At 46.4% G+C, this 144179-nt stretch overlaps 1 protein-coding gene, 1 long non-coding RNA gene, 5 other non-coding genes and 1 pseudogene across 7 annotated transcripts; 2 read left to right on the plus strand and 6 right to left on the minus strand.

The window, feature by feature from the left end:
• The first annotated feature begins 4812 nt into the window (after positions 1-4812).
• Positions 4813-33892, plus strand: LOC148143975 (uncharacterized). The gene is made up of 3 exons (XR_015751367.1): positions 4813-5082; positions 12776-12880; positions 32200-33892. It is a non-coding gene; the product is annotated as an uncharacterized LOC148143975 (long non-coding RNA).
• Positions 33893-35927: 2035 nt separating this feature from the next.
• On the minus strand, positions 35928-97871 carry LOC148143976 (uncharacterized). Its single transcript, XM_087975289.1, has 4 exons — positions 97848-97871; positions 94544-95235; positions 38002-39381; positions 35928-35940 (listed from the first exon to the last, which is right to left on the minus strand). Exons 1-4 carry the CDS (start codon positions 97869-97871, stop codon positions 35928-35930), a joined length of 2109 nt encoding a protein of 702 aa, XP_087831415.1.
• trnae-uuc (transfer RNA glutamic acid (anticodon UUC)) lies at positions 56072-56143 on the minus strand. Its single transcript has one exon. It is a non-coding gene; the product is annotated as a tRNA-Glu (tRNA).
• Positions 74129-74200, minus strand: trnae-cuc (transfer RNA glutamic acid (anticodon CUC)). Its single transcript has one exon. It is a non-coding gene; the product is annotated as a tRNA-Glu (tRNA).
• trnan-guu (transfer RNA asparagine (anticodon GUU)) lies at positions 77418-77491 on the minus strand. The gene has a single exon. It is a non-coding gene; the product is annotated as a tRNA-Asn (tRNA).
• Positions 97872-98146: 275 nt separating the features above from the next.
• LOC148143980 (uncharacterized) lies at positions 98147-110130 on the minus strand (annotated as a pseudogene).
• Positions 110131-119651: 9521 nt separating this feature from the next.
• trnap-cgg (transfer RNA proline (anticodon CGG)) lies at positions 119652-119741 on the minus strand. The gene is given in 2 exon segments: positions 119652-119687; positions 119706-119741. It is a non-coding gene; the product is annotated as a tRNA-Pro (tRNA).
• Positions 119742-123697: 3956 nt separating this feature from the next.
• Positions 123698-123769, plus strand: trnaw-cca (transfer RNA tryptophan (anticodon CCA)). The gene has a single exon. It is a non-coding gene; the product is annotated as a tRNA-Trp (tRNA).
• Positions 123770-144179: the final 20410 nt, after the last annotated feature.

The raw sequence follows: 144179 nt of genomic DNA on the forward strand, positions 1-144179 counted from the left end.
TTGACTCTCCTGCTCCCCAGATGCTGCCTGACCTGCTGTGCTTTTCGACTGACTCTCCAGTGTCTGCAGTCCTTACTTTGATGTCAATCTCTGACAGTCATTCAATCCATCGGAACAGCAACTATTTTTGACTGTGATTTCTGTGAGAGGGATCAACGCTTTTTGATTCCTGTTTGAGGACGTTTTCAGCATCAGTGGGACTGGACGAGAGACCCCACTGTTGCAGCGCACTGTTTGTGGAGCCTGAAAGGGGATTTCACGGCAGGGAGGAGTTCTACACGTGTTTGTGTGCAGCTGAAGCTGTGGCCATGGAGAAACCTGAGGAATCCCATCCCGTGGAGAAACCGTGGAAGTGTGGCCACTGTGGGAAAGGCTTCCGTGTCCCATCTGCCCTGGAGACTCATCGGCGCAGTCACACCGGGGAGAGGCCATTCCCTTGCACCGACTGCGGGAAGGCCTTCAGACATTCCTCTCACCTGCTGGCCCACCAGCGGGACCATACGGGGGCGAGGCCCTTCAGCTGCCCAGAGTGCGGGAAGGCCTTCAGCACATCCTCCCACCAGCGGGTCCACACGGGGGAGAGGCCCTTCAGCTGCCCCGAGTGCGGGAAGGCCTTTAGCGATTCCTCCACCCTGCTGACCCACCAGCGGATCCATACAGGAGAGAGGCCGTTCATCTGCTCTCAGTGCGGCAAGGGCTTCACCCACTCCTCCCACCTGCGGAGCCACCAGCGAGTTCACGTGCCATCGCAGGGGGATTGAAGGAGTGACAGCTGAGTGCCATTATCGATTGGACCATCAACCCAGTTCCGGGGACTCCCGGGTTCGAATCCCCCCATGACAGATGGCAGAATTGGTATTCGGTCAGAAATGTGGAGTTGGGAATCTAACGATGAGAGTGTTTCAGGGAGGGGGTGGTGCGGGGGAGAAAGCCCCCATCTGATTCACTCTCTCCCTTGTTAGGGAAGGGAACCGCCATTGTGGGAAAGGATTCACTCAGTCGTTCCAGCTGCATCCTTTACCCGGTCTGCCCTACACGTGACTCCAGACCCACAGCAGTCTGGTTGACTCTACACTGCCCCTTCCTGGCAAAGGAGCGGGGAGAAACTTACTTGGAGACAGGGTATGGGTTGAAATTGCTGAGTGAGGCAATACTTACGGCTGTACCAAGGATCCAATTACAAAGGGCCAACTTGCTGCTGGCCAATAGTAAAGACAGTGAGGGGGGGTGGGACAAGGGGAGGTGTGGTGTGTGCACTTTGACCTTGAGCTGTTCAAAAAGCAACTACTTTTTTCTGTCTTTTTGCTGGGGGGATCTGAAGCTGTAACAAAGTTGGGTTGCAATAAAGGTTACCTGAACTTACCACCGGGCTCAGACTCTCATTGAAAGCTTTGAGCTCCAAGAAGTTTTTGTTTTAAAGCTGCTCATTTCTTTCAGCCTCCTGCACTAAGTTTAGAACAAAGAACATAGAACAATCCAGCGCAGAACAGGCCCTTCAGCCCTCGATGTTTCGTCGACCTGTGAACTATTCTCGTCCCCCTGTACTATCCCAAAATCATCCATGCACTTATGTAAGGATTGTTTAAATCTCCCTAATGTGGCTGAGTTGACTACCTTAGCAGGTAGGGCATTCCGCTCCCTTACCACTCTGTGTAAAGAACTTGTCTCTGACATCTGTCTTAAAGCTATCCCCCCTCAATTTGTAGTTATGCCCCCTCGTACACGCTGACGTGATCATCCTAAGAAAACGTCTTTCTCTGTCTACCCTATCTAATCCTCTGATCATCTTGTATGTCTCTATCAAATCCCCCCTTAGCCGCCGTCTTTCCAATGAGAAAAGGCCCAAGTCTCTCAGCCTTTCCTCATAAGACCTTCCCTCCAGACCAGGCAACATCCTGGTAAATCTCCTCTGCTTTTCCAATGCTTCCACATCCTTTCTGTAATTGGGTGACCAGAACTGTACACAATATTCCAAGTGTGGCTGCACCAGTGTTTTGTATTGTTGCAGCATGATATTGCGGTTCCGGAACTCGATCCCTCTACCAATGAAACCTAACACACCGTATGCCTTCTTCACAGCACTATCCACCTGGGTGGCAACTTTCAGGGATCTACGCACATGGACTCCAAGATCCCTCTGCACATCCACACTACCAAGAATCTTTACATTGACCAAGTACTCTGCCATCCTGTTATTCTTCCCAAAGTGCATCACCTCGCATTTAGCTGCATTGAACTCCATTTGCCACCTCTCGGCCCAATTCTGCAGTTTATCCAAATTTCCCCCTGCAACCTGTAACATTCTTCCAAACTGTCCAGTACTCCACCGACTTTAGTGTCGTCTGCAAATTTACTAATCCATCCACCTATGCCTGTGTCTAAGTCAGTTATAAAAATGACAAACAGCAGTGGTCCCGAAACTAGTAATTGGATTCCAGACTTAATATTTTCCATCAACCACCACTCGCTGCCTTCTTCCAGTTTCTAATCCAAACTGCTAAATCACGCTCAATTCAATGCCTCTGCATTTTCTCCATCAGCCTACCATGTGGAACCTTATCAAAGGCTTTACTGAAGTCCAAGTATACCATATCAACTGTCCTACCCTCATCTACATGCTTGGTCACCTCCTCAAAGAACTCAATCAGATTTGTGAGACGCGACCTGCCCTCCACGAAACCATGTTGACTATCTGAAATCAAATTGTTGCTTACTAGATGATTTTAAATCTTCTCTTATAATCCTTTCCAAAATCTTTTCTACAATAGATGTAAGGCTCACTGGTCTATAATTACCTGGGTCATCTCTGCTGCCCTACTTGAACAAGGGCACAATATTTGCAATCCTCCAGTCCTCGGGTACTAAACCCGTAGACAATAACGACCCAAATATCAAAGCCAAAGGCTCTGCTATCTCCTCCCTAGCTTCCCAGAGAATCCTCGGATAAATCCCATCCAGCCCAGGGGACTTGTCTACTTTCACTCCTTCTCAAATTGATAACACCTGTGTGTAACTAACCTCGATCCTTTCGAGTCTAATATCTCGTACCTCATTCTTTTCCTGAGTGAACACCGATACAGGGTCCATGCTCAACTTCTCACTTCTGTCTTTGACTGGCCCTATTCCTACCCTAATCATCCTATTATTCCTCACATATCTATAGAAAGCTTGAGCGATTTCCTGTATTCTATTTGCTTAAGGCTGCTCCTGTCCTCTCTTTGCTCTTCTTAACTCTCTCTTTAAATCCTTCCTACGTGATTTGTAATTCTCCATCGCCTCATCTGTTCCATCTTGCTTCATCAACACATAAGCCTCATGGAACAGCATCATAAGACACAGAACTTATATCAAAACATCAGTGTCATGCAACTGATAGAATATATTGAACAAACTTAGATAGTCTTCATCTCTTAGAATGGGTGTGGGCTTTGGTTCATTAATATGTAACACTTTTAGAGTACTCAGTACAGTTCTGTTGGCCCTGTAATAGGAAGAATACTATTAGAGAGAGTTTAATAAAGATTTACCAGGATGTTGTAAGGACTGGAGGGTTTGAGGTTATAAGGAGAGGCTGGGACTTTATTCACTGGAGCACAGGAAGTTGGGGGGGGGGGCGGTGACCTCATTGAGATTGATAAAATCATGAGGATTGGAGGTAAGGTGAATAACAAAGGGCTCTTGCTTAGCGTCGGCGAGCTCAAAACTAGGGGGCATTTTTTTTAATGTGAGGAGAGAGATTTAAAAGGAACCGGAGGGGCAACATTTTGAAAGAGGGTGATTTCCACATGGAATTAACTTGCTGAGGATGTGGTAGATGCAGGTACAGTGACAACATTGAAACAGCATTTGGATGGGTACGTGAATGGAAAGGTTAGAGGGATATGGGCCAAATGCAGGCAAGTGGGACTGGTTTAGTTTGGAATCCTGGTCGGCATGGACGAATTGGACCGAAGTGTCTGTTTCTGTGCTGTATACCTTTATTGAAACCGGTAGAATTCTGAAAGGGGCTTGACACAATAGATGCAGATAAAATGCTCCTTTGGTGGGGAGGGTCATCGAATTCCGACAATGTGGAAGCGGGCCATTCAGCCCATCGATTCCGCTCTGAACAGTATCCCACCCATACCCAACCCCTTACTGTGTATTTCCCATGGCCAAGCCACCCTAACCTGTACATCCCTGGTCACTATGGGTAACTTAGCACGGCCAATCCTCCCTAACCTACCACCCGAATCTATAACTTACCTTCTCAAGAATGTAATTTAAATGCAGAGCTTTTCTAAGAAAAATGTCAGTCTGACTCAACATTGGGACACAGACAGAATTCACACCTATTGTCTCTACTTATAAATAGGGCAACGTCTCTTCGAAATGTAGATTCATTTAGATATAACTGCGTCACTTTACATATGAAGATATCCCTTTGAACGTGCCCACATCCCTTTGAAATGTAATCTCGTCCATTTAAACCTCTTTATTTGCAGAAATACCCGTTAAAATGTCCGTGTCCCTTTAAAATGCAGATTGCCCCCTTTGGATATGACGCCGTTCCGTTAGATGTCGGAATATCTGTTTAAATTGAGCCGTGAGCTTTCCCAATGTAGACAGGGCTCCTGGAAACGTGGCAGTGTCCCCCCTGCAGCTGCAGAGCGAGACAGGAGAGTTTGTTTTTGTGAATGAGCAGTTGTAGCGCGAGGTGGCTGTTGCTTGGTGACGGTGAGGCTCCCCCGGCCCCGCCCATCCCCCGTGCAGACGTCACGCGGGGGCGAAGGCGGTTGGGAGGAGAAGTCGCTCGAGCGGGGAAGCGGCGGGAGGGCGGCCGTTAGGAAAATGGCGCCGTGCGGCCCGGGGCAGACACCCGTCACTGGGCACCGCCGCCTTCCTGGCGCAGCTGCTGTGTCACGGCCACACCGGCCGGCTGTACAGCAGGCAGGAGCCGGTGAGCATTCTGGAGGCGGATGGGGTTAAGGGCCTGCTTGGGAACTCGTCGGCCACCTGGGTGGTGGAGTTCTACTGGTCGTGGGGCGGCCCCTGTGTCAACTATGGGGCCACCTGGAAGGTACTGGGCCCGGGAGGTGAAAGGTGAGGCAGGTTGTGGGGGGACGGAGGGGAAGGAATGTGGGGCCTGTGCTGTCATAGTGACATTTTACACTCACTTTCCATCTGCTTTTACTGGCGCTTGTGCTGTTTACCCCTCACTGTTTGTTTAATCCTTGTGCTGTTTGCCCCTCACTGTTTGTTTAATCCTTGTGCTGTTTGCCCCTCACTGTGTGTTTAATCCTTGTGCTGTTTACCCTTTGCTGTTACTTGTGCAATTGCTGAGGGTAGTGTGTAAATACTAGTGAAGGAGATTATGCACCAGCATGTATATGTTCCTCAGGCATTGAAGGGGCAGGATCTGTTGAGAATGGTTGGTCAAGTGTGTGGTGTACTAAACCTTGTTAATATGGGTATAGTTATGATTTGGAGATGCCAGTGTTGGACAGGGATGTACAAAGTTAAAAATCACACAACACCAGGTTATAGTCCAACAGGTTTAATCAGCTGATGAAGTAGCATCGCTCCGAAAGCTAGTGTGCTTCCAATTAAACCTGTTGGACTATAACCTGGTGTTGTGATTTTTAACTGGGTATAGTTTGTTACTTGGAAAATATACTTTTTATTATTTAAAGTCATAGAGATGTACAGCACGGAAACAGAGCCATTTGGTCCAACCTGTCCATGCCAGCCAAATATCCTAAATTAATCTAGTCACATTTGTCAGCACTTGGCTCATATCCCTCTAAACCCTTCCTATTCATAGACCCATCCAGATGCCTTTTAAATGCTGTAATTATACCGGCTTCCACTACTTCCTCTGGCAGTTCATTCCATACAAGCACCACCCTCTGCATGGAAACGTTGCCCCTTAGGTACCTTTTATATCTTTCTGCTCTCGCCCTAAACCTGTGCCCTCTAGTTGTTAACTTCAACCCAACACTGAGGAAAAGACATAAAAACATTGAGCAGCCAGACAAATGCAAAAGCAATAAAATATCGAGACACATAGTGTAAAACAAATTATGGCTCTAATCCTTTTTGTTCTGAGGCATATGGACACTTAATCTGTCAATAACATCAGCATTGCTACAGAGCATATTGTGTACACTCCTCAGTGTCAATAAGCAGGGCACATGTTTGCCGGTGTCACCAAAACATTGGGCATGTTCCTCGCTGTTGGCAGAAAAGGGGCGAGACCTACTTTTGATGGACAAATAAGGAGCACTGGAGGACCAGAAGGAGAGTTGTCCTCATGCCAATTGGAGCTCCCCTATTGTCTGAATGCGGAAGGAGGACCATGAGCTTCTTAAGGTCCTGCTCCTCCTCTCACACTGAATGAAGATTGAGCTTCACCTCAGACTGCAACTTCCTTCCTCTGTCCAACATCTGTGAGTACAGCACTCTCTCTTCTCACCCCCTTTTCCATTTACGTTTCATTCTGGGGTTCAATTGTTGACTTGGAGCAACTGAAAGGAATGGGAATGAATCCACCGAGGGGATAGACTCTGGAAAAGTTAGTCCATGCCTGTGTCTCAATTGGCAATACAGACAGGCAGGAGTCTGTAAGAATGCAGCAAGCCAGGCAGTATCAGGAGGTGGAGAAGTCGACATTTCGGGTGTAACCCTTGTTCAGGACTGAGGGTGAGTATAGGGAGAGCTGCAGAACAAGGGTATGCTGAGGGCAGGGTGATGAACTGGGGATAGGTGTAAATAGGTAGAGGGTACGACCTGGTTGGTGAATGTGAGGAAGGAACCTAGTTGGTGGCAGGGAGGTTGAGGGGCAGGGGCTCGGAAGGGAGGTTATTTGAAATTGGAGAACTCACTGTTGAGTCCTTCGGGCTGTGGACTGCTCAGGTGGAAGATGAGATGTTGTTCCTCCAATTTGCACTGTGGTTTGTTGTGGCAATGGATGGGGCCAAAAATGGTCATGTCAGAAAGGGAGTGGGAAGGGGAATGAAAATGGGTGGTGACTGGGAGGTCCGGTCGGCCTCTGCAGACCTTGCTGCGATGCTCGGCGAACCGTTCCCCAAGTTTATGCTCGTGCTCCCCGACGTAGAGAAGGCCACAGTTGGCAAATACAGTAACCCAACATAAAGTTACAGCTTTTGCTGTGAAAAAAAGTAGAAAGGTATATTGTTTAAATGGTGATATATTGGGATGTGGAGAAAGTGAGGACTGGAAATGCTGGAGATTAGAGTCAAAAAGTGTGGTGCTGGAAAAGCACAATAGGTCAAGCAGCATCCGAGCAGTAGGACAGTCAAGGTTTTGGGCGCAAGCCCTTCATCAAGAATGATGCGTGGATGTTCAGAGGGGCATCAGTGTCCTTCTGTGCCAGTTGTCAGACAGGTGCAGCAGGCAATGAGCAAGGCAAGTGGTGTATTAGCAAGAGGAATTAAGTTCAGAAGCGGGGATGTCTTCCTGCAGTTGGGGGGTCATTGAATATTCGAGGAGAAAGTGAGGTCTGCCGATGCTGGAGATCAGAGCTGAAAATGTGTTGCTGGAAAAGCGCAGCAGGTCAGGCAGCATCCAGGGAACAGGAGAATTGACGTTTGATTCCTAAAGAAGGGCTTATGCCCGAAACGTCGATTCTCCTGTTCCCAGGATGCTGCCTGACCTGCTGCGCTGTTCCAGCAACACATTTTCAGGTCATTGAATATATTCAAGGTTGAGTTCATCTGATTTTTATGTGGATGTTTATGGGGAAGGCAAGAAAATGATCTTGAGACAAGTACAGAACCGAGTTACAGAACCATACAGCACAGAAACAGACCCTTCAGTCCAACTAGTCCATGCTGACTATGTTCACCAGCTAAACCAGTCCCACCTGCCAGTTTTTTGGCCCATACCCTTCTGAACATTTCCTAATCATGTAATTATCCAAATGTCTTTTAAACCTTGTAACTGTACCTGCACCCACCACTTCCTCTGGACATTCAGTCCACACGTGAACCACACTCTGTATAGAAAAAATATTGTGCCCTTCAAGTCTTTTTAAAATCTCTTTCTCCTCTCACATTCAAAATTTGCTCCCTCATCTTGAAACCCCCAGCCTAGGGGAAGGATACCTGTCATTCACCTCATCTCTCCCCTCATGATTTTATAAACCTTGATAAGGTCACATCTCCACCTCCTATGCTCCAGTGAAAAAGTCCCAGCCCATCCACCTAGATGCAGGTAGATCCATATCCAGTCATGATCGGTTCAATGCTGGTCCCAATTCTCTCTCACGGTGTCCAGGACAGCAAGAGACCACAAGACATAGGAGCAGAAATTAGACCACCAGGTCTGCTCATTCCATTCAATCATCGCTGATCAGTTTCTCAATCCCATTCTTCCACTTTCAACAAAGTGAAAACAGACGGAGAGAGTGTGGGATGGAGATTTTCCGCTTCTAGGGAATAATAGAGGAAAGAGAGTTCACTATAAATTAGAATTTTTGGGATCGGCTGATGAGCCGAGGAGTGTCAGTTGGAGTTTAATTTAGAGAAGTCTGAGGTTTGCATTTTGGTCAAGCAATCCAGGCAGGACTGATGCAGTTAGGGGAATGTTGCAAAATAAAGAGACCTTGAAGTGCAGGTTCATAGTTCCTTGAAAGTGGAGTCTCAGGTGAATAGAATAGTGAAGAAGGCATTTGGTTTGCTTTCCTTCATTGCTCAGAGCATTCAGTATAGGAGTTGGGAGGTCATGTAATACACCCTTCCCCCTCAAAGGTGTGGTATCTAACTGCTTCATTGTTTCTAGTGAATACAGCCCACACCTCCCGCTACTGCCATAACATGAAAGCACTAGCTTTTGGAGTTCTGCTCTTTTATCAGGTGGTTGTGGAGAATAAGATCATGATCACAGAATTTATAGCCAAAGGAGTCCAGTGTCATGGAGATGTGATACATTAAACAATTTAGATTAAATCTTCCATCTTTTAGAATGGGGTTCTGTTCTTTGGTATGTTAATCCCAGAACCTGTTTTCAGTAACTTTCTCAAGAACGTAATTTAAATGCAGAGCTTTTCTATCCAAAATGTCAGGCTGACTCGACATTGGGACCCAGACAGAATTCACATCGATTGAAGGGTAGGCTGGGACTTTTTTCATTGGAGCACAGGAGGTTGAAAGGTGAAGGTGTCGGGTGCCTCGTTAGCAAGTTTGCAGATGACGCTCAGATTGATGGAATATCAGATAGTGAAGGGGACTGTCAGATGATACTGCAGAATATAGATTGGAGAGTTGGGAAGAGAAATGGAGTTTAATCCAGACAAATGCGAGGTGATGCATTTTGGAAGGTGCAATTCGAGAGCAAGCTATACATTAAATGGGAAGGTCCTGGGGGGAAATTGATGTACAGAGAGATCTGGGTGTTCAGATCTATTGCCATCTTCAGAGAACAATGTCTGTCAGTAGAGTGGTTAAGGCAGCATACAACATGCTTTCCATCATCGGACGGAGTATTGAGTACAAGAGTTGGCAGGCCATGTTGAAGTTATATAAGATTTTGGTTCGGCCACATTTGGAATACTGCTGTACAATTCCGGTCGCCAGATTTCCCAAAGGATGTGGATGCTTTGGAGAGGGTGCAGAGGAGGTTCACCAGGATGTTGCCTGTTATGGAGAGCGCTAACTATGAGGAGAGGTTGAGTAGATTAGGAGTATTTTCATTGGAAATAAGGAGGTTGAGGAGGGGTCTTGATTGAGGCCTATAAAACCATGAGGCATGTAGACAGGGGTGGATAGGAAGAATTTTTTTTTTCCCCCATAGGGGAAGACTTTATTACTCGGAGTCACGAGTTCAAAGTGAGAGGGGAAAGGTTTGAGGGAGATCTACATGGAAAGTTCTTTACGCAGAGGGTGGTGGGTGCCTCATGCAGTGGAGGCAGTAGGGCTGGGATCGATAGCGTCATTTAAGATGTATCTAGACAGATACATGAATCGGCAGGGAGCAAAGGGATACAGATCCTTAGAAAATAGGCGGCAGGTTTAGATAGAGAATCTCGATCAGCATAGCCTTGGAGGGCTGAAGGGCCTGTTCCTGTGCTGTAAGGTTCTTTGTTCTCTTTATAGAGGTTTCCAAAACCATGAGGGGCATAGATAAGGTGAACGGCATGTGTCATTTCAAGATTAGGCTGCAAATTAAGGTGAGAGGAGAAAGATTTTAATAAGAGATGAGGAGCACCTTTTTTGTAAACAGAGTGGTTTGTGTGTGGAATAAATGTCCAGAGGAAATAGTGGATGCTGGTTGTGTAACAATGTTTAAAAGACATTTGGATAAGTACATGAATAGGAAAGGTTCAGGGGGATATGGGCCAAATACAGGTAGGTGGGACTAGTTTAGTTTGTGAATATAATCAGCATGGACTAGTTGGGCTGAAGGGTCTGTTTCTGTGCTGTATGACCCTTTAACTGTTCTGTACTGGTCTTAAAATCATTTTACTTGCCTTCCCCCAGAAACATCCACTTCTTTCTTGTTCTAAAATCAGACGAACTCAGCCTTGAATATATTCAATGACCCCCTAACTGCAGAGACTTCTGAACTCATTTCCTCTTGCTAATATACCACTTGCCTTGCTGATTGCTTGCTGCACCTGTCTGACAACTGGCAGTGACTGGTGTGGAAGGATGCTGAGGCCACTTTTTACATCCACACATCATTCCTGAGGAAGGGCTCATGCCTGAAACGTTGATTCTCCTGCTTCTCGGATGCTGTCTGATCTGCTGTGCTTTTCCAGTGCCACACTTTTCAACTGTCATCTCCAGCATCTGCAGTCCTCACTTTCTCCGCATCCCAATATGTCACCATTTAAACAACGCACCTCCTTTCAGCAGTTATTTGTTCGTAACTGAGGCTATAATTTCACGCTGTGGGACTGCATTTGCCATGTGTTTGCCAATTGAGATACAGACCTGGACCAACGTTTCCCGACTCTGTCCCCTCCCTGGATTCACTCACTTTCTTCAGTTGCTGCAAGTCAACAATTGGCCTCTCATTGGTTCATTTGAAGAAGGATTTGCGCCATTTTTGCAGACAGCAAAGAGCGTGAATGGCTTTTGCTGAACCAGCATGGAAACAGACCCTTCGGTCCAACCCGTCCATGCCGACCAGATATCCCATCCCAATCTAGTCCCACCTGCCAGCATTTGGCCCATATCCCTCCAAACCCTTCCTATTCATGTACCCATCCAAATGCCTCTTAAATGTTACAATTGTACCAGCCTCCACCACTTCCTCTGGCAGCTCATTCCATACACGTACCACTTTCTGTGTGGAAAAGTTTCCCAGTAGGTCTCTTTTATATCTTTCCCCTCTCACCCTAAACCTATACCCTTGACTTCTGGACTCCCCCACCCCAGGGAAAAGACTTTGTCTATCTATCCTATCCATGCCCCTTTTGTAAACCTCAGCTTCCGACGCTCCAGGGAAAATAGCCCCAACCTGTTTAGCCTCTCCCTATACCTCAAATCCTCCAATCCTGGCAACATCCTTGTGAATCTTTTCTGAACTCTTTCAAGTTTCACAAAATCTTTCCAATAGGAAGGAGACCAGAATTGCACACAATATTGCAACAGTGGCCTAACCAATGTCCTGTACAACAGCCACATGACCTCCCAACTTCTGTACTCAATCCTCTGACCAATAAAGGAAAGCATACCAAACACCACCTTTACAGTTCTATCTATCTGCGACGCCAGTTTCAAGGAGATATGAACCTGCACTCTGAGGTGTCTTCGTTCAGCAACACTCCCTAGGACCTTACCATTAAGTGTATAAGTCCTGCTAAGATTTGCTTTCCCAAAATGCAGCACCTCACATTTATCTGAATTAAACTCCATCTGCCACTTCTCAGCCCACTGGCCAATCTGGTCAAGATCCTGTTGTAATCTGAGGTAACCCTCTTCACTGTCCACTGCACCTCCAATTTTGGTATCATCTGCAAACTTACTAACTGTACCTCTTATGCTCACATCCAAATCATTAATGTAAATGACAAAATGTAGAGGGCCCAGCACCGATCCTTCTGGCACTCCACTGGTCACAGGCCTCCAGTCTGAAAAACAACCCTCCATCACCACCCTCTGTCTTCTACCTTTCAGCCTGTTCTGTATCTAAATGGCTAGTTCTCCCTGTATTCCATGAGATCTAATCTTGCTAATCAGTCTCCCATGGGGAACCTTGTCGAACGCCTTACTGAAGTCTATATGGATCACGTCTACCGCTCTGCCCTCCTCAATCCTCTTCACTTCCTCAAAAACTCAAAATTTGAGATATGATTTCCCACACAAAAAGCCATGTTGACTATCCCTAATCAGTCCTTGCCTTTCCAAACACATGTACATCCTGTCCCTCAGGACTCCCTCCAACAACGTGCCCGCCACCGATGTCAGGCTCACTGGTCTCTCGTTCCCTGGCTTGTCCTTACCACCCTTCTTAAACAGTGGCACCACATTAGCCAACCTCCAGTCTTCCGGCATGCGCAGTGTTCTCTCCTAGCAGATTTAAAGTGTCCAAATGCCACAATTTCTTCCCCCGTCACTCGACATAACCGCGCATGCTCCTTTCTGTGTTTGATGTTCATCTTCCCTTTCACCCTCATGATTTTATAAATCTCAAATGAGGTCACCCCTCAACCTCCTGTGCTCCAGTGAAGAGTGTCTCAGCCTCTCCTTACAACTCAAACCCTCCAGTCCTGGCAACATCCTGGTAAATCTTTACTGAACCCTTTCTAATAGAATTCTTCCTATTACAGGGCCACCAGAAGCGTTCTCAGTACTCTACAAGTGGCTTCACCAACATCCTGTACAACTTCAACATTATGTCCCAGCTCCTTTATTCAATGGTGTGAACAATTAAGGTAAGTGTGTTGAATGCCTTCTGAAGCTTCCTTCCAACCAGTGATGCAACTTTCAAAGAAGTATATATCTGAACCCCCCCCCCCCCCCCGCCCCCCCCCCCCCCCCCCCCCCCCCCCCGCCCCCCACCATATCCCTCTGTACAAGCCCGGCCCTTCCTTATTTTGGCAAAATGCAACCCCTCACCTTTTATCTATACACATGTTCTCTCTCAGACATACACACATACACGCCCCCCCAACACACACACCCTTTCACAGGCTTCTCCTCCATCACACTCACTTTACCAAGCATGTGCACACATACTCTCTTACACGCGCACTCATGCTGCACACATACATATAACAATGTGGTGCATTTGCAAAATTATATTTGCAGATATATTCAATTTTGCACAAAACGCACAATATGCAGGTAGTCAATCCATGTAATATTTTATAAATTCCTAGTTTGGAAATAGAACCAGTCCGATTTAAGATTGGGATACTCTAACACCTTTCATGCATTGTCTGGACTGAGATGTCACCTGTTTTTTAAAAAGACCTTAAGTGATCTTGAGAATATGATTTAATAGTAGTACTGCGATGTACACATTAATGAACTAAAACCTGCAACCCATTCTAAAAGATGAAAGATTTAACAACAATCTACGTTTGTCAATATATCATCAGTTGCATGACATTGATCTTTTGCTCTTAACTCTGTGTCTTATGATCCTGCTCCACAGTTACCCGATGAAGGAGCAGCACTCCGGAAACTGGTGCTTTCAAATAAACCTGTTGGACTATAACCTGGTGTTGTGATTTTTAAACCGTGTCCAACCTAGTCCAACAGCAGCACCTCCACCTCTTTTCTAGTGAACACAGCCCATACTTCCCAGTGCTGCCAGTAAACTGCCGATGAAACGATGCACTCCTGAAAAATTTATAGTATCTAACGAAACCAGCTACTCATTCACTGCTCCATCTAATAGACAACATTGGAAACTTAGTGCAGAAGGCTGCAAGAAATGAGCAGCTTTAAAACAAAAACCGCTTGGAGCTTTCGATGAGAGCCTGAGCCCAGCAGTACGTTCTGGTTACCTTTTATTTTGTGTCCCAACATGGTTACAGCTTCAGATCCCCCACCCCTCCCCCAGCAAAAAGGGCAGAGAAAGAGTAGCTGTTTTTTAGACAACTCCACAACAGGGGAGAGGAGCAAAGGGCGGGGCAAGGCCAACAGCAGGCCCCCACACTACGCCTGCATTGCCTTGCACAGTTTACAAAAATCCCTTCCCCTTCAGAGACTCCCCACAGTGTGGGAGCAGGCCAACTGGCCCAAAGACTACACACCGATCCTCCGAAAGGTAACCCACCCACACAATTCCCCTATTGCTCAACATTTACCCCTGACTAATGCACCTAACCTGCACATCCCTGGGCACTATCTGAACTTAGACAAAGTTAAAAATCTCACAACACCAGGCTAAGTCCGACAGTTTATTTGGAAACACGAGCTTCGGAGCACTGCTTCTTCATCAGGTGATTGTGGACAATAAGATCATATGGCACAGAATTTATAGGAAAACATTACAGTGCCCTGCCACTGAACTGATATATTGAACAAACCTGGATTGTTAAGTCTTTCATATTTTAGAATAGGTTGCAGCCATCATTAATTAGATTACTTACAGTGTGGAAACAGGCCCTTCGGTCCAACAAGTCCACACCGCCCCGCTGAAGCGCAACCCACCCATACCCCCTACATTTACCCTTACCTAACACTACGGGCAATTTAGCATGGCCAATTCACCTGACCTGCACATCTTTGGACTGTGGGGGGAAACCAGAGCACCCGGAGGAAACCCACACAGTCAGTCGCCTGAGGCGGGAATTGAACCCAGGTCTCTGGAGCTGTGAGGCAGCAGTGCTAGCCACGGTGCCGCCCACTAAACAAAAACAAACATTGCATAGGGCTTTCTGATAGGAAGGAAACCAGAATTGCATGCAATATTCCAACTGTACAGCTGTAACATGACCTCCCAACTCCTGTACTCAATACTCTGACCAATAAAGGAAAGCATACCAAATGCCATCTGCACTATCGTATTGACCTGCGACTCCACTTTCATAGAGCTGTGAACCTGCACTCCAAGGTCTTTTTGTTCAGCAACACTCCCTCGGACCTTACCATTAAGTGTACAAGTCCTTCTAAGATTTGCTTTCCCAAAATGCAGCACCTCACATTTACCTAAATTAGATTCCACTTGCCACTTCTCAGCCCATTGGCCCATCTGATGAAGATCCCATTGTAATCTGAGGTAACCTCCTTCGTTGTCCACTACACCTCCAATTTTGGTGTCATCAGCAAACTTACTTACTATACCACTTATGCTCACATCCAAAAGGTAGTGGGCCCATTATCTATTTTCAAAGTGGAATTTACAATATATTACATGTATTGACTGCCTGCAGATTGTGCAGTCTTTGAGCAAAGTAGAATGTATTTGCAAACATCATGCTACAAAGACAAACTCCCCCCATGGATGATCTATCATGTGTGCATGAGATAGAGAAAAAGTCCATGTCTGTGCTGTATATCTCTGTCTATTTGATAACAGATGCTTTATTCCTGTTGGTGTAAATGTTGTTGTAATTCATAGCTGGGTACTAATAGATGTAAGGGTGACAGAATTCCTCAAGTATGATTCCCTGCTATGACTGCACCTTGTATCAGGATGGTTGGCAGGCTGGGAGATTGTGGGTTGGGTCTTGATTGAATATTTTATCGTTCCAGAAGTTATAAAAGGCGGGGTCAAAGCTTTAACAGAAATCCAGCAGAGCTGAGAACAGACCGACATCTTAGTCTGTGGGAACAGGAGGATCAACACGGGACAGAGAAATCAGGGCCTGAAATCTGAGCTGACACCAGACCACCGTGTGATCAGTGCTTTGATTTGCAGCATCCTTCTACATCAGTCAATGCCAGTTGTCAGACAGGTGCAGCAAGGCAAGTGGTATATTGGCAAGCTGAACTGAGATTAGAAATGGGGATGTCTTCCTGCAGTTAGGGGGTCATTGAATATATTCAAGGCTGAGTTCATCTGATTTTTGAACAATAAAGTGTGGATTTCTTTGTGCGCAGGAGGTGTTTTTTTTTATTTTGAATGGTTTATGTGTTGGATGCAGGTACAGTATCCACGTTGAAGGTAGAAGGCAAGAAAATGGTTTTAAGACCATGACAGAACAGTTACGTTAGACAGCACAGAAACGGACCCTTCAGTCCAACTATTCCATGCTGCCTACGTTCTCAAACTAAACTGGTGCCACTTGCCAGTGTTTGGCCCATATCCCTCCGCACCGTGCCTCTTCATATACTTATCCAAATGTCTTTTAAACGTTGCATCTGAATGTGCATCCACCACTTCCTCTTTACATTCACTCCACACGTGAACCACTCTGTTTATAAACAAACTTTTCCTGATTCTGTCCACTCCGTGAGTTCATTCCCTTTCCTTTCGGTTGCTGCAAGTCGTAAATTGAAGCCCAGAATGAAAAACATGGAAAAGGAGTTGTGAAGAGAGTACCATACACTCAGATGGTTGACAGAATAAGGAGATTACAGTCTGGAGCAAACTCAATCTTCATTCGGAAAGAGCAGCAGCAGCTTCCGAAGTTCATGTTCCAACGTCTGCATTCAGACAATAGGAAGGCTCTGATTGACAGAAGGACCAGTCACCTTCCGGTCCTCCAGGGCTCCTGACTGGCCTCTTTCACTACCCTGTCTCCCAATGATGCAACTTTCAAAGAACTATGTACCTGATTTGGAGATGCCGGTGTTGGACTGGGGTGTGCGAAGTTAAATTTCACAATACCAGGTGATACTCTAACAGGCTCATTTGTAAGCACTAGCATTTGGAGCACTGCTCTTTCATCAGGTGGTTGTGTCTTATGATCCTGTTCCACAAACACCCAATGAAGAAGCTCGTGCTTCCAAATAAGCCAGTTGGACGATAACCTGGTGTTGAGTTTTAACTTTATCCACCCCAGTCCAACACCGGCACCTCCACATCATGTCTAGTGAACCAAGCACACACTTCTCAGTGCTGCCAGGAAACTACAATGCTGATGACATTGCACCCCTGAAAATTTTACAATTTCTAACAATGCTGGCTACTCCTTCACTGCTGCAACCAATACACAACATTGGAAACATAGAACACGAGACTGTCAGAAATGAGCACAGCAGGTCAGGCAGCATCTGAGGAGCAGGAACATCAACGTTTCTGGCAAAAACCTGAGGAAGGGCTTTTGCCCGAAATGTCAATTTCCCTGCTCCTCGCACGCTGCCTGACCTGCAGTGCTTTGCCAGCACCACTCTAATCTTGACTCTGATCTCCAGCATCAGCAGTTCTCACTTTCACATGTAAAATGAGCAGTTTTAAAACAAAAACCTGTTACAGTTTAAAGCTCTCAGTGAGAGTCTGAGCTCAGTGTGAAGTTCAGGTAATCTTTATTGTGACCCAACTTTGTTACAGCTTCAGAATCTCCCAGCAGAAAGGCGTAGAAAAAGTAGCAATTTTTAAAAAATAGCTCAAGGTCAAAGTGCAACCCCTCACGTTCTTCATTATTGGTCACCACTGAGTCGTCCCTTTGTAACTGCATCCTTGGTACAGCCTTAACCTGGAGGAAGTATTGCCTCACTCAGCAATTTCAACCTGTATTCCAATCAAGTTGGATGAGCAGCGTAGAGTCCACCAGACTGTTGTGGGGCTGGAGTCACGTGTAGGCCAGACCTGGTAAAGGATGCAGCTGGGACGACTGCCCTAATAACTGCTCAAGTCTTCCCTAAAAAAGAACTGAGTGAATCAGATGGGGGTTTTCTTCCACCCCCACCCCACCGACAATGGTTTCACCGTTAGATTCTGAACTCTAGATTTCTGACCAAATTCGAATTCCACCATCTGTGTGGACCCGTTGGTTCCTCAACAGGTTGGAGGATTCACGGAATGTCCTTCTGCATTCGGGGCAGCTGAAGGGTCTCTCCCCCGTGTGGACCCACCGGTGCCTCAGCAGGGCAGAGGCCTGGATAAAGTCCTTCCCGCACTCAGGGCAGCTGATTCCCTGCTGTGACTACACTGTGCCTGGATTGTTGACTGGCTGGGAGATTGTGGATTGAGGCTTAATTGACTAAATGTTTGTTTGTCCCAGAAGGTGTAGAAGGGGGGGTTCAGAGCTTCAACAGACATCCAGCAGAGCTGAGAACAGACAGACATCCACGTGCCTTTTAAATGTTGTAATTGTGCCAGCCTCCACCACTTCCTCTGGCAGTTTGTTCCATACATGCACCACCATCTGAAGTGGTTGCCCCTTCAATCTCTTAAATCATTCCACTCTCACCTCAAACATATGCCTTCTAGTTTTGGACTGCCATACCCTGGGGAAAAGACCTTAGGGTTTCCCCTCTATCCATGGCCCTTACAAAGGTCTATAAGTTTACCCCTCAGCCTCTGATGCTCCATGGAAAATGCCCCTGGCCTATTCTTTTCTGACCCCTTTCAAAGTTTCATAACATCTTTCCTACAGCAGGGAGACCAGAGCTAACTGCAGTATTCCAAAAGTGGCTTAACCAACATCCTGGACAGCCAACTCATCTACTCAATGCTCTGACCAACAAAGGCTATCCTGTCTACCTGAGAACTATGGAACCTGCACTCCAAGGACTCTTTGTTCTGCAACACTCCTCTTAACTGTGTCAGTCCTGCCTGGATTGCTTGACCAAAATGCAACAACTCACATTTCTCCAAATTAAATTCCATCTACCACTCTTTGGCTCATCCGATCAATTCTAATTTATAGCGAACTCACTTTTCTCTCTCATTCCCTAGAAGCTGAAAATCTCCATCCCACACACACACTCCCTTCATTCTCACTTTGCTGACCCTAATCCCTGCTGTACCTCATCCTGAAGGGTCTGGTTCATGCTGATTAACAGGCGCACACTCGGGGGGAGGAGGAGGGGGGGAGGGGGGGGGAGGAGGGGGGGAGGGGGGGGGGGAGGAGGGGGGGAGGGGGGGGGGAGGAGGGGTGGGGGGGAGGGGGAGGAGGGGGGGGGGAGGAGGAGGAGGGGGGGGGAGGAGGAGGAGGAGGGGGGGGGAGGAGGAGGAGGAGGAGTGGGGGGGGTTCTAATTGAAACATACATAATCTTCAAAGCCCGGACAGAGTGGACATTGCAAAGAAGTTTCCATTGGTAGGACAGACTCGGGCCAGAGGGCACAGCCTTATAGTAAAGGGAAGACCTTTTAGAACAGAGAAACTTCTTCAGCCAGAGAGCGGTGAATCTGTGGAATCTATTTCCACAGAAGGCTGTGTAGGCCAGGTCACTGAGGATATTTAAAACTGAGACAGATAGGTTCTTGAGTATCAAGGGGATCAAAGGTTACGGGGAGAATGGGGCAGGTGGGACTAGTTTAGTTTGTGAACACAGTCAGCATGGTCTAGTTGGATTGAAGGGTCTGTTTGTGCTCTCTGGCTCTGTAACTGTTCTAAACTGGTCTTGAAACCATTTTCATGCCTTCCTCTTGTTCAAAAATCCAATTAAGATCATGGCTAATCTATTCACCATCTGAGATCCTCCTCCCTGCATTGTCCCAACTACCCTTAATTCCCCTACCATTGCAAAAACCCATCCAATTGTGTCTTGAATATACTTAATGAAGCTGCCTCTACTGCTTCCTGGGGCAGAGAATTCCATAGATACACTACACTCCATGAAAAGCAGTTCCTCCTCATCTCTGTCCTAAATTTACTCCTCCTAATCTTGAGCCTGGTTTCATTCACCAGCAGAAATGACTCAATAAGTAGAGTTTCATCCTCACAGTGCAATGAATTCCCACTTTGCACCAAAACCTCGGATTTACTCACTCACTCAGTTGCTGTCTCACAAATGCAAGATTTCATTGTACCTTCTACTCCCATTAAGGGCAAAACATCTTTGAAAAGTCCTCAGAAACACTTCTGCTCTCACCGAAGATGATTAGAGTCATACAGCACAGAAACAGACCCTTTGTCCATCCACATTAAGGGCAAAGCATCTTTGAAAGCTGCTCTGAAACTCCAGCCTTCACAATCACACTTCTGCTCTCACTGAAGATGATTAGAGTTATATAGAACCGAATCAGACCCTTTGTCCATCTACACATCATTCCTGATGAAGTGCTCGGGACCGAAATGTCGACTCTCCTGGTCCTCAGATGCTGCCTGACTTACCACCTTTTTCAGCACCACACTTTGACTCTCATCTCCAACATCTGCAGTTCTCACTTTCTCCACATCCCACAGTATCACCATTTAAACAATAATCTCCTTCCTGCTTTTTTGCTTCATAGCAAAGGCTATAACTTCACATTGAGATACTGCATTTGCCACGTGTTTGTAAATTGTGGTCTTCTCGACTTCGGGGAGACTGAGCATAAACTTGGGGAACGGATTGGCGAGCATCACAGCTGGGTCCGCAGAGACTGACCAGACCTCCCAGTCACCATCGATTTTAATTCCCCTTCCCACTCCCTTTCTGACAAGAACATCATAGGCTTCCTCTATTGCCACAACGAACCAAACCGCAAATTAGGGAACAACACCCCATCTTCCGCCCGGGCAGACTACAGCCTGCAGGACCCAACATCGAGTTCTCCAATTTCAAATAACTTCCCTTTCCATCACCCGACTCCCTTCTCAGCCCCATGCCACTCACTACCACTCCTTCCTGCCACCAACCTGATTTCTTCCACCCAATGATTAATCTGACCGATTCTTCACCTATCCCCACTTTAGCTCCCGGTCCCGGCACCCATCCCCAGTCCTGAAGAAGGGTTACACCCGAAATATCGACTTCTACACCTCGTGATGCTGCCTGATTTGCTGTGTCCTTCCAGCCTCCTGTCTGTCTATTTTGCCAATTGAGACACAGACCTCGATCACTTTTCCATAGTCCGTCCCCTCCCTGGGTTCAATCCCTTTCCTTTCAGTTGCTGTAAGTCAACAATTGAACTCCGGAAAGAAATAGAAATGGCAAAGGGGACGAGAAAAGAGAGTGCTGTACTCACAGATCTTAGACAGAGGAAAGAATTTGCAGTCTGGGTGAAGCTCAATGTTGATTCAGAAAGAGGAGCAGGAGTAGCAGCTTCAGAAATTCATGGTCCAACTTCTGCATTCAGACAATGGGGTGGCTCTGATTGGCAGGAGGACCAGTTTTGTTTTGGTCCTCCACGGTTCCCTATTGGACCATCAAAGGTAGGTCGCGCGCCATTTTTTGCGGAAAGCGATGAGCATGCCCAGTGTTTAGCTGACACCGGTGGGCATGTGCACTGCGTTACTGACACCGGGAAACATGCGCAGTATGCTCACTAGGGATGCTGGTGTTCCTGTCAGATTTTAAGAGTCCAAATGCCAATACGACAAAAAAGGGGTCGAGCTACAATTTGTTTTTCCCTGTGATTCGACATTGTATTGTTTTTGCATTCTGTCTGGCTGCTCAACTTTTGTATGTCTTTTCCCCACGTTGCGCGAGTCCAGAACTGGAGGGCATGGGTTTAGGGTGAGAGGGGAAAGATTTCTGAGGGGCAACCTTTTTGCACAGAACGCTGGTGGGGGTCAGCCAGAGGAAGTGGTGGAGGCCAGTACAATGATAATATTTAAAATGCATCTGGATGGGGATATGAATAGGACAGATTCAGAGGGATAAGGGGCCAAATGCTGGCAAATGGGTCACTAGATTAATTCAGGATATCTGGTCGGCATAGACCGAAGGGTATGTTTCTGTGCTCTGTGACGCTATTTCTAGGTAGTTGGAACCAACTTCACAAGACTAGGACTAGGCCATTCACCCCTTACAGTCAAGATCAGAGTGGTGTTGGAAATCACAGCAGGTCAGGCAGCATCCAAGGAGCAGGAAAATCGATGTTTCAGGCAAAAGCCTCGAATGCTGCTTGACCGGCTGTGCTTTTCCAGCACCACTCTAATCTTGACTCTAATCTCCTGCATCTGCAGTGCTCATTTTCGCCCATTCACCCCTTCCAGCCTGTCCTGAGCGGTGGCCTGACTGCGTTTATTTCAGTGAAAGAATCAGACAGATTTCAGCAGCTCTTTTAAAAAACTTGAACACGCTTTCTGGCTTTAACGATGTTTCTGAAGATATCATTTTAGGTTTAGGGTGTAGGTTTGATATCCAGACGTTTCATCACCTGGCTAGGTAACATCTTCAGTGGCGACGCCAAGTGAAGCGAAGCTGTTGTCTCCTGCTTTCTATTTATTTCTTTCTCCTGGATGGGGTTCCTGGGGTTTGTGGTGATGTCATTTCCTGTTCGTTTTCTGAGAGGCTGATAGATGGTATCTCAGTCTATGTGTTTGTTTATGGCGTTGAGGTTGGAGTGCCAGGCCTCTAGGAATTCTCTGGCAAGTCTTTGCTTAGCCTGCCCCAGGATAGATGTGTTGTCCCAGTCGAAATGATGTTTTTTTTCATCCATGTATGGGCTACGAGGCCTGGCACTCCAAGCACAACACCATAAACAAACACATAGATCTACATGCCATCTATCAACCCCTCAGAAAACGAACAGGAAATGACATCACCACATACCCCAGGAACCCCATCCAGGAGAAAGATATAAATAGAAAGCAGGAGACACAGCTTCGCTTCACTTGGAGGTCGCCACTGATGATGTTACCTAGCCAGGTGATGAAACGTCTGGATATCAAACCTACAGCCCAGCGAGCAAACCTACACCCTAAACCTCAACCTGACTACAAACCTTGCAAAAATCATTTTAGGTATTCTCAATTTTGAAGATCAGCCATTTCTCACCCCTCCCAACTCCCAGGTAGAGTCATTACTATCCATTATCTCTCTCTCTCTCTCTCTCTGTTCTTTGAAGGGCTTGATACAGCGGTCAAAGATGGTTCGAGGCTTGAGAAAGGACGGGTGTGATGGGGGCTGGGGAGAATAGAGACCAAAAGGATGGGGGACAGAGAGAGAGAGAAAATGGCAGTCAGAGGGTGGGGGTAGAGAGAGAGAATGAGTGGGGTTGATAGATTGAGTGGGGAAGAGAGAGTGGGCGTAGCGGAGAGGTGGGGAAGGGCAGGGTGTTACTAGGCACACAGATACATAAGATGGCAACTGAGCCATCAGTTGGCCAACTTGACACACAAGATGGCCGCTGGATCACAATATGGAGAGAAACAGCAGAGCAGATACAGACACTGCCTGGGGCCATCAGAATGCCAGCACAATCGACTCACAACCCAGGTGATTAGTTTAAGGCGGGTGGGGGAGAGAATACACATGAGTAATGAACACTGCCCGCCGTAGTGTCTGGGTCCAGCCAACACCTCTTATAGAAGTGTCAGCGGAGCAGGTAAGGGCTGTTTGGCAGGGGCTGCTTGAAGGCTCGGTGACGTTTGTTTAACGGTTTAAATTTGAAAGTTTTTTTTAAAAAGCGCGAAGCGGATCTGGAAGTTGGTGTAGCGTAAGCTTACCTGGGTAGGTTTCTTTCCCTATAAAAGCATGCAGGAGAGGAACCCGAGGCACTACAGAGGTGCCTAACCTAATAATAAGAACCGTTGTGGTAAGTAGGTAAGTGCTGCATTTTGCTTGTTCTATTCTTGGACCTAGTTTGTTTTTAAAAGGTTACTTTTAGAGGGATGGCAGTGAAGGCAGTGCAATGTTCCTCTTGCAACATGTTTGAGGTGAGGGATGCCATGGTCGTCCCTGCTGATTACTCTTGCAGGAAGTGCACCCATCTCCAGCTCCTCCAAGACCATGTTAGGGAACTGGAGCTGGAGTTGGATGAACTTAGGATCATTCGGGAGGCAGAGGGGGTCATAGATCGGAGCTTTAGGGAAGTAGTAACTCCAAAGATTGCAAACAGATGGGTGACAGTGAGGGGGACAGGGAAGAAGCAGCCAGTGCAGGGACCCCTGCGGCCGTTCCCCTCAAGAACAAGTATACCATTTTGGATACTTGTGGGGGGGGGCGACTTACCAGGGGTAAGCAATGGGGTTCAGGCCTCTGGCATAGAGCCTGTCCCCGTTGCTCAGAAGGGAAGGGTGGAGAAGAGCAGAGCAATAGTTCGGGGCACAGATAGGCGGTTCTGTGGGGGCGAGAGAGACTCACGTTTGGTATGTTGCCTCCCAGGTGCAAGGGTACGTGACGTCTCTGATCGTGTTTTCCGGGTCCTTCAGGGGGAGGGGGAGCAGCCTGAAGTCGTGGTCCACATTGGCACAAACGACATAGGTAGGAAGAGGGTTGAGGATGTTAGGCAGGCTTTCAGGGAGCTAGGTTGGAAGCTCAGAGTTAGAACAAACAGAGTTGTTGTCTCTGGTTTGTTACCCGTGCCACGTGATAGAGAGTCGAGGAATAAGGAGAGAGAACAGTTAAATGCGTGGCTACAGGGATGGTGCAGGAGGGAGGGATTCCGGTATCTGGATAACTGGGGTTCTTTCTGGGGAAGGTGGGACCTCTATAAACAGGATGGTCTACACCTGAACCTGAGGGGCACCAGTATCCTTGGGGGAAGGTTTGCTAGTGCTCTTCAGGGGGGTTTAAACTAATTCTACAGGGGCATGGGAACCTAGACTGTAGCTTTAGGGTGCAGGACCTGGAGTGTAGGGAGGTTAGGAACATGGCATCAATCTCAAAGGAGGGTGCCTGTAAACAGGAAAGTGGCTTGAAGTGTGTATACTTCAATGCAAGAAGTATATGAAATAAGGTAGGTGAACTTGCAGCATGGATTGGTACCTGGGATTTCGATGTTGTGGCTATTACGGAGACATGGGTAGAACAGGGACAGGATTGGCTGTTGCAGGTTCCAGGGTTTAAATGTTTTAGTAGGGTCAGAGGTGGGGGTAAAAGAGGGGGAGGTGTGGCATTGCTTGTCAAAGATAGTATTACAGCGGTGGAAAGGACGATGGATGAAGACTCGCCATCTGAGGTAGTTTGGGCTGAGGTTAGGAATAGGAAAGGTGAGGTCACCCTGTTAGGAGTTTTCTACAGGCCTCCTAATAGTCCTAGAGACGTAGAAGAAAGGATTGATTCAGGAGAAGAGTGAAAGTAATAGGGTGGTTGTTATGGGGGACTTTAACTTTCCAGATATTGACTGGGAAAGCTATAGCTCGAGTTCGTTAGATGGGTTGGTGTTTGTCCAATGTGTGCAGGAGGGTTTCCTGACACAATATGTAGACAGGCCAACAAGAGGTGAGGCCATACTGGATTTGGTTCTGGGTAACGAACCAGGCCAGGTGTTAGAATTGGAGGTAGGTGAGCACTTTGGGGACAGTGACCACAATTCGGTGACTTTTACTCTAGTGATGGAGAGGGATAAGTGTGCACTGCAGGGCAAGAGTTTTAGCTGAGGGCAGAGAAATTATGATATGGTGAGGCACGACTTAGGATGCGTGGCTTGGAAAAGTAGGCTTCAAGGGAAGGGCGCAATTGATATGTGGAGCTTGTTCAAGGAGCAACTATTGAGTGTTCTTGATAAGTATGTACCTGTCAGGCAGAGAGGAAAGGGTCGTGTGAGGGAACCGTGGTTTAATAAGGAATTGGAATCCCTTGTTAAAGGGAAGAGGGCGGCCTATGTAAAGATGAGGTGTGAAGGTTCAGTTGGGGCGATTGATAGTTATAAGGTAGCCAGGAAGGATCTGAAGAGAGAGCTAAAAGCAGCAAGGAGGGGACATGAAAAGTTCTTAGTTGGTAGGATTAGGGAAAACCCAAAGTCTTTCTATAGGTATGTCAGGAATAAAAGAATGACTAGAGTAGGAATAGGTCCAGTCAAGGATAGTAGTGGGAAGTTGCGTGTGGAGGCTGAAGAGATTGGGGAAGACACTGAATGAATACTTTTCGTCAGTATTCACTCAGGAACAGGACATTATTGCCGATGTGAATACTGAGTCACAATTAATTAGAATGGATGGCTTTGAGGTATGTAGGGAAGAGGTGTTGGAAATCCTGGAAAGGGTGAAATTAGATAAGTCCCCTGGGCCTGATGGCATTTATCCTAGGATTCTCTGGGAAGCAAGGGAGGAGATTGCAGAGCCATTGGCCTTGATTTTTATGTCCTCAGTGTCTACAGGAATAGTGCCAGAAGACTGGAGGATAGCAAATGTGGTTCCCTTGTTCAAGAAGGGGAGTAGGGATAACCCTAGTAACTATAGGCCGGCGAGTCTCACTTCTGTTGTGGGCAAAAGTCTTAGAGAGAATTGTAAGGGATAGGATTTATGAACATCTGGATAGGAATAATGTGATCAAGGATAGTCAGCATGGTTTTGTGAAGGGTAGGTCGTGCCTCACAAACCTTATTGAATTCTTTGAGAAGGTGAATAAGGAGGTGGACGAGGCTAAAGCGGTAGATGTGGTGTATATGGATTTTAGTAAGGCGTTTGATAAGGTTCCCCATGCTAGGCTACTGCAAAAAATACGGAGGTATGGCATTGAGGGTGAGTTGGAGGTTTGGATTAGGAATTGGCTGGCTCGAAGAAGACAGAGGGTAGTAGTTGATGGAAAAGGTTCATCTTGGAGTGCAGTTACTAGCGGTGTTCCGCAAGGATCTGTTTTGGGACCATTGCTATTTGTCATTTTTATAAATGACCTGGAGGAGGGGCTAGAAGGTTGGGTGAGCAAGTTTGCGGATGATACGAAAGTTGGTGGAGTTGTTGACAGTGAGGAAGGATGTGGCAGGTTACAGCGGGATATCGATAAGCTGCAGAGCTGGGAAGAAAAGTGGCAAATGGAGTTCAATGTGGGTAAGTGTGAAGTGATTCACTTTAGTAAGAGTAACAAGAAGATGGGGTACTGGGCTAATGGTTGGATACTTGGTAGTGTGGATGAGCAGAGGGATCTTGGTGTCCATGTACACAGATCTCTGAAAGTTGCCATCCAGGTAAATAGTGCTGTGAAGAAGGCATATGGCGTACTGGCTTTTATTGGTAGAGGAATTGAGTTCCGGAGTCCTGAGGTCATGTTGCAGATGTATAAGACTCTGGTGCGGTCGCATCTGGAGTATTGTGTGCAATTTTGGTCGCCATACTATAGGAAGGATGTGGAGGCACTGGAACGGGTGCAAAGGAGGTTTACCAGGATGTTGCCTGGTATGGTAGGAAGTTCGTATGAGGAAAGGCTGAGGCACTTGGGGCTGTTTTCATTGCAGAAAAGAAGGTTTAGGAGTGACTTGATAGAGGTGTACAAGATGATTAGGGGTTTAGATAGGGTTGACCATGAGAACCTTTTTCCACGTATGGAGTCAGCTATTACGAGGGGGCATAGCTTTAAATTAAGGGGTGGTAGGTATAGGACAGATGTTAGGGGTAGGTTCTTTACTCAGTGAGTCGTGAGTTCATGGAATGCCCTGCTAGTAGCAGTGGTGGACTCTCCCTCTTTATGGGCATTTAAACGGGCATTGGATAGGCATATGGAGGATAGTGGGCTAGTGTAGGTTAGGAGGGGTTGGATCGGCGCAACATCGAGGGCCAAAGGGCCTGTACTGCACTGTATTTTTCTACGTTCAATGTCTTTGGGATGGATCCAAAACTTACTTCGTTAATGATTGAAAATACTTTGACCTCTGGAACTGTCTGCCAGAGAGGATGTTGGAGTCAGATTCAATTATGGATCATTAAACTGAAAAGGAAAGCAAGGTACTGTAGTGGATGTCAGAATATGAGTTTCCTGATTGGGACTGTTCACTTGCTCCTGTTACCATTTCAGGTTGCTAACTTTTCGTTAGCATCCTGCACATGTTGGGAATTTTTCTCCTTTCTAGTATCTCAGTGACAAATCTAGTTTATGAATTGTTCCTATGATATCTCATGAGCGGGTTTATGATATTTACAGTGTTGTGGGTCACAGTGTGTCCAAGTGTGGAAAAACAAACTGTTCATCTTAAATATTTGATTTTAAACAATGGAAATAAAATTAATGTTTGGAAAACACAACTTGCTGTGTAGTAAGATCATCAGAAATAGGAATGGGAGTAAGTAATTGACCGTTGAGATGCTCTGTCTTTCATTTATCTAAATTCTCTTTCCTGCACTTGTTTTTTCATGACTTCACCTGCTGAAGTGACTACACTCCAAAAGCTTGTGATTTCAACATAAGAGCATAAGAACTAAGAGCAAGAGTCGGCCTTCCAGCCCTTCGAGTCTGCTCCACCACTCAATAAGATCATGACTAATCTTTTTGTGGACTATGCTGCACTTACCTGCGTTTTCACCATATCCCTTAATTATTTTATTTTTCAAAAACGTATCTACTGCTTCGAGTGATTGCTGAAGTAATGTCAAATCCTTCCCTGGGCAAGGAATTCCATAGATTAACAACGCTCTGGGTGAAGAAGTTTCTTCTCAGTTCAGTTTTAAACCTGCTTCCTCTAATCTTGAGGCTTTTATCCTAGTCTCACCTACCAATGCAACATCATACTTCTATTTCTTTCATAATTTAATATATTTCTGTAAGATCCCCTCCAAACAAACCTGCTGGACTATAACCTGGTGTCATGTGACTTATGACTAAAAAATTTGTTATTACGCATCCTCATAGCAGTGGGATTTCAGGGCTCGAAGATAGGGACACTACCACTGCGCCTTAAAAAAAAACCTGTGCAGCAAATAGGCCTTCTTCTAGTGAATGAATGGGGAGAGGTTTCTTCTCAACATGGGATACAAATATTATACCCTCAGAGCCCTTTACACTAAATTGAGCCCTCTTCAGTTGAATGAATGGATGTGGAGGTGCCACAGTTGAATTGGTTGATAACGTTAAAAATCACATCTTTCCCCTGAATATGTGACACTACCGCTATAGCCCCACAGTCCGTTGCAGTAAATTGGGTCATCTGCTGTTGAATGAATGAATGGGAATGAAAAGGGTGGATACACTGACGTGATTGTGAAATTCTCCACCAATCCCAAAGCTTGTGGTCGGTACCGACTAATCGGAGAGAGATATTGCAGAGGGTGGGACCAACACGACGCGCAAAGCCAGCCGCCATTGGTCAGGTGGAGTAAGGTGCGCTCTGATTGGAGGGGACGCGAATGACGCGCGTCACTGAAGGAGGAGACGGAATGAAGAAGAAAAACAAAGATGGCGGCGCGAGGCTGCGGTTTTCTCATCGACTCAGCGGGCGGTTTCTGACGGAGGGAGGGGGGCAGACAGGCATCGTTTACCTCAGAAAATACCTTTAAAATACATTTCAAATTAAAGCCAGAACTTTTCAAACAAAAGTTGTGAAGAAAAGGAGACAGTCCCCGGTGGGGTTTATTGTTTATTTTTGTATAATTCCCGGGGCCCGGGAAGGGGGAGGTGACAGTTATCGGGTGAACGAGAAAACAAATTAAAAATGTCAGCGGTGGAGGAGAGAGAGCCGGCGCCCGCGGCTTCTTCGGCGGCGGCCGGAGCCCAGGAGCTCAACAACCCCCCGGAGCTGGAGGAAGGTCCGAGCTCCAAGAAGCGGGGGGTCCGGCTGGAGGCTGGATTTGCTCAAGGCTTGTATCTATTAACTTATTTAAATGGTACCTACTGTATGGGGCTATGGTTTACATTAAAACCGGAGGATCATGTCAGAGTGTTTGTTTATATTAAGCAGTTGTAGTTGGTAAAATACACTCCCTGGAGGAGCACCTTCTATGATGTTGCATTTCTTGCCTTCTGCCCTTCCCCCATTTGTTATCTCTCATCTTGATTTTACTTTTTATTTGGTCAAATTTAATTTCATATTAATGAGACTTGGTGTTCACTGTGTGTTATTAATTTGTTTGTTGAATTACTGTAAGAAAAAAAATAATGGTGTCATGTCATTTCTGATGTCAGAGTTTGACATTGAATGTGCAGATGTGAATACCAATAAGTTGTGAAAATAAATCAAGAACTTGTGGTTCTAACAAAAAAAGCAGTTCACTGATATTAATGGCATTGTCTCATTTGAGGATGATGATTTGAATCTGACCAACAAACCGTTTCATGTAGTCACCCAATTTAATTAAAATTTTCTTTAACTTAATTAAAGAAAATAACCCTGGCAGGCTAAAATTTGTACAATTTGTTTATAAGATTTATTTATATGTCCCTTGCTCTCGATGTGGTCTCTGCCACATTGGGGAGACTGGACGCCAACTTGCAGAACATTTCAGGGAACAGCTCTGGGACGCCAAAACGAAACGACCCCACCGCCTTGTGGCTGAACGCTTTAACTCACCCTCCCAATCCGTCAAGGACACGCAAGTACACTGCTGCCTTCCCCTCCATGCTCCAGCTACCTGACGCTTGGAGGAAGAACATCTTGTCTTCTGCCTTGGGACCCACCAACTACATAGGATCAATGTAGATTTCACCAGTTTCCTTATTTCCCCTCCCCTCCCCCCACACCACACACCTTGTCCCAGATCCAGAGTTGAAAAATGTGGTGCTGGAAAAATGCCTCGAGGCCATGCCTATAGGAATTCCCTGGCTGTTCTCTGGCATGGCACTCATCCACAGATTCTATCAACAAACACATTTACCTGGACCCAATATACCGGCCACTGCAGCGGACAGTTGGAACTGACAACCGGAAGCGGCAGAGTCAAACCACTATAAATGCTGGAGGAAACATCACAGAAGCGCTTCACAAGAGGCTCCCAAGCACTCAGGATGTCCCCTAGACAGGAGATGAAACGTCTGCAACAAAAATTCCCAGCTCGGCGAACAGAACCACAACAATGAGCACCCGAGCTACAAATCTTCTCTCAAACTTTGAATTGAGCATAGGAGTTGGGACATCCTGTTGCAACTGTCACACGAACCACACAACACAAGGCGTGGTCCTTCTCTGACTTACCATCCCTTGGAATATCGGGGGGAAGACACCCCTTTAATTGTAACATTCAGGAAATATGCCTTATTTCAACAAAAATGTGCTGTGCTCACAGATGTTTGGACAGAGAAAGGGAGTTGCAGTCTGGAGTGAAGCTCAACCTTCATTCAGAAAGAGAGGAGCAGCAGTAGCTTCAGAAGCTCACCGTCCAACTTGCGCATTCAGACAATAGGGGTGCTCTTCTGGGCAAAATCTGGGAATGAAGCAATGTCTCCCCCTTTCCATTCCTTATCCTGGGAGGGAGAGAGAAAGGGGGAAGCACTGTTCACTTGCAACAACGGGAGGCAGTATGAATACAAGCAGGGAGCAGACTCTGCAAAAGTCAGTTTCAGTCGGCTTCTTCTGAAATATTGTGTGCAATCCTGGTCTCCCTCCTATAGGCAGGATGTTGTGAAACTTGAAAGGATTCAGAGAAGAGTCACAAGGCTGTTGCCAGGGTAGGAGGGTTTGAACCACAAGGAGAGGCTGAATAAGATGGGGCTGTTTTCCCTAGAGCATCGCAGGCTGAGTGTGTGTTTTTTAAAGAGGTTTATAAAAACTTGAGTGTGGATGGGGTGAATAGACAAGGTCTTTTCCCTGGGATAGGGGGAGTGCGGAACTAGAGGGCATAGGTTTAGGGCGAGAGGGGGAAAATTTAAAAGGGACCTTGCAGTCAACCTTTTTTTTGCAGAGGGTGAAGCGTGTATGGAATGAGCTGCGGAGGAAGTGGTGGAGGCATCTGGATGGTTATATGCAAAGGAAGGGTTTAGAGGGATATGGACCAAGTGATGGCAAATGGAACTAGACTAATTTTGGATATCCGGTCGGCATGGACAAGTTAGATTGAAGGATCTGTTTCTGTGCTTTATGTCTCTGACTGTACGATTGGTGAAAAGCGTTGGCATTCGTCGAAACATTTATGCAACAGCAAATTATAAGAGGGTAAAGATAAGCCTCACGTCATTGATCCATGAATCCTGGTGTAGTATGGATGTATTTCCAGTAATAGAGTCAGTATGGCATGGAAGGAGTTCAAAACGACGGCTTCTTTTACAAAAAGTCACACTTAAAACTTAAATCTGAGTCTTCTGGAAATGTAAGACAACCGTGCGTTAATATAAGACAGCTAAGTCTGGGGTATATATTACATATTTAATGGAATGTTTATGGCTCTAAAAGCCTGATTTGCAATGTTTCTGGGCTCATAATATTGCACTGCAGAATATTGTATATCTTCAGTAAGAACGTCAATACCGCATAATAGATGTCCATTCAGCAACTTGAGTGAACTCTTCGTGGAGTATGCAATCCACCACATTACCCTGCTGTATACATTTACGTATAGATCAGCACAAAGATCTTGGGTATTAAGAGAGGAAAGAATGATCCACAGAAACTAGAAATGTGTGTTCTGATTTTCTATTGTGGACTGACAGCGATGACCTTTGCAATCTCTTTCCACAGGAATATTACAAGAGAAGAATTTGGAGGCAGAAATCTCAGACCAAACATCACATCGAAGTCTGACAACCGCTTGATTCACCAGGACTTGGATATAGATGGCCTTGAAAACAAAGGGGAGAAGGTCTGTCTGCTTAGTTAGGTTTTAAACGTCAGTGTGACTGGAAACTCAGAATCTCACATACCCACACATCAGAGTAGTGACTGGAACATGTTTTACAGACTGAATGAGAGTCCTCCAATTATCAGAGGCTTCACCAGTAACACCACACCTATGCTGTAAGTGTGAGCGAGTTTCAACTGATTGTTGAACCTGGAGAAATACGAGGACACCTGCACCATGGAGAAATCATGAAAATGCAGGGAGTGTAGGAACGGTTTCCCTTCCCCGCCTGCCCGATATTCATCAGCATTTATATACCGGGCAGCGGCCATTCACCTGCATTCAGCACAGGAAAGGCTTCACTCAGTCACATCACCTCCTGGTCCACATTGGGGAGAAACTGCTCATCTGCCCTGTATGCTGAAGCAGATGAAGGACATTTTTTTTTATCCTGAATGGAGCATACTGCAGGTATACCTGAAATAGATACATTTGTCTCTATCCCATTGAGTCTCCAGCACAGGGCCAGTCTGGGATTCTCAATTGGTGTCTCAGTGTTTATTCTGCACCTGAGCCTACATCCACCCCTCTTCATTGCTCCCCCATCTCCCCTCCATCAGCATAAAGGTATCCCCCACTTTTCGAAAGTTCACTTTACACTACTTCACTTTTACAAAAGACCTACATTAATACCTGTTCTCACAAACCGAAAGAAATCCGAAGAGGATTGTCGCTTTTACAAAGAAAGGCATAATATAAATTAATTCATGGTAATTGCTTCTTCGCTTTAGGCCATTTCGGCTTATGAAAGGAACACTCTACTTTCAAATAGTGGGGGAAAGCTGTATCAATACAATACAGCACAGTCACAGGCCCTTCTCACTTGCTTTAGGCACACAGACCCCCTCAAGCCTGTGCTAATTCTTAATTCTTACTTAGACCTGCTATTTATTGCCCATGTGTGGCTTCTGTTCCTCTATTCACCTCCCCTTCATGCGTCTATCAAGATACACCTTAAACGTTGTTAAGGTGCCTGCTTCCATTACCTCCACTGGCAGTGCGTTCCAGAAACCCACCACCCCTCTGTGTAAATTCCCCACCCCCACCACTTTCCCCCCAAACAGTCCTTGAACCTCTTTTAGTTGAACTTTCTACTTTGGAGGGAAAAAAACGCCTCTGACTATCATAGAATCCCTCCAGCGTGGAAACAGACCATTTAGCCCAACAAGTCAACACTGGCCCTCTAAAGATTAACACATAGAGACTCGTTTTCTTACCCCCATTATCTACATTTACTCCTGACTAATGCACCGAACTTACACATCCCTGAACATTGGGGCAATTTACACACAGACAATCCAACTTATCCTGCCTCTCCCTGGACGCTATGGGTAATTTAGCATTGCTAATCCACCCTAACCTATACAAGTTTGGATTGTAGGAGGAAGCCCGAGCACCCGGAGGAAGCCCACACAGACACGGGAGGTGGGGTGCAGGGACAATGTGCCAACTCCACACAGATAGTTGCCTGAGACTAAAATCGAACGCAGGTCTCTGGCACTGTGAGGCGTCAGTGCGAACCACTGAGCTACCCTGCCACCCCTGTCCAGCCAATCTGTGTATCTCAGCATTTTGTCGAGGTCTCCTCTCAGCCTCTGTTTTTCCAAAGAAAACAATCCAGGTTTATGCCTCCTCTGCTCGTAACGAGAGCCCTCCAGACTAGGCAATGTCCTGGTGAACCTTGCCTGTACCCTCTACCAGAGCACCCACATCCTTCCAGAAGCACCGTGACCAGAACTGCACACAATATTACGAATGTGGCCAGAATAAACAGCTGTAACGTAACTCTTACACTCAAGGAAGCGTGCTGTGTGCCTTCTTGATCACCGTAGCCACCTGCATTACCACTTCCACGGATCTATATGCCCAGATCCCTCTGTATGCCAGTGCTCCTATGTGTTCTGCCATTTATCATACAATTCTTATCTTTCCTTTGTCTCTATCGAGCTTCACCTTGACTGTCTTTCTCTCTTCATCTCTTTTTTCCCCCCTCCTCACCCTTCCACACATCAGCATATCATAAGACCATAGGAGTAGAAATTAGGCCATTCAGCCCATTGAGTCTGCTTCGCCATTCAATCATGGCTGATACGTTTCTCAACCCCATTCTCCCCGTAACCCTTGAATCCCTTGATACTCAAGAACCTATCTATCTCAGTCTTAAATATATTCAGTAACTTGGCCTCTGCAGCCTTCTGTGGCGGTGAATTCCATAGACTCACTACACTCTGGCTTAAGAAGTTTCTCTTCCCTCTGTTCTAAAGGGTCTTCCCTTGACGTGAAGGCTGAGCCCTCAGGTTCTCGTCTCTCCTCCGAATGGAAACATCTTCCCAACATCCACGCCGTTCATTATTCTGTAGGTTTCAATTAGATCCCCTCTCATCCTTCTGAACTACATGATGTATAAACCTAGAATCCTCTAATGTTCTTCATATGTTAAATTTTTCATTCCTGGATCATTCTTGTGAACCTCCTCTGAACATGTTCCAGGGCCAGTACATCCTTCCTGAGATATGGGGACCAAATCTACATACAGTACTCCAATTGTGGGCTGACCGGAGCCTTACAGAGCCTCAGAAGTACATCCGTGCATTTATATTCAAGTCTGATCAAAATAAATGCCTTCATTGGATTTGCCTCCCCAACTACTGACTCAACCTGCAAGTTTACCTTGAGAGAATCCTGGAGTAGAACTCCATAGTCTCTTTGCACATCAGATTTCTGAATTTTCTCCCCATAATTCTTCTGTTCCAGAGAAGCAGCAGAGATTTCCAGACACCTCGATTGTTTTCAGGGATACCAAAGGATCTTGGGAATTGCCAGTATCTCAGGAGGAGGCAGAGGGGAATGTGGTGTGGTCCTGTAAACCGCAGAACTTTCCAAATTCCCTGAGTCAGCAGGAATTCTTTCTGGACCAAGAAACAAAAGGTCCACTGAGAAACTGCTACATCAGAAGACCTCAGAGGCAGAAATTAGGCCATTCAGCCCATTGAATGGTGGAGCTGACTCAATCATTCTTAAGTATCAAGGGTTACGGGGAGAATTGGGTTGAGAAACGTATCAGCCATGATTAAATAGTGGAGCAGACTCAATGGGCTGAATGGCCTAATTTCTGCTAGTTAACCATCCCTGGGAAGAAGGACGCAAAACAACAAGCTGTTTCCTGGGACAGATGAGCTAAGTGTTTAATAACCTCATGACAAAAGGACAATTAAGTTTGTCTGTGGAAGGAAGGCCCTGACGTAAAGGAGTTTTTTGCAGGAAAGGCTGTACCAAACAAACCACGAAACCTCGAGGATAAGAAGGTAAGCTACAGACCGGAGATCTCCAGAAGTGTGGAGATGTGGTGTTAGAATCTAAAGAAGCATCACATCACAGATTTGAAAGCGAGGAATCTCCACCAGAATTCAACCAGAATGATGTAGCAGCAGTACTTGGAAGAAGAATGCTGCACTGAATCCCTGGACACTTCCAGAGACAGATACTGTTGGGGGAAACTCAGTTAAATTCTGTCATCAATTGGGTGATAGCCAAGTTGTGAGTGAGGTTGAACTTGGTTACTTGAGTTTTATGTTTGGTTGCTACATACAATAAAGTGTTAATCATTGTTTCAGCAGTTAATTGTGTGCAGTTTCTGAGTTAAGAGCCAAATTAAGGCGATTCACCCACAACCACAGTGAGAGGCTGGGATTCATGTTGACTGCATTGCATTCAGCAGTACATCACGTCAATACTCTTATAAAGCGAAGGCTGACAGCACCACCTTTCTCAAACAGAAACACCCAGAGGACTGTGTCGCCCAATAATCTGTAAAATTAGCATTAAAAGTGGTGTAACCTGTTCTATTGAGAAGAATAAATCCCCAATGCTTTAAAATCAACAATCAGCAATTTATTTATCCAACTCTCACGGTGAACAAATGAACAAAACTATTAACAAACTGGATACAGGCCAGGAGCAGATGGGTGGCACTAGTTTAGTTGGGGATCATGGACTGGTTGGTCTGAAGGGTCTGTTTCCTGGCAGCATGACTCCATAGCACGTAATGAATGGGGATCCATCCCAAAGATGATAAAGGTTTCAAGCACCATCTGTAGACTCCCTCCAGATAACTGAAGGCAGTGGGGCACTGTGAGGGTCAGTAGATCAGTCAGCCAGCCAGTTCTCTACAGGAGACTTGTCTCTCAAGTAAGGAAGTGGTTTCCTGCCCCATCAGCCAGATTATCCAGTTGGATTAGGTCCTATATTTCCAACAAAATAGGTCAACGGGGCAGTGTCTATAACAAATATGTTATTAAACTTGGAAGAGTGCTGAAGACATATACAAGGATGTTACCAGGATTCAAGGGTCTGTGTAAAAGGGAGAGGTTGGTCAAGCTAAGATATTTTTATTTAGAGCATTAGAGACTGAGAGAGGCCCTTACAGAAGTGAAGAGATCGTAGAGGGTGAATGCACTCAGACGTTTACCCTGGGGTTGGGGAAGTGAGGGCGAGAGGGCATCAGTTTAAGGTTAGAGGAAAAAGAATAAAAGGGAATGTGAGGGGCAATGTTTCTTTTTACGCAGACGGTGGTACACATATGGAATGAAATGCCAGCGGAAGTGGTTGAGGTGGGTCGATTAACAACATTTAAAAGGCATTTGGAGAAATACGTGGATAGGAAAGGTATGGAAGGAAATGGACCAAGTGCAGGGAAATGGGCTTAGTGTTGATGGACAGTTTGGTCGGTGTGGACCATGTTGGGCCGACGGGCCTGTCTCCTGCTGTAGGACTCTATGATTCGCATCTCTTTATCGGTACGACAGTTTTGAGTTTCCAAATGAACATCTCACAATCAGGCCGAATAAAATCCAATCTCATTTGTCAACTCTGATGCGGAGGTGCTGGTGTTGAATTGGGGTGGACAAAGTCAGAAGTCACACGGCACCAGATGAAGTGATGAAGGAGCAGCACTCATGAAAGAGCAATGCTCCTAAAGCTTGTGATTTCAAATAAACTTGTTGCACTGTAACATGGTGTCATGTGACTTCCGACTTCTTTAACTCTGGGTTTGTCTCAAACTTGACGGGGTACTTTGTCCAACTCGGCATATTTTATCAATATTGCTTGAAGGAATTTTTTTTAAGATTAGATTCCCTACAGTATGGAAACAGGTCCTTTGGCCCAACAAGTCCACACTGGCCCTCCGCAGAGTAACCCAGCCAGACCCATTCCCCTATCTCTATTCCTCTACATTTACCCCAACTAATGCACCACACCTACACATCCCTGAACACTATGGGACAATTTAGATGGGCCAATCCATCCTAACCTGCACACCTTTAGACTAGGGGAAGGAACCAGAGCACTCAGAGGAAACCCATACAGACGTGGGGGAGGAGGGGGCATCGTGAAAGCTACACACAGACTGTCATCCCGAGGGTGGAATTGAACCCAGGTCAGCATCGTGAGGCAGTGGTACTAACCACTGAGTCACCATGCCACCCCTGAGCCACGTAGGTGGGCTTGTGTGGGTGGGGGGGAGGTAAGTCCAGCACAAAACAAAAAAAGCTCACTGCACCCACTGTCAGAATGGGCAGGAGGTTCAGCCCTGGGGGTGACCCATTGCAGTGTCACTGGTGGAATCTGATTGTTGGATGCACTTTTGCCCCCGCTGGTGCCTCCGCAAGTTGCAGGACGATGTGAACTTCCGCCCGCAGTCAGGGCAGGCAAACGGCCTCTCCCCGGTGTGGACCCATTGGTGGGCCAGCAGTTTGGAGGAGCAGGTGAACCCCTTCCCACACTCGGGGCAGCTGAATGGCCTTTCCCTGGTGTGGACCCGCTGGTGGGACAACAGGTCAGAGGAATTGCTGAAGGCATTAGCACACTCAGAGCAGGCGAAAGGCCTCTCCCCCATGTGGATTTGCCGGTGTCTCAGCAGGTTGAAGGACTTGCTGAAGGTCTTCCTGCACTCTGGGCAGCTGAAGGGCCTCTCCCCCGTGTGGACCCGCTGATGGGCCAGCAGGTTGGAGGACTTACTGAAGGCCTTCCCACACTCTGTGCAGCTGAAGGGCCTCTCCCCCGTATGGACCTGCTGATGGGCCAGCAGGTTGGAGGACTTACTGAAGGACCTCCCACACTCTGGGCAGCTGAAGGGCCTCTCCCCCGTGTGGACCCGCTGATGGGCCAGCAGGTCGGACGATTTACTGAAGGCCTTCCCACACTCTGGGCAGCTGAAGGGCCTCTCCCCCATGTGGATTCGCTGGTGACTCAGCAGGTCAGAGGAATTGCTGAAGGCCTTCCCGCACTCTAGGCAGCTGAAGGGCCTCTCCCCCGTGTGGACCCGCTGATGGGTCAGCACGTTGGAGGAATTGCTGAAGGCCTTCCCACACTCTGGGCAGCTGAAGGGCCTCTCCCCCGTGTGGACCCGCCGGTGCTTCAGCAGGTTGGAGTCGTCACTGAAGGCCTTCCCGCATTCGGGGCAGCTGAATGGCCTCTCCCCCGTGTGGACTCGCCGGTGCTTCAGCAGGTTGGAGGAATTGATGAAGGCCTTCTCACACTCTGGGCAGCTGAAGGGCCTCTCCCCCGTGTGGACCCGCTGATGAGCCAGCAGGTCGGAGGATTTAGTGAAGGCCTTCCCACACTCTGGGCAGCTGAAGGGTCTCTCCCCCGTGTGGATTTGCTGGTGTCTCAGCAGGTCGGAGGAATTGCTGAAGGCCTTCCCGCACTCTGGGCAGCTGAAGGGCCTCTCCCCCGTGTGGACCCACTGATGGGCCAGCAGGTTGGAGGAATTGCTGAAGGCCTTCCCGCACTCTGGGCAGCTGAAGGGCCTCTCCCCCGTGTGGACCCGACGGTGCCTCAGCAGTTTGGAGTCGTCGCTGAAGGCCTTCCCGCATTCGGGGCAGCTGAATGGCCTCTCCCCCGTGTGGACTCGCCAGTGCTTCAGCAGGTTGGAGGAATTGCTGAAGGCTTTCCCGCATTCGTGGCAACTGAAGAGCCTCTCACCAGTGTGTATATGCTGGTGGGCCAGCAAGACACAGGAGCTAGTAAAGCCCTTCTCCCGCTCGGGGCAGGAGAACGGCCTCTTCCCAGTGTGATTGCACTGATGAGCCGCCAGGACAGATGGGACACGGAAGCTCTTCCCGCAGTCGCCACAATTCCATGGTTTCTCAACAGGGCGTGTTTCCTCGGGTTTCTCCATGGCCGAAGCTTCAGCTGCACACACATGTGTACAACCCTGCCATGAATTCTTCTTTCCAGGCAGTAGAGTTGTTTCAGGCTCCACACTCAGTGCGCTGCAACAGTAGGGTCTTTCAACCAGTGCCCCCGTACTCAAACAGAAACCAAAAAGAAAGCTTTGCTCCTTCTCACAGAATCATAGTTGAAAATTGTTGCGGTCCTGATGGATTGAGTAACTGTCAGACATTGACGTGAAAGTGAGGACTGGAGACACTGGAGAGTCAGAGTCAAAAACTGCGTCACTGGAAAAGCGCAGCATGGCAAGCAGCATCAGAGAAGCAGGAGAATCAACATTTTGGACATAAGCCCTTTATCTGTTAACTTGAAACTTCTGTCTTCAGATAGTCTGTAAGAAAAGATTATAAAAGTCATCACTGCCAGTCCGATTAAGAATATCAAGGCATTGACACTGACACCAGAGAGAAACTGTACATACAGATGTGGCAAATGTTAGTGGCTAGCCAGAGTGATAGAGATATGTAGCACCCTTCCAGATAACCTAACCTAATCTCGGCCGATTTGCCAGCATTTTTGCCCATATTGTCTAAACCCTTCCTAATCGTATACCCATCCAGATGCCACTGTACCAGCACCCACCACTTCCTCTGACAGCTCTTTCCTTAAACACGCCACTTTCTGCATGAAAGACTTATCCCTTAGGTTCCTTTGTTAAGTTCTTTTGCTTGAGCTTCTTACACTGCAATACGCCAACTTCTGTGAACAACCAAACTTTATTAAGTACAGTACAAGCTGTGGAGAAACTCTTAACACTCTTCGCAATGCTTGAACACAACAGTACCAAAAAAACAAACCCCTTAAACAAAGTAAAACTGAAACAGAGGCTTACAATTGAAGTTAGAAGGGCAGAAGGAGACAGTGTAAGCAGCCTTTCTCCACATAGTCCACTGCTTAACTCACCCAAACGAGACTTCAGCTTTCAGGACTGACCACTCCCCTTTCATTGTACAGGTCACTTCTAAAACATAAAAGCTTTGGCCTCAAGTCTCATCTGTTCACATATAACCAAAAATGCCTCCCAATACCATTTTTCTTCTCTGTACTAAACGAGTTGCTTCGGAGCCCAGGTTTTTTTAACCACCCTTCTGGAAAAAAACAAGGACACAGCATCCTTGAGAAGAAGGACCAGCTTTTAGTAAAAGGACCAGCTTTGTGACAGAGGGATATAGGCCAAACACTGGCAGGTGGGATTAGATTAGTTTGAGAACATAGCATGGAGTAGTTGGACTGAAGGGACTGTTTCTGTGCTGTTTGACTCGGTAACTGTTCTGCAATGGTCTGAAAACCATTTTCTTGCCTTCCTCCATAAACATCCACTTCTTTGTTGTTCCAAATCAGATGAACTCAGCCTTGAATATATTCAATGATCCCATAACTGCAGGAAGACATCCCCACTTCTGGACTCAATTCCTCTTGCTAAGATAACACCTGCTTTGCTCATTGCTTGCTGCACCTATCTCACAACTGGCATTAACTGGTATGGAAGGACGCTGAGGCCCCTTTATACACATTCCTGATGAAGGGCTCGTGTCAGTAACGCTGACTCTCCTGCTCCTCGGATGCTGCCTCATCTGCTGTGCTTTTCGAGCACCACACTTTTTGACTCTGATCTCCAACATTTGCAGTCCTCACTTTCTCCACATCCCAATATGTCAACATTAAAACAATGCATCTCCTTTCTGCTTTCCCTCCTCACCCCCCACAGGGAATGCTATCACTTCACATCGTGGTACTGCATTTTCCATGAGTTTGCCAACTGAGACACAGACCTGGCCCAATTTTTCCAGAATCTGCCCCCTCCATAAATTGAGATTGAAGGCGAGAGAGAGAAACACAATCGGCTTGTCTCTGATTAGCAGGAGGACCACGCTCCTTCCGGTCCTCCAGGGCTTCCTATTGGCCCAACAAAAGAAGATCACGCGCAGATTCCGCGGACAACCAGGAGCACGCGCAGGTTTTGCTGACACTGGCGAACATGCGCAGTGTGTGTTGTCACCGAGGAGCATGCGCAAGATGCTCTGTGAAGTTGCTGGTGTGACTGACAGATTTTGTGCCCAAATGACACTCGGAGTCAAGAAAGGCTGGAGCGACATTTTATATTTATCCTGCGGCTCCACATTTTATTCCTTTTGCATTTTATTTGACTACTCATCTTTTCCTCAGGGTAGGGGACTCCCAAACTGGAGGGTATAGGTTGAGGGTGAGATGGGAAAGATTTAAAAGGGACCTAAGGAGTAGAAAAAAAGTGTGAAAGTTAATTCCCCTCAAGTGCCCTCTCCAAACCTGCACATCTTTGGATTGTGGGAAGAAACCGGAGCACCAAAGGAATCCCATGCGGAGAAGGTGCAAACTCCACTCAGACAGTTGCCCGAGACCGGGATCAAACCCGGGTGCCTAGCGCTATAAGGCAGCAGTGCTAACCACTGAGCCTGTTCAGAAAAAGCAGCAATTGATTTATATTAGGGTGAGAGGGGAAAGGATTAAAAGGGATCTAAAGGGCAACTATTTCAGGCAGCGGGTGGTGCGTGGATTGAATGAGCTCCCAGAGGAAGTGGTGGAAGCTGGTACAATTACAATATTCAAAAGGCATCTGGATGGGTATATGAACAGGAAGGTTTGGAGGGATATGGGCCAAGAGCTGGCAAATGGGCCTAGATTAATTTAGGATATATGATTGGCACGGAACAAACAAATTGTTTCCATGCTCCACTACTCTATTTCTACATCGTCAGAACTGTTATGACACAGACTGCACCCCCCACTAATTTAAACCCAAAAAAGATTTACCCCAGGTGGTAATGTGAAAATTCAAGAGGTAAGGAACTGTTTCTAAAAGTCACTATTTAAAGTTTTATTTAATGATCTAGGACACTTACTTGCAAGTGTTTAAATCTGCTGGGATTTTTCGTACCGCCAAATCTATTCAAATCTGTCTGAACCAGTTCAAATCTTGGACGAAAGCCCCCAAATTTTACAACACTGGGTGCAACCTCCCCTACTTAATTTAAACCAGCAACATAGAGAAGGTTTAACCCATGTGGTAATCTGTGAAAATTCAAGAACCAAGAAACTATTCCCAAAGGTCAGTATTTAAAGTTAAAATTAACAACTTTATTTATTAAAGTCTAACGGAGAATAATTAATTAACAACTATTTACAACTCCTGTCTCTAACCTATCTTCTACCTTCCCCTGTATGATACCAGTCCAATAAAAACCCTTGATTAAGATTTACCGAAAGACTCAAACTTCAAAACCAGCAAGCTGTTAAATCTTCTCTTTGTATCTTCCTCTGTAGATTTGCTCTCCAGGTCGGTGTCGATGTTTTTTCTCTGTGCAGACTCCTTCTCTGGACAGGTGCCTCTGAGTTCTCACTAGCAGCCTACATTTGTTGGTCTTTTGGCAGTTCTCCTGTAACTGTTCAACATTTTTTTTTTTGATTTTGTACTCCAAAGCATCAAATCATTTGAGGAGAAAGTGATGTCTGCAGATGCTGGAGATCAGAGCTGAAAATGTGTTGCTGGAAAAGCGCAGCAGGTCAGCCAGCATCCAGGGAACAGGAGAATCGACGTTTCGGGCATAAGCCCTTCTTCAGGAATGAGGAAAGTTTGTCCAGCAGGCTAAGATAAAAGGTAGAGAGGAGGGACTTGGGGGAGGGGCGTCGGAAATGCGATAGGTGGAAAGAGGTCAAGGTGAGGGTGATAGGTCAGACTGGGGTGGGGGTGGAGAGGTCAGGAAGAAGATTGCAGGTTAGGAAGGCGGTGCTGAGTTCGATGGATTTGACTGAGACAAGGTGGGGGGAGGGGAAATGAGGAAACTGGTGAAATCCGAGTTCATCCCTTGTGGTTGGAGGGTTCCTAGGCGGAAGATGAGGCGCTCTTCCTCCAACCGTCGTGTTGTTGTGGTCTGGCGATGGAGGAGTCCAAAGACCTGCATATCCTTGCTGGAGTGGGAGGGGGAGTTGAAGTGTTGAGCCACAGGGTGGTTGGATTGGTTGGTCCGTATGTCCCAGAGATGTTCTCTGAAACGCTCCGCAAGTAGGCGGCCTGTCTTCCCAATATAGAGGAGGCCACATCGGGTGCAGAGGATGCAATAGATGATGTGTGTGGAGGTGCAGATGAATCTGTGGCGGATATGCAAGTTTCCTTTGGGGCTTTACCCCTCACCTCCCTCCAAGGCCCCAGATCAGCTGGTAGTTGCCTGTCGTGTTCCTGGTCAGTTGTTTATACACTTCCTTGCAGAAGTCCATTCTATTCCGAATTACTCAAAAACTGCATAAATCCATGTAAGATTCTGTAACTCCCACTTTAGAAATAGAATCAGTCTGACCTAACATTGGGATACAGACAGACTTTAATGTCTCACCTTCAATGCATTATCTGAGCTGAGATGACACCTATTGTTAAAAGCTATCTTGAGAAAGTAAGTTTAAAAAAAGTTCTGGGATTTACAAATGAAGGAACCGAAACTAACATGGTCATCCTAAACGATGCAAACTCACCTGCACACTTTAGCACACCGGATCCACCCTAAAGTGCAGATCTTTGGACTGTGGGAGGAAGCCAGAACACCCAGAGGTGACCAACACAGACACAAGGGGGAGAACATGCCAAACTTCACACAGACAGTCACCCAAGGATGGAATCAAACCCAGGCTCCTGGCGGAATAAAGCAGCATTGCTAACCACTGAGCCACCATCCCACCCAGTGCTTTGAGTTTCTGCTTTGTCTTTGCAGCTTTTAACTTCTCATGCGCCCTCAGCAGAGGCTGTGTCCTGCTGACATCGTTGGACCACACCCATTGCACCTCCCTTTCCCACTTCTCCAGCCCTGAACGCATCAGTTCCTGAATCCTGGCACCAGATTCCGATACCATCTGTGCTCCTGCTGCCAACTGCAGAGAACGGAGGCAATCCCCGTCACTATTCTGTCCCTTACCTCCCCCTCCCTAACGTTGTTCTTACTCCCACCACCCCACAGTTAGCTCCTCCCCCCTGCAGCCCTCTCCCAGATCCCCTTTGCCTGCCTGACCTGGGCTCACACCCTCCTGACCCTGTCCACTGACCCCATCAGAAGACTCTGTATGGAGGGAAAGACCATCTCCCAGAATAAAAAACATCTGATTAACTTTCCGCCTTGCCCTCCCAGCATGTCAGCAAACTGGCTTCCAGCTCCACCTCTCTGAGCCGAAGGTCCTCCAAGTTGTGGTGGCCCTGGATCACATCATCCAGAGCCTTCCACCTCTTGCAAATCGAAAGACAAGTCTCACCCTGCCCTCTCCCGTGTCTATTGTGTAACTGCTTAATCATTTTTAGTGGCCGGGCGAGACTGATAGCCAAGTTTGGAACCCATGAGTGCACAATCTGCAGACAGTCAATCCATGTAATATTTTATAAATTCCTACTTTGGAAACAGAATCAGTCTGACTCAAGACAGACTCGAACCTCACATCTTTCATGCATTGTCTGAGCTGAGATGGCACCTCTTTGTAAAACCTGAAGTTATCTCGAGACTGTGACTTAAAAGAAGTTTTGGGATTTACATACTAATGAACTGAAACCTGCAACCCATTCTAAAGATGAAACACTTAAAAGCAGTCGAGGTTTGTTCAATATATCATTTTGCTACAAATTCGGTGTCTTATGATCCTGCTGTACAGTTACCTGACGAAGGAGCAACACTCCGAAAGCTAGTGCTTCCAAATAAACCTGTTGGACTGTAACTGGATTTTAACTTTGTTTCCAGTGAAAACAGCCCACCCCTCCCATTGCTGCCAGTAAACTTTACAATGCTGAGGAAACAATGAACCATCAGTCCTGAAAAATGTACAATTCTAATAATACGAGCTACACATTGACTGCTCCTTCTGAAATAAGACATTGGAAACCTCGCGCCGGAGATTGAAAGAAATTAGCAGCTTTAAAAGAAAAACCTGTAGGATCTCATAGCCTTCAATGTTTGAGTCCGACGGTAAGTTCAGGTAACTTTTGTTGGGACCCAACTTTGTTGCAGCTTCAGATCGTCCCAGCAAAAAAGTGCACAAAAAGTAACTTTTTATTGAAACTCACACATACACATACACACACACACACATACACACACACTCTCCTGCATCCCACTTCTTTCATTATTGGTCAGCTGAGTTGTTCCTTTGTAATTCGACCCTTGGTGCAGCCTTAGCCTGGAGGAAGTATTGCTTCACTCAGCAATTGCAACTCATAGCCTGTATGCAAGTAAGATTCCCCCCGCGCATTTGCAGATGGGCTGTCAAGAATCAACCACACTGCTGTGGGTCTGGAGTCACATATAGGCCAGGGAAAGGATGCAGCTGGGACGACTGAGTGAATCCTTTCCCACAACGGCAGTTTCCTCCCCTAAAGCATAAGTGAATCAGATTGGGGTGTTTGTTCCCCGAAAATGGTTTCATAATGAGATTCTGAACTCCAGATTTCTGACTGAACTCCAAATCCGCCATCTGCTATGGTGAGATTCAAACCCGGGAGTCCCCAGAACTGGGTTATTAATGCAGTCGAGAATGGCACTCGGCCGAAGCTCCTTCAATCCCCCTGCGATGGGAGGTGACCTCACTGATGTCTCTGCAGGTGGGAGGAGCAGATGAAGCCCTTCCCACACAGAGAGCAAGTGAACGGCCTCTTTAATCCTCCAAGCTGAGTAAATGGTGTGAAGTCCTGTACTTTTCACAGTCACCGCACTGAATCTCCCTCATTCGGGTGTATCAGTATTCTTCCTGCCACACCAGTGTCCAAGCAGACAGAAGCAAACATTTCTTCTCGCCTGGAATGGCTGCTGATATTCAAGTCCCAATGAATCAAGTGACTCTGTCAGAAGCTGATGTATCTTTTGGTTTCAGATTTCTTTCCCCATGTCTTCCTGCAAAAGAAACCATGAAATAAGTCACGGTCAGTACAGTCAAATGAACATAACTTCGGTGACAATTCCTTAGATTGCCAGATACCTGCTGATCATATATTATCCATGACACAGAAACCTGAAAACCCTCATTCAGCCAGATAGCATTAAGTATATAAAGAGGAAAACTTCATTTAGGTGACAATGACCTGGAACAACCTTCCTACAAAGGTGCTGGAAATGGAGCTGAATGAAGGATATGAAAGTGAAATGTCAAGGCTGCTTCAGGAAAGAAAGCCAGTAAAGTTGCTGAAAGACGTCCTGCTGACCTGTTAAAATTAAAATGAATACAAGAAATACGGGATGTAATTCCATTGCTATATTAGAAGGTGAAAAATCATAGCCATGCAGCTTGTACAACAGCGAATATCTGATATACACCATATGAAGCAATCATAAAATCCCTGCAGTGCAGAAAGAGGCCATTTGGCCCATCGAGCCTGCTCCGCCATTCTTTAAGATCATGGCTGATCTATCCATTATCTCAGCTCCACTTACCTGCATTATCCTGACTACCCTAAATTCACCTACCATCCAAAATCCCATCGAACTGTGTCTTTAATATGCCTGCTTCGATTGCTTCCTTGGGCAAAGAATTCCATAGATTCACCACTCTCCAGGAGACGTAGTCCCTCCGCCTCTGCCTTAAATCTATCCCTATAGTCTTGTTACCTAGTCTAACCCACCAGCAGAAACGACGAGATAGGGTGGGTCTGGGTGGCAAGTTGTTCGATGGGTCAATGTGGACTTGATGGGTTGAATGGCCTCCTTCCACACTGTAGGGTTTCTATGATTTACTGCAGTTGTGTTTGCCCAGAACCACAGCTCCCAGAACCTCCCATCTTCTGCAAATTGAAAGACAAGTCCCACCCTGCCCTCTTATACGTGTGTTATCTAACTGCTTCATCGCTTCCAGTGAATACAGCCCACACCTCCCACTGCTGCCAGTAACCTTTACAATGTTGATGCAACAAGCAATACCTGCAATACTGAAAACCGTAAGGCTTCTGATGATACCAGTTACTGATTCACCGCTCCTTCTGATGCACAGCATTGGAAGTACATTTTTGGGGGCTGAAAGAAATGAGCAGTTTAAAACAAAAACCCACCTAACCCTTCACTAGGATTCCTGTTCAGGATACTTTACTTAAAACACTTCAACCCCACATTGCAACAAGTTCCACATTCCATCAAAATCCTGGATGTTCTCACTTACTCAGTTGCTGTCTCTCAAATGAAAGATTTCATTGTAGCTTCTGCTCCCAGTAAGGACAAAATATCTTTGAAAGCTGCTCTGAAATTCCAGTCTTCACAACAATACTTCTGCTTTCCTTCAGTCCAAATTGTCTGTGCTGACCAGATATCCCAAATTAACATAGTCACATTTGTCAGCACTTAGCCTATATCCCTCTCAATTCACCCTGTTACCAGATGCCATTTAAAATGCTGTAATTATACCAGCCTCCACCACTTCCTCTGGCAGCTCAGTCCATGCTTGCATCACTCTCTGTGTGAGAAAGTTGTCCATAAGGTTCCTTTTAAATCTTTCCCCTCTCACCTCAAATCTATGCCCTCTAGTTTTGGACTTCCCTACTATGTGGAAATGTTTTTGGCTATTCACCCTATCCATGCTCCATATGAACTTCTGTAAAGTCACCCCTCAGCCTCCAATGCTCCAGGGAAAACAGCCCCGGCCTATTCAGCCTCTCCCTATAACTCAAACCCTCCAACTCTGGCAATAGCCTTGTAAATCTTTGCCAAACCCTTTCAAAGGTTCACAACACTTTTCCTGTAGCAGGGTAACCAGAACTGAACGCAGTATTCCAAAAGTCGCCTAATCAATGTCCAGTACGGGGGCAACATGACCTCCCAACATCTGTACTGAAATGCACTGACCTATAAAGGAAAGCATACCAAACACCTCCTTCACTATCCTGTCGACCTGCGACTCCACTTTCAAGAAACTATGAACCAGCACTCCAAGGTATCTTTGGTCAACAACACTCCCCATTAACTTTGCAGATCCTTCCCTGATCTGCCTTTCCAAAATCAAAATTTCAAAATGGGGTTGAGAAACATATCAGTTGTGATTGAATGGTGGAGTAGATCTGATGGGCTGAATGACCGAATTTCTGCACCTATGTCATATGGTCGCTTGCTGTCCTGGACACAGAGTATGAGAATTGGGAGCAGGAATAGGTCATTTGGTCTTTCCAGTCGGCACCAGCATTGAACAGTTCATAACTGGATATAAGTATACCGGCATCTAGGTGGTCAGGGTGGGATTTTTTTCACTGCAGCATCGGAGGTTGAGAGATGACCTTAGAGAGGATTATAAAATCTTCAGGGATATCAAAGATGGGAACAGCAGGTATTCTTTCCCTGGGATGGGTGTTTCAAGGTTAGGGAGCAAACGTTGAAGATGAGAGGAGAAATATTTTAGAAAGACATGAGGGGCACCTTTTTATTTTAAGACAGAGAATGGTTCTCATGTGGTATCAATGTCCAGAGCAGGTGGTGGATGCAGGTACAGTTACAGTGTTTAAAAGACATTGGATAAGTACATAGATTCATAGAGATGTACAGCATGGAAACAGACCCTTCGGTCCAACCCATCCATGCCGACTAGATATCCAACCCAATCTAATCCCACCTGCCAGCACCCGGCCCATATCCCTCCAAACCCTTCCTATTCATATAACCATCCAAATGCCTCTTAAATGTTGCAATTGTAATAGGAAAGGTTCAGAGAGTCTGGGCCAAACACTGGCAGGTGGGACTAGTTTAGTTTCAGAACACAGCCAGCATGGACTAGTTGGACTTAATGGTTTGTTTCTGTGCGGTATGACTCTGTAACTGTTCTATCCTGGTCTTAAAACCATTTTCTTACCTCCCCCAAATACCCATCACTTCTTTGTTCTTCAAAGTCAAATGAACTCAGCCTTGAATACATTCAATGACTGACCTAACTGCAGGAAGACATCCCCACTTCTGAACTCAATTCCTCTTGCTCATAAACCACTTGCCTTGCTGATTGCTTGCTGCTCCTGTCTGACAACTGGCATCGACTGGTGTAGAAGGACGCTGAGGCCCCTTTGTCCATCCACACATCATTCCTGATGAAGGGTTCCTGCCCAAAACATTGACTCTCCTCCTCCTCAGTTGCTGCCTAACCTGCTGTGGTTTTCCAGTGCCACACTTTTCAACTCTGATCTCCATCATCTCACTTTCATCACATCTCAACATATCACCATTTAAACAATGCGCCTCCACTCTGCGCTTTTTTTTTAACATCAAAGGCTATAGATTGTGTCACTGCATTTGCCATGTGTTTGTAAATTGAGACAGACCTGGATCAACTTTTTCAGAGTCTGTCCCCTCCCTCGATTCACTCTTTCCTTTCAGTTGCTGCAAGTTAACAATTGAACCCCAGAATGAAACAAAAAATGGAAAAAGTGGTGAGAAACAGACTGTTGTACTCACAAAAGTTAGACAGAGGAAGGAAGTTACAATCTGGGGTGAAGTTCACAGAGAAAGGTGCAGCAGCAGCTTCAGAGCTCACGGTCCAACCGACATATTTCGACAATGGCCGGCTCTGATTGGCTGGAGGACCAGTCTCCTTCCGGTCCTCCAAGGTTATCCATTGGTCCATGGAAAGGAGCTGACGCGCAGTTTCTGCGGGCACCAAGGAATATGCGCAGTGCTTTGCTGACCATGGCGGTCATGCGCAGTGCTTGCTGACACCGTGGAGCATGCTCAGTGTGCAGGAATTTATTACAAATTTTAAAGTCAAAAATCACAAAACACCTGGTTATAGTCCAACAGACTTATTTAGAAGCACTAGCTTTCACAGCGCTGCTCCTTCATCAGGCGGTTGTGGAGTATAAGATCGTAAGACACAGAATATATGATCTTATACTCCACAACCGCCTGATGAAGGAGCAGCGCTCCGAAAGCTAGTGCTGCCAAACAAGCCGATTGGACTGTAACCTGGTGTTGTGTGATTTTTAACTTCGTACACCCCAGTCCAACACGGGCACCTCCACAAATTTTAAGTGTCCAAATGCGAATACGAGAGAAAAATACCAAAGCAATTTTTTGTCGAAATGTTTTTTTTTCCCTGTGCCTAGACATGTTATTCCTTTGGCATTTTGTCTTTTGCCCAGGGTAGAGATATTCCAAAACTAGAGGGTATAGGTTTAGGGTGAGGGGAAAAGATTTTAAAAGATTTAAAAGACTAGGCATAGAACATTCACCCCTTACTGGGCGAAAGTGAGGACTGCAGATGCTGTAAATTAGGGTCGAGAGTGTGGTGCTGGAAAAGCACAGCAGGTCAGGCAGCATCTGAGGAGCAGGAGAATCGACGTTTTGGGCAAAACCCTTCATCAGGAAATAGCCAAGGGGAACTGCAGGGCTGTAGCGTAATCGAGTGGGTCTGGGTGGGATGCTGTTGGGAAGGTCGGTGTGAATGGCCTGCAGGGATGATATGCCTTAGCCATGCTTATATTGAGAAATGGTTGCCCCAAATCTGCTGTGGGACGAGTGGGTTCCAGTTCGTAGGACACTGACACCAGTCCTGGGGAAGGTGGGATTTGTGCTGTCTCTCGCTTCCCATTCTGCCCCTTGTCCATTTTCTCCCCACCCACTGCCCCCGCCCTTTCTCCCCTCTTCACACTGCACCCCGATTCTCTCCCCAACCCTCTGAACCCCAGTCATTCTCTACTCCCCAACCTCTGTCCCCTCTCCATTTCTCTCCCTTATCCACCACCACCAGTGTCCCCGCCCGTCCTTTCTCGTGCCTCAGCCGTCTTTGATCTAGTGGCCGAGCAGAGGTTGATAGCCAAGTTTAGAACACATGAGAATGACCTCAGCCGAGACCCTGGGTTGATGGCACACTACAGGAGACCAGGCTACACAATACACTCTCTCACACACAAGCACACTCTCTTACGTACTCACACGCTCATGCAGACCTTCTCTGATAGACATGCTCTCTCTCAGACACACAGTAATACATCCCCACACTCAAACCTACGCACACACCATCTCTCATGCTTATACTCCATCACACACACACACACACACACACACAAACACACACAGTACCCAGCATGCACACGCACACGCACACACACGCTCTCTCTCATGCATGCGCTCACATATCGAAGTCTTTGGGGTGAATCTGCGTTTGCAGGATTATATATTTGGAAATAGAACCAGTCTCACTCAAGATTAGGATACAGATAGACCCTACCCTCACAGCGTTCATGCATTGTCTGACCTGAGGTGTCACCTCCTTTTATAGAACCTAAAGTTACCTGGAGAATGTGACATTTAAAATGTTCTGGGATTTACAGATTAATGAACCGAAATCTACAACCCGTTTTAAAAGATGAAAGGCTCAACAGCAATCTAGGTTTCTTCAATATAACATTTATGTTACATGACACTATAATCTTTTCTTATATATTTTGTGTCTTATGATCCTCCTCCACAACTTGCAGAAGAGAGCACCGATCTTAAGGAAAGCAGCTCGAGGCGACATTGAACAATAGCAGAGGATGGTTTCGATCCATCGACCTCTGGGTTATGGGCCCAGCACGCTCCCGCTACGCCACTCTGCTGCTGCACGCGTCGCCCCTTCCACAGAACACTTCAGGTTTCCGTCTGGCACGCGGCAGGCACGTTCGAGCCTGATGTCAAAGACCTCCACTGCTGCCGTGTAATATGCTGTTTCGCAGACGTACGGAGGCTGTGTAAATATAAACTTATTTCTAAATTCCCACATTCTGTTGGTCGAACTGTGATTTCACACTGAATCACAACATGTGTCACAGCGCAGACGGAGGCCATGCGGCCCACCTTCGCTCTGCTGGTTCTACACTTAAGTAAACGTGTGTCTCTATTCGTTTCATTCTCTCGCCTTCTCAGCGTAAATCTGCACATCTGAACGTGACCACCGAATTCCCTTTTGTGTCTATTGAATCTTCCTCTTTGTCAATGACAGACAGGGACTTACTGACCCTACCACTCCCTGTACGAAAACGTTCTTCCTAATGTCACTTTTACTTCTTTTCATTCTGACTTTAAAATTCTGCCGAATTTTTGAGGTAGAGGTAAACAGCCAAAGATAATCACCGTCACTGCTTTCCTTCCATCGATCCAACTTTGTGAAACAGTATCTTTCACTGGCGAATAAAACACCTTTGTCCTCAGGTGCCTGCCTCATTTCGACCACGACTTCATGCCCCTCACTGTTCTCGTCTCATTTCCAAACACTTGGCTCATATCCTCAAAAGCAGCTCTGCGGATATCTGCTTGTTCCACCCTGACAGGCAGTGGGTTGCAGATTCCCGACCTGTCCCAATGTGATTGAAATATTTCAACCCCTCCACTGGTTTGCATCTTTAAAAAAACCGTGGAACAATCTCCCTTTCCTTTTGACGACAGTTCTCAACTGTAGTCGGCAGGGTTCACACCTGCGTGGGGAACCCGCAATGGATTTCATGTCCATCGCATTCACCTCTCAGCCCACCAATACAGAACCACACTGACAGCTTCATTTCCCAGGTCTCTCTGCCTGTGGAGCTGAGAAAGAGTGAATCATTGCAGAGTTTGTTTGAATCCAATCATTTCACAGGTTTCGAAACGGTTAAATATCTGCACATGGCGAGTCTGAAAGATGAAATGGACGTTCAGTTAAAAAGAAATACAGAAATTGCAGGAGCAACTCAGCATGTCAAGCAGCATCTGTAGAAAGAGAATCAGAGACAACATTTCAGAACTTTTTTTTTCCTCATCCAGGTACAGCCAAACCTACTGAGTTGCTCCAGCAGTTTCGCTTTCTGTCTCGGACTGTTAGCATCCGCATTCCTTTACGTTAGAAATTCAATCAATTCAGAAACCCCTTTGTGCTTCCTCAGTGGAAAAGATTTCCGTTTGGGAAACATTTTCCTGACACCATTAAAACGCGCAACTTTGCGGTCAAGAAAGCGGTTGGAGCGTGAACAACAAACACGCCGGCCCTGCGTAGTCTCGAACCATGAACTGTGCGTTTACGAGCCGAACGCGCTGACCAATTGCGCCACAGAGACAGGTCCGAGCATCACTCGCACAGTCTCGTTGAGGAAGCTACTATTCAATTCATAATTCAACCTGCCCCGCCCAGAATTACCATTGTCTTCTCTCAGTTCAAACACAGCGAATACTGCAGAAAGCCAACGGGTCGAGCTGCATCTGTGGGAAGGTAAACAGAGCCGACGTTTTGAGTGTGTTACGGTTTTTGTTCAGAACTCAGTGTTTTGCCTCTTCCCGAAGTTGGTCCAGGTCTGTGTCTCAATTGGCAAACACATGGCAAGTGCAGTGCCGCAATGTGAAGTTATCGCCTTGGCTGTTTTAAAAAAAAGTAGTGCATTGTTTAAATGGTGATATATTGGAATGTGGAGAAAGTGAGGACTAGAGGTGAAAGTCGAAAAATGTGGCACTGAAAAAGCAGAACAGGTCAGGTAGCATCTGAGGAGCAGGACAGTGAACGTTTCGGACACAAGCCCTTCATCAGGAATGATGTATTGATGTACAAAGGGGTCTCAGAGTCCCCCCACACCAGTCAATGCCAGTTGTCGGGCAGATGCAGCAGGCAATGAGCGAGGCAAGTGGTATATTACGAAGATGAATTCAGTTCAGAAGTGGGGTCATTGAACATATTCAAGGCTAAATTCATCTGAGTTTTGAACAACAAAGAAGTGGATGGTTATGGGGTGGAGGTAAGAAAATGGTTTTAAGACCAGTACAGGTCGGTCACAGAGTATGACAGCACTGAACAGACCCTTCATCCAACTAGTCCATGCTGAGTATGTTCTCAAACTAAACTCGCCCCACCTACCAGTGTTTGGCCCATAAACCTTCGAACCTTTCATATTCATGTACTTATCCAAATGTCTTTTAAACGTTGTAACTGTACGTGTATAAAATCATGAGGGGTATGGATAGGATAAATAGACTAAGTCTTTTCCCAGGGGTGGGGGAGTCCAGAACGAGAGGGCATGGGTTTAGCATAAGAGGGGAAAGATACAAAAGAGATCTAAGGGGCAACGTTTTCACGCAGAGGATTGTACGTTTATTGAATGAACTGCCAGAGGAAGTGGTGAAGTCTAGTACGATTGCAACATTTAAAAGGCATTTGGTTAGGTATATGAATAGGAAGGGTTTGGAGGGATATGGGGCCGTGTGCTGTCAGGTGGGACGAGATTGGGTTGGGATAGTTGGTCGGCATGGACAAGTTGGACCAAACAGTCTGTTTCTGTGCTGTACATTTCTGTGACTCTATGACTTCTTCTGGACGTTCATTCTGCACTCAGACCACTCTCTTAAAAACGATCCTTGTTCTGTCTTTATAAAATCTTTCTCTACTCACCTCAAAATATTTGCTCCCTGATCCTGAAACCCCCAGCTGAGGGAAAGGACACCTGTTGTTCACCTCATCCGTATCCCTCATGATTTTATAATCCTCTATATGCAGTGTGTAGTGGCTCATTGAAATAATGTCCTGATGCAGCTTCGTTTGTGGGTGTTGGGATGATTGCTTCTGTGGTTAAGCACTTGGTTTGCGTGTGTTGTTTTTCTGTAGACGCTAGTGTGAAGTTCCCTATTGACTGTTCGCTCTACTGTGACATCTAAGAATGGGACTTTGTTGTTGTTCTCCTCCTCTTCAAACCAGGAGCCCCCCTCAGGCCATAGTCTCACTACTTGGAACACCAATATACAGACTAGTCAAAGGCCTCCACTGAAAACACCAAGTCGAAGATTCACGCCACTCCATTTATTCCATCCAAGAATTCCTGAACACCAAAGACACTAAGTTAGAAGAGGATGGAATAATGATGTCCTTTGACATAACAGCCCTGTTCACATCCATTAACATCAACGTGGCCAAAGAAAACTGAAGACACTACTCGAAGAACCAAAGACACAAATACAGCACCAACTTCATCAGCAAAGATAGCACTATCCACCTTGTGGAACTGTGCCTTAACCACCCACTTCATATTCAGTAACAAGCCTCAAACAAATCAACGAAACACCCATGAAACCACCAGTATCAGGATTCCTAGCAGAAGCAATAATGCAGAGTCTCAAACCAACAGCCCTTCCAACGATCCAACCCAAACTTTGTGTCCGCCACAGTGATGACACTTTTGTCATCAAAAAATGAAGCAAATTAGAGGAAACCTACAACACCATCAACAATATCCTTACTGGCATAAAATTCACAAAAGAGGAGAACAACAACAAAGTGCCATTTCGAGATGTCACAGTAGAGCGAACAGTCAATGGTAAATTCAAAACAGCGTCTACAGGAAAACAACACACACGAACCAAGTACTTAGCTACAGAAGCAATGATCCCTACACATCCAAACAAGCCTGAATCAGGACACTATTTCAACGAGGCAATACACACTGCAGTAGCCAGGAACGACGAAGACCAAGAAGGAACTGCACAGCGCATTTAAGGAGAATGGGTAGGCAAAATATCCACTGAGAAATACTTCCCTGACCGGGAATCGAACCCGGGCCGCAGCGGTGAAAGCGCCGAATCCTAACCACTAGACCATCAGGGAGACAGCAGTACTCCCTCACAGCTCTAATATAAATTGCTTCCCTGCCCGGAAATCGAACCTGGGCCACGATCGTGAGAAGGCTTCCACCAATGTCATTGCTTGTATCCATTGCTCCCGATGCGGTCTCCTCTACATTGGGGAGACTGGAGACTCCTCGCAGAGTCAAGTCACAGCGCTTGAGGGAACATCTCCAGGACACTCGCACCAATCAACTCCATCACCCTCTGGCCCAACATTTCAACCCCCCTCCCACTCTGCTGAGAACATGCAGGTCCTGGGCCTCCTCCATCGCCGCTCACTCCCCACCCGATGCCTGAAGGAAGAACGCCCCACCTTTCGCCTCTGATAAATTCAACCCCAGGACATCAATGTGGACTTCACCAGTTTCCTCATTTCCCCTCCCCCCACCATACCTCAGTTCCAACCTTCCAGCTCAGCGCTGTCCTCATGACCTGTCCTACCTGCCAATCTCCCTTCTCAACTGTTCGCTCCACCCTCCTCTCTGACCTGTCACCTCCATCCCCACCCCCATTCACCTATTGTACTCTTTGCTACCTTCGGCCCAGCACCCCCCAATTTATCTCGCCATCCCTGGAAGGATCCTGCCTCTATTCCTGAGGAAGGGCTTAAGCCCGAAATGTCGATTTTCCTGCTTCTCGGAAGCTGTCTGACCTGCTGTGCTTTTCCAGTACCATTCTGATCTAAACTCTGGTTTCCAGCATCTGCAGTCCCCACTTTTGCCTACCCAATAAACCCAGTGCGACGATTTCACATCAACAAACTGACACTAGCAGACACAACGTCTGCAGAAACCCTAGCCACATTACTTTACATTAAAGACATCTGTGAAATGATTTCCAGATAACTCAACTCTCTCAGCATTAAACAACGGCTAGTGAACCTTAAATACAAACAACCCGCGAACGAATGTTATTTACAAAATACCATACAAGGAAATATATACATGAACTCTGCCGCACAGTTCTCTGTGGCAAGAAATGCTGGGATGAGATAAGGAAGATTTTTTTCAGCCAAAACGAATCGGCACTAACTGGACAGCCATTTAAAATCAACGCTGTCAGGCCAGGATGGAAGATTGGAAGGGACAATTAGTTCTTCTTATTTCCTGAAGATTTACAAAGCTGAGACTGGGTTTTGGTGTTTGTTCCCTTTCCACTCCCAGAAGCCGCAGTGGTTGGGGCGGTGAGTTGGGGAAAGTGAAATGTGCCCGTGAGCAGCGTGTGGGGCTCTTTCAGCTTCCCCTCCTCTGACAGCGCTGTGACGTGACTCTGATGTTCTCAGGGACACTTACTGACGGGAGACAGTGAAAAGAGTCTCGTTCCTTCAGATCAGGAATTCAAACCGTATGCCGGCTTCAGGACAATGAGAAAGATTAATTGGGGTGTGTGAAGAAGCTGTGAGCTGCATTTCAAATAGGTAGGTGGAGTCAGATGCGTCATCCATTGCGCCCCTGGCACTGTGCGGACCTGACGCCGCCATGCTGCAGAGTTCTGACGTTATACGGACATGGGCAGCAATGGGAACATTCACAAGGTGAACAGCCAAAGATAATCACCGTCACTGCTTCCCTTCCATTGTACCAAATTTGTGAAGCAGTATCTTTCACTGGCAAATAAAACACCTTTGTCCTCAGGTGCCTGCCTGATTTCGACCACGACTTCATGCCCCTCACTGTTCTCGTCTCATTTCCAAACACTTGGCTCATATCCTCAAAAGCAGCTCTGTGGGTATCTGCTTGTCCCACCCTGACAGGCAGTGGGTTGCAGATTCCCGACCAGTCCCAATGTGAGTGAAATATTTCAACCCCTCCACTGATTTGCATCTTTAAAAAAACCGTGGAGCAATCTCCCTTTCTTTTTGACGACAGTTCTCAACTGTAGTCGGCAGGGTTCACACCTGCGTGGGGAAACCGCAATGGATTTCATGTCCATCGCATTCACCACTCGGCCCACCAATACAGAACCACACTGACAGCTTCATTTCCCAGGTCTCTCTGCCTGTGGAGCTGAGAAAGAGTGAATCATTGCAGAGTTTGTTTGAATCCAATCATTTCACAGGTTTCGAAAGGGTTAAATATCTGCAAATGGCGATTCTGGGTGTTTCATCCCGAAAGATGAAATGGGCGTTCAGTTAAAAACAAAACCAGAAATTGCAGGAGCAACTCAGCAGGTCAGGCAGCATCTGTAGAAAGAGAATCAGAGACAACATTTCAGAACTTTTTTTTCCTCATCCAGGTACTGAGTTGCTCCAGCAGTTTCGCTTTCTGTCTCGGACTGTAAGCATCCGCAGTCCTTTACGTTAGAAAATCTATCAATTCAGAAACCCCTTTGTGCTTCCTCAGTGGAAAAGATTTCCGTTTGGGAAACATTTTCCAGACACCATTAAAAACGCGCATCTTTGCAGCCAAGAAAGCGGTTTGAGCGTGCACAACAAACGCGCCGTCTCGGGGTGGTCTCCAACCACCAACCTACCGGTTAACAGCCGAACGCGCTGACCAGTTGCGCCACAGAGACAGGCCCGGCCCTTCCTGCACAGTCTCGTTGAGGAAGCTACTATTCAATTCATAATTCAACCTGCCCCGCACAGAAGTGCCATTGTCAAAGCACTGATAACATGGTAGTCTGGTGTCAGCTCGATTTCAGGTCCTGATTTCTCTGTCCTCTGGTCCCCCTGTTCCCACAGAGTACAATGTTGTCTGTTCTCAGCTCTACTCGATTTCTGCTGAATCTTTGACCCCCTTTTACACCTTCTGGAGCAATAAAATATTCTGAGCCTCCAGGAAATGACACCTTATTTTTTCCCCCTCCTGATTTTAAAAATCTCTATAAAGTTATCTGTCAACTTGCTAGGCTTCGTTGGAAAAATGTCCCAGCTTCTTCTTAACTCAAACCCTCCATTCCCAGCAGCACGCTGGTAAAGTAGGGAATAGGGATTTGTATCAAATCACATAAATGTACTGTCTGAAAAAATCTGGCTGTGTTCTTGCCTGAGATATTGAGAGTCCCTGGTGTAAGTAATTACGAATGCAATTATTTTGGTCACAGAATTGAACAATCATTTTGCAACAAAGGGGTCTACTCTGATAAGGAGATAGCGGTCATTTCTAGGGTAACTGAACAGTTTGTAGATCAGGGAGATGAAGTTCCAGACACTTGGGAAAGGCAAGAAATGACTGTGATAAATAAGACAAAGAACTGTGGATGCTGGAAAACTGAAACAAAAACTGACAACACTGGAAAAACTCAGCAGGACTGGAAGCATATGTGGAGAAAAAGCAGAGTTAAGGTTTCCAGTCCAACAACTCCTCTTCAGGATTCTGAAATAGTTTGTGAGAACCTCTTAAGACTACTGCTCCGCTTTAAGACAATAATACACAGGAGCAGGATGAGGCCATTTGGCCCATCGAGTCTACTCCACCAGTCGATCATGGCTGATATATTTCTCCATCCCATTCTGCTGCCTTCTCCTCATAGCCCTTGACCCCTTACTAATCAAGAACCTATCTCTGTCTTCAATGCCCTCAATGACTTGGCATCCTCAACCCTTCTCCTAGTGGAAACATCATCTCCACATCCACACTATCCGGTAATAGAGTGGCACAGCGCTGCCTGACCCACTGTGATCTTCAGCATTTGTTGTTTTCAGGAAGGATTCCAGCATCTACAACAACGCGCTTCTAAATTTTGTACCCAGTTGGTTAGCTCTCCCTGGATCCCGTGAGATTTAACCTGACTCAACAATCCACTGTGTGGTACAATTAACAAAGTTCCCAGGCCCCACCTCCTTTTGCACACGTAAGTAGCACAATCAGTGGTGAGCACTGCTGCGTTACCGCACCAAGCACCAGCGTTCGATTCCAGCCTTGGGGCGACTGTCTGTGTGGAGTTTGCACATTCTCCCTGCCGTGTCTGCGTGGGTTTCCTCCGGCTGCTCTGGTTTCCTCCCAAAGTCTAACGATGTGCGGTTTCGGGAGAAGTGACCATACTAAATGGGCCCAGAGTGTGCAGTAAGTGTAGTGTAGTGTAGTGTAATGGGATAGGGGAAATTGTATGCATGGGTTACACTTTGGATGGTCTGCGTGGACTTGTTTGGCTGAATGGCGTGTTTCCACATTGTAGGAATTCTACGTGGCATTCCCCCAACTCCAGAGTCTCAGCACTCTTGGCTTTTCCCATGGACAGTGTTGGGGAGGGAAACAATGTTTTACACGGGAGGGAGGTTCAGCGAGTGTGAAGCTAAAAGTACACGCAGTGCATTACTTGAGCTGTTTACCCCGGTATACCAGAGGCTGAGGGGTGACCTTACAGACGTTTATAGAGTCATGCGAGGTATGGATAGGTTAAATAGACAAAGTCATTTCCCAGGGATGGGAGAAGTCCAGAACAGGAGGGTAGTATGTTTGGCGTGAGGGAGGCAAGTGTAAGGCATGATCTGCCGGAGGAAGTAGTGGATGTAGGTCCAATTATAGCATTTAAAAGGCGTCTGGATGGATATATGAATAGGAAGAGTTCAGAGGGATATGGGCCAAGTGCTGGTAAATGAGACGAGATTAATTTAGGCTATCTGGTCGGCAGGGATGAGTTGGACCGAAGGACCTGTTTTTGTGTTGTGTATCTCTATGACTCTGGCTTGCCCATAATGTTTGCCATGCCTGTATGTTCAGTTTCTGTCTGGTGTCGGTGCCAATGCCTTGATATCGCATTTCCTCCACCTCCCCAGATGTTAACCATTCCGTGTCTGGATGTTTCTCAAGAAGCTGCATTGAAGGTTCATCCTGAATTGGTACTTTTTTTGCTTCCCAAAATCAGACTTACTCACTCCTACATATCGTGAAAGATACTAACTTTCAGGTGGATGTATCCAAAATTCAGAGGTGTCTGTCTTGATGTTTTCACTTTTCGGTCTCTGTAAGATCCTGAATCAGTACCATGCGGAGAATTAGTTTGAGCGGAGTGAGAATAGAGGAGTGAGAGGGGGTGGGATGGTGCTTTCAATTTTGTGGAAAAAGAAAAGAATGTTCTGCGTAAAGTAGAATTGCTTGTTTGGAATTTCTCACCTGGACTGACAGTGATGATTTTTGTAATCTCTTTTTACAGATTATTTGAAGATCTGAAGACGCAAGTTTCAATATCAATAGCTGAAGGGCTTTGCCTGAAACATTGACTCGACCGCTCCTCGGATGCTGCCTGATCTGTTGTGATTTTCCAGCATTGCACTTTGACTCTGACCTTTCAGCATTTGCAGTCCTCAATTTCACGTCAATGTCTGACAGTCACTGAATCCATCGGGACTATAACAATTTTCGACCATGATTCTGTGAGAAGGAACCAAGCTTTTTAGTTCCTGCTTCAGTACGTTTTCAGCATCAGTGAGACTGGAAGAGAGACCCTACTGTTGCAGTACTTTGGTTGTGGAGCCAGTAAATGTTATACAGACTGGGAAGAGGAATTCACGGCAGAGAGGTACTGTACACGCGTTTGTGTGCAGGTGAAGCTTCGGTCATGGAGAAACCTAAGGAATCCCGTCCCGTGGAGAAACCGTGGAAGTATGGCGACTGTGGGAAAGGCTTCCGTTTCCCATCTGACCTGGAGACTCATGGGCGCAGTCACACCGGGGAGAGACTGTTCTCCTGCTCTGAGTGCGGAAAGGGCTTCAGCAATTCCTCCCGCCTGCTGAGCCATCAGCGGGTCCACATTAGGGAGAGACCCTTCAGCTGCCCTGAGTGCGGGAAGACCTTCAGCATTTCCTCTGTCCTGCAGAGGTACCAGCGGGTCACACAAGCGAGAGGCCATTCTCCTGCCCCGAATGCGGGAAGACCTTCAGCTATTCCTCCGTCCTGCTGACCCACCGCCGGGTCCACATATTGGAGAAGCCCTTCAGCTGCTCCAAGTGCGGGAAGGCCTTCAACGATACCTCTGCCCTGCTGAGGCACCAGCGGGTCCACACCGGGGAGAGCCCGTTCACCTGCCTCAAATGCGGGAAGGGCTTTAACCAGGCATCCCACCTTCGGGTCCATACCGGGGAGAGGCCCTTCCCCTGCCCAGAGTGCGGGCAGGCCTTCAGCAATTCCTCCCACCTGCTGAGGCACAGGCGGGGCCATACCGGGGAGAGGCCGTTCACCTGCCCCGAGTGCAGGCGGAGGTTCTCATCATTCTGCACCTTGCAGAAGCACCAGCGGGCACACCAGTGCTCCCAACAATCTGATTCTGCTGGTGAAACTGCTGTGGGTCACTGCCAGGACTGAACCCCTGCCCATTCTGACAGTGCTTATAGCGGGAGAGTCGGTCGGATTTTTTTGTTTTATGCCGTCGTGCTCCCCACCCCCGCAACTTTGCTTCCAGTGGGCACTGCTGCTCGTTGAGACCAGGAGCTGTTCTCTCTAGTGTTTTCTGTCCAGTTAAAGAATTATTTGCTCTGTCTGGGAACGAGCCCCAGTCTGTAAGAAATAGCTGAATACTTCAGGGTGTCCATTCACATTCAGCAGTGACTTTGAAATTAAATTTACGGTTATGTGCCTGTGAACAACTCATCATCGAAGAATTGCCCAACGGGTTGGCAATGCATTGTTGGGAATTGATTGCTTCAATTGATAATTTAAAAAATTCTCTTCCATAATTTACCCCTTAATTTTGTGTCTATGGGATGGTGGAGGACTTGATCATAAGGCTTAAATCATCGCTATTAACTGGATTATTTTGTTTAACTTTGCCCTAGTAAATTTGCGGTATTCATAATTGTTTGTTCTTGTTTAAATTATAATTCTGGTGTGCAAGATGTGTTCATCAAGTGTGGTCCTCTTGATGAAACTGCTGTGGGTCACTCCCAGGACTGAGCCCCTGTGCATTCTGACAGTGTGTTTGTGCAGTGGGAGAGTCAGTGGGCTTTTTTGTTTTATGCCCTTGCCCCGCCCTGTCCCGCCGCCAACTTTGCTTCCATTGGGCGTTGCTGCTTGTTGAGCCCAGGAGCTGTTCTCTCTAGATTCTACTGTCCATTTAAAGAATTGTTGGCACTTTCTGGGAATGAGTCCCAGCCTGTAAGAAATAGCTGAATACTTTGGGGTGTCTATTCACATTCAGCAGTGACTTTTAAATTGGATTTACAGTTACGTGTCTGTGAAACACTCATAGTCCAAGTATTGCACAAAGGCTTGGCAATACATTGTTGGAAACTGTTTGTTTGAATTGGTAAGTTTTTTTAAAAAATTCTTTCTTAATTTGCCGCTGAAATTTCTATTTCTGAGATGATGGGGGACTTGATCAAAGGGTTTAATTCATTGCTATTAATTAGATTATCTACTTAACTTTGGCCTAGAAAAGTTGCCGTATTTATAATTGTTGGTTTTTGTTTAAATTATAATGTTGATGTGCAAGATCTGTTCTTCATCAAGTCTGGTTAGGAACAGTTGAGAAATTGAGGGACATTGCATGTTTTAATTTCACTGTGTTGTGAATCTGGTGAGAGTGACATTCATTTGTATTTGGTTGCTTACCCTTAGTTGTAATGTCTTTCACCCCAACTATTCACTATGGGAGTGAGTTCCACAGTCTCACCACACTCTGAGGTTTTTCATGAAATCTTTAGTACAGAATTGGAAGGGAAAGTGTTGACGAGGGCAGAATATAGGGTCTTAAATGCAAAAGCCAGGAAGTCATTCGACAAAGTAAAACCATGACAATGTAGGGACAAATAAGGAACTTTGACAGCAATGAAGAGGTCACACGTCAGATTTCAAGATAATGGTCGTGACAAAAAGAAAAAGTACTCTGCTGATATTGGATATTGTAATTAAGCAAGTTTCGAGATGCTGCAGTTGGTTGAATATGATGACGTAAGCGATAAAATAACCAAAACCACGAATGTAATTTGATGCCGGTAACCATAAAGCAAGAGTATACTGTTGCTTGATATAGGTCAATTGCGTGCAAGTAGGCCATTCAGCCCATCGAGTCAACATTGACTGACCGTCCCACCCAAAACCAGTTCGTTACTCTATCTCTGTAACACTGCATCTCCCATGGTCAATCTACAGTCACCTGCACATCCTTTGGACTGTGGTAGGAGGCCAGAGCACCAGAGGAAACCAACGCAGACACAAGGGGAGAATGTGCAAACTCCTCACAAAGGGTGGGTTCAAACTCAGATCACTGATGCCGTGAGGCAGCAGTGCTACCCACCGTGCCACCACCACATGCTGCTTTCTAAAGAAGTTAATTTCAAAGACTTGGGAACACTTGAGAGAAAAACAAAACTCTCCTATCTTAAATGAGAGGCTAGTCTCTGGCTAGAAATGAGTGGACATTACATTTACATTCAGTCCTCTCCAGATGTTATACAGCTTCATCAGATCATCTGTTTCTTCTAAACGCAAACTGATACAAGCCCAGCCTGACATCTCCTTGTCCCCGATTATAAGTTGAGTAAATCAGCGACCCTCGACCTCACTGGCATGACACAGGATGCCCTCAATCCAAGTTGACCTTAATTGTCTAACCTCTTGACGCCCACGCCACCATGTCGTCAGCCGCAACTCAGCCCTGAACGAGAGCAGAGGAACTGAATAGACAGCAGTGAGGTGGACATTGCATTCCCAGAGAATATTGTTCAAGTGAGAAAGTTGTTCAGCTCACATTCAGATCATTGCAGGGATCATATCTCCTCTCATTTAAATATCTTAGATCCCAATAACGGTCTAGTTTTGTTGTACATTGTGTGTGTTTTACCTGATTTTCTGTTGCTGTCATTCCCTTTGGGTGTGTGAATTCAGTACCAGATAATAGGCTCAGTTCTGAATTATCCTTGAGGATTGGTGTAGAACGTACAAAGTGTCAGTCATAATGGAAGAAGCTGTACTGTTCATTTAACCCTTTGCTGTCATTGTCCAGGGACTGAATGAATGGGGAAGTATAGAGGGAGTTTTACTCTGTATCTAACCCAATGCTCTCTCTGTCTTGACAGTGTTTGTTGGGGACAGTGTTGAGGTAGCTTCACTTTCAATTTAAGAGTAGAGGAAGCTTTATTCTGATTGTAATCCCATGCTGTCCTTGTCCTGGGAATGTGAGATGGCATCTGTAATTGAAGTGAATGCAGACGTGCTGTGGGAGTGGAGGGTACTTCTACCTGAGCACACCCATCTTTGAGATTGCTGTGCTAATCAAGACACTCTCAGACACCTTCATTCACTTTTCCAACCAACCACAGGGTGGTTAAGGATGATATAAATGCAAGCATTGCCAGCGATGCCCACACACCATGCATGAATAAATACTTTTTGTTTAAAAGTTACATTCACGTTTCAAACCCTCTAATGTATGATTACTTACATGGAAAATTCCTGTCAGTTTCGAATATCATTTTAAAACATAGGAATGTGTCAACCATGTAGAAATATAACAAGAACAACAAATGGAGAAGTTAACAGGTAATGAGCAGGACCAGAATGCTGAGTCAGTATGACCTCCATGGCTGAGAGAGTTCTCCCAGATGTTGAAGTTACACCAGTGCCTTTTACTCTTGCAGCTTGCCAAAAGTTTGTCCCCGATGTAAGATCATTCAATGACCCGAAGAACTAACTGTTTTTATCTCCATAGCTGCTGCCAGACTTGCTGAGTAATTCCATCCCTTCTGTTTTATTCTTTTATCGGATTTGAGCTTCCCTAAGTCAGTGTAATGAAGAACTGCAATGCTGGAGATCTGAAACACAAAAATGCACCAATTGCTGGAGAAACTCAATAGGACTGGAAGCACAAGTGGAGAGAGAAGCAGAGTTAGCATTTCAAGTGCTGTGACCCTTCTTCACAACAGTTCTGGGCGCATGCCAGGATATTGACTCTGTTTCTTTCTCTCTCTCTCCACCGGTGTTGCCAGACTGGCTGAGTTTCTCCAGCACTTTCTGTTCTGACACTTTCACAAGGTTGATGGTGTATATCCATCCCTAAGTGCAAGGTGTCTTGCTTATGCCAATTCAGAGGGCAATTTAAGAGTCAACCACATTGCTGTGGGTCTGGAGTCACATGTAAGCCAGACCAGGTAAGCATGGCAGTTTCCCTCCTGAAAGGACATTGGTGAACATGGGCTTTTATGACAATTGACGTCAGTGCCATCGATACCATACTGAGACTAATTTTGTGTTCCCCATTTATGATTTGAATTATTCACATCTCACCTCTTGCTGTGGTGGGATTTGAACTCATGTTCCCTGGATTACTCATCCTGTGACATTATGTCCACACTGTTGTTTCCCATCTTTTGCTATTTTGTGTTTGCTCTTTACGTCTTTATCCTCAGATGTTTGGGAAATTGAACCTGTTTAAAAGATTGCCCTAAACCTGCCCCTTTGACCAAGTCTTTGGTCACCTGTCCTAGTCTGTGCTCCACTCTTGTGATTTTTAAAGGAATTCTCATTATGTTCACGTGAAGCACTTTGAGATAGTTAACTGTACCACAGGTATTATTTGAATGCAGCTTGTATCCCTATCTTAATATCTGAAAATACAGGGTCATATTTTAAAAGTAGAAGACAAAAATGAGGATGATTTTTTTTCTTTCTCATGGTTGTGTGTCTTCCTCAAAAGGCAGTGAATTCAAAATCTTTAAGGCAGAGGTAGATAGGTTCTTGCTAACCAAGTGGGTGACAGATTGTCGGGGATGTGGAGGAATGTAGAGCTGAGGTTGTATTCAGATCAGCCATGATCTTATTGAATGTTGCAGCAGGCTCGTAGGGCCTAGTGGCCTACTCCCGCCCTTTGTATCAAGCAGTCTGTGTCTCCCCTCTTATAGCTATGAACTGGATAATTCCTTTCCAATATTGCGCCTTGCAGACAGTTAAGTGAACACCAGATGGTCTCCTATTGGGAGCAGGCATATTGTAGCAATTGCAATATTTCTTGTGTTAATTTTGTTGCTTCTTACTCAGTATTGCTGAGAATCATCTAAATAAAAACCAAAACACTTCTATAATTATCGCACCAATGGAAGTGTTGGTTTGGATGTAACATTATTGAATTAGCCATTCCCATCTTTTCCAGAATTCTATATTTAAAGCCCTCGAGTCTGGTTTCTAGCCCTGAAACAGTTCTTATCAAGGTCATATTTGACATCCTTTGTAACGGTGACAGGGATGAACATTCCCTCGTCGACCTGCGGACAGCCTTGATCAGGGTTAATGACAGTACTGACCCTCTCCAACATCGCTGTATCCTCTGGGAGGGTCTGCTTTTAGCGTCTTCCGTTCTTATTTATTTAACCGTAGCTGCTGGTGTTGGCATCTATACTGATGATATCCAACTGTGCCTGAACACCATTTCTCTCCCGACTCCTCTGTCATTCATAATTTATCAATAATTTCATCTGAATGCCTGCCCAATTTCCAGCATTGGATAACCAAAAACATTCCCTTAGTTAAATATTGTGAAGTGTGAAGCCATTCTTTTAGTCCCCAAGTTCGACCTGAGCACCCCCCGCCCCTCCCCCAACCCCAGTAACTCTGTTGACATCCTTCTTGTCACATTTAAAACTAGGATCGATAGATTCGTGATCAGTCGGGGGATGAACAGTTACAGGGAAAGGGCAGGAAAGTGGATGTGGGGAATGCCAGATCAGCCACGATCCTACTGAATGGAGGAGCAGGCTCAAGAGGCTGAATGGCGTATTGCTGTTCCTATTTCTTGTGGATCCCGAGCCCTTACCTCTGATACAGGACACTGACTTCAGTTTGTGCCATTACTGAGAGTGCTGATGTTCCCTTGTGTAATATCAACAACTTAGCAGCTGCTGAAACCTCTTGCTCCTTTGTTACCTCTGAACACAATAAGCCAATGTGTTCAGGGGAGGCGATGGCCACTTTATTGTCCCCAGACCATTCACCCAGGTAATGTTCACGGGATTTGGGTTCAAAACCTGCCACGGCAGATGGTGGAATCTGAATTCAATATAAATCTGGAATTAAGAGTCAAATGATGAAATCGTTGTGGTTTGTTGTAAAAACTTATCTGGTTTCCTGCTGTCCAAACCTGGTCTGATCTACATGTGATTCAGATCCACTGTCAGCTGGTTGAATCTTCACTGCACTTTCTATCAAAACCTCCAGGCGGAAGTTCACTATAACCTCCCTACTTTTATATTCCATTGAAAGGCCAATCTCCCTTTTGCCTTCCCGATTACTCACTGAACTTGGATGAAGAGTTCATGTCATCCTCACCACCTGCATTCTAATCAACTGTCTCTACTGCAGTCCTGGCAAGAGTACATTCACTTTACTTATCCAAGTAATTCATATAAATATAGTAAATAATTTTGTGCCCCAGCACTGATCCCTGTGGAACGTTGCTAGTTATAAGTTGCGATCCTGAGCATGCCCCTTATCCCTTCTGTATCATTGGTTAGCCAATCATCTATCCTTGCGATTAGACTGTTTCCAATATCATGTGCATATCATTGGCTCTGCCAGCAAGTCTTCCCAAACTTGAAAAAGTGGTGGTGAGCTGCCTCTTAAATTACTTCACAAATATGATGTGGTTTATAATAAAGGTTCAGGAGCGAGTTCCAGGATTTTGATCAATAACATCGAAGCAATGCGTATATGTCACAGTTGGAATGTTGTGTTCACACTTATCTCCTCTTGCTGGTTGAAGTGATGGAGTGGAAGTTGCTCTTGAAGAGCCGCCACTCATATAATCAAGCCAGACAGATCAATTGTGGCCAAAGACACTGCCATTTTGACTTCTCATCAATCTACATTCTTTCCATCCAAGTTTTAGTCACATCAAACTGCCTCGCAATGCTGTATGGCCACAGTAAACTATAATAACGTGAAGATCGCTGGGATGATTTTCTACATCCGACTGCAATATAATCACAAAGCATTGTTTCCAGTTTTGGTGGAACAAACGACATCGTATTGGTGGATAATTACAGTTAGTGCAAACATAGCTATCCATCGATATATAGTAATTCTGATCACTTCAATGGCCAAATTTCAATTCAGAAACCAAGTGCACTCGGCTGCTTGTAACACAGACAACATGACAAAATGGCTCATAGGAGGAGAAATGGGACATTCAGGAGGAGTGTAATGTTTGCTTTTGGTCACCTCCACAATTGTTAGAAAAACAGGTTGAAAGGATTCTTAAAAGGTGGCTGAAGTAATAATGTGGCATAACACTTCAGACAGCGCAAAGTGGAAGATCACTTTCTAGTGGAAGAAAAAGACATATCTTATTTCTGAAAGAACTGGGAAACAGAAGAGGGAATGAAATCTGACTTGGGAGCCATTTCCTAATTGTTGAGAATGTTGTTTCATCACAGTCTTGGTTTAGAGCATAAGCTCTTCATCAGGAATAAAGGGTGGCCCAAGGGGGCTGAGAGGTAAATGGGAAGGAAGTGGGGCTGGATGAATGGCAGCTGGGAATGCAATAGGTAGATGGAGGTAGGGATTGATGGTAATAGGTCAGAGATGAGGGTGGAGCAAATAGGTGAGAAGCAATGTGGACAGGTATGACAGGTCAAGAGGTTGGTGTCGAATTGGAAGGTTGGATCTGGGACAAGGTGGGGGAGAGGAATGAGGAAACTGATGAAATCTACATTGATACCATGTGGTTGGAGGGTCCCAAGTCAGAAGGTGAGGTGTTTTTCTTACAAGCGTCGGGTAGCAAGAGTTTGGCAGTGGAGGCGGCCCAGGACTTGCATGTCCTTGGCGGAATGGGAGGGCGAGTTAAAGCGTTCAGCCACAGGGCGTCGGTCGTTTAGTTTTAGTGTCCCAGAGCTGTTCCCTGAAACGTTCCGCGAGTTGGCGTCCAGTTTCCCCAATGTGGATGAGACCATATTGCAAGCAATGGACATAATCTTATAAATAGATTGCATAAATCTTAGCCTGCCAGAGCTCTTTTCTTTAATTAAATTAAAGAAAATTTTAACTAAATTGGGTGACTGCATGAAACGGTTTGTTGGTCAGATTTGAATCATCACTCCCAAATGAGACAATGCCATGAATATCAGTGAACTGCTCTTTTTGTTAAAAACCACAAGTTCTTGATGTATTTTCACAACTTACTGGTATTCACATCTGCACATTCAATGTCAAACTCTGACATCAGAAATGAAATTACACCATTAATTTTGACTTTCAATATTCGAAGAAGCAAATTAATAGCACACAGTCAATACCCAGTCTGAATAATATGAAATTAAATTTGACCAAAAAAACATAAAACCAAGCTGGGAGATAAGAAATGGGGGAAGGGCATAAAGCAAGAAATGCAGCATCATAGAAGGTGCTCCTCCAGGGAGTGTATTTTACCAACTACCGCTGCTAAATATAAACACTCTGATATGATCCTCCGGTTTTAATGTAAACCATAGCCCCATACAGTAGGTACCATTTAAATGAGTTAAAATAACAAGCCTTGAGCAAATCCAGCCTCCAGCCTTACCCCCCGCTTCTTGGAGCTTGGACCTTCCTCAAGCTCCGGCGGGTCGTTGAACTCCTGGGCTCCAGCTGCCACTCCTCCACTGAAGAAGCTTTGGGAAGCAGATGCAAAGGCAAGATACAGAACAGAGCACCATTGTAAATGAAAGCAGCTTACGAAGACATTGGGCAATAGCATCACATGGTTTTTACCCATCGACCTCTGGGTTATGTGCCCAGCACACTCACGCAGCACTACTCTGCTTCTGGGCTCCCAGTAGCTGGATTGTGGATCAGTTTAAAGTAGGTCCTATATCTCTGACAACATCGGTACACAAGGCAGTGAAGAAAGATTTCAGCACACTGGCCTTCATCAATTTGGGAATTGAGTATAGATGTTGGCAAGTTATGTTGTAGTTATACAGGACGTTGATGAGGTTGCACCTGGAATATTGTGATCAGTTTTGGTCCCCTTGGTGTTCTGACTTCTTCAACTCTGGGTTTGTGTTGAACTTGATGGGATACTTTGTCCAACTTAGCATGTTTAAACAGTATCGCTCAGATGATTGATTTGAAACTTTTCAGGAAGTGAGCTCAATAAGATTGAACTATTCAAAGTTACTTGGACCCTATTTTAAAATTACATCAGGACCAGTAGTCAAAGACACGTACAGCATGGAAACAGACCCTTCGGTCCAACTTGTCCATGCTGACCTGATATCCTAAATTAATCTAGTCCCATTTGACAGCACCTGACCCATATATTCTGGCAGCTCATTTCATATATGTACCACCCCCTGCATGAAGACGTTGTCCCTTTAATATATTTCGCCTCTCACCCTAAACCTATGCCCTCTAGTTCTGGACTCCCCCACCCCTGAGAAAAGACCTTGTCTATTACCCTGTCCATGCCCCTCATGATTTTGTAATCTCTATTAGGTCACTCCTCTGCCTCCAATGCTCCAGGTAAAACAGCTCCAGCCTATTCAGCCTCTCCCTGGAGCTCAAACCCTACAACCCCCAGCATCATTCCCATAAATCGTTTCTCATGGAGAAGTTAACGTTTCAGTCCTGAAGAAGGGTTAATACCCAAAACGCTGACTACTCCACATTCTGAGGTTGTATTCTCCCAACCTCCTGCTTGCAACTTCGGGTTGCAATATGTAGTGGCTCAGTGGTTACCACTGCAGCCTCACAGCGCACGGGACCCAGGTTTGACTCCAGCCTTGGATAGCTGTCTGTGAGGAGTTTGCACAATCTCCCAGTGTCTGCATGGGTTTTCTCTGGGTGATCCTGTCTTCTTACATAAACCAAAGATGTGCAGGTCATGTTGATTGGCCATGCTTAATTGCCCATAGAGTTAGGTACATTAGTTAGAGGGAAATGGGTGTGGATGGGTTACTCTTCGGAGGGTTTGTGTGGACTTGTTGGGACAAATGGCCTGTTTCCTGTCGCTAATCTCATCTGCACTAATTTTGTCTCTAACGAATGGCAGAGTAGACTCGACGTGCCCAATGGCCTAACTTCTGCTCCGATGGTCTTGCGGTCTGAGGTTTATTTGGATCATTTCATTGGCAATGTGCAGTCCCTGGCTCAATGAGCAGCAGTGCCCCCGCTGGTGCTTCCGCAAGTTGCAAGCAATCATGAACCTCTTCCCACACTCGGGCCAGCTGAAGGGCTTCCCACTGCTGAAGGACACACAGGTGTTTCAGCAGGGTGGAGGAATTGCTGAAGGCCTTCCCGCACTCAGGTCAGCAGAATGGCCTCACCCCCCCCCCCCCCCCGCCCCCGTGTGGACCAGCTGATGCTTCCGCAGTGTGGAGGAGCGGATAAAGCCCTTCCCACACTCGGGGCAGGAGAACGGCTTCTCCCCGGTGTGGACGGACTGGTGCCTCAGCAGGGCTGAGGAATTGCTGAAGGACTTCCTGCACTTAGGGCAACTGAACGACCACTCCCCCATGTGGACTCACCAATGGGCCAGCAGGTCGGAGGAAAGAGCAAAGCCCTTCCTACACTCGGGGCAGAAGAACGGCCTCTCCTCAGTGTGGACCCATTGGTGTCTCAGCAGGTGGGAAGAACTGCTGAAGGCCATCTCGCACTTGGGGCCGGAGAACAGCCTTCCCCGGTGTGGACCAACTGTTGCGGCAGCAAGCAGAGGAATCACTGAAGGCCTTCCCACACTCAGGGCAGCAGAAGGGCCTCTTCCCCTCTGTGGACCCACTGGTGCTTCAGAACCCTTTCAAATTTCACAGTATCCTTCTGATAGGAGACCAGAATTGCACACAATATTCCAAAACTGGTCTAACCAATGTCCTGTACAGCCACAACATAACTTCCCAACTCAAATACTCAGTCAGAGGATTGCGAAAGCTTTCAAAACCCACAAAAAACAAACAGGAAAGAATGGAGGGACAAACGAATTTTTGAGATTCAGCTTGGAAGCATCAATGAGAAATCGGCGGACTGGGTTTATTGGGTACCCGTTCTCCTTAAATACACTATATACGTATTTCTCTTCTTCTCTTCGTAGTTTCTCTGTGCTGCAGTGTGTAGTGGCTCAATGAAATAATGTCCTGATGCAGCAACGTTTGTGGGTGTTGGGATGATTGTTTCTGTGGTTCAGAATTTGGTTTGTGTGTGTTGTTTTTCTGTCGATGCTAGTTTGAAGTTCCCCATTGACTGTTCGCTCTACTGTGACATCTAAGAATGGGACTTTGTTGTTGTTCTCCTCTTCAAACCAGGAGCCCCCCTCAGCCCCAAAGCCTCACCATTTGGAACACCAATATGCAGACTAGTCAAAGGCCTCCACTGAAAACACCAAGTCGAAGATTCACGCCACTCCATTTACTCCATCCAAGAATTCCTGAACACCAAAGACACTAAGATAGAAGAGGATGGAATAATGCTGTTCTTTGACATAACAGCCCTGTTCACATCCATTAACATCAACGTGGCCAAAGAAAACTGAAGACACTACTCGAAGAACCAGAGACACAAACACAGCACCAACTTCATCAGCAAAGATAGCACTGTCAACCTCGTAGGACTGTGTCTTACCACCCACTTCATATTCAGTAACAAGCCCTCCGAACAAATCAACGAAATACCCATGAAACCACCAGTATCAGGATTCCGAGCAGAAGCAATAATGCAGAGACTCGAACAAACAGCCCTTCCAACGATACACCCAAACTTTGGGTCCACTACAGTGATGACACTTTTGTCATCAAAAAACGAAACAAATTAGAGGAAACCTACAACACCATCAACAATATCCTCGCTGACATAAAATTCACAAAAGAGGAGAACAACAACAAAGTGCCATTTCTAGATGTCACAGTAGAGCGAACAGTCAATGGTAAATTCAAAACAGCGTCTACAGGAAAACAACGCACACGAACCAAGTACTGAACTACAGAAGCAATCATCCCTCCACAAACAAGCAAATCTGAATCAGGACACTATTTCAACGAGCCACGACACACTGCAGCACCCAGGAACGACTATAAATAATTACACAGCGCATTTAAGAAGAATGGGTAGCCTGCACCCCTGAAAATGCTTTCCCTGACCGGGAATCGAACCCGGGCCGCGGCGGTGAGAGCGCCAAATCCTAACCACTAGACCACCAGGGAGATGCGGAGTCCGCTTGTCAGCTCTCCTAAAAATTACTTTCCTGCCCGGAAATCGAACCTGGGCCGCGGTCATCAGCAAGCTTTCACCTGTGCATCCAACAATGTCATTTCTTGTATCCATTGCTCTGGATGCGGTCTCCTCTACATTGTGGAGGCTGGAGACTCCTCGCAGAGTCCAGTCACGGCGCTTGAGGGGATATTTCCAGGACACCCGCAACAATCAACCCCATCGCCCTCTGGCCCAACATTTCAACACCCCCTCCCACTCTGCCGAGGACATGCAGGTCCTGGGCCTCCTCCATCGCCGCTCCCTCCCCACCCGATGCCTGGAGGAAGAACGCCCCATCTTCCGCCTCGGATAAATTCAAACCCAGAACATTAATGTAGACTTCACCAGTTTCCTCATTTCCCCTCCCCACACCTTACTTCAGTTCCAAACTTCCAGCACAGTGCTATCCTCATGACCTGTCCTACCTGCCAATCTCCCTTCCCACCTATCCGCTCTACCCTCCTCTCTGACCTTTCACCTCCATCCCCACCCCCATTCACCTATTGTACTCTTTGCTACCTTCGGCCCAGCACACCTCCACCCCCCAATTTATCTCTCCGCCCTGGAGGCGTCCTGCTTCCATTCCTGATGAAGGGCTTTTGCCCGAAAAGTCGATTTTCCTGCTCCTCGGAAGCTGTCTGACCTGCTGTGCTTTTCCAGCACCACTCTGATCTAAACTCTGGTTTCCAGCATCTGCAATCCGCACTTTTGCCTACCCAATAAACCCAGTGTGTCGATTTCACATCAACAAACTGACACAAGCAGACACAACGTGTGCAGAAACCCTAGCCACATTACTTTACATAAAAGACATCTGGGAAATGATGTCCAGACAACTCAACGCTCTCAGCATCATGGTAGCCCACAAACCTACCAACACACTTAAACAGCGGCTAATGAACCTGGAATAGCCTATACAAACAACCCGCAAACGAATGTTATTTACAAAATACCATACAAGGAAATATATACATGAACTCTGCCGCACAGTTCTCTGTGGCAAGAAATGCTGGGATGAGATAAGGAAGATTTTTTTCAGCCAAAACGAATCGGCACTAACTGGACAGCCATTTAAAATCAACGCTGTCAGGCCAGGATGCAAGATCCAACAGGATGAACAGATTTCTTATTTCCTGAAGATTTACAAAGCTGAGACTGGGTTTTGGTGTTTGTTCCCTTTCCACTCCCAGGAGCCGCAGTGGTTGGGGAGGTGAGTTGGAGAAAGTGAAATATGTCCATGAGCAGCGTGTGGGGCGATTTCAGCTTCCCCTCCTCTGACAGCGCTGTGACGTGACTCTGATGTTCTCAGGGACACTTACTGACGCAAGACAGTGAAAAGATTCCCATTCCCGCAAATCAGGAATTCAAACCGTATGCCGGCTTCAGGACAATGAAAAAGATTAATTGGAGTGCGTGAAGAAGCTGTGAGCTGCATTTCAAAGAGGTAGGTGGAGTCAGATGCCTCATCCATTGCACCCCGGCCCTGTGCGTACCTGACGCCACCATGCTGCTGAGTTCTGACGTTAACACAGACATGCGCAGCAATGGGAACATTCACAAGAGGAACAGCCAAAGATAATCACCGTCACTGCTTACCTTCCATTGTCCCAACTTGGTGAAGCAGTATCTTTCACTGGCAAATAAAACACATTCGTCCTCAGGTGCCTGCTTCATTTCGATCACGACTTCACGCCCCTCACTGTTCTCGTCTCATTTCCAAACACTTGGCTCATAGCCTCAAAAGTAGCTCTGTGGGTATCTGCTTGTTCCACCCTGACAGGCAATGGGTTGCAGATTTCCAACCCCTCCACTGATGTGAATCTTAAAGAAGAAAACGGGGAACAGTCTTCCTTTCTTTTTGACGACATTTCTCAACTGTCGTCGGCAAGGTTCACACCTGCGTGGGGAAACCGCAATCGATCTCAAATCCATCGTATTAACCACTCGACCCACGAACAAAGAACCACACTGACAGCTTCATTTCCCAGGTCTCTCTGCCTGTGGAGCTGAGAAATAGTGAGTTATTGCTGGGTTTGTTTGAATACAATCACTTCACAGGTTTCGAAAGGGTTACATATCTGCATATGGCGAGTCTGGTTGTTTCATCACGAAAGATGAAATAAACTTCCAGTTAAAAGCAAAAACAGAAATTGCAGGAGCAACTCAGCAGGTCAGGCACCATCGGTGGAAAGAGAATCAGAGACAATATTTCAGAACTCTGTTTTCTCCCACAGGTACTGCCAAACCTGCTGAGTTTCTCCAGCAGCTCCTCTTTGTGTCTCTGATTCTCAGCATCCGCAGTCCTTTACGTTAGAAATTAAATCAATTCAACCTCATGTGCAGGAATGAGAATCCTTTCAATTTCCCAAAAAATTGTCAGAGATTTCAAGGCATTTGGTAAAAAAAGTAAAAGTGACATTAGGAAGAACACTTTCTTGTCCCTGTCCGACCGTGACAAGGAGGCAGATTCAAGAACACAAAAGGGCATTCGGTGGTCATGTCCAAAGTAACAATGTGGAGATTTACAGGGCGAAGGCAAGAGAATGATACGAATAGAGACTCTCATTTACTTGCTGTGTAGAACCAGCAGAACTAATGTGGGCCTCAAATTGCGCTGTGACACGTGTTGTGATTCAGAGTGAACTCACAGTTCAATCAACGGAAGGTGGGGATTTAGAAAAGTTTATATTTATACAATCTCCTCACGTCAACGCAACAACAAAGTGGTTTAATTATCCGCCAGTGGAGAGAACCCGGTTCCTGGAGATGGGACAAAGAGCTGGCTCAGGGATATCAATCTACATTGCTCTCTTTGCCACTAGTTCAGATGGAGAACATTGGAGGGACAAAGGAGAGAATAACGATCTGTGTCGGGTTTGACTAACTGTTCATGGAGACTATTCCTGGCGAACAATAAGTCGTGTGTAACAGCAGACGATGTGATAACACGGCCTCGTGTGGGTGTGGTAGGGATCAAGGGCATGCGGGAGTTCGGATCCAAATAATATTGAACTCGATCTTGAAGACTGGAGGATTCCAAACGGAAAATGAGGCGCTGGTCTTCCATCTGGAGCGGAGCTTTGCTGGAACACTGCTGCATGCCTGAGACAGAGATGTTGGCCAGGCAACAGGGTGGCGTGCTAAAGAGACAGGCAACCAGACGGTCATCGCCTCTGGGTGGGCTCGAACCACCAACCTTTCGGATAACAGCCGAACGCGCTGACCAATTGCGCCACAGAGACAGGCGATGACATGGGTTGCGCTATCACTTAGGGGAGGCTATTAGTGAATTCATAAGTCAGCCTCCCGGCCTCGAATTCCAGTTGTCGTCTATCAGTTTTACTTTTCCATAATAAAGCCTGGGAGATTTATTGTGGAGACACCGGGGACAGGCTGGAGACACATCCATGTCAGGAGGAACGAGCTTTCTTACTCCGGGGCCGTCGCCCTTCGAGCCTTTCCGTGTTTTGCCTGTTCCCGAGTTCTCTCATTGGCTCGGAGGCGAGAAGGGGTTTGAATTCCTGATGTGCAGGAACGACAATTCTTTCAATGTCTCAGATCAATTCATGTCCCGAGAACATCAGAGTTAATCTCCCGGCCTCTTCAACAAGGGGACGGTGTCTGGACTGTCTCTACTCAGTCGGACAGTTCATCTTTCATTCTCCTCTAAATACGCTTCCCAAAGAGTTTCTAAAGATTCACAAAGCTGGAGACTGGGATTTCTGTTTTGCTTCATGAACATTTTTCCATTTCGTAACTGACAATATTTTGCCAAAACCTCTTCCCAATTGTACGCCATGATTCATTTCCAGAGATGAGGAATTTCCATTTTGGAGAGACATTCCCAAGGTTGGGAATGTTTGCTTTGGAGCAAAGAAGGTTATCTGGAGATTTCCTGGGGCTGTTGGTAATGATGGGAGAAGAAGCGGTGGGAATGGGCAGATTAATGATCAGAAGAATCAATTGCCACTGACCAGAGTCAGTTACCAGAGGACAGGGATTGAAGTTCTTGAATGAAAAGCAGCACTTGTGCCGATTAAACACAGAGAATACTGCAGAAAGCCAACAGGACGAGCAGCATCTGTGGAAAGGTAAACAGAGCTGACGTTGTGAGGCTGGTACGTTGTTTGTTCAGAACCCGAGGTTCCTGCATGGCAATCAATTCCCAGACATGAGAAAACGTGATTTTATCGAGACGGGTTTTGTGAAGTTTGAGCGATAATGCAGCCAACAGGAAGTCATTTAAAATCGCCAGTGAAGAAAGCATAGTCAGCAGGTTACCACCCTGAGCGGGGGAGCCCCAAAGAATCTCTACGCCAGCACCTTAAGTGTTCGGCCACAACTACACGCCCAAAGTTGTGGTCTAAAATTTCTCATGGAATGGTTCTAACAGAAAAGGTGAGTATTAGGCTTTTCCTGTCCGCGCCATAGTCCCAACGTATTCTGTTCCCCTGGATTTGATCAGGACAGAGGAGGCTGATGGGAGATCGAACTGAACTACACACATTGATGAGTGATAGAACGGGTGGGAAGGATCCATTCCCATGCATAGAGAGATTAATAATCAGGGCCGAAAATAAGGAGCCACTTCAAGAAATTTGGGGTTCATTCAGCAAAGCTAATGTAGAACTGTTCACAGAAAATTGTGATGAAAGTCTCTCGAGTTATTTTGATGAGAATTGGTAAATGTATTTGGCGACAGTTCTGTTCTAGCCCTGAGAGCGAAACCTGGATCTGAAGGAATAAAAGGGGAATTAACAACATCGATCTGAAATTGGATACGTGACAAGAAACAGAGCCATCATTAACAGTTGGCTTTTGAACTGGAGAAGGTTTCTCGTGAAATGAGCTTGAGGCTTGAGGTATGCAAGGTCAAGATAATTTATGTAAAACACGGAAACGCGATCCTCATTAGCAGACAGTGAAAGGATTACAAGACGCAAATTAAACAGTTTCGATAAGTGATACAGTGGAATGGGAAGATAAGTATTATAAACTGTGAACAACAAAGTTGTTGAGCACAACACTTACATTCAAAGACCGAAAACATCCAGGTCCTGATTAATCAGATTGCATTGTGGTGCTTTTCTGCAAAACATCCACTTGCAATGTCCTACAAAAGAGTGACAAAACCCATCCCTGTCAGCCCAAGATAGAAAATCCGAAGGGATGAACGTTTGCTGATTTTCTGAAGATTCACAAAGCTAAGGCTGGGTTTTGGTGATTGTTTTCTTTCCACTCCCAGGAGCCGCAGTGGTTGAGGCGTTGAGTTGGGGAAAGTAAAATGTGCCCGTGAGCAGCGTGTGGGGCTATTTCAGCTTCCCCTCATCTGACAGCGCTGTTTCTTGACTCTGATGTTCTCGGGGACACTGACTGACGCAAGACAGTGAAAAGATTCCCATTCCCGCAGATCGGGAATTCAAACCGTATGCCGGCTTCAGGACAATGAGAAAGATTAATTGGGGTGTGTGAAGAAGCTGTGAGCTGCATTTCAAACAGGTAGGTGGAGTAGATGCGTCATCCATTGCGCCCCGGCCCTGTGCGTATCTAACGCCGCCATGCTGCAGAGTTCTGACGTTAATACGGACAAGCGCAGCAATGGGAACCTTCACAAGGTGAACAAACAAAGATAATCACCGTCACTGATTCCCTTCCACAGGCCCAACTTTGTGAAGCAGTATCTTTCACTGGCAAAGGAAACGCCCTTGTCCTCAGGTGCCTGCTTCATTTCGATCACGATTTCATGCCCGTCCCTGTTCTAATCTCATTTCCAAACACTTTGCTCACAGCCTCAAACGAAGCTCTGCGGGTATCTGCTTGTTCCACCCGAACAGGCAGTGGGTTGCAGATTCCCGACCAGCCCCAATGTGAGTGAAATATTTTTCCCCCTCCACTGATTTGAATCTGAAAGAAGAAGCCGGGGAGCAAGCTCCCTTTCTTTTCGACGACATTTCTCATTTTGTACTCGGCAGGGTTCACACCTGCGTGGGGAAACCGCAATGGATTTCAAGTCCATCGCATTAACCAGTCGGCCCACGAATACAGAACCACACTGACAACTTCACTTCCCAGGTCTGTGTGCCTTTGGAGCTGAGAAAGAGTGAATCATCGCAGAGTTTGTTTGAATCCAATCACTTCACAGTGTTTCGAAAGAGTTAAATATCTGCACACGGTGTTTGCAGATATTTAGGTGTTTCATCCCAAAAGATGAAATGAACTTTCAGTTAAAAACAAAACTAGAAATTGCAGGAGGAAATCAGCAGGTCAGGCAGCATCCGTGGAAAGAGAATCAGAGGCACCATTTCAGGATTCTGTTTTCTCCGACAGGTACTGTCAAACCTGCCGAGTTTCTCTTTTTGTCTCGGCTTCTCCGCATCCGCAGTCCCTGACGTTCGAAATTAATTCAATTCAGAAACCCCTTTGTGGAGAAGATTTCCGTTTGGGGAACATTTTCCTGACCCCATCAAAAGCACACAGCTTTGAAACCAAGGAATAACAACGAACACACCGCCCCTGAGTGGGCTCGAGCCACCAACCTTTCGGTTAACAGCCGAACGCGCTGACCAATTGCGCCACAGAGACAGGGGACCACGAGGGTTGCGCCATCGCTTAGGGGAGGCTATTAGCGAATTCATAATTCAGCCACCCCGCCTAGAATTACATTTGGCGTCTATCAGTTTTACTTTTCCATAATAACGCCTGGGAGATTTATTGTGGAGACACCGGGGACAGTCTGCAGAAAAATCCATGTCAGGAGGAACGAGCTTTCTTACTCCGGGGCCGTCGCCCTTCGAGCCTTTCAGTGTTTTGCCTGTTCCCGAGTTCTCTCATTGGCTCGGAGACGAGAAGGGGTTTGAATTCCTGATGTGCAGGAACGACAATTCTTTCAATGTCTCAGATCAGTTCATGTCCCGTGAACATCAGAGTCAATCTCCCGGCCTCTTCAACAAGGGGACGGTGTCAGGACAGTCTCTACTCAATCGGACAGTTCATCTTTCATTCTCCTCTAAATCCGCTTCCCAAAGAGTTTCTAAAGATTCACAAAGCTGGAGACTGGGATTTCTGTTTTGCTTCATGAACATTTTTCCATTTCCTAACTGACAATATTTTGCCAAAATCTCTTCCCAATTGTACCCCTTGCGTCATGTCCAGGGATGAGGAATTTCCATTTTGGAGAGACATTCTCAACGTTGGGAATGTTCGCTTTGGAGCAAAGAAGGTTAACTGGAGATTTCCTGGGGCTGTTGGTAATGATGGGAGAAGAAGCGGTGGGAATGGGCAGATTAATGATCAGAAGAACCAATTGCCACTGACAAGAGTCAGTTACCAGAGGACAGGGATTGAAGTTCTTGAATGAAAAGCAGCACTTGTGCCTAATAAACACAGAGAATACTGCAGAAAGCCAAAAGGTCGAGCAGCATCTGTGGAAAGGTAAACAGAGCTGGCGTTATGAGGCTGGTACGTTGTTTGTTCAGAACCAGAGTTACCTGCATGGCAATCAATTCCCAGACATGAGAAAGCGGGACTTTATTGAGACGGGTTTAGTGAAGTTTGAGCGATAATGCAACCAACAGGAAGTCATTTAAAATCGCCAGCGTAGAAAGCATAGTCAGCAGGTTACCACCTTGGGCGGGGGAGCCCCAAAGGATCTCTACGCCAACACCTTAAGTGTTCGGCCACAACTGCACGCCCAAAGTTGTGGTCTAAAATTTCTCATGGAATGGTTCTAACAGGAAAGGTGAGTATTGGGTTTGTCCTGTCCGCGCCATAGCCCCAACGTATCCTGTTCCCCTGGATTTGATCAGGACAAAGGAGGCTGATGGGAGATCGAATTGAACTACACACATGGATGAGTGATAGAGCGGGTGGGAAGGATCCATTCCCATGCATAGAGAGATTAATAATCAGGGCCGAAAATAAGGAGCCACTTCAAGAAATTTGGGGTTCATTCAGCAAAGCTAATGTAGAACTGTTCACAGAAAATTGTGATGAAAGTCTCTCGAGTTATTTTGATGAGAAGTGTTGATGATGCTAATACAATCGGTAGGATGAACGTAGATTGGTAAATGTATTTGGTGACAGTTCTGTTCTAGCCCTGAGAGCGAAACTTGGATCTGAAGGAATAAAAGGGACATTAACAACATCGATCTGAAATTGGATACGTGACAAGAAACAGAGCCATCATTAACAGTTGGCTTTTGAACTGGAGAAGGTTTCTCGTGAAATTAGCTTGAGGCTTGAGGTATGCAAGGTCAAGATAATTTAGGTAAAACACGGAAACGCGATCCTCATTAGCAGACAGTGAAAGGATTACAAGACGCAAATTAAACATTTTCAACAAGTGATACAGTGGACTGGGAAGATAAGTATTATAAACTGTGAACAACAAAGTTGTTGAGCACAACACTTACATTCAAAGACCGAAAACATCCAGGTCCTGATTAATCAGATTGCATTGTGGTGCTTTTCTGCAAAACATCCACTTGCAATGTCCTACAAAAGAGTGACAATACAAATCCCTCTCAGCCCAGGATAGAAAATCCGAAGGGATGAACGTTTGCGGATTTTCTGAAGATTCACAAAGCTAAGACTGGGTTTTGGTGATTGTTCCTTTCCACTCCCAGGAGCAGCAGTGGTTGAGGCGGTGAGTTGGGGAAAGTAAAATGTGCCCGTGAGCAGCGTGTGGGGCTATTTCAGCTTCCCCTCCTCTGACAGCGCTGTGACTTGACTCCGATGTTCTCAGGGACATTGACTGACGCGAGACAGTGAAAAGATTCTCATTCCCGCAGATCGGGAATTCAAACCGTATGCCGGCTTCAGGACAATGAGAAAGATTAATTGGGGTGTGTGAAGAAGCTGTGAGCTGCATTTCAAACAGGTAGGTGGAGCAGATGCGTCATCCATTGCGCCCCGGCCCTGTGCGTATCTAACGCCACCATGCTGCAGAGTTCTGACGTTAATACGGACATGCGCAGCAATGGGAACCTTCACAAGGTGAACAACCAAAGATAATCACCGTCACTGATTTCCCTTCCACAGGCCCAACTTTGTGAAGCAGCATCTTTCACTGGCAAAGGAAACACCCTTGTCCTCAGGTGCCTGCTTCATTTCGATCACGATTTCATGCCCGTCCCTGTTCTAATCTCATTTCCAAACACTTTCTTCATAGCCTCAAACAAATCTCTGCGGGTATCTGCTTGTTCCACCCGAACAGGCAGTGGGTTGCAGATTCCCACCAGTCCCAATGTGAGTGAAATACTTTTCCCCCTCCACTGATTTGAATCTTAAAGAAGAAACCGGGGAGCAAGCTCCCTTTCTTTTCGACGACATTTCTCATTTTGTAGTCGGCAGGGTTCACACCTGCGTGGGGAAACCGCAATGGATTTCAAGTCCATCGCATGAACCACTCGGCCCACGAATACAGAACCACACTGACAACTTCACTTCCCAGGTCTGCCTGCCTGTGGAGCTGAGAAAGAGTGAATCATCGCAGAGTTTGTTTGAATCCAATCACTTCACAGTGATTCGAAAGGATTAAATATCTGCACATGGCGAGTCGAGATGTTTCATCCCAAAAGGTGAAATTTCCGTTAAAAACAAAACTAGAAATTGCAGGAGGAACTCAGCAGGTCAGGCAACATCTGTGGAAAGAGAATCAGAGACAACATTTCAAAATTCTGTTTTCTCCGACAGGTACTGTCAAACCTGCCGAGTTTGTCTTTTTGTCTCGGCTTCTCAGCATCCGCAGTCCCTTACGTTAGACATTAATTCAATTCAGAAACCCCTTTGGGGAGAGGATTTCCGTTTGGGGAACACTTTCCTGACCCCATTAAAAGTGTGCAGCTTCGAAGCCAAGGAAGAACAGCAAACACTGCCACCCTAGTTGGGCTTGAACCACCAACCTTTCGGTTGACGGCCGAATGCGCTGAACAAATGCGCCACAGAGACAGGCGTTGGCATGCGCTGTGCCATCGCTTAGGGGAGGCTATTAGTGAATTCATAATTCAGCCTCCCCGCCGAGAATTACTGTTGTTGTCTCCCGCGCAGTCTGGCGAGAGATCCCGGCTTTCTTAACTTGACTTGTGCAAAAATGCCCGATTAAACTTCTCAAAAAGAACCTTCGTGAAACGAGGCTGGGCTCCCTGGAGTACGAATGGGACAGGAAGTGAAATGATTGGAGATAGCATTGAACAGGTTGACGTGTTTACTTCCCTAATTTTCTTCTCCCTGTGCCAATTGGCACGTGACTTGGGAAGTAATGTTATTACACACACTGGAGCAGTGGGATTTGAACCTGAGCCTCAGGGCTCTATGGGTGACTACAGCTGCACCACAAAAAAAAAACCTCCAGTAAATAGGTCCTCTTGAGTTGAATGAGAGGAAACAGCTTCCTCCTCAACATGAGACACGACCAGTGTACCCTCCGTGCCCATTACAATAAATTGAGCCGCCTCCTGTTGAATGAATGAGTGGGAACCCCTCTCCGAGCTCCAAGAAGCGGGGGGCCCGGCTGGAGGCTGGATATGCTCAAGGCTTGTATCTATTAACTTATTTAAATGGTACCTCCTGTATGGGAGTGTGGTTTACATGAAAACCGGAGGATCATGTCAGAGTGTTTGTTTATATTTCGCAGTTGTAGTTGGTAAAATACACTCCCTGGAGGAGCACCTTCTGTGATGCTGCATTTCCTGCCTTCTGCCCTTCCCCCATTTGTTATCTCTCATCTCGATTTTACATTTTCAGTCAAATTTAATTTCACATTAATCAGCCTTGGTATTCACTGTGTATTATTAATTAATCTGTTGGATTGTTGTAAAACAAAATTAATGGTGTAATGCCAGTAAGTTGTAAAAACAAATCAAGAACTTGTGCTTTTTAAACAAAAAGACGAGTTCAATGGTATTACTGGCATTGTCTCCTTTGAGGATGATGATTATAGTCTGACCAACAAACCATTTCATGCAGTCACCCAGTTTAATTAAAGTCTTTTGGAAAATAATTCTGGCAGGCAAAGATTTATACAACCCAAAATACGGTTGGTAATCATGTGTATTCTTATCTTTTAAGCCGTAACAGAAGGCATGGCGGTTTGAGACTGAAACTTCGCTGGAAAGAATGTAGATTGATGAGGGAAGTCAAAATGGCAGAGTCTCGGGCCACAATCTATCAGTCTGGCTTGATTGCATGAGTGGTGGTGGTTCAAAAGCACCTTCCAAGTCATGACCTCAACCACCAAGAACAGACAAGTGTGAACACAGGCTTCCGACTGCAAGATATATCGCATTGTTTCTTTGTTATTGACCAAAATGCTGGAACTCACTCCTGAACATTGTTGCAGTCCACATCATATTTGTGAAGCAATTTAAGAGGCAGTTGAGCACCACCTTTTCAAGGTGTGTTTGGGAAGAGTTGTTGGCACAGCCAATGACATTCACATCTCATGAAATAGTAAGCAAAGAGCCCACAGTGTTGGGAGGCTGTATGTTAGCATGGATAGAGGATTGGCTAACTACCACAGTTGTGGTAAGGGGCATGTTCAGGATGACAACTTGTAACTCGTGGTGTACCACAGGGATCAGCGCTGGGGCCAACATTATTTACAATATATATACGAATTACTTGGATAAGTAAAGTGAAGGTACTATTGCTAAATTTGTAGAAGAGACAGTTGATGTGAAAGCAGGTGGTGAGGATGACATTAGATATCTGGAGAGGGATATAGACAGGTTAAGCAAATGAGCGAAAGCTTGGCAGATGGGAAAATGAGGTAATACAGTTTGTCAGGAGGTGAAGAAATGAATATTAATGGAGAAAGCTTTAGAATAGAGGGATTTGGAATCACGTCCACGAATCTCTTCATCCAATTTCAGTGAGTAATAGGGAGGCAAATGGGAGGTTGGCCTTTTCAATAGAGTAGAAATGTAGGGAGGTTATAGTGAACCTATGTAAGGCATTAGTCAGGCCACAACTGAATACTGTGAACAGTTTAGGGCCCTTTACCTGTAGGAAAGATATATTGGCATTGGAGGCAGTCCAGAGAAGGTTGACCATGATGATACCAGGGATGGAAAGAACGTCTTATGAGGAGAACTGAATGGTTTGGGCCTGTGCTTATTAGAAGTTGGAGAATTAGAGGTAACCTTATTGTCACGTACAAGATTCTGAGGAGACTTGATAGGCTCGACGTGGAAAAGTGGGTGAGTCTGGAACCAGAGGAAGTAACCTCCAAATAAGAGATTGCATGTTTAGGACAGATAGGAATTTCTCCTGAGGGCAGTAAATCTGTGGAACTTGATACTACAGAGGGCTGTTGAGCCTGGGTTGTTACGTGCATTCAAGGCTGAGATAGATTTTTTTTAAATCAGTAAGCGAATTGAGGATTATGGGGAAATGGCAGCAAAATGGAGTAAATGTTTCCCAGAATAATCGTGATCTGAACAAATGGCAGAGTCAACTCAATGGGCTGAATTGAATAGTAAATAGTAATTCTGTTCACCGAGCTGGAAGTTTTTGTTGCAAACATTTCGTCCCCTGGCTAGGCGACATCATCAGTGCTTGGGAGCCTCCTGCGAAGCGCTTCTTTGATGTTTCCTCCGGTGTTTATAGTGGTCTGACCCTGCCGCTTCCGGTTGTCAGTTTCAGCTGTCCGCTGTAGTGGTTGGTATATTGGGTCCAGGTCGATGTGTTTGTTGATGGAGTTTGTGGATGAATGCCATGCCTCTCGGAATTCCCTGGCTGTTCTCTGTCTGTCTTGCCCGATGATAGTAGTGTTGTCCCAGTCGAATTCATGTTGCTTGTTGTCTGCGTGTGTGGCTACGAAGGATAGCTGGCCGTGTCGTTTCGTGGCTAGTTGATGTTCATGTATGCGGATTGTTAGCTGTCTTCCTGTTTGTCCTATATAGTGTTGAGTGCAGTCCTTGCATGGTATTTTGTACACTACATCCGTCTTGCTCATGTTGGGTATCGGGTCCTTCGTTCTGGTGAGTTGTTGTCTGAGCGTGGCTGTTGGTTTGTGTGCCGTTATGAGTCCTAGGGGTCACACAACAACGAGCACCCGAGCGACAAATCTTCGCACAAACTTTGAGTAAATAGTAAGGAGGAAAAGGATGCAACTGTCAATTACAGACCAGTCAGTGTTGGAAGCCTAGAGATTGTAGGGAGTTGGTGGCATTTGGGCATTGTTACTGGATTTAACATCTGGAGTTTCAAATTGATGCTGCTATGGCCCCGATGCAATTTGAAATCAATTTATGTATCTGGAATATAAACTTATCGCTGCTTTAGTGATCTTATCAATTATCATAAGTACCTATCTTGTTCACTAATAACCTTTTTTTAAGGAAGGAAATCTTCAGTCCTTTCCCAGTTTGGTGAATGTGTCACTCTTGATCCAAAGTCATGTGGTTGACTCTTAACTGCCCTCTGAATTGGCACTTGGTTATTTTTTGGGAGACCAAGTGTCACGTTCCATGAATGAATAAAGAAAAATATTCAGGACAAGATTGTCAATGTCACTGTCAGTGAAGGGAAGATTGCGATCTAGTGATACTGGTTAAGTAGCCCAAAGATCTCGGTCTTCTGAGAACAAAAATTAAAATCCCATCATGGATGCTAGTGGACTTTATTTTCAACGAATAAAAAGATCTGGAAATGAGAGTTTATCTCTGCACTGGCAACCAGGAAACCATTATTGGCTAAGACAATGCATTGCAGCTGTTGGAGATCAGCAACAAAAGACACAATTGCTGGGGAAATGCAGCAGGTCTGGCAGCATCTGTGGAAAGAAAACAGTTAATGTTTTGAATCCAGCCTAATTTTGAAAGGCCACCGGACTCAAAACAGTAACACTGTCGTCTCCTCATAGATGCTGCCAGAACTGTTGTTTTTGTCCAGTCATGACAGAGTGTTGTGAAAGTGTTCTTTTAGGGAGGGAAATCTACCACTGACAACTCTTCACACGCGTGCACACGCTCACATCATGTGACTCCAGACCTACTACAATGTGGTTGACTCTCAACTGCCTTTTCGCAGGAAGCCAATCGCTCAGTCCAAAGGCCATGAGGGATGGGGAGCAAATGTTGGACGTGCTAGCAACAATCCCATCCCTCAAAATATTTTCTTATATATTTTAAAGCATAGGTTAATGAAGGACAACCAAAACAAACTGCTTTGGGAAAGTCATGCCCAACTAACCTGATTTGCTTGTAGTTATAAATATTGTTTTAAAATCCTCTTCAGAGAGGACATTGGTTCCATCATTGTTGCAATGCTGCATGCAATTTCTGTGCTTTCTGCTACAGGAAGGGTGTTGTGAAACTTGAAAGGGTTCAGAAAATATTTACAAGGATGCTGCCAGGGTTGGAGGGTTTGAGCTACAGGAAGAGGTTGAATAGATTGGAGCTATGTTCCCTGGAGCTTTGGAGGCTGAGGGGTGACATTAAAGACATTTATAAAATCATGAGGGACATGGGTAAGGTAAATAGGCAAGGTCTTCTCCCTTGGGGTGGGGAAGTCCAAAATTAGAGGGCATAGGTTTAAAGTTAATGGCAAATGGAGTTTAATATAGATAAGTGTGAGGTCTTACATTTTGTATAGTCAAATCAAGGTAGGAATTTCATGGTGAATGGTAGGACCTTAAGGAGTGTAGTGGAACAGAGGGATCTTGGAGTACAGGTTCACAGTTCTCTGAAAATGGAGTCACAGGTAGAAATTGTTTGGCACACTGGCCTTCATCAGTCATGGCATTCAGTATAAAATACCGAATTAGATTTGAGATAAGCACCAAATCTGTTTCATATGCAGTAATTCAAACCAAGGTTCATAGCTCCTAGAAAGTGGAGTCATGGGTAGACAGGTCGGTGAAGAAGACTTTCGGCATGCTTGCTTTCATCAGTCAGAGCACTGAGTACAGGAGTTGGGATGAATTGTTGCAGCTGTCACAGATTCCACACAACAACACAAGACGTGACCCTGCCCTCCCCTGACTGACTGTCCCTTTGCATATCAGGGGGAAGACACCCCTTTAATTGTGATGATCAGACAACATGCCATCCTTCAAAACAAGGTCTGCGTTCACAAATATTTGGACAGAGGAAAGAAGTTCTAGTCTGGGTGAAGATCAATCTTCATTGCGTGAGAGAGAGAGAGAGAGAGAGAGAGAGAGAGAGAGAGAGAGAGAGAGAAAGAGCAGCAGCAGCTTCAGGCGTTCATGGTCCAACTTCTGAAAATACCTTGTCTGATTTGCAGTTGTTTATGGGCTTGTAATATCGAACTGCAGCATATTGTAGATCTTCAGTAAGCCCTGCCAGTGCTTCTATGTGGTCTGAAATTTATCGTACAATTCTTGTATTTCCTATGTATCTGTATCCAGCTTCACCTTAATTGTATTCCCCTCTTTAGCTCTTTTCCCCCATCCTCACCCCTCCACACATCAGCATATCATTAGACTATAGGAGCAGAAATTATGCCATTCAGCCCATCGAGTCTGCTCCACCATTCAGTCATGGCTGATAAGTTTCTCAACCCCGTTCTCCCTATAACCTTTGATCCTCTTGATACTCAAGAAAATATATTCAATGATCTTACCTCCACAGCCTTCCGGGGCAGTGAATTCCATCGATTACCACTCTCTGTCTGAAGTTTTCCTTATTTCTGTTCTAAAACGTCTTCCCTTTACTTTAAGGCTGAGGAGGAGGCATAGAGGAGCGTGGTGTGCACTTGTAAACTCCAGAACTTCCCAAACTTCACGAGTCAACAATAACGCTTTCTGGAGCAAGAAATGAAAGGGCTGACGAGAAACTGTGACACCACAGGAAGTGAAATTAGGCCATTCAGCCCATTGAGTCTGCTCCACCATTCACTCATTCTTGAGTATCAAGGGGCTCAAACGTTACGGGAGAATGGGGTTAAGAAACATATCAGCCATGATTGAATAGCAAAGCAGATTCAATACGATAAATGGCTTGTTAACCATCCCTGGGAAGAAGGAGGCAACACAATAAGTTGTTTCTTGGGACAGGTAAGATAATGTTATTTTACAATGGTGTGACAAAAGGACAATTAATTCTGCCTGTGGAAGGAAAGCCCTGACATAGAGGGGTTAATTGCAGGGCAGGCTGTTTCAAACAGACAGCTAACCCTCAAGGATAAGAAGGTAAACTACAGACCTGAGGTCTCCAGCAATGTGAGGTGATGTTAGAGTCTTAAAAAAAAGTCACACCACAGATTTGAAATTGAGGAAACGCCACCAAAATTCAACTCCAGAATGATAAAGCAGCAGCAGTACTTAAAAGAATAATACTGCATCAAACCCCTGGACACTTCCAGAGATGGGCACTGTCGGTGGAAACCCAGTTAAATTCAGCCATCAACTGGGTGATAGCCAGGTTTGGTGGGGGGGGGGGGGGGGGGGGGGGGGGGGGGTTGGTGAAGCTGAATGAACTTGAGAGGTTTTATTTCTGGTTGCTACGTGCAATAAAGTGCAAATAATTGTTTCAGCATTTGATTGTCTGTGCGGTTTCTGAGTCAGGAGCCAAATTAAGGTGATTCACCCACAACCACACCAAGAGGCTGGGATTAATATTGACTCCATTGCATTCAAGAGAATGTCATCAATACTGTTACAAAGCGAAGGCTGAACCCCGCCCCACCACTCTCCAAGATCTCAAACCGAAACGTCCAAAGAGTGGCACGTTGCCCTTTAATCTGTAAAGTCAGTGTGATAAGTGGTGTAACCTGCTGTAGTGTTAAAAGTAAATCCCTGACACTTTACAACCGACAATCAGCAATTTATTTAACCAACTCTCACGGTGAACAAATGAACAAAACTACTAACAAACTGAATAAATCCTTCCTAACCACTGAGTATTCTGGAATAAATCAAGATTCTTCTGGTATGCTGTTCCAATCAATGCATGTCCCACTCAGATAACACATAATAGAATTTAATCTCTCAGATTACAACCAGGTTATGTGTCTTCCGGAATATTCTGTGCCATCTTCTGTCGGGGATGCCTCCTCCGATTCCTCTATCAGGAATGCCCTTCTCTATTTTTCTAAATGATGCTTTCTCTCATACACAGATGACTGAGAGCACCAATTCTTTATGATAGGATTGGTCCTGTTGTCAAAACTTTAGGATTTAAATTTAATAAGTTTTTGGTAGCCAATGGGGCTGATTTAAATTGATTGGTGAAATTGCAAATGTGTTTTCTTGTCCTGCTAACTGTACAGCCCTTTGATACAAATGTTTCAGTTCAGGTGCTTTTTGTTGTGATCATGCTGCTCCTTTAAGATTACGTTGTTGGTTTATTTTCAGGAGGGGTTGTAAATGGCTTCCCATTCATCCAGGTTTAACGTTTTCGCTAATGGTTAACAGATACTGGCTAAGGCAACAATCCGGGAAAAGGGTTTGACACTTTTTTTTCTAAAACTCTTCTACAATGAAAGGGCAGTTGTCCCATTCTTTTCCCCTGCTTTTGGTTTTAGCAAGCAGTCTGTCTGAAGCTGCTGCAGGAAGAGATGTTTCCTGATTCAACAGATGTTTCTGGCTGACTCTAAAGCTTCAGGGAAAATAATACCAGCGTATTCAGCCTCTCCCTGTTGCTCTAACCTTGCAACCCGGGCAACATCCTTCCAAACCTTTTCTGAACCCTTTCAATTTTCACAATGTCTTAAAAAGACGTCTACTTTGCTCGACTAATGTGGGAGAATTTTCTGCATGACGCGTTGTGTCTGAAAGAGCCCTCCCCTGTGCTGTGACAGAGCTGCAGTGACTTTCAAAAGCCTGACAAATGCGGTTATCAGTCAAAGATTCATTGGGAGAAGCTTCTCAATCACATCTGTAAATGGAGAAAGTGTTTTTAATAATGAGACATGAATAAAGGGCTGCATTAATCTTTTGTTCTGAAGATTTACTCATACATCTCAAAACAGAGCATATGAACCCGGTCACAAGAAGTCGACGGGAATATAAGACACCACTGCCTATTTCCTGACCAGGACCGACTTTACACAGAAAACATGGACATTTTAAATGAATGGGGTGCCATTCGTTTTAAGATCAGGTGAACTTAAGAGGCACAGCATTGGCTTAGAAATGAGAGATCCTTGACACACACACAGCCAAAATCATCACTGCCATTATTATCAAATTAGAATTTAGGTTGGATAGGCTGGGATGTTTTTCCACTGGAGCAGAGGAAGTTGAGAGGCAATATTTTCAAACCATGAGGGGTAGATTTGGGTTAATGGTAGCTGTCTCTTCCCTAGGGGGAGGATTTCAAGTCCAAGGACGCGTTTTTATGGCGAGAGGAGAAAGATGGAAGAAGAAATGTGGGGCAAAATATTTACAGAGTGTAGTTCGCCTGGGGAAACAGCTGCCAGTGGAAGTGGTTGAAACAGGTACATTAACAATATTGAAAAGGCGTTTCAACAAATACATGGGTAGGAAAGCTTGAGAAGGATATGGGCCAAGTGCAGGGAAATGAGGTTAGTGTTGACAAACATTTTGGTCAGCATGGACCAGTTTGAGCTGAAGGGCCTGTCTCTGTGCAAGAGTACTCTGTGACTGGCGTCTCTTCGTAACTCTGACAATGTTGAGTTTTCACATGAACCAGGAAAAATTGAGGACTGCAAATGCTGGAGATCAGAGTTGAGAGTGTGGTGCTGGAAAAGCACAGCAGGTCTGACAGCACCCGAGTAGCAGGAGAATCGATGTTTCAGGCATAAGGGCAGCCAGATGAATATCTCACTAAATCATGCTGAATAAAATCTGATCTCATTCGTCAACTCTGATGTGGAGGTGCTGGGGGTGGACAGGTCAGAAGTCACACAACACCAGGTGAGAATCCCAATAGATTGATTTGAACTCATGAGCTTTCGAAGCACTGTTCCTTCATCAGGTGAAGTGATGAAGGAGCAGCACTGATGAAGGAGCAATGCTCCCAAAGCTTGGGATTTCAAATAGACCTGTTGGACTGTAACCTCGTGTTGTGTGACTTCTGACTTCAACTTCTTCAACTGCGCATTCATGTTGAACTTGATGGGATACTTTATCCAACTCGGCGTAGTTAACTCATATCGCTTGGAGGGGTTCATTTGAAACCTTTCAGGAGGCGAATTCAACAAGATTGAATTATTCAAAGTTACTCAATTCTAAACTTACATCAGGACCGGTAGTCATAGAGAGGTACAGCGCGGAAACAGATCCTTCAGTCCGACTCGTCCACGCTGACCAGATATTCTAAATTAATCTAGTCCCATTTGCCAGCACTTGGCCCAAATCCCTCTAACCCTTTCTATTCATGTCCCCAACCAAATGTCTTTTAAATTCTACCAGCTTCCTCCACTTCCTCTGGCAGCTTGTTCCATACACGCACCACACTGCATGAAAAGTTTTCCCTTTCGGTCCCTTTTAAATCTTTCCCCTTTCACTCTAAACCCATTCCCTCTAGTCCTAACAACATCCTGATAAATCATTTCTGATGGAGTTGTCAACGTTTCGGGTAGAACCCTTCTTCAGTCCTGAGGGATAATACCTGAAATGCTAACTTCTCCACCTCCTGGTGCTGCCTGCCTTGTTGTGCCCAGCCTCCTGTTTGTCTATTTTAGATTCCAGCATCTGCAGTTTTTTATTTTGTCTCTAACAGATGGTGGAGCAGATTCGATGGGTCAAAATATCCTAACTTCTGCTCCAATAGTCTTGTGGTCGTAGGTTTGTGCGGGTCCTGGGCTCAATGAGCAGCAGCGCCCACTGGAAGCAACGTTCACAGAATCATAGAATCACTACAGTGAGGAAACAGGTCCTTCTGCCCAACAAGTTCAGAGCGACCCTTTGAAGAGTAACTCACCCAGACACATTCTCCTACCCTATGACTCTGCACTACCCCTAACTAAGGCACCACACCTACACATTCATCAACACTATGGGACTATTTAGCTTGGCCAATTCGCCCAAACATGCGCACGTTTGGACTTTGGGAAGACACTGCAACATGCAGAGGAAACCCACGCAGACACAGCGGGGAATTACATGCAAACGCCACACAGACAGTCACCCTGAGGATGGAATTAAATCTGGGTCCCTGGCGCTATGAGGCAGCAGTGCTAACCACTGAGCCACCACCCCCACTCCCCCAGTAGAAAACAAAAAAGCCTACCAACTCTCCCACTGCCCCCACTGTCAGACAGGGCAGGAGGTTCTGTCCTGGGGGTGACCCTCAGCAGCGTTACCGGCAGAATCTGATTGTTAGGAGCATTGGTGCCTCCGCTGGTGCTTGTTCAAGCTGCAGGACATTGTGAACCTCTGCCCACACTCGGGGCAGGCAAACGGCCTCTCCCCAGTGTGGACCCGCTGGTGCGTCAGTAGCGTGGAGGAGACAGCAAAGCCCTTCTCGCACTCGAGGCAGGTGAATGGCCTCTCTCCAGTGTGGACACACCGGTGTGTCAGCAGGTGGGAGGGTTGGGTAAAGCCCTTCTCGCACACAGAGCAGCTGAAGGGCCTTTCCCCAGTGTGGACCCGCTGGTGCTTCAGCAGGTCGGAAGAGCGTGTAAAGCACTTCCCGCAGACAGAGCAGGTGAATGGCCTCTCGCCGGTGTGGACCCGCTGGTGGGTCAGCAGGTCAGAGGAATCGCTGAAGGCCTTCCCACATTTGGGGCAGGGGAAGGGCTTCTCACCGGTGTGGACCCGCCGGTGAATCACGAGGTGGGAGAAGCGAGTGAACACCTTCCCACAATCGGGGCAGCGGAAGGGCCTCTCCCCTGTGTGCACCCACTGGTGCCTCATCAGGGCGGAGGAATCGTTGAATGCCTTCCCACACTTGAGGCAGCTGAAGGGCCTCTCCCCTGTGTGAACCCGCAAGTGCCTCAGCCGGGTGGAGGAATCGCTGAAGCTCTTCCTGCACTCAGGGCAGCTGAAGGGCCTCTCCCCTGTGTGCACCCGCCGGTGCCTCAGCAGGGCGGAGGAATCACTGAAGGCCTTCCCACACTCAGGACACGAGAATGGCTTCTCCCTGGTGTGACTGCGCCGATGTGTCTCCAGGGCAGACGGGACACGGAAGCCTTTCCCGCAGTCGCCACACTTCCATGGTTTCTCCATGGCCGAAGCTACAGTTGCACACAAACGCGTGTATGTCCCCTCCCTGCCTTGAATTCCTCTTTTCAGGCCAGATAACTGTTTCAGGCTCGACACTCAGTGCGTTGCTGCAACAGTAGGGGCTCTCTTCCAGTCCCACTGATGCTGAAAACGTACTGAAACAGGAACCAATTGGATCACAGTTGAAAATTGTTGCAGTCCTGATGGATTGAGTGACTCACAAATGCTGGAGAATCAGAGTCGAAAACTGCAGGTCAGGCAGCATCTGAGGAGCAGGAGAGTCAATGGTTCAGGCATATGCCTTTCATCTGTTGATTTTGAAACTTCATCTTCATATCAAATACCCTGAAAAGAGATTACAAAAGTCATCACTGTCAGTCCAGGGTAGAAATTCAGAACAAGCAATTCTACTTTCTGCAGAACATTCTTTTCTTTTGTTATTCCACAAAACTGAAAGCACCATCCTTCTCTCTCTCTCCCTCTCTTCTCACTCCATTCTAATTCTCCTGAAAGTGCTGATTCAGGATCTGACAGGGACAGAAGAGCAGAACAGTCACAACTGACATCTTTCTGAATTTTGGATCCCTCCACCTGAAAATTAATATCTTCCACGACATTGGGATCCTGTTGAGAGTGAGCAGGTCTGATTTTTGGTAGTAAAAATTAGAGTGCGTTACATTGTGGAAACAGGCCCTTTGGGCCAACAAGTCCACACGGCCCCGCCGAAGCGCAACCCACCCATACCCCTAACCTAACACTGCGGGAAATTTAGCATGGCCAATTCACCTAAACTGCATATTTTTGGATTGTGGGAGGAAATCGGAGCACCCGGAGAAAACCCACGCAGACACGGGGAGAACGTGCAAACTCCACACAGTCAGTCGCCTGAGGCGGGAATTGAACCGAGGTCTCTGGCGGTGTGAGGCAGCAGTGCTAACCACTGTGCTACCGTGCCGCCCTTGTGTGTAGTGTGTAAATTCAGGATGAACCTGCAATGCAACTTCTTGGCAATCAATCAGACACAAAATGGTTAATGTGCCCCCACAGGAGTTTTAGAATGAAACATCAAGGCTATGACACCAGAGAGAAATTGAACAGACTGGCGTGGCAAACCAGAGTCATCTAGATATACAGCACAGAAACAGGTCCTTTGGTCCACTGGTCTATGCTGACCAGATATCCTCGCTGAATCTGGTCTCATTTGCCAGCATTTGGCCCATATCCCTCTAAACCCTTCCTATTCATAAACCGATCCAGATGCCTTTTAAATGTGTCATAATTATACCAGCATCTACTACTTCCTCTAGCAGCTCTTTCCTTACACGCGCAATCTTCTGCATGAATTGCCCCTCAGGTTCCTTTTAAATTCCTCGCCCCCTCCCCGGGCCACCTCACCCTAAACCTATTACTCTATAGTTCTACACTCCCAGAGAAAAGCCCTTGTCTATTTACCCTATCCATTCCTCTCTTGATTTTATAAACAATGGAAGCATCAACGGCTCAGGGCGGGGATGGGGAGGCGGGGTGGGGAAAGGAAGCCGAATGTGCTGGAGCCAACGCGGAAGAAGAGGACTCAAAACCTTGAAGCTGCAATGAGGAACACTGCATGTGCTGTACTTGTACCTGTTGATTTTATTTGTGGGAATCAAGTGCATTTTAAAAATAAAAACAAACAAGATATCTATCCCTCCCCTTTCACAATCTACTAATGCTGTCCTGGAAACAGAGTGAGAGAATTGGGAGCAGGTGTTGGCCATTTGAGCCTGCACCAACATTGAACACATCATAACTGAATATGAATATACCTACAGTCAGGTGGATAGATTGGGTTTTCTTTCACTGGAGCAGAGGAGATTGAGTGGTGACCTTATAGAGGATTACAATATCATGAAGGGTACAGATGAGGTGAAAGGCAGGTGTCCTTTCCCTAGGGTGGGGCTTTCAAAATTAGGGAGCAAATTTTGAAGGGGAGAGGAGAAAGATTTTAAAAAGACATGAAGAGCTCCATTGTTTTCACACAGAGAGTGGTTTGTGTGTGGAATGTGTGTCCAGAGGAAGTAGTGGATGCTTGTACAGTGACAATGTTTAAATGACATTTGGAAATGGACATGAATAGGAAAGGTCCAGAGGGATATGGGCCAATCACTGGCAGATGGGACTAGTTGGGTTTGAGAACATAGTCAGCGTAGACCAGTTGGACCGAAGGGTCTGTTTCTGTGCTGTATGACCCTGTAGCTGTTCTGTACTGGTCTTAAAACCATTTTCTTGGAAACCCAAGATGGCGGTGGTTTAAGTGGTCTGCTGTGTTGGGCTCTGTGCCATACCCCCGGACATTTACACCTCCCCCCACCTCATTAACCATCCGTAGGAGAAAACAATTGCTAATATAAACTTACTGAACGTCTGGAGCTGCTATAATTGTGGTTTGACAGCTTTAGGACCAGAATGAAAGCAAATGAAGGAAAGGGGCCGACAGGGGTGCAGCAGGCAGGACACTCCCCTACTGCATCGGGGGCGCCTGGAGCCATTGCTCAAACTCCCAGGGCAGCCCCTTTGGGTTTAATGGGGCAGCAGTTACTCTCGGAGTTTGCCAAACTCTGAGAAAAGATCGAAGCAGCGGTGAAACCACTATCTGCCACGCTGGAAAAGCTTAGTCAGGAAATTCAAATGTGGACCGAAGAGAACAGGCAGTGGAGGAGAGGACCGTGGCATCGGAGACCATGGCGGAGGTCTCAGGAGGAAGGATCCAAACGCTGGAAGACCAGGTTCAGGTCCTTCAGGAGCAAGCGGACGACCTGGAAAACTAAAGTAGAAGAAATATCTTACAGCTCGTGGGTCTTCTGGAATACGAGGAAGGCGAAGACCTTATTGGATTCCTGGGGCTGGAGTTGGAGTCGGGCCTGTTGAGTGTGGAGCGGGCCCACTGGATCGAAATGCGCAGGTCCGGGTCGGACCCGCAGCCCCGCGTGGTCCTAGTGCACCTCCTGCATTATAAAGAAATACAGTTAGTGATTGAAACAGCAAGAAGACTGGGAAGAGATCCACAGGCTTTAATGCACAAAGACTCAAGAATAATATATTTTCAGGACTTCTCAGGAGCCTGGATTAAGAAAAGGGCATTTGATGAAGTTAAGAGAAAATTAAGGGATCTGAACATACAATATTCCTTGAGGTCCCTGACCGTATTGCGTTTCACTCATGGAGGGACGGTATATAATTTTGATTCAGCAGAAAAGGCAAAGGACTTTGTGAATTCTCTGAATTAAAGAAATCGAGTCGGGGTGAAGGCGGGAGGGACATCATTTCAGACAACGCTACGTTTTTGCCCCTTTTTTGTGGTTATTGGCTTTATACGAACTGCCTTGACAAAAAACTGTAATTATTTAGTGTATCGGTCAGTTACATATTGTGTGGGGCCTTTTTCTTTTACTGCTGTCCTTTTGTTCTTGGATTGGGGGTGGCTATACCTGTGCTTAAGATGTATGGAGAAGGGGTGTGGGGAGATAGGCAACCATTGTTAACTCTCAGAATGTAAATAACATGGTTTTTACAATCTGTGAATTGGGGCACAGCCTCAGTGGAAAGGAGCCAGGATGGTGGCAATGGTGGGGGTTTGGGGAGGGTGGGGATAAGAGATCTCTACATAATTGAGGGTTATTTGAGCGTTTGCTTAAGTTATATGTGGTGGTTAGATTTTTATTTATTGTAGTTTTTAATAGGAGCAGTTTTTAGACTTTATAGAGTTAATGTCTTTGTTGCTCACTGCACCTCGGATAAGCTTCCTCCTCTTGGGAAACCACGGGCTGCCCTGGATGGCCATGGTTACTGATTCGTTCAGGTGGTGCACCTGGAATGTAAAAGGGAGCCATTCCCCCGTTAAAAAGAAAGACGGTGCTGTCAAGCCTCAGGAAGGAAAAGGTGGGCATCGCCCTGCTGCAGGGGACACATTTAACTGATAAGGAACATCTGAAACTGCAGCAAGGAGGTTATGATAGGGTATTCTTCTCCTCCTTTAGCTCCAAGTGTAGAGGAGTGGCTATACTGGTAAGAAGGAACCTCCGTTTGCAGGTAATAGAGCAAATTAAGGACAAACATGGACTGTCCGTCATTCTTAAAGCTCTAATACATGGAGAAGAGTATGGCGTCCTGAATGTGTATTGTCCCCCGGTGCACCCTCTTAAATTTCTAATTGATGCAGTTGCTAAATTAATGAGTCTTGGGGTACGCCACATGGTCATTGGAAAGGATTTTAATCGCCTAATAGATCCAGAGGTAGACAGGATGCCAAGGGGCCAGGCAGGTACACCTGCGCAATGTAAGCAGTTGGTGGACATGTGCGAGGAGTTGGGATTAGTGGATGTGTGGAGGCATCTCCACCCTAATGGAAGAGACTTTACTTTCTCTCCCAACCCACACAAGTACCACATGGGAACTGACACTTTTTAATGCCATTGGATTGCTTGGACAGAACATTGGCTTGTGAAATTGGCAATATAGCTGTCTCGGACCATGTGCCAGTGTATTTAGATGGTAAAATCAAGAGTGGTGGAATGGATGCACAGCACTGGTGCATGGACCCATTCCTGTTAAGGGATAGCAAATTTGTTGAGTACATCACAAGAGTTCAGAGCCTTCTGGGATATCAACTCGGGTACGGCCAGTAATCCGGAAATACTGGAGGAGGCCACTAAGGCATATTTATGAGGCCTGATTATTTTTTATTCAACGACTAGAAGGACAGAAGGATGCAGAGGAAGGAGTAACAACAGATGCTGGAGACCCCTCTGCAGATAGCTGAGGAAGTATATTATAATAGGCCTTCACTGGTCAAGCTGCAGCTCTCCGGGCTGCTCCCAACTCATTGCACACACTGGGAAAAAAACGTCTGCTTTGCTCAACAAAGATTGTTTGAATTTGGAGATGAGCCACGTAGATATCTGGCTAGAAAGAAAAATGCTTCCCAATCTATTATGTCTGTTAGATAGAAGGTTGGCACAGTTACCCTTGAGTTAACGAAGATTAATGTTAGATTTAGTGAATACTTTGCAGAGTTCTATCAGTCAGAGGGAGATGAACACAGTGCAGCGAGAATGCAGGCCTTCTTTGAGATCCTGCACCTCCCTAGTATAAATGCGGAACAGGTTTCCTGTTGAATGGGCCTATGACAATACAGGAGGTGCAGGAAGCAATAAAGCATCTCCAAGGTGGCAAAGCACTGGGGTCAGATGGATTCCCAAGTAAATTCTATAAGGAATTAATAAATGTGTTGGTGAGGCAAACACTGGGGTCAGATGGATTCCCAAGTGAATTCTATAAGGAATTAATAAATGTGTTGGTGGAGCCACCTCTGGGGATGTATAGCTATTCATATGCACAGGATTATCGTCCGCCCTCTCTTAGTGAGGCTAATATCTCCCTCATTTTAAAGAAGGAGAAAGAGCCCGAAGAATGTGCTTCATACAGACCCATTTCACTGTTGAATGTAGAATTTAAAATTCTAACCAAGACGCTGGCCCTGAGGTTGGAAAAGGTGTTGTTCTGTATTGTGAAAGAAGATCAGATGGGTTTTGTAAAGGGCCGTAGCTCCTCCAACAATATCAGGAGGGTACTGAACATGGTGCAGGTATGCCAGCAAAGGTTGATCCTGGGTTCAGCGGCCTCCCTAGATGCAGAAAAGGCATTTGACCAGATAGAATGGCTATACCTGTTTGGGGTCCTCAAGCGCTTTGGTCTGGGGACAACCTTTGCTAGATGGGTGGTGGTGTTGTATAATGATCCGAAGGCAGCAGTCATCACAAACGGCAATAAGTCAGATAAATTAAAACCTGGGAGAGGTAGTCGCCAAGGCTGTCCTCTTTCACCGCTGCTATTTACCTTGGCAATTGAGCCATTAGCTGAGGCTATCAGGAGGGACCCTGAAATAGTGGCGCCAGGAGTGGGAATGGGGGAACATAAGATTACCCTATATGCTGATGATGTCCTTTTGTTCTTGGCCAATCTGGACGAGTCCGTTCCTCGATTGATTCAAACAATTAATTTATTTGGCAGATTTTCGGGCTGCAAGATCAAATTTACAAAATCAGAAGCTATGCGGATGGGGGAGGGGAAGAATTAGTGGAGGTGCCTGATCTGAAGGATGGAATGCAGTTCCTGTTTAGATGGTCGTCAAAAGGGTTTTTGTATTTGGGAATTTTTATTACCCCTGCCTTCCACCAGCTGTATAAAGTTAACTATGTACAATTACTCGAGAGGATAAAGCAGGATTTGCAGCGGTGGGACGGATTACCATTATCATGGTTAGGCCGAATAGCTCTGATTAAAATGAATGTTCTTCCTCGCCTGTTGTACCCCATGAGAATGCTCCTGTTGTTGCTACCCAGATGAGTATTACTGAGGCTCAATGGTTGGCTAGGTTATTTTATTTGGTGTCGCAGCCGCCCCCTAATTAAGTTTACCAAATTGCAGTTCTCACAGGGTGAGGAGGAGTGGACCTTTTGGACTTGAAGAGATATCAAATAAGCGCTTTCTTAGCATATGTGGGTGACTGGGCACGAGGGGACTTGGGTAGATTTTGCTTGACGTTGAAGCATTGCAGTCGAGATGTCCCCTAGTTAATCTATTATTCATTGATCAAGATGAAATCCGAGACTGAGCAGTGTAAGAGTACAATCATTTTAAATACAGTGAAAGCCTGGAGGATAATGAGGCAAGACAAGGGCAATTGGCTGAAGACCTCACTGATTACCCCACTGGTGGCAGCCCAAGGATTTAAACCTGGGGCAATGGACTCTGGCTTTAAGTCATGGGAGAATAAAGGAATCTTCTGTCTGGGAGATTTATTCCAGGGTTAGGTCTTGATGTCATTTAGCCAGCTAAGTCAGAAATATGCATTGTCTAATAGGGACCTTTTCCGGTACTTTCAGCCAACGGATTATATACAGAGGAATACCACGCTCCTGGCTCAGCATTACAGGTCAAATGTGGAATAAAGAGTACTCTGGTGTTCAGGTGCTCTTTCAGTGAGTACGTTGTATCATTTACAGAAGGGACGTACCTTAGGGGATGTGGAGGGACACTCTAGGATGTGGAATCGGGAGCTAGGATAGGATATTTCATTAGAAGTATGGCAAGATATATGGGAAAATGTAAGGAAAATTTCAATATGTAACAAAGCACAGGGCATGCAATTGAAGATTTTACATAGGACTTATGTGGTGCCAGAGAGGCTAGCTAAGTTCAAGATAGGCACATCACCAGGGTGTCCCAAATGTAAAATTAGTATAGGCACTCACACACTGCTATTGGTCATGTTGTAAGATCCAGAGATACTGGAGTGCTATAGTAAGGGAGCTGAAGGGCATCCTGGGGATTAAAGTTAAAGTGAATCCGGTATTTCTTCTTCTGGGGTTGCCAAATTTGTCTTCTCTCGGAGAACACAGGAACAGACTGTAACATTCTTATGCACTGTGCAAGGAAGAACATTTTAATTAATTGGACGTTGGAAAACCCCCCAGGGCTTATGGGGTGGCACATGCTGGTGATGGAGCATCCACCCCAAGATGACCTCACAAATATGATGCACCACAAAACAGTAGTTTTACAAGACGTGGCAGCCCTTTCTAAATTATATTGATGCAGACTGATCAGCAATATTAATTAGAGCCGTGGTATAGCTGTGGGAATCAGTCTGGGCGCTCATGGGGCCCGGGGAGGGCAAGGCTGGGTGAAAAGAATACGGGTGCAATAACTGGTGCTCCCATGGATGGGAGCCTTAATGGAGGTGTGGTGAGTGAAATAGAATAAAGTAATGTGATAGAATTCAAATTAACTTAAATTATGTTTAATTTTATTTTTATTCAATTTGATTGTAGTTTAGTTTAAGCTAAGTTTGTTCCAGTAGAATAATAGGTAGCTCATTATTAATAGTATCATAATATGACATTGTTGTACTGCTATGTTTCTGTATTTTGGTATTGTTCTTTTTTGTATATGGAGGTGTTGTGAGAGATTTGAAAAAGTTTCTAATAAAAGTATATATTTTTTAAAATTTCTTGCCTTCCCCCATAACTATTTTTGACATTCAAAAGTCAGATGAACTCAGCTTTGAATATATTCAATATCTCCCTAACTACAGGAAGGCATCCCCACTTTGAACTCAATTCCTCTTGCTAATATACCACTTGCCTTGCTGACTGCTTGCTGCACCTATGTGACAACTGGCATTGACTGGAGTAGAAAGCCTGAGCAGAAGGTAGCTGAGGCACGTTTGTACATCCACACATCATTCCTGGTGAAGGGCTTTTGCCCAAAACGTTAACTGTTCTGCACCTCGGATGCTGTCTGACCAGCTGTGCTTTTCCAGCGCCACATTTTTCGACTCTGATTTCCGTTATCTGCAGTCCTCACTTTCTCCACATCCCAATATATCACCATTTAAACAATGAACCTCCTTCCTGTTTTTATTTCATAGGAAAGGCTATCACTTCACACTGCGTTACTACATTTACCATGTGTTTGCCAATTAAGACACATACCTGAACCAACTTTGCTGCAAGTCAAGAACTGAACACCAGAGTGAAAAAATAAAATGGAAAAGGGGGTGAGAAGAGTGTGTTGTACTCACAGATGTTGGACAGAGGAAAGAAGTTGCAGTCTGGGATGAAGTTCAATCTTCATTCATAGAGAGAGGAGCAGCAACACCTTCACAAGCGCATGGTCTAACTTCCGCATTCCGACATTAGAGGGGAGGCTCTCAATGGCAGGAGGACCACACTCCTTCCCGTCCTTCAGGGCTTCCCATTGGTCGATCAAGAATGTTGCGTGCCGTTTCCGCTGACAGCAAAGAGCATGCGTAGTATTTTGCTGACACCAGCGTACATGTGCAATGCTTCCTGACATCGAGAAGCATGCGCAGTATGCCCAGTGGAGATGCTGGTCCAACTGCCAATCGGAGAGAAAAAAAAGCTGGAGTCAGACTTGTTTGTTTCCCTGAGGCTCAACAGTTTATTCCTTTTGCATTTTGTGTGGCTGCTCAATTTTTGAATGTCTTTTCCCCAGGGTAGAGGAAAGCCAAAACTGGAGGGGCATAGGTTTAGGGTGAGAGGGGGTTTAAATGGGACCGAACTCGTAACGTTTTCATGCAGAGCGTGGTATATGTATGGAATGAGCTGCCAGAGACAATGGTCGAGGCTGGAACAATTACAACATTTAAAAGGCATCTGGATGGGTATATGAATAGGAAGGGTTGAGAGAGATATGGGCCAAATGGTGGCAAATGGATTACCAGATTAATTTAGAATATGTGGTTGGCATGCACCGAAAGGCTTGTTTCCCTGCTCTGCAACTCTATGACTCTATTTCTAATTAATCTGAACCAACTTCGCAAGACGAGGAATTGACCATTCCATCCTTACAGCTTGTCCTCAACTGTGGCCTAATTGCACAGATTTCAATGCAAGTTTCAGAAAAATGCAGCTTTTAAAAAAAATTGAATTTGCTTTCAAACTTTACTTATGGTTTTGAAAGTATCATTTTAGCGATTCTCAATGTTAAAGATCAGCCATTTCTCACACCACACCCTCCCATCTCGCAGGTAGAGTCATCACCATCCACGCTCTCTCTATCCTTAGAAGGGCTGATACAGTGATCAAAGAGGGCTCGACGCACAAGAAAGGATGAGAATGGGGGTGCAGGTAGAGAAATTGGACGGGAAACAGAGGCTGGGCGTAGAGAGAGAGAGAGAAATCGACCCGGGGACAGAACATTGGAGTTAGAGAAACACTGGGGGTGCACAGGGTGGGGGCAGAGCGTTTGACAGAGAGAGAGAGAATGGGTGTGCAGAGTGTGGGGAGAGAGAATGGATGTGGGTCAGTGCGTGGGGAAAGAATGCAAGGGGGCAGAGGGTGGGGGAGAAAGAGAGCAACAATGAATGTTAGGAGAGGGTGAGGGAAGAGAGAGGGAATGGATGGAGAGCAGAGGGTGGGGAAAGAGAGAGAATGGAGGGGAGCAGAGAGTGGGAGGAGAGAGAGAATGAGTGTGGGGAGAGGGACTGGATGGAGGAAGGCAGAGGGTGGACGAGAGACTGGACTAGACAGGGGGAAGAGGGTATGGAGATAGAATGGACGGAGAGGATGGCATGTGTGTGAGAGGGGGGAGCTAGGGATAGCGAGAGAGAATAGACAGGGGGCGCTGTGGGCATGATTGGATCTTGATTGAATGGGGAGTTGGTGAATGCGTCCCACCCACTCCCATCATCCCCTTCTTTGCACATGTGCAGTGCAGATTTTTGTGAATGATGCGAGAGAGAATCTGGAGCGTGAGCGCAATTCCCCTCAGATCCTGGCATCAGCAAACCACTGCCTTTCTGTTTTAAAAACTAAATAAAGATGTGGGCAATATACTGGGAATGGCAAGAAGTGACTAAGAAACTGAACCGAGAGTCAGCGCTTTCCGGTGAGGGGAGCTGGGCAAAAACAGGAGGATGGAAGGATGAATTCGAGTTGGAATCCATTGAAAGGTGGAGGAAATGGGAGACAGAGATTTCGGGTAGGAGATAGGGAAGGCTGTTCGGTACAAACTAGAATTCTCTTATCCTATTTCCTGCCCTGCACTGACAGCAATGATCTGTTTTCTCAAGGTATTAGCAGAGGAGGATTTGCTGTTCAGGCGTGCACAAAAAAATTACTCAGGGCCTGAATATCAGCAGCGTTTGAATCGAGGAGGGGAAGTTACTTCAAACATCAACGTGACTTGAGAAGCCCCGTGACTACACGCAGCCTGCGTGGGAGTGTTCCAGGGTTCTGACTGTGCAAAGAACTTTAACTCTGTAGCGAAATGTGGACTAGTGTTCTCGCTGTAGACGAGCCCTTCTTTGGATCGTTGAAGCTGCTGAGACGCAATGACCCTGTACCGTGGAAACTCTGTGGAAGCAAATTCAATTCCCCAAACGGGCTGGAGTGTCACCAGGACTGGCATGAAGCCAATCGATTCCTTCAATCCTGGAATGAAGTCAATCGATTCCTTCAATCCAAGACTGTGGGCGGCGCGGCAGCAACTCAGTGGTTAGCACCGCTGCCTCACAGTGCCAGGGACTTGAGTTCGATCCCACCCTCATGGTGATTGTGTAGAGTTTGCACTTTTCTACCCTCCCCCCTCCCATCTGTGGGTGCTCTGGTTTCCTCCCAAGGTCCCAAAATGTGCAGCTTATAGTGGATTGGGCGTTCTAAATTCAGGGATTAGCTGTGGAGGTTATTAGGTGGGATGCTCTAACGGGGGTCAGTGTGGATTGTTGGGCCAAAGGGCCTGTTTCCACAGTGTGGGGGTTTGATGATTCCCCCATCGTGTCTGCAGCCTGGCTTCCAGCTGCATCTCTTTGAGCCGAAGGTCCTCCAGCATGTTTTCCCTAGTTTCCAGCACCCAGAACCTCCCACCTTCTGCAAATCGAAAGACAAATCCCACCCTGCCCTCTCCAATGTGTGCAAAGTAACTGCTTATTCAGTTTTAGTGGCCCAGCAGAGGCTGGAAGCCAAGTTCAGAACACATGAGGATGGCCTCAACCAGGACCTTGGGTTCATGTCACATGACAGGTAACCCCACTTCACTGTCACGCTCTCTCACACCCACACAAAGCATACACTCTCACACACGCTCACATTCACACAGATCACTCTCTCAGACACACACACACATATACACCCTCTCTCAGGCTGATACTCTATCACTCACACACTTTATCAAGCACACACACACATCCTCTCATGCATGCACACTTACATATAAGGCTTTTGTGTGATTTTGAATTTGCAGAATTATATTTGCAGATACATTGTGCGCTTTTTGAGCAAAATACAATCTACAGGCAGTCAATCCATGTGAGATTTTATAAATTCCTACTTTGAAAATAGAACCAGTCACACTCAAGATTGGGATAGAGACCTTAAGTTGTCTCGAGAATGTGTCTTCAAACAAGTTCTGGGATTTACATATTAATGAAACAAAACCTGCAACCTATTCTAAAAGATGAAAGACTTCACAACAATCTAAGTTTGTTCTATATCATTTCTGTTGCATGAAACTGCGATCTTTTGCTATAAATTCTCCTATGATCCTGCGCCACAAACACCTGATGAAGGAGCAGTGTTCCGAAAGTTAGTGCTTCCAAATAAACATGTTGGACTATAACCTGGTGTTGTATGATTTTTAACTTTGTTTCTCATGAATACATCCCACACTTCCCGGTGCTGCCAGTAAACGTTACAATGTCGATGAAATGATGCAATACCTGCAGAGATGAAAAATTTACAATTTCTAACGATATTAGCTACTCATTCACTGCTCCTTCTGATACATGACATTGGAAACTTAGTGCAAGAGGTTGAAAAGAGTGAGCAGCTTTAAAACAAAAACCTATTGGATCTCATAGCTTTCATTGACAGTCTGAGACTGGGGTTAAGTTCAAGTAACCTTTATTGCCACCCAACTTTGTTACAGCTTCAGATCTCCCCAGCAAAAAAAAAGTATATGAAAAGAAGCTTTTTTTTTAAACATCTCAAAGCTCACACACTCCTCCCAACTCCACTTCCTTTACTGTTGGTCAGCGCCGAGTTGTCCCTTTATAATTGGATCCTTGGTACAGCCTTAAGCTAAAGGAAGTATTGCCTCACTCAGCAATTTCAACCCGCACACTGTATTCATTTAAGTTACTCCCACTCATTTGCCATGGGGTGGGGGTGGGGGCAGTCAAGAGTCAACCATGCTGCTGTGGGTCTGGAGTCAGGTGTAGGTCAGACCGGGTAAAGGATGCAGTTGAGATGACTGAGTGAATCCTTTCCCACAATGGCAGTTTCCTTTCCTAAAAGGGACATAAGTGAATTAGATGGCAGTTTCTCCCCCCAAAAATGGATTCATTATTAGATTCAGAACTCCAAATTTCTGACCGAATTCCAATCTCACCATCTGCCTCGGCGGGATTCAAACCCCGGGAATCCCCGGAACTGGGTTGATAGTCCAGTCGACAATGTCACTCAGCCGTCGCTCCTTCAATCCCCCTGCAATGGCACATGAACTCAATAGACAATAGGTGCAGGAGTAGGCCACACAGCCACCACTCTCTGGGTGAAGACGTTTCTCCTCATCTCTGTCCTAAATGGCTTACCCCTTATTTTTAAGCTGCGTCCTCTGGTTCGGGACTCACCCATCAGCGGAAACATTTTTCCTGCCTCCAGAGTGTCCAATCCTTTAATAATCTTATACGTCTCAATCAGATCCCCTCTCAGTCTTCTAAACTCAAGGATATACAAGCCCAGTCGCTCCAATATTTCAACATAAGATAGTCCTGCCATTCCAGGAATTGACCTCGTGAACCTACGCTGCACTCCCTCAATAGGCAGAATGTCTTTCCTCAAATTTGGAGACCAGAACTGCACCCAATATTCCCGGTGCCGTCTCACCAGGGCCCTGTACAGCTGCAGAAGAAACTTTTTGCTTCTATACTCAATCCCTCTTGTAATGAAGGCCAGCATGCTATTAGCTTTCTTCACTACCTGCTGTACCTGCATGCTTGCCTTCATTGACTGGTGTACAAGAACACCCAGATTTCTTTGTACTGCCCCTTTACCTAACTTGACTCCATTTAGGTAGTAATCTGCCTTCCTGTTCTTGCCACCAAAGTGGATAACCATACATTAAACTGCATCTGCCATGCATCTGTCCACTCACCTCACCTGTCAAGGTCACCTTGTAATCTCCTAACATCCTCCTCATATTTCACCCTGCCACCCAGCTTTGTATCATCAGCAAATTTGCTAATGTGACTATTAATACCATCTTCCATATCATTAATATATATTGTAAAAAGCTGCGGACCCAGCACTGATCCCTGCAGTAGCCCACTGGTCACCGCCTGCCATTCTGTAAGGGAGACATTTATCACTAGTCTTTGTTTCCTGTCAGCCAAGCAATTTTCAATCCAAGTCAGTAGTTTGCCCCCAATACTATGCGCCCTAATTTTGCTCACTAACCTCCTATGTGGGACTTTATCAAAGGCTTTCTGAAAGTCCAGGTACACTACATCCACTGGATCTCCCTTGTCCATCTTCAGAGTTACATCCTCAAAAAATTCCAGAACTCGCTGGTGGCTCCGCAGTTGGGAGGAGCGGGTGAAGCCATTTCCACACTGAGAGCAGATGAACGCCCTCTCCATGATATGGACCCTTTGGTAGATTACAGTGTAGATGTCTGAGTGAACGCCTTCCCGCACACAGAGCATGTGAACGGCCTCTCCCTGGTGTGGATCGGCAGGTGCCTCCACAAGTTGCCCACATGACTGAAGCTCTTCTCGCACTTAGGGCAGGTGAACGGCGCCTCTTTGCTGTGGACCTGCTGATGGGTCAGCAGGGTGTAAGAATCGACAAATCCTTTCCTGCACTCAGAGCAGGTGAACGGCCTCTTCCCCAGGTGAACCCGCTGGTGTTTCAGGACGTGTGATGCATCGATGTATCGCTGCCCACACAGAGAGCAGGAGAACGGCCTCTCCCTGGTGTGAACCTGCTGGTGTGTCTGCAGGTGGGACAACTGAATGAATCATCTCCCACAATGGTGGCAGATGAACGGCCTCTCCCTGGTGTGAACTCGCTGGTGTGTCTGCAGGCTGCACAGCCAACTGAATCCCTTCCCACATACTGAGCAGGAGAACAGCGTCTCCCCAGTGAGAACGCATCTGTGGGTGTCTAGCACCAATGGGGAAGGGAACCCTTTCCCACAGTCCCCACATTTCCATGGTTTCCCCATGAGGGGAGCATTCTTTGTGTCGCGCTGGGTTTGAAATTCAAAACAGAATGGATACATAGTCTCTCCCCACTGTGAGGGTTGAGATTTTGATCCCCCAAGCTGAGTAAATTTTTTGACGCATTTTTCACAGACAGCGTACTGAATCTCCCTCACTCGGATGTCTCAGTATTATTCCTGCCATACGAGTGTTCAAAATCTCTCACATAGACAAAAGCAAACATTTCTTCTTGAATTGAATGGCTGCTGATATTCAAGCCCCAATGATTCAAGTGGCTCTGTCAGAAGATGACGTATCATTTGTTTTCAGATTTCTTTCTGCATGTCTTCCTCCAAAAAAAAATCACAAATTGAGTGATCACTGTCAGTACTGTTAAATGAACATAACATCGGTGGCAATTCCTGTATATTGCCAGATGAGTGCTGACCATATATTATGCAGGACGCAGAAAACCCTCATGCAACAAGATAGCCTTCAGTGTGTTTGGAGGAAAACTTAATTTAGATTGCAATAACCTGGAACAAGCTGTCGACAAAGGTGCTGGAAATGGAGCTGAATCACGAATATGATAATGAAATGTCAAGACTGCTTGGGAAAAGAAAGCCAGTGAAGTTACTGAATGACTTCCTGCTGTCCTAGTAAACACAAAAGAGACAAGAGATATAGAACGTAACTCTATTTCTGCATTAGAAGGTGAAAAATCATAGCCACAAAGTTTTTATAACAGCCAACAATATCAGATATACACCATATGAAGCAACAGATGTCTACATTTGAAATCAATGTGCCAATCCCTTAAATACTGCTCAGTTCCATGAGAAACGACCCTTATAATTTTGAACATGAGGAAAGAAGTAAACCTTTTCCAGGGTGCAAACTCTATACGTGCCAAACCGAGGGAATACACAAGGAAAATGTCTTTGAGAAGGACAGCGAGCATCTGAGCACCTTTGGAGAGCCTGCTCCCTCCATGGAGTCACTCCAGTTGCTACATGTGAACAGTCTCCACCCAACACAACCCCCCACCCACGCCTCTCTCTCTCCCCCTCCCAGGATGAGGAATAGAAAGGGGGAGACGTTGCTATGCTCCCAGATGTTGCCCAGAGGGAGGGAGTTTCACTCTTAAATTGACAGGGCTACCTCCACGTTGAGACGTCCACAATGGGGGAGAGAGGGCACATTGGGAGGGGAGGACACTTTGCAAACTCCTTTCGCTCTCCTCCACGTCAATGCAGTTTGAGTTCAAGCAAAGCACCGGGTATAATTTTAGCTTTACACTCTCAGAAAAACCCCACCTCTGTGAATCCAACACTTTACTCCCCCCTCCACTCCATGGAAATATCGATTTGAGAGATTCCAGAGTTGGAGTTGCTACCATACCTGCTGTAGGGGGTTTGGTAGAAGCTGTTTATTTTAATGAACCATTTCATTTCAACCTCATGCTTGCCATTCAAATATTAATTTTACACAGAGGGTGGTTGATGTGTGGAATGAACCTCCTCAGGAAGCGGTGGATGCGGGTACAATAAAAAGACATTTGTTTTAGTACATGAATAGGAAAAATGTGGAGGGATACAGGCCAACAGCAGGCAGGAGAGACTGATTTAGTTTGGGATTATGGTTGGCATGGACTGGTTGGACCAAAGGTCCATGACCATGCTGTATGACTCGATGGTAAGTTCATAGTTCCTTGAAAGGGGAGTCGCACATAGACAGAATAGTGAAGAAGGTGTTTGATATGCCTGCCTTTATTGGTCAGTGCACTGAGTGCAGGAGTCGGGAGGTCATGTTGCGACTGTAGAAGACATTGGTTAGGCCACGTTTGGAGTATTGCATGCAATTCTGGTACCACCGATCCCACCCTGACACACCATAAACCAGAGATAGTGACTGAAATTGACTCTGATACAAAATCAAATCATTAAATCGCTCCAGTGCAGAAAGAGGCCATTTGACTCGTTGAATGCATTGAGTACAGGATTTGGGAGGTCATGTTGTAGCTGTACAAGACATTGGTTCACCCACTTTTCGATTCTTGCATTCAATTCTGGTCTCCCTACTGTAGGATAGGAACGATGTTGTGAAACGTTAAAGTGTGCAGAAAAGATTGATAAGGATGTCGCCAGGGTTGGAGGGTTTGTGGTATAAGGAGAGCCTGAATAGGATGGGGCTGCTTCCCTGGAGTGTCAGAGGCTGTGGGGTGATCTTATGGACATTTATAAAATCATGAGGGGCACGGATAGGGTAAATAGGCTAGAGGAAGTGGTGGAGGCTGGTACAATTACAACATTTAAAAGGCATCTGGATGGGTGTGTGAATAGGAAAGGTTTGGAGGGATATGGGCCAAATGCTGGCAAATGGGACACTAGATTTAAATAGGACATCTTGTCAGCATGGATGTGTTGGATCAAAAAGTCTATTTCCGTGTTGTATATCTCTATGTTTATTTGATGACAGATGCTTTATTTCTGTTGATGTAAATATTGTTAGGGAAAGAGAATTCCTCTAGTAGGGGACGATAAGAATCCTGGGAGACCCCCAATTCTGGTTTACGATCTAATGAACACACTTTAAGCACCAAATGTGCATTTATGTCTCATTTTGTTTCATTTTTCTTGTTTTATTCCCTGCTCCAATGACCCTCTCAGTCTGGATGGTTCTCAGGCTGAGAATATTGTGGATTGGGCCTTGATCGACTGAATGTTTTATTGCTCTGGAAGGTGTAAAAGGGGCTCAAAGTTTCAGCAGAAAGCCAGCTGAGCTGAGAACAGACAACATCTTTCTCTGGGAACAGGGAGAAGAGGACAGAGAAATCAGAACCTGAAATCCGAGCCGACACCAGAGTACCATGTTATTAGTGCTTTGATTAGCAGTGCCAACCCTCGACCTTTACCTCGCTTCCTATTCAACTTGAATGCCACGTACCCCCTCAATATTCAGATCCAATCCTTGTCATCCTGAAGCCATGTCCCTGTAAGGAGTCTCAGATCATAATTATTCTCTTCAATGTGTGCAGTCAATTCATTCAGTTTTGTGACATTGCAGCACACATTCAGCCATACAGTCTTCAGTTTCAATTCTTGTGTTCTGTAGAATCCAGTTTTGATTGATTAGATTAGATTCCCTACAGTGTGGAAACAGGCCCTTCGGCCCAACAAGTCCACACCGACACCCTGAAGAGTAACCCTCCCAGACCCATTTCTTTCTGATTAATGAACCTCACACTATGGACAATTTAGCATGGTCATTTGACCTGACCTGCACATCTTTGGACTGGGACATTTACTTTCCGTGTCCCTTTCTATCATTCTCTGATGTTCATTTCCACATCACTACATTGCTCACCTGCCTTGATACGGATTGTCCATAAAAAATGCATGTTCATACATTCCCAGTAATAGAAGCAGGAGTAGGCCATTTGGTCCATCAAGCTACTCCACCATTCATTAAGATCATGGCTCATCTATCCATCGTCTCAGCTCCTCTTACCTGCATTATCCTGACTATCCTAAATTCACCTACCATACAAAATCCCATTGAACTATGTCTTGAATATGGCTGCTTCTACTGCTTCCTTGGGCAGAGAATTCCAATGATTCACCACTCTCCGGGAAAAGCAGTTCCTTCTCCTCTGACTTAAACCTACTCCCCCTAATCTTGTGACCTAGTCTCACTCACCATAGAAACAACTAGATAGGGTGGGTCTGGGTGGCATGCTCGTCGGATGGGTCAGTGTGGACTTGATGGAATGAATGGCCTGCTTCCACGCAGTAGTGATTCTATGATTTACCGCAGTTGTGTTTGCCATGGACCACAGCACCAGAACCTCCCACCTTCTGCAAATCGAAAGACAAGTCCCACCCTGCCCTCTTGTACATGTGTTATCTAACTGCTTAATCATTTCTGGTGAATCCAGCCCACGCCTCCCGCTGCTGCCAGTAATCTTTACAAAGCTGATGAGACAATGCTATACCTGCTGTACTGAAAATCATAAGGCTTCTAACGATACCAGTTGCTGATTCACCACTCCCACTGATGGACAGGATTGGAAATACAATGTTGGAGGCTGAAAGAAATGAGCAGTTTAAACAAAAACTCACATAACCCTACACTAGGCTCCCTGCTCAGCACACTTTACTTAAATCACTTCAACTCCACATTGCAACAAATTCCCACTTTCCACCAATATCCTGAATGTCCTCACTCACTCAGTTGCTGTCTCACAAATGAAAGATTTCATTGTAGCTTCTGCTCCCAGTCAGGACAAAACATCTTTGAAAGCTGCTCTGAAAGTCCAGTCTTCACAATGACACTTCTGCTTTCCTTCAGTCCAAATTGTCCGTGCTGACCAGATATCCCAAATTAACATAATCTCATTTGTCAGCACATAACCCATACCCCTCTCAATTCTCCCTATTACCAGATGCCTTTTGAAATGCTTTAATTATACCAGCCTCCACCACTTCCTCTGGCAGCTCATTCTATGCACACAACACCCTCTGCGTGAGAAAGGTGCCTGCAAAGTTCCTTTTAAATATTTCCCCTCTCACCTCAGACCTATGACCTCTAGTTTTGGTCTCCCCTACTCTGGGGAAAACTTTTCGCTATTCACCCTATCCATGCTCCTTATGAACTTCTATAAAGTCAACCCTCAGCCCCCAATGATCCAGAGAAAACAGCCCAGCCTATTCAGCCTTTCCATATAGATCAAACCCTCCAACTCTGGCAATAGCCTTGTAAATCTTTTCCAAATCCTTACAAAGGTTGGTAACACTTTTCCTGTAGCAGGGAAACCAGAACCGAATACAGTATTCCAAAAGTGGCCTAATCAATGTCCTGTACAGCCGCAACATGACCTCCCAATATCTGTATTGAAATGCACTGACATATTAAAGCAAATATACCAAACACCTTCTTTGCTACCCTGTCTACCTGCGACTCCACTGTGAACCAGCACTCCATGGTATGTTTATTCAACAACACTCCCCATCAAATGTGTAGATCCTGCCATGATCTGCCTTTCCAAAATCTATATTTCAAAATGGGGTCGAGAAATGTATAAGCCGTGATTGAATGGTGGAGCAGATCTGATGGACTAAATAGCTTAATTTCTGCGCCTATGTCGTATGGTCTCTTGCTGTCCTGGACACACTGAGAGAATTGGAAGCAGGAATACGTCATTTGTCTTTCCAGCTTTCGCCAGTACTGAACAGTTCATAACTCGATATAAATATACCTGCATCTAGATGGATAGGCTAGGACTTTTTTCACTGGAGCATCAGAGGTTGAGAGGTGACCTTAGAGAGGATTATAAAATCATGAGGGGTATGGATGAGGTGAACGGCAGATATTCTTTCCCTAGTGTGGGTGGTTCAAGATGAGGGAGCAAATTTTGAAGGTGAAGAAAGAAATATTTTAAAAAGACATGAGGGGCACCTTTTTTTAAAGATAAAGAGTAGTTCGTTTGAGCAATCAATGTCCAGAGGAGTTGCTGGATGCAGGTACAGTTACAATGTTTAAAAGACATTTGGATAAGTCCATGAATAAGAAAGGTTCGGAGGGATATAGGTCAATCATTGGCAGGTGGGACCAGTTTAGTTTCAGAACACCGCCAGCATGGACTAGTTCAACTGAATGGTCTGTTTCTGTGCTGTATGACTCTGTAACTGTTCTGTACTGGTCTTAAAACCATTTTCTTGCATTCTCCCATAACTTATTTGTTCTTCAAAGTCACATGAACTCAGCCTTGAATACATTCAATAATCGACCTAACTGCAGGAAGACATCCCCACTTCTGAACTCAATTCCTCTTGCTGATATACCACTTGCTTTGCTCATTGCTTGCTGCACTTGCTGACAACTCTCAGTGACTGGTGTAGAAGGACACTGAGGGCCCTTTGTCTATCCACACATCACTCCTGATGAAGGGCTCGTGCCCGAAACGTCGACTCTCCTCCTCCTCAGTTGCTGCCTGACCGACTGTGGTTTTCCAGCGCCACAATATTCAACTCTGATCTCCAGCATCTCACTTTCGCCACATCTCAACATATCACCATTTAAACAATGCACCTCCTTTCTGCTATATTTTTTACACTGCAAAGGCTATAACTTCACATTGTGGTACTGCATTTGCCATGTGTTTGCAAGTTGACACACAGACCGGGATCAACTTTTCCAGAGTCTGGCCCCTCCTTCGGTTCACTCTTGAACCCCAGAATGAAAACGTGATGAGAAAAACACTGTTGTACTCACAAATGTTAGACAGAGGAAGGAAGTTACAGTCTGGGGTGAAGTTTAACCTTATGCAGAGAGAAAAAAGTAGCAGCAGCTTCAGAGCTCACGGTCCAACCTCCGCATTTCCACAATGGCCGGCTCTGATTGGCAGGAGGACCAGACTCCTTCCGGTCCTCCAAGGTTCTCCACTGCTCCATGGAAAGGAGCTCGCGCTCTCCCAAGAGTATGCGCAGTGCTTTGCTGACACTGGCGATCATGCGCAGTACTTGCTGACACCGCGGAGCATGCTCAGTGTGCAGGAATTTGTTTCAAATTTTAAAGTTAAAAATCACAAAGCACCAGGTGATAGTCCAACAGACTTATTTGGAAGCACTAGCTTTCGGAGCCCTGCTCCTTCATCAGCTGATTGTAGAGTATAACATCGTAAGACACAGAATTTATGATCTTACGATCTTATATTCCACAACCACCTGATGAAGTAGCAGCGCTCCGAAAGCTAGTGCTTCCAAACAAGCCTATTGGACTGTAACCTGGTGTTGTGTGATTTTTAACTTCGTACACCTTAGTCCAACACGGGCACCTCCCGATCATGACAAATATTAAGCGTCCAAATGCGAATACGAGAGAAAAATGCCGAAGCTATTTTATTTTGCCGATTTTTTCCCCCTGTGCCTCGACATTTTATTTCTTTTGCATTTTGTTTGGCTGCTCAATGTTTCTGTCTTTTCCCCAGGGTAGAGGTATTCCAAAACTAGAGAGCAAAGGTTTAGGGTGTGGGGGAAAGATTTTAAAAGATCTAAAAGACTAGGAATAGAACATTCACCCCTTACTGGGCGAAAGTGAGGACTGCAGATGCTGGAGATTAGGGTCGAGAGTGTGGAGCTGGAAAAGCACAGCAGGTCAGGCAGCATCCGAGGAGCAGGAGACTCGACGTTTCGGGCAAAACCCTTCGTCAGGAAATAGCCATGGGGAACTGCAGGGCTGTAGCCTAAACGAGTGAGTCTAAGTGGGATGCTGTTTGGAAGGTCGGTGTGAATGGCCTGTAGGGATGATATGGTTCCACTGCCTTAGCCATGCATATATTGAGAAATGTGGGAGGAGTGGGTTCCAGTTCATGGGACACTGACACGAGTCCTGGAGAAGGTGGCATTTGTGCTGTCTCTCTCTTCACATTTTGCCCCCCTGTCCATTTTCTCCCCATCCACTGCCCCCTGCCCATTCTCTCTCCTCACACCGCACCCTCTATTCTCTCCCCCAACCATCTGAACCCCAGCCTGTTCCCCTGTCCATTTCCCTCCCTTCTCCACAACCACCAGCGACCCCCCAACACACGCCCCCAACAATCGTCCTTACTCGTGCCTCAGCCCTCTTTGATCGCTGTATGAAGTCTTTCTCAGGGGAGAGAGAGAATGGATGGTGATGACTTTACCTGGGAGACACGGCATGTGAGAAATAGCTGATTTTTAAAATTGAGAATAACTAAAACCATATATTCAGAAACTTCGTTAAAGTCGGGAAAAATGTTATTTTTTTCAAAAAAAAGCTGCAGAAATCTTTCTGAAACTTGCATTGATGTATGTGCAGTTAGGCCACAACAAATGACAGGCTGTAAGGAGTGAATGAGTGAATAAAAGACAAGTCCAACCTTGCCCTCGAGGAGAAAGTGAAAAATGCAGACGCTGGAGATCAGAGTCGAGAGTGTGGTGTTGGAAAAGCACAGCAGGTCAGGCAGCATCCAAGGAGCAGGAGAATCGACGTTTCGTGCATAAGCACTTGGCACTCGGCCATCGCTCCTTCAATCCCCCTGTGATGGCGCGTGAACTCGCTGGTGCCTCCGCAGGTGGGAGGAGCAGGTGAATCCCTTCCGGCACATACAGCAGGTGAATGGCCTCTCTCCAGGGTGGACCCGCTGGTGGGTCAGCAGTGCAGCTGACTGAGTGAGACCCCTCCCGTACATGGGGCACGTGAATGGCTTCTCTCCCTTGTGGACTCACTCATGCGTCTGCTGATGGCTGATCCGACTGAAGCCTTTCCTACACACTGAGCAGGTGAATGGCCTCTCCCGGTGTGAATCCGTCTGTGGGTTTCCAGCAGGGATGGGGAAGGGAATCCATTCCCACAGACCCCACATTTCCAATGTTTCCCCTTTGGAGAGAACTTTCCTTGTGTTGCTCTGGGATTGAAATTACAATCAGAACAGGTACATAGCCTTTCCCACCTTGAGGGGTGAGACTTTGATTCCTCCAAGCTGAGTAAATGGTTTGAAGCACTTTTCGCAGTCAGCGCACTGAATCTCCCTCACTCGGTGTCTCAGTATTCTTCCTGCCACAGGACTGTCCAAAATCTCTCAAACAAACAAAAGCAAACATGCCTTCTTGATTGGAATGGCTGCTGATATTCAAGTCCCAATGAATCAAGCGGCTCTGTCAGAAGTTGATGTATCATTTGCTATAAGATTTCTTTCTGCACGTCTTCCTGCAAAGAAAAATCACAAAATAAGTGATCACTGTCAGTACAGTTAATGAACATAACATTGGTGGCGCTTCCTGTAGACTGCGAGATGTCTGCTGATCACATATTATCCAGGCCACAGAAACCTGAAAACCCTCATGCTGCCAGATCGGCTTAGCTGTGCATGGAGGAAAACTTCATTTCAGTGACAATAACATGGAACAAACTGCCTACAAAGATGCTGGAAATGGAGCTGAATCAAGGATATGAAAATGAAATGTTAAGGCTGCTTGAGAAAAGAAAGGCAGTAAAATTGCTGAATGACTTCCTGCTGACCTATTAAATAAAAAATTATGACAAAAAAGGACGTAACTCCATTACTACATTAGAAGGTGAATAATAATTACAACAGAAACTTTTACAACAGCCAACAATATCAGATATACACCATATAGAACAAAGAACAAAGAAAGTTTCCAGCCCAGGAACAGGCCCTTCAAGCCTGAGGCGATCCAAATGTACTGTCTAAACCTGTCGGTCAATTCCTCAGCATCTGTATCCCTCTACTCCCCACCCACTCATGCATTTATCCAGACGCATCTTTAATGTATCGACCGTGCCTGCCTCTACCACCTCTGCTGGCAACGCGTTCCAAACGCCCTCCACCCTCTGAGTGAAGTAAAACGCGTTTTCGCTTTGAATAAGTGCTGCCCTTGCCGCGTTCATTGTAATGGTAGTTTTGCCTCATTTCTAATTCAGGCAGTTCGATCTTGTTTAATGAAGCTGCTTTTTGAGAGTATTGACTAGCCGTTTTTGCACCAGGCAGTGTAAGAAACAAGGGCTCGTCCGGGATTTGAACCCGGGATCTCTCGCAACCCCACGTATCAGAAAACCCGAAGCGAGAATCATACCCCTAGACCAACGAGCCACAGGCCGCAGGCGCCCTACATTTTTTGAGCAATGTGCCATCCCTTAACTGCTGCTCAGTTCCTTGAGAATCTAACTTTTTAGTTGTGAACATGAGGAAAGGACCAATCCTTTTCTAGGGTGCAACTGTATACGTGCCAAACTGAGGGAACACACAAGGAAAATAGCTTTAAGAGAGATAGAAAGTATTTGAGCACCTTTGGAGTGTCTGCTCCCTCCCAGGATTCACTCCAGTTGCTACAAGTGAACAGTGTTTCACCTACCCCGACCTCCCCTTCCCCCTCGCTGCTGGAGGATGGTATATGGAAAGGGGGAGACATTGCTTTGCTCCCAGATGTTGCCCAGAGGGAGGGAGTTTCACTCTGAAACTGACAGGGCTGCATCCGCATTGTGACGTCAACAATGGAGGGCGGGCCGGACAGCTGTCCTGCAGATGGGGCACTTTGCAAATCCCATTCTCCTCCAAGTCCATGCAGATTGAGTTCAAGCAAAGCAAGGGGTTTAAATATACTATAGAAAACCTCCTTTGTGCCTTGGGAAAACCCCGGCCGCGGGAAATGCAGTGTTACAGATTCAAAGTAACAGAAGCAGGAGTAGAGCATTTGGTCAAGCCTGCTCCGTCATTCATTAAGATCACAGCTCCACCAACCTGGACTATCCCGACTACCCTTAATTCCCCTACCATGCAAACACCCATCCAACTGCGTCTTCAATAAACTTCATGAAGCTGTCTCAACTGCTCTCTTGGGCAGAGAATCCCATGGAGTCTCACAGAGTGACACAGATGTACAGCACGGAAACAGACCCTTCGGTGCAACTCATCCATGCAGCCCAGATATCCTAACCTAATCTAGTCCCATTTGCCAGCACTTGGCCCAAATCCCCATAAAACCTTCCTACCCTCCAACCTCCAACCCTGGCAACATCCCTGTAAATCTTTTCTACACCTTTTCTAGTTTCACAACATCTTTCCGATAGGAAGCAGACCAAAATTACATGCAATATTCCAAACGTGGCCTGACCAATGTTCTGTACAGTGGCAACATGAGCTCCCAACATCTATCCTCGATGCTCTGACCAACAAAGGAAAGCACACCAAACGCCTTCTTTACTATCCAATCTGCCTGCGTCTCTACTTTTAAGGAACTATCAACCTGAACTCCAAGGTCTCTTTGTTCAGCAACACTTCCAAGGAACTTACCATTTAGTGTAAAAGTCCTGCTCTGATTTGATTTTCCAAAATGCAGCACCTCATATTTATCTACATTAACCTCCAACTGCCATTCCTCAGCCCATTGGCCCATCTGATCAAGGTTCCGTTGTGATCTGAGGTAACCTTCTTTACTGTCCACTACACCTCCAATTTTGGTGTCATCTACAAACTTGCTAACTATACCTCCTCCGTTTACATATAAATCATTTATATAAATGACAAAAAGTAGCGGACCCAGCACCAATCCTTGTGACACACCATTGGTCACAGACCTTCAGTCTGAAAAGCAACCTCCATCACCACCCTCTGTCTTCTGCCTTCTAGCCAGTTTGTATCCAAATGGCTAGTTGTCCCTGCATGCCATGAGATTAAACCTTGCTCACCAGTCTCCCATGAGGAACCTTGATGATCGCCTTCCTGAAGTCCATATAGATCACGTCCATCGCTCTGCCCTCATCAATCCACTTTGTTACTTCTTCAAAAAACCCAATCATGTTCATGAGACATGATTTCCCAAGCATAAAGTCATGCTGACTATCCCTAATCAATTCTTGCCTTTCCAAATACATGTAAATCCTGTCTCTTAGGATTCTCTCCAAAACCTTGCCCATCGCGGATGTCAGGTTCACTGGTCTATAGTTCCCTGGCTTTTCCTTACCACCTTTCTTAAATAGAGGCACCACGTTAGCCACCCTCTAGCCTTCTGGCACCTCACCTGTGACTATTGATGATACAAATATCTCAGTAAGAGGCCCAGCAATCACTTCCCCAGTTTCCCACAGAGTTCTAGGGTACTCCTGACCAGGTCCTTGGGATTTATCCACTTTTCTGCATATCAAGATATCCAGCAATTTCTCATCTGAAATATGGGCATTTTTTCAACATGTCACCATCTACTTTCTCACATTCTAGATCTTCCATGCCCTTCTCCACAGTAAACACTAATGCACGATATCCGTTCAGTATCTCGCCCGCCCCCCCCCCCCCCCCCCCCCACCACCCCCATTCTACTGCAGCTCCACAAAGGCCGCCTTGCTGATCTTTGACGGGCCCTATTCTCTCCCTTGTTATCCTTTTGTCCTTAACGTATTTATAAAAATCCTTTGGGTTATCCATGACTATTTGCCAAAGCTATCTCATGTCCCCTTTTTTGCCCTCATGATTTCCCTCTTAAGTATGCTCGTACTGCCTTTCTACTCTAAGGATTCACTCGATCTCTCTGCCGATACCTGATATATACATCCTTCTTTATCTTAACCAAAATCTTATTTTCTCTCGTCATCTAGCATTCCCCAAGCTACCAGCCTTTCCTTTCACCCGAACAGGAATATACTCAGATGAAGGAGCGTCGCTCAGAAAGCTAGTGTGCTTCCAAGTAAACCTGTTGGACTATAACCTGGTGTGGTGTGATTTTTTAACTTTGTACTCCCCAGTCCAACACCGGCATCTCCGAATCAGGAATATACTGTGCCTGAACTCTTGTTATCTCATATTTGAAGGCTTCCCATTTTCCAGCAGTCCTTTAACCTGCGAACATCTGCCCCCAATCAGCTTTTGAAAATTTTTGCCTAATACCTGAGTCTTCCTCCAATTTAGAACCTCAACTTTTAGATCTGATACATTATTTTCAATCACTGTTCTAAAGTTAATAGAATTATGGTTTACACTTAGGTTTTGCACCCACGCCAGTATGTACATCCACATTGTGAATTAGAAAATGTCCTTGTACACACTTAACAAATTCCTCTATTTGGCAGATAGGAAAATGGGCAGGAGTTATACCTTGGGTCCACTCTTCCTTCATTCCCATCAACCCTAACCCCATTCTCACCCCAATAGTCCAATGGCACTTTCCCCTGCAACTGCCGAATGTGTGACACCAGCCCATTTACCTGCTCCCTCCTCACTATCCAAGGGTCCAAATTTACCTTCCAGGTGAAGCAGCACTTGACCTGCACTTCCCACAACCCAGTCGACTGCAGTTGCTGCTCATAATGTGGTCTCATCTACATTGGGGAAAACGAAGCATAAACTGGGTGACTGCTGCACAGAACATCTACGTTCTGTCTGCAAAAAAGACCCTGAGCTTCCAGTTGCCTGCCAATTCGACACCCCACCCTGTTCCCTGGCCAACATCTCTGTCTCAGGTTTGCTGTAGTGTTCCAGCGAAGCTCAGCACCAGCAGAACGAAGAGAACCGAACATCCCTCTGGTCCCAATATCAAATTCAATAAGTCTCGGGCCTGAACTCCATAGTATCCTCGTCCCTTCCACACACACCAAGCCTTGTTACCACATAGTCTGTCATTACACACTACCTATTCTTAGCCACGAACAGTCTCCATTCACCCTCCCACGCAGATCGTTATCAACTTCCTTTCCTGTCCACAGTTCTTCCCTCGCTTTGGGCTCTGTCCTGATCTATCATTAACTGCGTCCGCCTTCCTCCCATATAAACCAACGTTTTCCCAAAATATCTCCTGCATATAAACCAACGTTTTCCCAATCACCATCAGTTCTGTGGAAGGGTCACAGGCTACTCCTGTTTTTTGTTTCAGATATACAGCATCCACAGTTCTTTCACCTTTTTATTGAGGTAGATTTGGAAATTACTTCGGGAGACAGAAGGAGAGGGGGCAGAGAAGAACACCGATGAACTGTTGATCTCCGTTGTTACTCATAACGTAAAATCATTGAAGTGCGATCACTTCCCTTAAGCATGAATAGAGGTCACGGGTTATGCGTGAGCTTGTGGCGCAACGGAAGCGCGTCTGACTCCAGATCAGAAGGTTGCGTGTTCGAATCACGTCAGGCTCACTGACGTTAACTTCTTCCATTTCAAATTAAGAAAGGAGGACTTCACTCCGAATATCTGTTGAACCAAATCTTCTTTGCAGAAATTTTCGATCACACGTGAAGCTTTGCTGTCAGTTTGATTTGTGAACACTGTGTGAGGGAGGTGGTGTGCCCATTGTCTGGGTAAATGCTCAGCTCCCCCAGTTCATCACGGGATTTAAACACAGCCGCCTCCCTCGGGGCAGCCGCTTCAATCAGTTGGTGACAGCGAGGTGTGAATAACGTAATACCGATATTTTTACAACATAATCCAGAGACTCCCAGCTTTATGTTTCAATCTATCAGGAGAGTGTTAGCGAGTTCAGATAGAAATGTTTCCCACCAACTGCAAATCCTTTCCTCTCACTGGACACAGTTAAAATTATCTTTATTCAACAGAAGGAGCGGAAACTCTAGTCTGATGGCCTCTCTCCACATTAACGGTGAGCCTGAATTTTATAAACGGTGTCAGTAAAATCCAGTGGCGGACACTGATTTGGTTCAATCGATTTTTTTTGCCAAGAGTAATTCACCGAGAGGATGCTGCTGTGTGAAACAGCGTGGGGAATTACTGCAGGGCCTCCTGCGCATGAGACACACCGCAACTGATGTGTTTCACCTTCACCAGGCTCAACACAATATGTAAATAAGTGTCTCATTCTGTCGCCTTCTCCCTGTAAATCTGCACATTGTTACATTGAACATGCCCCACCGAATTCCCATTTGTGTCCATTGAATCTGCCTCTTTGTCACTGTCAGACAGCGACTTACTGACCCCACTCCCTGTGCGAAAACGTTCTTCCTAATGTCACTTTTACTTATTTTCCTGATGACTTTAAATCTCTGCCAAATTATTCTCGATCCTTTCAGGCCTGGGAGCATTTGCACTGCATTATTTCCTCTGTCTAAAACCCTCATGACGTGGAAAACTTCAATCAGACCAGCTTTCCGCCCTCTGTTCACCAAAGAGAGCTGCCCCAAACTTTCCAATCTCCCTTCATTGCTGACATTCCTCAGGACGGTACCATTCACATTAACCTGTTCAGCGCCGTCTGCAATCACTTCACTTCCCCGCTTCCTGAAGTGTCACCCTCAGAATTGAGCGTAATACAGGTGGAGGATTTATTCAGACTCGGATTGCGCGGGCGAAAAATCTGCAATACTTGTTCTCACTTTGAACAAGCGTTTCCCTTCGCCGTGTTCACTGCAATGGCAGCTCTGCGCCGTCCCTAATTCAGGCAGTCCGATCTTATTTAACGAAGCGGCTTTTTGAGAAAAATCATCAGGTATTTTTGCTCAGGTCAATTTAAGGAATGATGGTTCGCCTGGGATTGGAACCCGGGAATTCTCACACGGCTGCATATGCTCGAAGACCCAAAGCTAGAATCATATCCCAGACTAACGAGCCACCTCCGGAAGCAGCTGAGACTTGCTCAGTATGAAATCCATTGTGCATTGCTCCCAGAATTGCAAGTAAGGAAGAGTTTCAAGAACATCTGCTTCTCAATCTGTCTCGCTGCTTCCAGGACGCTGCTGTTTGTCCAGTCCCCAGGGACCGGGCTCTCTCCACTGGTGGATAATTGAACCATTTCGTTTCTACTTGCAAGATGTGCTGGTGGAAGGCAGAGCCCATTCACTCTTCTGCTCTCTCACACTATTACGTGAGGCAGGAGAAGTCAGTTACAGTCATGCGGAGGAAATGGGCAACTTTGAACGTGTTCCAAAGGTCCTGTTAACGGAGAGATAGAAAGATGCTGTGCTGTCGGGACAGAGAGAAATGGACACCGGAGACTCTTCGCTCAGGTAAATTGATATCAGTGCATTTTTGTGCAGCCTGCTTGGTGTTCAGAATTTGTCTTAACACAACAATCCTGCAGGAAGTCTTTTGTTACACCGTTGGTTTCTTTACTGCGGGCAATGGACTAAAACAGCAAGTCATGTGTTTCAACTTCACCGGTTCATTGCCATCTGAGAGAAGAGGTTTCACACGAGATCAGGACACACCGTCAGAGAACAGGACAAGACAACTCAGAGCTCCACAAGGGTGCCAGCGCAACTGTGTAAATTTGACTTGTGTATCGATGTGATATATTGAGCTCAGATACCCAGATTTGTTTTGGGAAACAAATGACATGGCAAGGAAAAGAACAGAGCGCCGTTATACGGGAAAGCTACGAAAGACATTAAGTGAGTAGGAGAAAATGGTTTCGCTTCTGGGTTATGATCCCATCATGCACTCGCTGTGCCATTCTCCTGCATTGCACGGTAGCTTTTCCAGAGAAGTATTCAGCTTTTCATCTGGCGTGTGACTTGCATGTTCGAGAATGACGTCAAAAGATCTTCACTGCTGTAGTGTCATGTGCTGTTGTGCAGACATGTCGCCGATGTGCAAATATAAACTCAGAGAGTAATGTACACTAGAGACTCTGAGCCAGCTGAAACTTGCTCAGTGTGAAATACATTCCACATTGCTCCAAGAATTGCAAGCAGCAAATTGTTTCCAGAACATCTGCTTGTCATTCTGTCCCAGGGGCGCTGATGTTTGTCTCATCCCCAGGAACTGGTCTATCTCCACTGGTGGGTAATTAAACCAATTTGTTTCTACTTGTCCGCTTTTCTGGAGGGAGGGAAGAGTCCATTCGCTCTTCTGCTTTTTAACTCCCAATCCCTTGGGGTGAGAGGTATCACTTACACTTTGTGGGCGGCACGGTGGCACAGTGGTTAGCACTGCTGCCTCACAGAGACCCGGGTTAAATTCCCGCCTCAGGTGACTGACTGTGTGGAGTTTGCAGGTTCTCCCCGTGTCTGCGTGGGTTTCCTCCGGGTGCTCCGGTTTCCTCCCACAGTCCAAAGATGTGCAGGTCAGGTGAATTGACCATGCTAAATTCCCCGTAGTGTTAGGTAAGGGGTAAATGTAGGGGTATGGGTGAGTTGGGCTTCGGCGGGTCAGTGTGGACTTGTTGGGCCGAAGGGCCTGTTTCCACACTGTAAGTAATCTAATGAGTGGGAAGTGAGTAACTTTGATTGTGAATTTCCTCCAAACTTCTGTTATTGGAGAGACATAAAGATGCTGTGCTGGCGGAGCAGAGAGAAATGGACACCGAGGACTCTTCCCTCAAGTAGATTCATATGAGTACATTGTTGTGCAGTCTGCTTGGTGTTCAGAATTCGTCTTCACGCAGCAATCTTACAGAAAATCTCTCGCAAAGTGGGCATCGCTTTCATCGCTGCGACCGCGCAGCAGTTAACATCTGAGCTTAAGTGCCCCAGATGAAGAGAATCCGAGTGAAACCTTCACTCACTGAGAGTCATCCCCACGGCCCTGAGCTGCGGGACTGCAGGCAGTCCAACACGGAAGGGACGGTTAAATGAACCATTGTCGCTCCCTCAGCCTCTCTGTCCCATAGACAGGCAGTGGGACGGCAGAAACGCGTACCATCGTTCTCCCGCCGAGAGAGGCGGTCCAGCCCATCGTGTACACGGCGACTCGCTGCCACTTGTCTCTCTCTGAGGTGATTCACAATCAGTGATATCTGTCCGAATACTAAGGGACTGTGTCTGAATGGTGATACCGTTTCTGACATGCTGATCGTCTTGTCATTCACGTACGAACCGGCGTGGCGAATTACGGCAGGCAAGGCACGAAATCACAAGGTATGCGTCTCAGCTCACTGGCATCTCAGAGAAGTGGGTTTGCGATTCAGTTCGTAGGAAGCCGACGAAAAACAGGAGAAGACCACTCAGACTTCGAAAACCAAGTTACTTGAACGGTGTGAGTTTCGGGATGATCCGGGGCATTCAGACAGTCGTTTGAAAGGCAAGATGCTGAGCGGAGTGCTATCACAAAGGAAAGTTGCTGTAGAAGACACTGAACAATAGCAGAGGATGGTTTCGAGCCATCGACCGCTGGGTTATGGGCCGAGCGCACTCCCGCTGCGCCACTCTGCTCTTACACACAGCGCCCTATTCCACAGGTCCCTTCAGACTTTCGTCTGGCGCCTGGCATGCACGTTCGAGACTGTGAGGTCTGCAGATGCTGGAGATCAGAACTGAAAATGTGTTGCTGGAAAAGCACAGCAGGTCGGGCAGCATCCAGGGAACAGGAGAATCGACGTTTCGGGCATAAGCCCTTCTTCAGGAAGTTCGAGACTGATGTCAAAGATCTCCACTGCTGTCGTCTTATATAGTGTTGCGCAGACGTATGGAGGCTGTGTAAATACAAACTTTTTCTAACTTCCCACATTCTGTTGGTCGAACTGTGATTTCACTCTGAATAGACGCCATGCGGCCCACCTTCGCTCTGCTGGGTCGACACAGTAAGTAAACGTGGGTCACTATTCGTATCATTCTCTTGCCTTCTCCATGTAATTCTGCACATTGTTACTTTAAACATGACCACCGAATTCCCGTTTGCGTCTAATGAATCTGCCTCTTTGTCAGTGTCAGTTAGGGATTTACTGACCCCAACCACCACTCCCTGTACGAAAGCGTTCTCCCTAATGTCACTTTGGGTTCTTTTCCCCATGACTTTAAAACTCTGCCGAATCGTTGCCGATCCTTTCAGGCGTGGGAGCATTTTGACTACATTACTTTCTCTGTCTCGACGTCGCATGACTTGGAAAGCTTCAATCGGGCCAGATTTGAAACTTCTGTTCTCCGAAGAGAGCTGTCCCAAATTTCCAATCGACCCTCATCGCTGACAGCCCTCAAACACCGCACCACTCACGTCAACCTATTCAACGGTATCGCCAATCATTTCACTTCGCTGCTTTCTGTCCCATTGGTACGCCAGGGAGCCCAACCTGGTTTAACGAAGGTGCTTTTTGAGAAAATTAAGCAGGCACGTTTGCATAAGTCACAAAACGCGGGCGCGTCCGGGATTTGAACCCGGGATCTCTCGCACGTCTGCGTCGACGAAGACCCAAAGCAAGAATCATACCCCTAGACCAACGAGCCAGCCAACTGGCGCCCCTGCGCCCCCACTCTACCTCTTGAACCAGCTGAGTCTTGCTCAGAGTGAAGTACAGTTGAAATTGAACAGACTGGGGCTGTTTTCTCTGGAACGTCGGAGGCTGAAGGGTGACTTCATGCAAAATTATGAGGGGCATGGATTGGATAAATAGGCAAAGTCTTTTCCCTGGGGTCGGGGAGTCAAGAACGAGAGGGCATAGATTTAGGGTGAGAGGAGAAAGATATAAAAGAGACCTAAGGGGCAACTTTTTCACGCAGAGGGTGGTGCGTGTATGGAATGAGCTGCCAGAGAAAGTGTCGGAGGCTGGTACAATTGCAACATTTAAGAGGCGTTTGGATGGATATATGAATAGGAAGTGTTTGGAGGTATATGGGCCGGGTGCTGGCAGGTGGGACTAGATTGGGGTGGGATATCTGATCGGCATGGACGGGTGAGACCGAAGGGTCTGTTTCCATGCTGTACATCTCTATGACTCTTTGAACAGCTGCTTCTCATTCTGTCTCTGAGCTGCCGTTTGCCCGTCCCCAGGAACAGGGCCCTCTCTACTGGCAGAAAATTAAACCGTTTTCTTTCTAAACTTTTCTCTGACACCGGAGTGACCAGTGACAAGCATTGCCCTCCTCAACATAGGGTACAGAGAACAGGAGAAGACCACGAGTGGGTCATCTCAACTGTGCACATTGGGCCAGTATATCAATGTGAAATATTTACGTCGAAGTTTTTTGGGAAGCAGATGAGAAGGCGAGATGCACAACAGTGCGCCGTTATACGGGAAAGCTGCTAAAGACGACATTGAGTGAATAGGAAAGATGGTTTCCCTTCTGGGTTATGCTCCCATCACGCACCGGCAGACATATCGCCCACAAGCAAATATTAACTCTGTCTAAATTGCCACATTCTGTTTTTACGAACCGTGACTTCACTCAGAAGCACAATTTACCCGCTCCCTCCTGAATATCCTTCCAGGCTCGAACATACCTTCCAGGTGAAGCAGCACTTTACCTGCACATTTGCCGCAACCCAGTCTCCTGCATTCGCTGCTCATAGTGTCGTTTCCCCAACGGAGCATGAAGTATAAACTGGATGACTGCTTCGCAGAACATCTTGGTTCTGCCCGCAAATAAAGGTCCTGAGCTTCTGCTTTCCTGCCACTTTAACACGCCACCCTGTTCCCTGGCCAACATCTCTGTCTCAGGCTTGCAGCAGTGCTCCAGCAAAGCTCAGCTCCAGATGGAAGAACAACGCCTCATATTCCACTTCAAAACCGTATAGCCCTCCGGTCTTCAAGATCGAGTTGCATGACTTTAGGGCCTGAAATCCCCCATGTCCTTGACCCCTACCACACACATACGAGCCCTTGTTATCACATAGTCTGTTACGACACACTACTTATTGTTAGCCACTAACGCTCTCCATTAACAGTTATTCACCCTCCCACACTGATCGTTATTCACTCCTTTGTCCCTCCTATTGTTCTCTCTCTGAGCTGGCGGGAAAGAGAGCAATGTACACTGGAGACTCTGAGCCAGCTGAAACTTGCTCAGTGTGAAATCCATTCCACTTTGCTCCAAGAATTGCAAGCAGCAAAGAGTTTCCAGAACATCTGCTTGTCATTCTGTCCCCGGGATGCGGTTTCTGACATGCGGATCGTCTTGTCATTCACGTCCGAAACGGCGATTTGAATCCGGGATCTCTCTCAGATGACAGGAAACATGAGTTTGACTGGGACAACACTACTATTATAGGACAAGCCAAAACAGAGAACAGCCAGGGAATTCCTAGAGGCGTGGCACTCATCCACAGATTCTATCAACAAGCACATCGACCTGGACCCAATATACCGGCCACTGCAGCGGACATCTGGAACTGACAACCGGAAGCGGCAGGTACAAACCACTATAAATGCCGGAGGAAATTTCACAGAAGCGCTTCACAGGAGGCTCCCAAGCACTGAGGATGTCACCTAGACAGGGGACGAAACGTCTGCAACACAAATTCCCAGCTCGGCGAACAGAACCACAACAAAGTTTTTGCTTGCAGGAACTGAATGACATAAACAGGATGCTCTCAAATTTCGATAGGAATTACACTTCAGTATAAGATTTGCGGAAAGCTTTGTAGCTCGGCTGCCGATTGTCGCAGCTCGCCGAGCTGGGACGTTGATTTGCAGGCGTTACATCCTCTGTCTTGGTGACATCTTCAGTGCGTTGGAGCCTCCTGTGAAGCGCTGCTGTACTGCGTCTTCTGGAATGTATTTGGTTCTGTTTCTGTTGCTTTTGTTTGACGGTTCTGGTTGTTCGTTCGCAGTGATTGGCATGTGTCAATGTGTTTATTGGTGGAGTTCCTGGATGAGTGCCGTGTTTGTTGAATTTCTCTGGCTGACCTCTGTTTAGTTGTACTATGACCGTTGTGCTGTCTCTGTCGATTTTATCGTCCTTATCATCTGTGTTTGTGTGGGTACCAGAGACAGTGTTTAATGGGTAGATGTTGTTCATGGTTACAGATTGCTAGTTGTCTGCCTGTTTGTCCTGTACTGTTTAGTTTTCGTGCAGCCTTTGCATGGAATCTTGTAAACTATATTTGTTTTCCACATGATGTCCTTGGGTCTTTTGTTCTGGTGAGTTGTTGTCTGAGCGTGGCTGTCAGTTTATGGGCTGTCATGAATCCGGGTGGTCGGAGATGTCTGGCTGTAAGTTCTGTGAGGTTTATTATATAAGGTAAAGTGGTGAGTGTGTTGGGTCGTGGCAGGTCCTTGTCCCGTTGTTTGTCTGCTCGGCCCTTGTGGATGAAGTTGCGGGCATATCCGTTCCTGGTGAAGCCTCTGTAGACGTGTTCTTCAGTCACAGGTCGGCAGTGCTGCAGTGTGTAGTCACCCTTTTGAATAGCGTCCTAATGCAGCTTCTCTTGTCTGTGTTTTGATGGTTGTAGTTCAGGGTCTGGTCTGGGGGTGTGGCTTTTCTGTACACTTTTGTAGCACATCCCCCGTTCTGTGTCCTTTCTCCCATAAACCGTCAGTTTCCAGTTTCCTGTCACTTCAACCTCCCACTGTGTTCCCATGACAACATTTCAGTCTCTGATTTGCTGCAGTGCTCCCACAAGGCACAGCGCAAGCTGGAAGAGCGAAACCTCATTTTCTCCTGAGAGACCGCGCTGCCTTCAGGACCCAACGCCGAGTTCAATCATTTTAGAACCTGCCCACCTTCTTCCACGGTCTTTACCCGCCCACTCATTCCATCAGTTCCGAAGACGGATCGTTGGGCTCAAAACATTATCTCTCCTTTCTCTCCACAGATGGACTAGAACTAGACCTGGTGGTTTTGTTCATTTGAAAATGAACGAAATGAGCAGGGAGACAGAATGAGAAGCGCTGTTCTGGAAACTCTTTTGCTGCTTGCAATTCTGAGAGCAATGGCGAATGTATTTCACACTGAGCAAGTCTCAGCTAGTTCAGGAGGTGCTGGAGCCAGCGGCCTATGGCTCGTTGGTCTAGGGGTATGATTCTCGCATTGGGTCTTCTAACGGGCAGACTTGCGAGAGATCCTGGCTTTCTTGACTTGTGCAAAAATGTCCGATTAAACTTCTCAAAAAGCACCTTCGTTAAACGATGCTGGGCTCCCTGGAGTACGAATGGGGAAGGAAGCGGGGAAGTGAAATGATTGGAGATAGTGTTGAACAGGTTGACGTGAGTGGTCCCGTGTTTGAGGAAGGTCAGCAATGAAGGTAGTTTGGAAAATTGGGACAGCTCTCCTCGGAGAACAGAAGTTTGAAATCCGGCGTGGCAAGTTTTCCAAGTCATGAGGGGACTAGAGATTGGAAATAATGTCGTGAAAGTGTTCCCACGCCTGAAAGGATCGAGAACGATTCGGCAGCGTTTTAAATTCATGAGGAAAAGAAGTAAAAGTGATATTCGGAAGAACGTTTTCGTACAGGGAGTGGTTAGGGTCAGTAAATCCCTCTCTGACAGTGACAAAGAGGCAGATTCAATGGACACAAAATTGAATTCGGTGGTCATGTTCGACCAACAGAATGTTCATATTAACACAGCCTCCACACCCCTGCGCAGCAGTATATTACACAACAGCAGTGGAGATCTTTGATATGAGTCTGGAACGTGCGTGCCAGGTGCCTGTCGAAAAGCTGAAGGGTTCTGAGAAAACGCATGGCATACTAAACACAGAGTGACGCAACGACAGCGTGCGGGCCCCACAACCCAGAGGCCCATAGCTCGAAACCATCCTCTATTGCTATTGCTCAAACTCTCCTTGAGCAGCTTTCCTTTGTCATGAGCCTCTGTTCTATATCTTCACATTGCACCTGCTCCCTAAAACTTCGAGTGTCTGAGTAACATGTATCATACTGATACACTCGCCAAATTCACGCAGGCGAAGTGACTCGCTTCTGGAGGTCTGAGTGGTCTTCTCCTGTTCTCCGTCGAGTTCCTCTGAAGCGAATTGTAAAACCACTTTTCTGCGATGTCAATGAGCTGATAAAGTTGAAACACATGCCTTACGTTTTTGTCCATTCCCTGCAGTAATTCGCCATGCCGGTTCGGACGTGAATAATAAAACGGTCGGCTTGTCAGAAACCGCATTACGACTCAGACACATTCCCCCACGATTAGGACAGATCACCAATTGTGAATAACCTCAGGGAGAGGCAAGTGACAGAGAATCGCCGTGGACTCGATGGGCTGAACGGCTTCTGTCTGCGCGAGAATGATGCTACGTGTTTATGCCGTCCCACTGCCTGTCTCTGGGACAGAGAGGCTGAGGGAGCAAAACTGGTTCATTTTTATCGTCCCTTCCGTGTTGGACTGCCTGCAGTCCCTCAGCTCAGGGCCGTGGGGATGACTCTCAGTGAGTGAAGGTTCCTTTCGGATTCTCTTCATCTGGGACACTTGGGGCTCAGATGTTAACTGCTGCGCGGTCGCAGCAAAGAAAGCGATGCCCACTTTGCAATAGACTTTCCAAAGATTACTGCGTGAAGACGAACTCTGAACACCAAGAAGGCTGCACAACAATGTGAATTTACCTGGGCGAAGAGTCTTCGGTGTCCATTTCTCTCTGTCCCACCCACGCATTCGTGTAACTGATACCTCTCACCCCAAGGATTTCAGAGAGAGAGAGAGAGAGAGATAGCAGAAGAGCGAATGCACTCTGCCCTCCCCCCAGCCTACACCCCCTCCCCCCCCCCCCCCAGAACAACGTGCAAGTAGAAATAAAATGGTTTAATTATCCACTAGTGGAGGTAGTCCAGTTCCTGGGGATGAGACAAATATCAGCGCCCCGGGGACAGAATGACAAGCAGATGTTCTGGAAACGCTTTGCTGCTTGCAATTCTTGGAGCAATGTGGAATGTACTTCACACTGAGCAAGTTTCAGCTGGCTCAGTGTCTCCGATGTACATTGCTGTGTTTGCCGCCAGCTCAGAGAGAGAACAATAGGAAGGACGTAGGAGTGAATAACGATCCGCGTGAGAGGGCGAATAACTGTTAATGGAGACTGTTAGCGGCTAACAATACGTAGTGTGTCATAGCAGACGAGGTGATAACAAGGAGTCGTTTGTGTGGTAGGGGTCAAGGACATGGGGGAGTTCAGGCCCTAAAGTTATGGAACTCGATATTGAAGACCGGAGGGCTGTAAGGTCTCCAAGTGGAAAATGAGGTGTTGTTCTTTCAGCTGGAGCTAGAACACTGCTGCAAGCCTGAGACAGAGATGTTGGCCAGGGAACAGGGTGATGTGTTAAAGTGGCAGGCAACCGCAAGGTCAGGGCCTTTTTTTCCGGGGGCAGAACCGGGATGTTCTGCGAAGCAGTCACCCAATTTATGCTTCATGCTACATTGGGGAAATGAGACTGTGAGCAGCGAATGCAGTGGACTAGGTTGTGGCAAAAGTGCTGCTTCACCTGGCAGGTATGTTAGAGCCCTTGGATATTCAGGAGGGAGCAGGTAAATGGGCAGGTGTTACACATTCGGCGGTTGCAGGGGAAAGTGCCTTGGCACTATGGGAGGTGGGTGTGGGGTGTTGCGAGTGAAGGAAGAGTGGAACCGAGGTGGAACCCCTGGCACAACGGGTGCGTGTTGGGACCATAACCCAGCTGAGAAAGCATTCTCTCCTATTCACTCAATGTCGTCTTTAGCAGCTTTCCGGTATAACAGCGCTCTGTTCTGCACCTCGCCTTCTCATCTGCTGCCGAAAAAACCTTGGACATAAATATTTCCCAGTGATATACTGGCCCAATGTGCACAGTCGCGTTGATACACTCGTGGAGGTCTGCGTGGACTTCTCCTGTTCTCTGTATCCTATGTTGAGGAGGGCAATGCTTGTCACTGGCCACTCGGGTGTCAGAGAAAAGTTTCGAAACAAAATGGTTGAATTATCTGCCAGTGGAGAGAGCCCGGTTCCCGGGGACGGGACAAACAGCAGCAGGGAGACTGAATGAGAAGCAGCGTATGATTCTCGCTTTGGGTCCTTGACTGTACCGCGTTGCGAGAGGTCCCGGGCTCAAATCCCGGACGAGCCCGCGTTTTTTAACTTGACTTGTGCAAAACTGCCTGATTAATTTTCTCAAAAAACGCCTTCGTGAAACGAGGTTGGGCTGTTTGGAGTACGAATGAGGCAGAAAACAGGGAAGTGAAATGGTTGGAGATAGTGTTCAACAGGTTGACGTGAGTGGTGCTGTGTTTGAGGAATGTCAACAATCAAGGGAGATTGGAAAATTGGAACAGCTCTCCTCGGAGAACCGAACTTTTCCAAGTCATGAGGGACCTAGAAACAGGAAATAATGTTGTGAAAATGCTCCCACACCTGAAAGGATCCTCAACGATTCGGCAGAATTTTAAAGTCACGAGGAAAAGAAGTAAAAGTGACATTAGGAAGAACGTTTACGTACAGGGAGTGGTTAGGGTTAGTAAGTCCCTGTCTGACACTGACAAAGAGGAAGATTCAATGGACACAAAAGGGAATTCGGTGGTCACGTTCAGATGTGCAGATTTACGCTGAGAAGGCGAGAGAATGAAACGAATAGAGACACACGTTTACTTAAGTGTAGAAGCAGCAGAGCGAAGGTGGGCCGCATGGCCACCGTCTGCGCTGTGACACATGTTGTGATTCAGTGTGAAATCACAGTTCGACCAACAGAATGTGGGAATTTAGAAATAAGTTTATATTTACACAGCCTCCATACGTCCGCGAAACAGCATATTACACGACAGCAGTGGAGGTCTTTTGACATCAGGCTCGAACGTGCCTGCCGCGTGCCAGACGAAAACCTGAAGTGTTCTGTGGAAGGGGCGCCGCGTGTGGCAGCAGAGTGGCGCAGCGGGAGCGTGCTGGGCCCATAACCCAGAGGTCGATGGATCGAAACCATCCTCTGCTATTTTTCAATGTCTCCTCGAGCTGCTTTCCTTAAGATCGGTGCTCTCTTCTGCAAGCTGCCTTTGCATCGATTTACCAAAATGTCGGATATCGATGCACTCGCCAAATCAGATGGCATGGTTTTAGAGGTCTCAGTGGTATTCTGGTCTTCGCCGGTTTCCTCTTGAACCGAATCGCAAACCCAGTTCTCTGCGATGCCAATCAGCTGGTAAAGTTGAAACACATGCCTTGTGGTTTCGTCCATTCCTTGCAGTAATTCGCCACCCTGGTTCAGACGAGAATGACAAGCATGTCAGAAACCGCATCACGACTCAGACATCGTCCCCTCCTATTAGGACGGATACCACCGATTGTGAATAACCTCAGAGAGAGAGAGAGAGAGAGAGAGACAAGTGACAGACAGTCGCCGTGGACGCGATGGGCTGAACGGCTTCTGTCTGCACGAGAATGATGCTCCGTGTTTATGCCGTCCCACTGCCTGTCTCTGGGACAGAGAGGCTGAGGGGGCAAAACTGGTTCATTTTTAACCGTCCCTTCCGTGTTGGACTGCCTGCAGTCCCTCAGCTCAGGGCCGTGGGGATGACTCTCAGTGAGTGAAGGTTTCACTCGGATTCTCTTCATCTGGGACACTTGGGGCTCAGATGTTAACTGCTGCGCGGTCGCAGCAAAGAAAGCGATGCCCACTTTGCAATAGACTTTCCGTAAGATTGCTGCGTGGAGACGATTTCTGAACACCAAGAAGGCTGCACAACAATGTGAATTTACCTGAGCGAAGAGTCCTCGGTGTCCATTTCTTTCTGTCCTGCCAGCACAGCATCTTTCTATCTCTCCGATAACAGACCCTTGGAGAATGTTCACAATCAAAGTTGTTCATGTTCCCCGCATTAATGTAACTGACACCTCTCACCCCAAGGGTTTCAGAGAGAGAGAGAGAGAGAGAGAGCAGAAGAGCGAATGGACTCTACCCGCACCCCACCCTACACCCCGTCCCACCCCCCAGAACAACGTGCAAGTAGAAATGAAATGGTTTAATTATCCACCAGTGGAGGTAGTCCAGTTCCTGGGGATGCGACAAATATCAGCGCCCCGGGGACAGAATGACAAGCAGATGTTCTGGAAACGCTTTGCTGCTTGCAATTCTTGGAGCAATGTGGAATGTACTTCACACTGAGCAAGTTTCAGCTGGCTCAGAGTCTCCGATGTACATTGCCGCCAGCTCAGAGAGAGAACAATAGGAAGGACGTAGGAGTGAATAACGATCCGCGTGAGAGGGCGAATAACTGTTAATGGAGACTGTTAGCGGCTAACAATACGTAGTGTGTCATAGCAGACGAGGTGATAACAAGGAGTCGTTTGTGTGGTAGGGGTCAAGGACATGGGGGAGTTCAGGCCCTAAAGTTATGGAACTCGATATTGAAGACCGGAGGGCTGTAAGGTCTCCAAGTGGAAAATGAGGTGTTGTTCTTTCATCTGGAGCGAGAACACTGCTGCAAGCCTGAGACAGAGATGTTGGCCAGGGCACAGGGTGATGTGTTAAAGTGGCAGGCAACCGCAAGGTCAGGGCCTTTTTTTTCCGCGGGCAGAACCGGGATGTTCTGCGAAGCAGTCACCCAGTTTATGCTTCATTCTACATTGGGGAAATGAGACTGTGAGCAGCGAATGCAGTGGACTAGGTTGTGGCAAAAGTGCTGCTTCACCTGGCAGGTATGTTTGAGCCCTTGGATATTCAGGAGGGAGCAGGTAAATGGGCAGGTGTTACACATTCGGCGGTTGCAGGGGAAAGTGCCTTGGCACTATGGGAGGTGGGTGTGGGGTGTTGCGAGTGAAGGAAGAGTGGAACCGAGGTGGAACCCCTGGCACAACGGGTGCGTGTTGGGACCATAACCCAGCTGAGAAAGCATTCTCTCCTATTCACTCAATGTCGTCTTTAGCAGCTTTCCGGTATAACAGCGCTCTGTTCTGCACCTCGCCTTCTCATCTGCTGCCGAAAAAAGCTTGGACATAAATATTTCCCAGTGATATACTGGCCCAATGTGCACAGTCGCGTTGATACACTCGTGGAGGTCTGCGTGGACTTCTCCTGTTCTCTGTATCCTATGTTGAGGAGGGCAATGCTTGTCACTGGCCACTCGGGTGTCAGAGAAAAGTTTCGAAACAAAATGGTTGAATTATCTGCCAGTGGAGAGAGCCCGGTTCCCGGGGACGGGACAAACAGCAGCAGGGAGACTGAATGAGAAGCAGCTGTTCGGGAAACTCTTTGCCGTTTGCAATTCTCAGAGCAATCTCAAATGTATTTCATACTGAGCAAGTCTCAGGTCGCGCAAGCGGTGTGGGGGGTTAGTAGCATTCCGGCCCTCTGGCTCGTTGGTCTAGGCGTATGATTCTCGCTTTGGGTCCTTTACTGTACCGAGTTGCGAGAGGTCCCGGGTTCAAATGCCGGACGAGCCCGCGTTTTTTAACTTGACTTGTGCAAAACTGCCTGATTAATTTTCTCAAAAAACGCCTTCGTGAAACGAGTTTGGGCTGTTTGGAGTACGAATGAGGCAGAAAACAGGGAAGTGAAATGGTTGGAGATAGAGGAATGTCAACAAACAAGGGAGATTGGAAAATTGGAACAGCTCTCCTCGGAGAACCGAACTTTTCCAAGTCATGAGGGACCTAGAAACAGGAAATAATGTTGTGAAAATGCTCCCACACCTGAAAGGATCCTCAACGATTCGGCAGAATTTTAAAGTCACGAGGAAAAGAAGTAAAAGTGACATTAGGAAGAACGTTTACGTACAGGGAGTGGTTAGGGTTAGTAAGTCCCTGTCTGACACTGACAAAGAGGAAGATTCAATGGACACAAAAGGGAATTCGGTGGTCACGTTCAGATGTGCAGATTTACGCTGAGAAGGCGAGAGAATGAAACGAATAGAGACACACGTTTACTTAAGTGTAGAAGCAGCAGAGCGAAGGTGGGCCGCATGGCCACCGTCTGCGCTGTGACACATGTTGTGATTCGGTGTGAAATCACAGTTCGACCAACAGAATGTGGGAATTTAGAAATAAGTTTATATTTACACAGCCTCCGTACGTCTGCGAAACAGCATATTACACGACAGCAGTGGAGGTCTTTGACATCAGGCTCGAACGTGCCTGCCGCGTGCCAGACGAAAACCTGAAGTGTTCTGTGGAAGGGGCGCCGCGTGTGTCAGCAGAGTGGCGCAGCGGGAGCGTGCTGGGCCCATAACCCAGAGGTCGATGGATCGAAACCATCCTCTGCTATTATTCAATGTCTCCTCGAGCTGCTTTCCTTAAGATCGGTGCTCTCTTCTGCCAGCTGCCTTTGCATCGATTTACCAAAAAGTCGGATATCGATGCACTCGCCAAATCAGGTGGCATGGTTTTAGAGGTCTCAGTGGTATTCTGGTCTTCGCCGGTTTCCTCTTGAACCGAATCGCAAACCCAGTTCTCTGCGATGCCAATCAGCTGGTAAAGTTGAAACACATGCCTTGTGGTTTCGTCCATTCCTTGCAGTAATTCGCCACCCTGGTCCAGACGAGAATGACAAGCATGTCAGAAACCGCATCACGACTCAGACATCGTCCCCTCCTATTAGGACGGATACCACCGATTGTGAATAACCTCAGAGAGAGAGAGAGAGAGACAAGTGACAGACAGTCGCCGTGGACGCGATGGGCTGAACGGCTTCTGTCTGCGCGAGAATGATGCTCCGTGTTTATGCCGTCCCACTGCCTGTCTCTGGGACAGAGAGGCTGAGGGGGCAAAACTGGTTCATTTTTAACCGTCCCTTCCGTGTTGGACTGCCTGCAGTCCCTCAGCTCAGGGCCGTGGGGATGACTCTCAGTGAGTGAAGGTTTCACTCGGATTCTCTTCATCTGGGACACTTGGGGCTCAGATGTTAACTGCTGCGCGGTCGCAGCAAAGAAAGCAATGCCCACTTTGCAATAGACTTTCCGTAAGATTGTTGCGTGAAGACGATTTCTGAACACCAAGAAGGCTGCACAACAATGTGAATTTACCTGAGTGAAGAGTCCTCGGTGTCCATTTCTTTCTGTCCTGCCAGCACAGCATCTTTCTATCTCTCCGATAACAGACCCTTGGAGAAAGTTCACAATCAAAGTTGTTCATGTTCCCCGCATTAATGTAACTGACACCTCTCACGCCAAGGGTTTCAGAGAGAGAGAGAGAGAGAGAGCAGAAGAGCGAATGGACTCTACCCGCACCCCACCCTACACCCCGTCCCACCCCGCAGAACAACGTGCAAGTAGAAATGAAATGGTTTAATTATCCACCAGTGGAGGTAGTCCAGTTCCTGGGGATGAGACAAATAGCAGCGCCCCGGGGACAGAATGACAAGCAGATGTTCTGGAAACGCTTTGCTGCTTGCAATTGTTGGAGCAATGTGGAATGTACTTCACACTGAGCAAGTTTCAGCTGGCTCAGAGTCTCCGATGTACATTGCTGTGTTTGCCGCCAGCTCAGAGAGAGAACAATAGGAAGGACGTAGGAGTGAATAACGATCCGCGTGAGAGGGCGAATAACTGTTAATGGAGACTGTTAGCGGCTAACAATACGTAGTGTGTCATAGCAGACGAGGTGATAACAAGGAGTCGTTTGTGTGGTAGGGGTCAAGGACATGGGGGAGTTCAGGCCCTAAAGTTATGGAACTCGATATTGAAGACCGGAGGGCTGTAAGGTCTCCAAGTGGAAAATGAGGTGTTGTTCTTTCATCTGGAGCTAGAACACTGCTGCAAGCCTGAGACAGAGATGTTGGCCAGGGCACAGGGTGATGTGTTAAAGTGGCAGGCAACCGCAAGGTCAGGGCCTTTTTTTCCGCGGGCAGAACCGGGATGTTCTGCGAAGCAGTCACCCAGTTTATGCTTCATTCTACATTGGGGAAATGAGACTGTGAGCAGCGAATGCAGTGGACTAGGTTGTGGCAAAAGTGCTGCTTCACCTGGCAGGTATGTTTGAGCCCTTGGATATTCAGGAGGGAGCAGGTAAATGGGCAGGTGTTACACATTCGGCGGTTGCAGGGGAAAGTGCCTTGGCACTATGGGAGGTGGGTGTGGGGTGTTGCGAGTGAAGGAAGAGTGGAACCGAGGTGGAACCCCTGGCACAACGGGTGCGTGTTGGGACCATAACCCAGCTGAGAAAGCATTCTCTCCTATTCACTCAATGTCGTCTTTAGCAGCTTTCCGGTATAACAGCGCTCTGTTCTGCACCTCGCCTTCTCATCTGCTGCCGAAAAAAGCTTGGACATAAATATTTCCCAGTGATATACTGGCCCAATGTGCACAGTCGCGTTGATACACTCGTGGAGGTCTGCGTGGACTTCTCCTGTTCTCTGTATCCTATGTTGAGGAGGGTAATGCTTGTCACTGGCCACTCGGGTGTCAGAGAAAAGTTTCGAAACAAAATGGTTGAATTATCTGCCAGTGGAGAGAGCCCGGTTCCCGGGGACGGGACAAACAGCAGCAGGGAGACTGAATGAGAAGCAGCTGTTCGGGAAACTCTTTGCCGTTTGCAATTCTCAGAGCAATCTCAAATGTATTTCATACTGAGCAAGTCTCAGGTCGCGCAAGCGGTGTGGGGGGTTAGTAGCATTCCGGCCCTCTGGCTCGTTGGTCTAGGCGTATGATTCTCGCTTTGGGTCCTTTCCTGTCCCGAGTTGCGAGAGGTCCCGGGTTCAAATGCCGGACGAGCCCGCGTTTTTTAACTTGACTTGTGCAAAACTGCCTGATTAATTTTCTCAAAAAACGCCTTCGTGAAACGAGGTTGGGCTGTTTGGAGTACGAATGAGGCAGAAAACAGGGAAGTGAAATGGTTGGAGATAGAGGAATGTCAACAAACAAGGGAGATTGGAAAATTGGAACAGCTCTCCTCGGAGAACCGAACTTTTCCAAGTCATGAGGGACCTAGAAACAGGAAATAATGTTGTGAAAATGCTCCCACACCTGAAAGGATCCTCAACGATTCGGCAGAATTTTAAAGTCACGAGGAAAAGAAGTAAAAGTGACATTAGGAAGAACGTTTACGTACAGGGAGTGGTTAGGGTTAGTAAGTCCCTGTCTGACACTGACAAAGAGGAAGATTCAATGGACACAAAAGGGAATTCGGTGGTCATGTTCAGATGTGCAGATTTACGCTGAGAAGGCGAGAGAATGAAACGAATAGAGACACACGTTTACTTAAGTGTAGAACCAGCAGAGCGAAGGTGGGCCGCATGGCCACCGTCTGCGCTGTGACACATGTTGTGATTCAGTGTGAAATCACAGTTCGACCAACAGAATGTGGGAATTTAGAAATAAGTTTATATTTACACAGCCTCCATACGTCTGCGAAACAGTATATTACACGGCAGCAGTGGAGGTCTTTGACATCAGGCTCGAACGTGCCTGCCGCGTGCCAGACGGAAACCTGAAGTGTTCTGTGGAAAGGGCGACGCGTGTGGCAGCAGAGTGGCGCAGCGGGAGCGTGCTGGGCCCATAACCCAGAGGTCGATGGATCGAAACCATCCTCTGCTATTATTCAATGTCTCCTCGAGCTGCTTTCCTTAAGATCGGTGCTCTCTTCTGCAAGCTGCCTTTGCATCGATTTACCAAAAAGATCGGATATCGATGCACTCGCCAAATCAGGTGGCATGGTTTTAGAGGTCTCAGTGGTATTCTGGTCTTCGCCGGTTTCCTCTTGAACCGAATCGCAAACCCAGTTCTCTGCGATGCCAATCAGCTGGTAAAGTTGAAACACATGCCTTGTGGTTTCGTCCATTCCTTGCAGTAATTCGCCACCCTGGTCCAGACGAGAATGACAAGCATGTCAGAAACCGCATCACGACTCAGACATCGTCCCCTCCTATTAGGACGGATACCACCGATTGTGAATAACCTCAGAGAGAGAGAGAGAGAGAGACAAGTGACAGGCAGTCGCCGTGGACGCGATGGGCTGAACGGCTTCTGTCTGCACGAGAATGATGCTCCGTGTTTATGCCGTCCCACTGCCTGTCTCTGGGACAGAGAGGCTGAGGGGGCAAAACTGGTTCATTTTTAACCGTCCCTTCCGTGTTGGACTGCCTGCAGTCCCTCAGCTCAGGGCCGTGGGGATGACTCTCAGTGAGTGAAGGTTTCACTCGGATTCTCTTCATCTGGGACACTTGGGGCTCAGATGTTAACTGCTGCGCGGTCGCAGCAAAGAAAGCAATGCCCACTTTGCAATAGACTTTCCGTAAGATTGCTGCGTGAAGACGATTTCTGAACACCAAGAAGGCTGCACAACAATGTGAATTTACCTGAGCGAAGAGTCCTCGGTGTCCATTTCTTTCTGTCCTGCCAGCACAGCATCTTTCTATCTCTCCGATAACAGACCCTTGGAGAAAGTTCACAATCAAAGTTGTTCATGTTCCCCGCATTAATGTAACTGACACCTCTCACCCCAAGGGTTTCAGAGAGAGAGAGAGAGAGAGAGAGCAGAAGAGCGAATGGACTCTACCCCCACCCCACCCTACACCCCGTCCCACCCCGCAGAACAACGTGCAAGTAGAAATGAAATGGTTTAATTATCCACCAGTGGAGGTAGTCCAGTTCCTGGGGATGAGACAAATAGCAGCGCCCCGGGGACAGAATGACAAGCAGATGTTCTGGAAACGCTTTGCTGCTTGCAATTGTTGGAGCAATGTGGAATGTACTTCACACTGAGCAAGTTTCAGCTGGCTCAGAGTCTCCGATGTACATTGCTGTGTTTGCCGCCAGCTCAGAGAGAGAACAATAGGAAGGACGTAGGAGTGAATAACGATCCGCGTGAGAGGGCGAATAACTGTTAATGGAGACTGTTAGCGGCTAACAATACGTAGTGTGTCATAGCAGACGAGGTGATAACAAGGAGTCGTTTGTGTGGTAGGGGTCAAGGACATGGGGGAGTTCAGGCCCTAAAGTTATGGAACTCGATATTGAAGACCGGAGGGCTGTAAGGTCTCCAAGTGGAAAATGAGGTGTTGTTCTTTCATCTGGAGCGAGAACACTGCTGCAAGCCTGAGACAGAG

Source organism: Chiloscyllium plagiosum, unplaced genomic scaffold (assembly GCF_037043375.1).
Source record: "Chiloscyllium plagiosum isolate Xiang-an unplaced genomic scaffold, Cpla_swu_hap1 HiC_scaffold_27, whole genome shotgun sequence".
In the NCBI taxonomy this organism is placed as follows: Eukaryota; Metazoa; Chordata; class Chondrichthyes; order Orectolobiformes; family Hemiscylliidae; genus Chiloscyllium; species Chiloscyllium plagiosum.

What these genes read in the sequence shown, in the direction of transcription:
- LOC148143976 (XM_087975289.1), bottom strand. Translation starts at nt 97,871, where the DNA reads ATGGCTCCAGGCGCCCCCGATGCA. An exon ending in CTCCAGGCGCCCCCGATGCA is followed by an intron (nt 95,236 to 97,847) that starts GTAGGGGAGTGT and finishes TCGTGTCCTGAG; the next exon opens with TGTGGGAAGGCCTTCAGTGA. An exon ending in TGTGGGCAGAGGTTCACAAT is followed by an intron (nt 39,382 to 94,543) that starts GTCCTGCAGCTT and finishes GGGCTTTACTAG; the next exon opens with CTCCTGTGTCTTGCTGGCCC.